The sequence below is a fragment of the Stenella coeruleoalba genome (assembly GCF_951394435.1).
Source record: "Stenella coeruleoalba genome assembly, chromosome: 8".
Lineage (NCBI taxonomy): Eukaryota > Metazoa > Chordata > Mammalia > Artiodactyla > Delphinidae > Stenella > Stenella coeruleoalba.
Window position 1 is genome coordinate 64,423,068 of NC_137154.1, and position 144,179 is coordinate 64,567,246.

The 144,179-nt window shown below is 39.6% G+C and overlaps 1 protein-coding gene across 1 annotated transcript; it reads right to left on the reverse strand.

Annotated features, from left to right (window-relative positions):
- Positions 1–33,322: 33,322 nt before the first annotated feature.
- Positions 33,323–102,909, reverse strand: RAB38 (RAB38, member RAS oncogene family). Its single transcript, XM_079930232.1, has 3 exons — positions 102,618–102,909; positions 79,214–79,494; positions 33,323–34,082 (listed from the first exon to the last, which is right to left on the reverse strand). The coding sequence occupies exons 1-3, from the start codon at positions 102,817–102,819 to the stop codon at positions 33,930–33,932; spliced, it is 636 nt and encodes a 211-aa protein (XP_079786358.1). The 5' UTR covers positions 102,820–102,909; the 3' UTR covers positions 33,323–33,929.
- Positions 102,910–144,179: the final 41,270 nt, after the last annotated feature.

Here is a 144,179-nt window from a genome sequence, read left to right on the forward strand (position 1 = left end):
TCACACAGCCCCTGGATAGGCTCCTTGGCTTCTATTCCCCACATACTTCAAAGTTTTCTAAAATACAATCTATTTTAAAAGAGCTTTTTGATCTTACCTTAAAAATGGAAACCCTCCTTCCTGTTTGAAACTTCAAACGAATGGTAAGTGGTCCGGTGGTCCCTCCAACATCTCATCTGCCTGGGTTGGTTTCATTCCACTGCAGACTCTTCCTCAGGGCCCTTCGGTGTAGAAAATGGGTTCCACCCACAGAACTGCCCCGCGGCTTGCCCAGGTGCCCCGGGTGTCAATGCATCCCTGAAGTCATGTCGTTTTTGTCAGCAAGTCTGGACACAACTGGACACAAACTGGACACAGAGACTGGACACATGGTTGATGTATCTCCAAGAGCCTGGCCTGGCTCACTGCCAGCCAGCATTGGGCCTGAGCTTGAAGACTGGCCAGTGAATTACAGTGGGTGCACATGTGCTACCCGTCCCTCCCCCCAAGGCTGTGCCCTGATTCTCTGGATGCTCACGTTCTCCTTGGAGGCTCTAGCCTTACTATAATAATCTTGGTAAAAGTAAGCCTTTGTGATTCTACGCAGTCAATTAGGCAAACATTGAACTGTGTGGTTACTCACTGAGCTCAGCAGATGAACAGAATCGACATCCTCTCTGTTAGTGCTATGGCATGCTTCAGCTTCTATTAAAGTGGTCTGCCTTTGAAAGGCAAAAGCAACGGTTATTCAGAGGGGCTACAAAAGGGAGAAAGCACAATATTCATTTTCCTTCTCTTTCTGTAAACACACTTTAATCAGGACCGCCCTACTTTCTGTCTCCAAAGGATAGCCAGATCCCTGCGTCTTATTAAGATCCAAAGATCTCTGGGTCTGACAGAGAACGACAAATATCATATGATATCACTTATATGTGGAATCTAAAAATAGGGTACAAATGAACTTACCTACAAAACAGAAATAGAGTTACAGATGTAGAGAACACACTCATTGTTAACAGGGGGTAAAGAGGGAGGGATAAATTGGGAGATTGGGACTGACACATACACACTACTATATATAAAATAGATAACTAATAAGGGAGCACAGGGAGCTCTACTCATACACTGTAATGGCCTATATGGGAAAAGAATCTAAAAAAGAGTGGATATATGTCTATGTACAACTGATTCACTTTGTGTACACCTGAAACTAACACCACATTGTAAATCAAATATACGCTAACAAAAATTTTAAAAAACACAAAGATCTCTGGGTCTTACTAAAATAAGAATTTCTGCTCCCATCTAACTTTCTGGATCTAGATTCTTGTAACATTTTACATCAGACAGAACTTTGGGAGTGCAGAGAAGTCAAGCAACTTGTCCAAGTCCACAAAGCAAGAGAACAACTGAGTTGGGACTGGAACTTAACTCTGACTCCAAAGCCATATTTTCTGTTATATCAGGGTTTTTCAACCTTGGCACTATTAACCCTTGGGGGCCAGATAGTTCTTTGTCGTTTGCGTGTCTTACATATTTTAGGATGTTTAGCAGCAACCTGGACGTATACCAACCAGCTGCTGGTAGCACTCCCCATTTGTGGCTGCCAAAAACTTCTCTAGACATTGCCAAATGTCCCTGCATTAAAAGCCACTGCCTTGTAATAGACTAAGGGAAACCATTTACCCAACGTAAGTGGTCCTTCCTCCTGACAAATTATTGAAAGATCAAATTACATAAGGCACTACGTTAGGGACTACAGCACTGCAAAGAAGCATGAAGAATTTACCTGTAAGGAGCTTAATAAAAAGCCTGTAGAATCAAGGAAAAGAAGTTGGGATTGCTTGTGGGGACAATAATTTGCTTTATCAGGGGAGGGAGCTATTAAAGAATGGTTGTTTATTCACTGATCTGTCCATTATCAATACCCTATAATGAGGTGATGATAACGTGGATAGTAATAATCACAGTTATAACAACAAACTTGTGATATTGATATTGCAAACAAGGAAACTGAAACAGAGAAATAAAGTAGCCTGCCTCAGATCGGGCAGCTGTGAAGACGAAATGCCAGGATGGGCATTCATTTCTGTCTGGTTCAGACTGGCATTCATGGGATCACCAAGGGCGGACAGTCACAGATGCTGCGAAAGACCCAAGTGCAAGCAGTTGGCAGAAGCTTCGGAAGTAATGTGAAAATAGCAAATTAAGCATGAGTTGCAGTGCTGAGTAAAATGAGAATATTAATCATACACATTTGGAAAAGACATTCCAGATGTCTAGAGACATTAGCCTGTTTGTGTACCATAAATGAAGTCATTGCTTTGTTTAATAATAATTTAAGAATCAAATTGCAATATGTGTTTGCCTTAAAAAGAGAGCTGCTTCTAACTGGTAACATATTTAACTATGGCAAATTGGGAACATTGGGACAATGGAAAGACACTCTTTTTTTTTTTAAACATAACCCTAATTGCCCACAGGAAAAGAAACTCAAATGATATGATATTTTATCCTAGCTTATTCGTAGACTGAACCCACTCTGGAGATTTTTCTGCCCTTTGTGTCTATGAGACATTTCTGTAGGCTCTAGAGAACTCCTCTGAATGGTTCAGCACAGGTGTGAGGCCTGATTTCCTCTCCTGTGATTACTAGCAGCACATGAGGAAGACCTGCCAAGTCACTACACTGGGAGCCCATCTGGCGTCACGCAGAGCTGTCACAGTGAGAGCAAACGATCAGGCTCACTCTGTTGTCACCTTCCTATGGCTGCAAGTCTTCATTTCAGTGACTGCGGGATGACTTGATTCAGTCCACTCTGCAACAGTCTTTTTTTTCTTTTTGAAAAATTCTTATAGTTCCAGTGAGGGGAAGATCTTTTTTATCATTTAGATAGATGTCATAAAAAGTGTTTAATGTACTGGGGAAAATGACATGAAAGTATATAAAATATTTGAGAAATATTTCTAATACTTATGACAGAAAAGGACCTAAGGTATTTAAAATATAAAGAGCTTTCATAAGTCAAGAAGACAAAGATGATTAACTCAACAGAAACTAGACAAAATATACAAGAAGGCATTTCATGTAAAGAACTGCAATTGGCCAATAAATATAAGAAAAACATGTTCACCATCACAAATTTTAAAAATTAAAATGAGATACATTTTCTACTTATTACCTTGCTATATATATATTTACATACTTACATGCATATATACATGCATATACATGCATATATATATATATATATATATATATGAGACAAAACAGGGTCTTTGTTCTGTTTAAATGCCCTCATCAATCTTGCTGTTCTAGAATTTTTTTTCATTTCAAATTCCCACCTCCTTGGAATTGTCAGATAAATATATCCTCATATATTTCCATTACTAAATATAATTTTAAAGAGGGAAAAAGTTCAATAAACAAAGAAAAGTATAGTAAAAATATTCAAAGAAATAGATTTTGCAATTATATACTAACTTTGCAGTGCTTCAATCGAATCTATTTTGTAATTATATCTGTTCTGTAAATCTCATCTCTCGAGAAGCATCTTTAAACTCCATATGGAAGATAAGGATGTTTTCCCTAAAAAGTAGCTGTTTAATTTAATTGCTCTTAATTAACCTGAGCAAGATAAAAAGTGCTGTGCAGAAAAAGAACTGGACTAAGAATTCAGAAACTTTGGCTTCTAGGGCAAAGTTTCACACTAAATAGTTTGATGATCTTCAGCAAGTCACTGAGCTCTTCTGGATTGCATTTGCCTCACCTGTTAAATGAGTGTTAGACAAATTAAAGTTAAAATTCTACAATTCCACACATAATCAATTTCCCCTAAGTCAACAGTAACAGAAGGACTATGGAGTCACAGAAGTTGGTCAAATCCTAGCTGTTAGACTTTATTTAAACTTATTTAACTCCAATTTCTTCAGCAGTTACATGCCAAGAATAATAGTACCTGACTCATAGGGTTGCCATGTGACTTAAAGACTGTCACATACAACATGCTCAATAAATGTCAGCTAGTAGCATCGGTAATAGTGATAGTGCTATTAAAAAGATTTTAATATAAGTGGCACCCTTGACCTCTATCACTTTTTAACATTTTCCCTCCTCCCTAATTATGGGATCATATTAGGAAAGATGATTTCAGTGCAAAAGTAAGGAGGAATTGCCATTTCCATGTATATTATTCCTGACAAATGTGTGGAAAAGTGCCAATACTGGCACTCCAGCAGCATCTTTGTATCAGATAACTTTCTTATGAAGAGGACTCCAAATACTTTTTTGCTTTCAGATATTTGGGTCCAGCAAGAAAATAATTAAGTATACATTTATGAAACACCTACTATATATTTACCACTGTTCTAGGCCCTGAGACATGATGATGAAAACAGAGAGATGTGGTTTCTGACCTATGTTGCAAGTATTGAGGAGAGAGAAAACAAAAGTAAATAATGGAATTATAATTGTTTTGCCATGAAGAGAAAAAAGGTCTGAAATATAGAGCTCAAGGAGGACCCACTGAAATGATAAGTCCGTTTGGTGATAATCCATTATGTTCAAAATACTATGCATTTTAAACATTTAGAACATAGAATTCTATGTTCTATGTGTCTATAGAATTTTGACAGGTGTTGTCTGAAAAAGAAAATTTTGTATTCAAGCAAGTTAGAGAAATTGTGGTTAAGCATTAAACAGATCCTTTTACTGCAGTACTTACCAGAGCTATTATTTACTGACGTACAATGTTAGTTTTCATAGGAAAACTATAGGGTGCACTGACTTCTAATCTTACTTAACTACAGAATCATGTTTTCATAAATCATCTTTAGTAGAACAAGTGACTTGTGCACATGTTTTGTGAATTGTAGCTTTAGAAAGATCTCATAAAATTGAAGAAAATTAAAAAGTTATATTAAATGATGTTCTAAAATGTTTTGGAAAAATTCTGAAAAATTTTCTACTATAATATGTACACTTGCAGCTAAGAATATTTCAATCTAGTATTTTTATCTAGTTAATCTTGAATATCACATACTTTATGCCCCTAGAGAATCTGAATACATTTATTTTCTCAGTCTTATTGGATAGTTTGCAAACTAGTTGACCTGGGTCAATGCAGCCTCAGAAACAGGTATAGACAATAGATAAACACGTTTTTCTAATTTAAGTGAGGACAAGATAGAATATTTGGTAGTGGGAGAAAATGAGTAGCTAAAAAGGCCTGAATGGGGAGGTGGGGATAAATTAGGAGTTTGGGATTAGCAGATACAAACTACTATATGCAAAGTAGATAAACAACATGGTCCTACTGTATAACACAGGGAACGATATTTAATATCTTTTAATAAAGGAAAAGAATCTGAAAAATAATATATATGTATGTATAACTGAATCACATGTCCCTTTGATTTGATCAATTGTCCTTTTGAAAATGTACATTTCAGGTTCAGTTTTCTGTATCTTTTTATAGGCATTTTAAAGGGAAGTCGGTAGGAGAAGTATCAAGCAAGGTGATTGTAAATTTAGAAGTTGCTGCCTCATTTAAGGAAGAAAATAACCCTGAAGTGACCTAAGCCCTGCACAGTCATGGAGCCTGCTTTGTTTTGTAATCACTGAAGCAGCCAGGGACTTTTGCTGACATTTCTGACTTGGAAATTTAAACATATGCTTTCTAACAGACAGTGAGATAACAGGTTTACTTGATTGCCAAAGCCCCGTCTTTGAGATACTCCTGACTCCTTGCTGGCTCACTGCACAGCAGACCTGGGCAGAATATGCTGCCTGAGGTTATCGCAGCCAAACTAGTACTCTCAAAATGCTTGGAAATGCATGCTGATGAGGGAGAGAAACTGATTCCACTATATGTGTCCTGGGTCTCATCATCCTACATAATCATTTTGGAACAGGTATGTTTTCTTTCTAGAGTGTTGTGTAACACATAGCCCTATAAGAAGTCAGGATATTTTTAAGAATCTTGCTCTGTCTTAGTCTGTGTGATACGGTTACTAAGGATAAAATAATACAGTTTGAATTGCAAAACATGGCAGGATGTGCCAGTCTCCCTGGAGGAAGTGGAGTCTGTTGGTTAAGTTTCTGAGCTGTGCACTTAAACATACCCGGATTTGACCTCAGTACAGCTACCGGTAACTGTGAACTTAAAGAAATTACCTGAACATTCAGGTCCTCAGTTTTTGCATCTGAAAAAGTAGATATAAAATTTTCTATTCCTTAGGATGTTTTTAAGAAGATTAATTTTTCCTCTCAATTTTTCATTGCAGTGTAATTCGTCTTCTATTAAATAGCCATATTTAATGTGTACAGTTGATGAGTTTTTCAAATGCATATAATCTTCCATCAAGATATAGCACATTTTTATTACCTCAGAAAGTTCATTAAAAAAAAAGAAGGAAGTTCCTTTTCAGTTAATTCTTGCCTTCCTCATCCCAGAGGCAAACACCATACTGATTTCTTTTATTATAAGTTAAGTTTTCCTTTAGGAGGGCTAAATTTGAAATAAAATAATGTATATAAAGTGCTTAAAATATTTTTGGGTATCCAATAAGTATTCAAAAAGTTGAACCAATTATTATTATTAATATTTCTACACAAAGTTATGGTTGGGCTGATATCACAGAAGATGCTAGAAGAGAAAGGTCCAAATTGACAGGGGAGGAATTGTATCTAAAAATTAAGAAAAGGGAAGGAGAAAATTTGGAATAAATATCTAAGAGCAGGGTACTCTTTAACATTCATTGAATGCCTTCTATATACTGTGCCAAGACTTTGTCATTTAATCTTCACAGTACTCTAAGATAGACAGTATTCCTCCTTACACCCCCTTAATAAATGGGGAAATAGAGGCTCAGGGAAGTTAGGTAACTTCCTAATAACACAAAGCACTACTAAGTAATAGGGCTAGAATTCGAGCCTCTGTCCAACTCTAGAGCTATACTTGTTCTCATAGACCACTGTGGTCCCTATACTAAAGACAGGTAAGTGGAAAGGAAAATAACATTGAGTCTTAAAATGGCCACATATTAACCTCCATGCTTTTCACACGTTATCTCATCTAATCCTCAGAGAGGTTATTTCCACCCCCTTCCCAACTTTACTTTTGAAGAATCAGAGTTAAAATTTTAGTCTAACTTCAAATGGCAGTATCTTCCCACTGTGTATCAAAAGAAAGAAGACTTGGGCTAAAACAGGTCCCAAATCTCCCAAAACACTCAGTCAAAGCGCCCACTGAAATCTCAGTATTTAGATTGGAGGTTAAAGAATGTGATCCAAGATTAAAGTTGAAAAATATGGTATGATGTCAACTATGGTATGATGCCAGATCTAGACAGATATACCCTTACTTACTGTATACACATTTTAAGCCATGCGTGGGTCTGCATAAAATATCTAGGTGTTGCTAACTGAGTCATATTTACTTCGGATAATATATCATCTGAGTGTAATATAATATACTCTGAGTGTTTTGTAACTGTTTTAAAAATTCTGTTATTTCTTTAATATATAAAGGCATTGTCTGATATTGTCTGATATTGTGACCTAGAAATAAAGCAATCAATAACTTAACAACTTTTATAACCTTAAGGAACCTCATCTTAAAACAGTAAATTTTAAGGCTAGGATGCAAACTAGGATTGAAACAGAAAATTAGGGATTTCCAGACCCTATGAGATGTCATTATATTTAAGCTTTAAGTTTCTTCCTTTTCATTCAACTAATATATGAACAAAACCAAACAGAGTGACACTTTTTATATTAAAAGTCAAAAAATTTTGTAACGCTATCACAGAAGTACATTGACCCAAATCAGCCCTTTATATTACTATAAGCTTCCCCTAAAATGGCAACTCAACATTTTTAATCAGGCTGGCTAAACAAAATATTGCTGTCTGTATCAAGGAATTATAAAATCAATAAATTGGGGGACCAATTAAAATCAAATACCTTTAACTCTGGCACAAATTCATTCTAAATTTGATGAAAATATATATATTGAGACAACTCAGTTCAGTTCATATAGGGATCTCTTGAGTAGGGTACTAGGAAGCAACATGGACCTGACCCATTTAAAAAACTTCTCCAGAAATTAAAAGTATGAATGTCCTCTATATGACAGGCAATGTTTTCCTAAGTTTTAATATCACCTGAGAAAAAGAGATAGAAAGAGGGAGAGAATTTTAAAAAAAACACTGAAGATTAAGATAAAAAACAACATAGTAGTCATCTCTGGTTACCAGACATCGGGATATCAAGATGAGTACAATGGACAAAAATTCCTCTTTCACTCTGGGTGGAGAAAGCTGAAAAAGAATGTTACCCCCCCCCCAAAACAACCAGAAAAAAACAAGCAATATACAAAATTATAACTCCTCTCAAGCCCATCAGATAGCTGGGGTTCCTAGACCGTAAGACCTGGATTGAATTTCGAAGAGTGAGAAGCTCCTTCAGGGAGAGACAGGACACAGGAACTATGTCACTGTTTATAGAATACGGGAGGAAGAAGTGGCTGCCATAAAACGGGTAAGAAAACTTCAGCTAAATTTTAAATGAATTTTTCAACGCCAAACGTGGGCTAGCATGAAAGTTTAAAATACCTCGGAGCCCAAAAGACTCAAGAAGAATTCACAAGTACACACTTAAAAGCTCTTTCTCATGGGCCTTGACTAGATGCTCAAAAGAAAGAAGGAAGTAGGGCAGGAGAGTGGAAACAGCCCTGCTAGGTGGTGCAGGCATGCGAGTCACGATCGCTGCCCCTGAAGGATAAGCACAAAATCTTTCCTCTCTTCCAGGACACGTCCTCCATAGAAGGCAAAAGCTTTAAATCATTGAGAGAGGGGTAGAAAAAAACTTTTCATACATATGCACATACATATACACACAGCCCACCTGGGCTCAGGCAGAGATATGCTACTCCGTAGAGAGGGATAGAAGCAAAATCCATCTGCCCGTGGTGGAGGGATGGAAGACCCTCAGGTGAACAAGGCCTGGCAAGACTTGCTGCTTCTGGAACAGAGGCAGAAGAAAACAACATCTAACCTTGGGAAGGGGGCAGGGGATTCTCTAGGGTTTAGGATCCTGCACCAATACAAAGATTTCTGCTACCCCTGCAGGAGTAGCAGGAAACCCTCTGCACCTCAGACAAACCACAAATTAATGAGTCTTGGGAAGTTTACGATGTCATTAGGAAAGTAATTGTGAATCACACAACAGGCAGTTCATTGTCAAAATGGTTCACATGTGAGGTAGTTTGACTTAGTGGTTGGGAGAAGTTTCAGTCTCAAATCTCTGCTTTTTCTCTCAATAGCTGCGTGACCTTTCCATGTCTCAATAACAGTATTTGTAAAATGGGAATAGTTATCCCACATCATGGTATTGATAGAGGATTAGAGATTATGTATATAAAGTTCTTGGAGTGCTTCCAGGTGTGCAATAAATGTCAACAAAAATGGTAAATATTATTGCTAATACAGATGTAAACAAAATGTTGATTTGTAAAAAATGAAAAGTCACTATGTTAATCTTCTAAATCCTGAATCCCAGAGTCAGTTTTCTGCAAATTTCTTTAAAGTGCTTTAATTATAGACATTTTACCTGTTGAATTTTACTTCAATGCGTTAGACTTGCATTTTGAGGTGCAGTGAACTAGCTAATGGTGGGGCAGGGCTCTTGACAAGACACACTAAAAAAAATAAAACACACAGTAAAATATAGCAAAGGTCTGTTAGAAAGCTTCTGATGCAACTAGAACTAAAGGGACTGAAATTGTAGAATGAAAAAGCCTCATTCACATGGACTCACCCTCTTTTACTTCCTTTACCCTGGGGGACATTTGTTGATTCTGGGCACAGACAGGAGGCTCACAATTCAGGCTTTGAAACTGTGGAGGGCGCAGAAAAACTGGCAAAGTATTTGGAGGAGACTTGAAGGGCTTCAAACTCACTTCCAGCTTTCCCCCTGAGACTTGTGCTGAATACCAGGCTACATGGGGCAGGGGCTAAGACCCACGTGGAAAGTGTCTGAAAAGCTGAGCAGGGGATTTCGGTAGTCTCAAAAACAGAAATGAGATTTCTGTACTCACAAGAAGGAGGAGTAAAAAATATATCTGGTGCCCAGCTGAAGATCCTAGGGGAATAGGGAGAACTGGGATAAATTATTAACCCCTAATAGCGCTGCAACCTAGCCTTTCCTTAGAACTGCCCGTGATTGGATTAAACCACCCCCCACACACACCGCCAACTGCCTAGAAAGAAAAAGGTGAAAGATAACACCATCCGGAGTCTCTGTATTTTTTAATAGGCAATCAGAATTCTTTAAAAATTAATAAGACCAACAAAGTACAGTCTGCATGACTAAAAACAATAGAGTAATTAAATCAGAGAGCAGAACCAGACCCACAAGTCATTCAGCTGCTGGAGTGAGGTAATGGGAACTTCACTCTGATTAACACGAATAAGGAAGAGAAAAAGAATGACAAAAAGATTTTAAAAATTAGCTAAAATTTGATCTTATAAAAGGCAATCAAATGAAAATTCTAGAATTGACCCATATAATATCTGAAATTAAATTGATTGGATTAAATCAAAATTTAAAAAAATAGAACTGATAAGACACCTTCCTTGTCATTTGTATGCAGTGAAATTGTGGTACTGGACGTATAATGAATGATGATGCACTAACCTTCCCCCCTTTTAGTGTCCTTCCTCTCAGCCTCTGTGTCTCAGGCTTTGATATTAATTCAAAAGTAAATACAACACTCTGTGCCATATACAAAAGGCCCAGGCTGGGTGACTGCAGGTGGAAATAGAGTTCAAGAGAAAAGATTGATAAGGCGTAGTTTGTACCCTCAGAGGAAACCGCTACATAATGAAAAACCTCAGAATACACATTAGAAATTCAGGAGAGTGGTTTCTAGTCCAAGCTTCTTATTAACTAGCTGTGAGACCTTAAGAAAGACTTTTTTCTCTAGATTTCAATTTCATTTTATGTAAAGCAAGAGAGTGACCCAAATATCTATGTCTAAGATCCCTTCCAATTCTGAGATTTAAAGCAAACTAAGCCAATAAGACAACATTCAGAAATCTCCAATTTAATTGTAGGAGAATCTACTCATGGTTTTCCGAAAGATGTTATAAAATCAGGTTTCTTGAGGGATAACTTACATAAAACACATTTCATCCATTTTAAGTGTACAGTTTCATACGTCTTGACAAATACACATATAGCTATGTAACTGCTACTGCAATCAACATATAGAACATCTTCAACAGCCCCAGAAGTCCCCATGTCTCTTTGTAGTCAATCTCAGCCTCTAGTAACCACTGATCTGATTCATGTCAATATGGTTTGGCGTTTTCTAAAATGCTGTATAAATGGAATCATTACAGCATGAGGTCTTTTGCATCTGGCTCTCTTCATTTAACATAATGATTTTCAAATCTATTCACGTTGATGCATTTATCAACAGTTCATTCGTTTTGTATACTGCTGAGTAGTATTTCATCCTATAGATAAGCTATGCTTTGTCTATCGATTCATCAGTAGGTGGATAATTGAGTTCCCAATTCCTGATGGGGCTATCATGCATAAAGCTGCTATGACCATTAGCGTACAATGTTTTGCCTAGACATGTTTTATTCAGTTGGGGTAAATACCCTGATATGAGATATCTGGTTCATATAACAGCTGTATGTTTAACTTTATGAAAAACCTAGCAAACTGTCTTCCAAAGTGGCTGTACCATTTTGCATCTCAAACAGCAATACATGAGAATTCCTGTTGCTCCATGTTCTCTCCAACACATTCATGTGGTTTTAATTAGCATGTTCTTAATAACTAGTGATGTTAACTATCTTTTCATGTACTTATATGTCATATGTATATCTTTGGTGAGATAATGGTTGTTAAAATCCCTAGCTCAATTTTCTCATTTTTAATTGAAATTTGTACTGAGATAATTATAGATTCACATACAGTTGTAAGAAATAATATATAGTGATCTCTTGTAAAATTTGCTCAGTTTCTGATAACAGTAGCAGCTTGCAAAGTTATAGTTAATATCACAACCAGCATATTGACATTGATATATCCACCAATCTTATTCAGATTTCCCCTGTTCGTGTGTGTGTGAAATTCTGTACAGTTATATCACTGGTGTAGGTTCGTGTATCCATCATTCCTTTGCCCTTTTATAATCACTCCTGCCTCTCCCACCTCCACCTCTCCCATGTCTGACCCTAGCCCTTGGCAACCACTAATCTGTCCTTCATTTCTAAAATAACTTTCTAAAAGTTATATAGTTGGGGAATTCCCTGGCGGTCCAGTGGTTAGGACACTGCACTTTAACTGCCAAGGGCCCGGGTTCAATCCCTGGTCAGGGAACAAAGATCCCACAAGCCAAAAATAAAATAAATAAAATAAAAGATATAAAAGTTATATAATTGGAATCATACCCTATGTAACCTTTTGTGATTGACTTTTTCACTCAGCATGTTCCCTGAAGATTCATCCAAGTTGTTCTGTTTCAGTAGTTGTTTCCTTTTTATTGCTGAATAGTATTCTATGGTATGGCTAAACCACAGATTGGTTAAACACTCACCTAAAGGACATCCGGGTTGATTCCAGATTTTTGCTATTACATATAAGGCTGCTATGAACATCCGTGTATATTAGGGGCACTGGTAGAGGAACTCCACTGCATCACTTTCCCACCAAGAGACGCCAGCTGACCTGGCCTGATGAAACCCCTTCCACCTCCTCAGGCAAAAACAGCAGGGTTTCTATCATCTATGTACAGCACTACATCTTATAGAATGTTTTCTTTTGATTGTCTATTGTAGCAAAGACTTTTTTGTCACAAACTTGCTTTTCTTCCTCTCCACTCTTGCCTCACACCCTTGGCAAAAATTATCTTGAAAAAGATCATGGTCTAAAAATATAAGCTAAAACTCTTAGTAAACATAGAAAAACAAATTTTTATGAAATTGGGCTATGCAAACATTTCTTTGGTTATAAAACTTATGAAACATAAAAGAAAAAAATATAAATTGATCTTCAAGTAAATTGGAAACTTTTACTCTTCCAAAAACACTAAAAATAATGTGAAAAGGCAAGCCATATATTAGGAGAAAATATTTGCAATTCATAAAATTGATAAAGGACTTGTGTTCAGAGTATTTCAAGCACTCTTACAGCTCCGAAGTCAGAATACAAACAATAAGGGTCAGAAAGAGAAACAAGAAAAAGAAACAGTAACAGCAAGGACCCAGTCCAGGAAATCTCTTTTACCCCATTGGCCCAAGACTATCCTCTCCTACTTAGAGAAAACTTCTCCATCTCAGAAGGGATAGAAGATCATTGGAGCTTGAGTTTGCTCCACTAGCTCCACTGATGTGTCCAAGTGTTATATGGTCACCTTGGTGTCCATTTTCTCCCATATTCATCTATCTCCTGGGCCAGTGCTCTCTGCAACCCCCTAACCCAGAGGGAGGAGGGAAATAGGGAGAGGGTTACTTCTGAAGTGCTTCCTTTCTGTTCCATTAACCCAGTGGTCTCCAACCTTTTTGGCACCAGGGACCAGTTTCATGGAAGACAATTTTTCCACGGACTGGCAGGGGGGATGGTTTAGGGACGATTCAAGCACATTACATTTATTGTGCACTTTATTTCTATTATTATTACCTTGTAATATGTAATGAAATAATTATACAACTTACCATAATGCTGACAGAAGGCGGAGCTCAGGTGGTAACGTGAGCGATGGGGAGCGGCTGTAAATACAGATGAAGCTTTGCTCACTCGCCCACCACTCACCTCCTGCTGTGTGGCCCAGTTCCTAACAGGCCACAGACTGGTACCGGTCCATGGCCCAGGGGTCAGGGACCTCTGCGTTAACTCCTTTCTTCTTTCTTCCAACATTTCCTTGCAACAGCATCCCCTTAAGCCACCAGAGGCGGGAGGCCTCTGAGGGCATGGAGGCTGGTTATGCAATGAGTCCCAGCTCTAGGGGTCACCCTCCGTGGAGGCTTAGTCTCTCAAGCAAAAATCAAGTGCTGGCATAGTCTTTTCAACAATAGATGCTTGGACACCTGGACATCCATATGCAGAAGAATGAAGCCGGATGCCTTCCTCATATCATACTCAAAAATTAACTGAAAATATATGATAGATCTAGACACAAGAGCTAAAAGTATAAACACTCTTAGGAAATAAAGAATAGGAATAAATCTTCAGGACCCTGAGTTAGGCAAGACCCTCTTAGATATGAGATCAACCACACAAGAGAGAAAAGAAACTATAAACAAATCAGATGTCATCAAAATAAAAAACTTTTACGCTTCAGAGGATGCCATCAAGAAAGTAAATGGACAACCCATAGAATAGGAGAAAATGTTTACAAATCATATACCCAATAAGGGATTTTTATACAGAATTATATAAATAACTCTTTTACAATTAAATAATAAAGAGACAAGGGGCCCAATTTAAAATGGCCAAATGATCTGAATAGATATTTCTTCAAGGAAGATATACAAATGGCCAATAAACACATGAAAAGGTACTTAATATCCTTAGAAGTCAGTTAAATGCAAACCAAAACCACAATGAGTTACCACTAGGGGAGCTATAGTCAAAAAGAGAGACTAAGAATTGTTGATGAGCATGTTGAGAAATTGGAAGCCTCGTACATTGCTGGTGGGAATGTGAAATGGTACAGCCATGTTGGAAAAGAATTTGGCAGTACCTCAAAAAGTTAAACATAAAGTTACTGTATGAGCCAAAAATTCCACTCCTAGGGTATATATCCAAGAGAACTGAAAACATATGTGCACAAAAAAACTTGCACATGAATGCTAAGTGAAGAAGGCAGTCACAAAAGACCACATATTGTATGTTTCAATTTATAAAAAATGTGCAGAATAGACAAATCCACAGAGATAGAAAGTAGATTAGTGATTGCTAGGGAATGGGGAGGGGGTTCACAATTGGGGGTGACTGCTAATGGTTATGGGGTTTCTCTCAGGGGTAATGACAGAGTTCTAAAGCTGATTGTAGTCATCGTCAGACAACTTTGTGGATATACTGAAAAACATTTAATGATACACTTTAAAAAAATATCTGCTGCAACTTTATACACTCACAGCCATTATTCCTGCTGACTGAGGCCCTTACCAATTCTTACTTGGATTATTATAATAACATCCTAATTTGTCTTCCACCCCCAGTGCTGCTTTCAATCCATCTTCCATACGACAGGCAGAGCTTTCTAAAATCTAGACCTGGTGGTCACTCCTTTGTTTAAAACCGATGGTGACTCCAACTGCTTACAACATAAGACGTCCTTACCATGGTTTGGACTCGTGTTTCAGACCCAGCTTGACAGCTTCTATACTACTTACACAGTAAGTGACCTGCCAATTAACTGTCCCCTCACATTTCACTTCATTTTCATACATTTTCTGTCTCTGCCAGATGTCCTAACCTCTTTATCTGTCTTGAAAGATACACTTATCTTTCAAAGGGCTCCTTGCTACCTCACCTGAGAAGGTTTTTCCAACTCCAACTCCCCCGACTCTTTCGTTATTGTTTTCATGACTAGTGATTACATGTTCATGATCACATAGAACACAGCTTTAATGATCTGTTTCCTGTCTCTTTCACTAGTCAGAAGCCCGGGGAAGCCGAATCTTTCTTTTATACTCTTTGATATCACCACTCCCTGACACATTGGAGGACTCAATAAAGACCAAGTGAGTGAGTCAATGAATAAAGCCAGCTTGAGTGTTTTTCCAACACACCACTATTCTCTCCCCTTCCTGGAGAGACACAAAACTTCCAAAACAATGCCCTTCCTCTTTGTTTAAAGATTTTGTCCTGCGGCTCGCCGCCATTTTCTAATTACACCTGTGCTGTTATCTTTTTTGTGTGTGACTTCAGTAGGCACATGGATAAATTTTCTAATATCACGGACCTCATCTTCTTTAATGATCTTGTCCTTCTACTTACCTCAGCCACTCACCTCTGAGGTCTCCCCTAGCCCTGCTGTTACTAGTAACGAGTTTCACTTTCCATAAACAATCCTTTGACCCCATCTATACCTATAGTACCACCTCCTTACTGTCCCTCATCTCCTCACATCTTCACTTTCCACCTTACCCACTTAAACTCCATTGTCAGTTACTATATTAACTCTCTTACATGCACTCCCATTCCCATTTTGCCTCTTTTCCTTGGTTGTACTTTCTCATTAAATCACCAATTTAGGTTGACTCTAAATCTCTTCCTACTTGAACCTGAACCTGCACAGCAGAATGTGACTGAGAAAAAGAAGCAACTATACTTGCTGATCTCATTTTAAATTCATAACCACCAACTTCAAATGAGTTCTTTGTGCTGGCAGGCAATTTATATTTTTTTCATCAAGTCATCTTCCTTCCTTCTGTGATTATTTCACATCTTTTCATTTCTTCTCAAATCTTCCTCCACTGCTGCTCTGAAGCCAACATCGTCGCTCCCTTGAATCATCACAGTGATCTCCTACCTGGTCTCTCTGCTTATCTCTGACCCTATAAACTCTTGTCCATTCAGCACCCAGAGGGGTTTTCTTAAAATGTAATTAGATCATGTCACTCTTCTTCTCAATACCATCTAATCACTCCCTATTTTATTCCAATTAAAAGTCAAGGTAAAAAGTACTACAACTTCTTCTGTCTCCGCAGTTCCTTTCTTACCTCATATGCTACTGTCCTCCCTTTGCTCAGTGTCTTCAAGTCACACTGGCCTCTTTGAGGTTTCTTTAGACACTCCAAGTATGTGCAAATCTTCAGTGTCTTTGCATTTCTCATTCTTTCCTTCTGGAATTTTCTTCTCTCAGGCATTTTCATGGCTTAGTTTCTCTTAGAAACTCTGCTTAGATCTCTGCTCAATTGTTGCCCCATTATAGAAGACTTCTTTGACTAATTTATACAAATGGGACCCCAACGAACATTCATTCTCCCTCTTACGTGTCTTTATTTTTTTTCCTTGAAACTCATTAACATCTAACATATATATTTATTTGCATATTGTTCACTATTAACCATTAGAATGCAACCGCCATGAGAACAGGGACTTTGCTTTACTCACTGCTTTATCCACAGCAACTCCATACTGCTGACAACTTGTTGAATAAAAAAATTGCTTTTGAAGAAAGAGTTCTATTACAACAAAAATAATAAAGAAAGGAAGAAAGTGAAGAAGGAAGGAAGGGGGGAAGGAAGGAAGAAAGGGAGTGAGCACTGTTTTTTAAAAAAAGGTTCTGTACATAGAAGAAATTATCCTATTATTTAGGGTGACAGTGTATATATAATTTGATACTAAGTTTTTAAATTTTTTTAAAAGAAAAGAAAAATGTGTATACATAGAAAATAGTCTAGAAATATATATATATGTATCAAAATATCAACAGAGTATATCTTTCAGTAGTGTGAATATGATGAAGGTGGGTTTTTTTGGTGGGGGCTGTCTGTTCTTTTTGTCTGTTATTTTGTATTTTTAAAATAAAAAACAGAATTCTACCTGTGAAAATTTTAAACAGAAAATTTTTTTTAAAAGAATAAGACCTGGATCCCCATATTTTAAAAATTCATTTTCTTTTCTTTTTCTTTTTTTTTTTTTTTAGATTCCATATATATGTGTTAGCATATGGTATTTGTTTTTCTCTGACTTACTTCACTCTGTATGACAGACTCTAGGTCCCTCCACCTCACTACAAATAACTCAATTTCGTTTCTTTTTATGGCTGAGTAATATTCCATTGTAAATAGGTACCACAACTTCTTTATCCATTCGTCTGTCGATGGGCATTTAGGATTTGAGTTCCTTCATCCTTTCATTTCCTCTGTTGGCTCTACATTTTCATAGCCAACCTATACCACGTCCAAATTTAAAGAAATTCGTACACTAATAGAAGGCCTGAATAATTAGAAAAGGAATGATGGGCTTCTGAAGGAGGAGGAGAAGTTCTGATTATGCTTCTGAATAACCGATACCTTAATTACATTTGAATCTCAGGGCCTCAATTTTCTTATCAGTGAAATAAGTGGTTGTCATGTGATCCAACAATTTCACTTCCCAGAATATAACCTGAGAAAATGAAAACACTAACTTGAAATGATATCTGCACACCCATTTCATAGTGGCATTATTCACAATAGCCAAGACATGGAAACAACGTAAGTGTCTGTCAATGGATGAATGGATAGAGAAGTTTTGATATACATATACAACAGAATATTATTCAGCCATTAAAAAAATGAGGAAATCCTACCATTTACAACAACGTGAATGGGCCTTGAAGGCATTTTGCTAGGTGAAATACATCAGACAAAGACAAATACTATATGATCTCACTTATAGGTGGAATCTAAAAAAACAAAAAAATTCCCAGCACACTCATAGAAAAAGAGATCAGATTTATGGCTACCAGAGGTGGGAGGGGAGGGGAAATTGGAGGAAGGTGGTCAAAAGTACAAACTTCCAGTTATAAGATAAGTAAGTAAGTACTAGAAATGTAATGTACAACGTAGATGACTGTACTTAACACTGCTGTGTGATATATAGGAAAGTTGTTAAGAGAATAGATCCTATCAGTTCTCATCACAAGGAAAATTTTTTTCCCTGTTATTGTATCTATATGAGATGATGAATGCTAACTAAAACAGTTGTGGTAATCATTTCACAACATATGTAAATCAAACAATTTTGCTGTACCCCTTAACACATACAGTGAGGTATGTCAATTATTTCTCAATAAACCTGAAAAAAAAAGAAACAAGCAAAAATATTTGAAATATGTTAGCGCATATTAAGTCTTCTAAATGATGATACATAAGATTGTTAACTTTAAGATGTCAAGATGTAGATATTTGGAATACGGTTATGCTGAAATTGATTCTACTGTTATTAGAGATGAATAATTTATTTATTTATATAAGAAAAAGAAATAATTGCTTGTGAAAATTGAATAGAGTAAAGATGCAAAAGCATTTAACAAAATATTGTCACTTTATCAGTACCCTATTGCTCAGGACCCTCTTTTGCGAAGTCAGCCCCTCTACGCAGCCATCAACTTTCCTTTCGATTTGACTTGTCAAGGAGAATGGCTAAGTGCATTTGGAATTTGCCTTGAGCCACTTCTGAACCTGTATAGACCAGCTATGTTAGAGATGCAGATATGGATATTATATATAATACACATTACTGTATAATACATATGTTTTATATGTACGTATGTTTTTTATATATAGGTATCATATATACATTCATATTTGATAGTGCCTGCCTGACTTCTTATCAGAAATTTGGTACACAGCAAACCAGCCAGGAGCACAATGAAAGATTATTTCAATACTAGAGAGAGCAGGATGGAATCAAGGGGCTGTTATGAAGGAGCTAGGGCAGAGTACCAGAAAGACTCTATGCTAAGGGTCAGAACTGGATTTGAACCCATTTTTACTTTTGTGTGACCTCACGCAAGTGAGTAACCTCTCTAAGCCTATGTTCCTATACTTGTCAAACGTGAATTTAAATCTACATTGCAAGTTTGCAATGCCAATTAAGTAAACTAATGTTAGTAGAATGGCTGGTACCCAACAGACTCTCAATGGCAAGAGATATTATTAGTGGAACAGTGGAGATGTAGCTTTTAGCCATCATTCTATATCTTAGCTAGTTGCGTGACCTCACATATGTCACTGAACCTCCTTGAACTTCAATTTCATCTGTAAAATGAGTGGCTTGGATAAAAACCTAAAGACATTTTCACTCAAAGTTTTTAAAGCAGCCTCGTTTGGGGGGACGATGTGTAAAGAAGGTTAGATTTTCTATTTTTACTAATGTCTTACAAAAGCACCTCTGGGATGCAACAAGAGAATCAAACCCGAGGCCAGGGCTGTTAGTGTACTTTTTAGCTGACCTCAGTAGGCTGTTCCTATTAGAATTCTGACTTAGCAGTTAATGACTCAGGGCATCCTATGCATTGTATTTTTTCCTAGCATCTCCATCATGTCCTAGAGAACAGAACAGACCCCTACATTGTTTAAAAATAGTCCATCTTCAATTTGCGTCTTCTTCACAGGCATGATACTAAAAAAAATTTTCTTTGTAAGAAAATAGATTCTTTGTAGAGAAGCTAACTCTCTCCTACATCTTTTTGTGGTGGTTGTTTTTAATTGAGCATAGAGTGGAACAATAGAAATGAAAATGCTTCCCTAAGTGTTTGTTTTGTTTCAAATAAAGCTCTTTAATAATTTCTATTTGTTTTAACGATTATTAAAAACCAAATAGATCTAAAAAAATCAAATGCAATATCAATAGAATAAGAAATGTGTCCATGTAATTTTCTCTTATGCAAACTGATAATGTGTAATATATAAAAGTGCAATAGCATGATGAAAAATAGAATCTGGGATTAAAATGAAGGCTGGTTTATTATTAAATATTCAGTGACTTTTATGCTCTAGAGTTCAAGGAAATCCTGTTCCTTGTTATATTATTTTGTTTTTCAATTTTCACAGAATTCATTACCTCCTCTTGAGTCTCTCAAGTTTTGTGTGTGTGTGACATCCCAGAAATCACATGAAGGGAGGGAGAAAGAGACCTTCAAATGGACACAGGTGGAAATTCTGTTTAAATCACATTAACATTCCATTGCTGTCAGTTAGAATCTCCTAAGGCGAGCAAACTAATCCAAAATGTAAGCACAGCTGAATTAAAACACAATACAGCGGCACACGTGCAGGTACACGTACCCATACACACCCATACACCTCACAAACACAGAGCTCCCATCTAGGGAGCTTAATGAATGGAGGCATACATTAAGATATGCCAGATGAGCCTCCTCCAACACTTGTAGTGCTTGCCATTCTCTTAGAACGAGAATGATGGGGTCTGATCTCTCTAAATCTAAATATATGGTTGCCACAGAACAGACCCTTGACACATAGGGTCAAGGTATTACTTTTGCCTTGTGATCATTTGAATTTGAATTCATATCAGAATAATAATAGTTAACATTCCCTTAGTTCAAGATTTCAGGGACTCTACTTCAAATAGATTCTCTCATTCAATACATTCAGCAACTCCATGATTAAGAATTTTATTCTTACTGTTTTATTAGAAAGTATTTAAGGTAAAAAAACCCACCCCATCCTCTAACCCAAATCGCCAAGAATGAGGATAGCACGGTATTGACAAATGTCCTAAACTCTGATTTGAGGTCAAAGTAAATTAAAAAGCAGTTATAGAATGCCTCTTTTATGGGAGTCTAGCGTTCTTCAGAGGGAACAAAAGAAATGAAAGAAGGGAATGAGATGGCATGTAACCTTAAAAAAATAAGAAAATAGTATGAGAAAGTACTTTAAAATGGCATGTTAAAATTATAATCCATAGCACAATAGTCCTTGATATTTCATATTTTATGTTCCACGAATGCAATATATCAAAGAACCTGGTTCCCTTTTTTTTTTTTTTTTTGCGGTACGCGGGCCTCTCACTGTTGTGGCCTCTCCCGTTGCGGAGCACAGGCTCCGGACGCGCAGGCTCAGCGGCCACGGCTCACGGGCCCAGCCGCTTCGCGGCATGTGGGATCTTTCCGGACCGGCGCACGACCCGTGTCCCCTGCATCGGCAGGCGGACTCTCAACCACTGCGCCACCAGGGAAGCCCCTTGGTTCCCTTTTTAATTAAAATAGAAGACTGAGCATTTCGGGGGAGGAAACTGTCCTGTCTATTTATTCTGTTATTAGAATTCTAGTTTTTGCAAAGTTAAGGTATGAACAACCTCAGTAGTTTTGGGAAGTACCTTTTATGGCCATGGATTTAAAACAAACTAAGATAATTCAGTAGTCAAAATTGTAATGGCACTTTTGGTAGCATAGATGTACTATAACACTAACTATAAATCACAAAGATGACTTATTCGTTTTAGTAATACTGATATTATGGGCAAGCAGGTTTTGCAAGAGTCCCCAGGTTTTATCTTTCAAGTAGACAAAACAGTTCTTAGGAAACCCTGTTTTCTCTTAAATTTATTTTTATTTGCTGCCCTAACACTTTTCTTCAACTATCATAGAGCAAACTGATTTTTCTCAAGGGTATTGCAGAAGAGGGGAAGAGAAGAGACTCACATTTGAATTTAATCTGATCTCCTCCAACTGAAAGTGACATTGCTGTAATCTGACATCATGTGTTTCGTGTCTGCAAAGCTTTCTCTTCTTTTCATATATTTACCACCCTTCCCCCAAATATGTTGGAAGACCTTCTGCAGGGGATCTGCTATGCTTGTGAGTTTAAACAGGAGATATGATCATATCTTATTGTGCCCTTTGGATATTTCAAAACATCACTGATGAGAGAAGAAATTGGTACACGCTTTCCAAAAGTAATTTTAAGATTGCTTTAAAATTTTGCTTAACTTTTGATTCAGCAATTTCACTCCTAGGAATTTATTCTAAGGAACTGATCATGGGTGTGCATAAAAATTTATCTTTGTAGCACTATTTAAAGGCAAAGCTACTGAAATAACTTAAATGTCCATCATTAATGGTTTGGTTAAAAACACACATGATATATAGTAATACAACAGAATATTTATTCATCCTCAAAATGTATGCTGTATAAAATATTTAATGAACTTAAAAGTATTTACTACCAATTATTAAGAGAAGAAATTTAGGACACAAAACATCATATTCAAAACAATCCCATGTAGTGGGTAGTGGAATCATTCATGACTTTTATATTAGTTTTACTTATTTTCTATAATAGATATGTTTAATTTCATTGTGAGAGACAATATGTTATAAAGAGATTGCTATCTTTCATACAGCAAAAAATGTTTTGACTCTCATGGACACAAGCTTGCTAATGTTTTCAACAGCTGGTTATCAGGTGACCAATAAAGAAATTTAAGAATATATATAATTCTGTTCTTTAAATTATATGATTTATAGTCATATTTTTAATTATGTTATTTATTTATATAACTATTTCTATTTCTGCCCATATAGAAATAATTGGACACTGACAATTATAATTCCCCATGAGATTCAGAGAAAATAGAATGAAATATAAATTGCAGTGGTTAACCTGGGGATCATGGAGAAAGTAAGAAAATAACAATAGCAAACATCTGCACTTACTATGTGCCAGACGTTTTTCTACAAGTAGAGCACTCAGAACTGTACCTGGCGCAGAGTAAGTGTCATGTAAACATCTGACACAGCTATTGTTGCTGTCGTTGAATCTTTACAAGAAAGAACATTCAAGTATGGTACTATTATCATCATCTCAATTTTAAAGATTAGAAAAAGCAGAGGATTATAAGAACACATGGTAGCGTTTACCAGACACCTTGAATAGTCTCAACAGAACAGAATTTTTCCCTGTTCTAACAATACTCAGGTAGGTGGTTCACGATTCTTAGGGCAAGTCAACATTACCTGGGACCCAGAATCCTTCTATCTTTTTACTCTTCTCTTCTCCATATGAAGCTTCCATTTTGGAGCTCAAGGTGACTGCTCCAGCTCCCCACTTCATGTCTACATTCCAGAGATGAAGGGGAAAACACATTCTTTTCTTTGAAAGACAACACTCAGAAGTTACCTACATAATTTCTGTTGATTTTATATGGGCCAAATTTTTATCACGTGGCCGTGCCCACCTACAAGGATGGCTGGAAAACGTATTTATCTGAGTGTCCAAATGTCCAGCAAAGATATATACTCTCATGGAAGAAGGAGAGAAAGTTATTAGGCATTTGCACTGCTATAACAAAAATATCGTAAAATGGGTAGCTTGTAAACAAGAAACATTTATTTCTCCCAGTTTTGGAGATTAGGAAGTCCAAGGTCATGGTGTCATCCAAAACGGCATCTGGTGAGAGCCCACTTCCTCACTGATGGTCCACTTCTCACTGCAACCTCACAAGGCAGAAAGGGCAAGGGCGGGAAGTAGGGAGGCTCTGACAAATGTTTTCCTTCTTCGGATGCTCTTCCTCTGCCACAGAAGTGGTGGCTTTACCCTGCACCTGCTAGTCCTGTATTCTTTAAGGTTATTTTTAACTTTAATTAATCCCTTTTTGCTAGCTAATAATTCTTTGTAGTAAATGTTACTTGCTTACTGTATGATGACTATCTCTCTACTGAACCTTAACTGATACATACACAAAATAAATATACAATCTTAAAAATTGATGCCATCTAAACTATGGTCACACAGAATCATGGTGAAACAAAGTCCTTTAAGTCAGCCAGTCTTGAGTTTGAGGGCTGGCTCTCTCACTTGCCAGCTGTGGGTCCTGGGAAGAGTCTCTAAATGTCTCTGACCTCTAAAATTGGGTTGACTGTATACACCGTGTTAACAAAATGAAGAATAAAAATCATATGATCATCTCACTAGAGGCAGAAAAAGCTTCTGACAAAATTCAAAACCCATTTATGATAAAAACTCTCCAGAAAGCAGGAATAGAGGGAACCTACCTCCCTCAACATAATAAAGGTCATATATGACAAACCCACAGCAAACATCATTCTCAATGGTGAAAAACTGAAAGCATTTCCTCTAAGAGCAGGAACAAGACAAGGATGTCCACTCTCACCACTGTTATTCAACATAGTTTTGGAAGTCCTGGCCATGGCACTCAGAGAAGAAAAAGAAATAAAAGGAATACAAATTGGAAAAGAAGAGGTAAAACTGTCACTGTTTGCAGATGACATGATACAGTACATAGAGAATTCTAAAGATGCCACCAGAAAACTCCTAGAGCTCATCAGTGAATTTGGTAAAGTTGCAGGATACACAATTAATACACAGAAATCTCTTGCATTCTTATACACTAACAATGAAAAATCAGAAAGAGAAATTAAGGAAACACTCCCATTTACCATCACAACAAAAAGAATAAAACACTTAGGAATAAACCTACCTAAGGTGGCAAAAGACCTGTACTCAGAAAACTATAAGGCACTGATGAAAGAAATCAAAGATGAAAGAATCAGATGGAGAGATGTACCATGTTCTTGGATTAGAAGAATTAATATTGTGACAATGACTATACTACCCAAAGCAATCTACAGATTCAATGCAATCCCTATCAAATTACCAATGGCATTTTTTCACAGAATTAGAACAAAAAATTTTACAACTTGTATGGAAACATGAAAGACCCTGAAGAGCCAAAATAATCTTAAGAAAGAAAAACGGAGCTGGAGGAAAATTTTTATTTTCCATCTTTTTTGGATCCCTCTCAGTGTTCTCTCTCTCTCACTAAAGTAGAGATTACCACAACTTTATGGAATTTTAGGAATAACTATCTCCTGATTCTTGATTGAAAACACCATCTGGTTAAAGCACTTTTTAAAATTTAATTTAATTTTTTTTTTCTTTTTTTGCGGTACGCGGGCCTCTCACTGCTGTGGCCTCTCCCGTTGCGGAGCACAGGCTTCAGACGCGCAGGCTCAGCGGCCATGGCTCACGGGCCCAGCTGCTCCACGGCATGTGGGATCTTCCCGGACCGGGGCACGAACCCGTGTCCCCTGCATCGGCAGGCGGACTCTCAACCACTGCACCACCAGGGAAGCCCTAAAACTTAATTTTTTATTGAAGTATAGTTGATTTACAATGTTTCAGGTGTACAGCAAAGTGATTCAGTTATATATATGCATGTGTGTATATATATATGTATATATATATGTATATATATTCTTTTTTAGATTCTTTTCCATTATAGGTTATTATAAGGTATTGAATAGAGTTCCCTGTGCTATACAGTAGGTCCTTGTTGTTTATCTATTTTACATATAGTAGTGTGTATCTGTTAATTCCAAATTCCTAATTTAAATTAGAAACTTTTAACAAAGAGCATTTTAGTATTAATTTTTAAACATTAATTTAAATACTACATGTGGTATGATATGCCTATTAGAACTTCCTCTACAGTAACTTCACAATGTCATCGATTACCAAAAAGCATTTGTAAGCTTTATTTTGATTCTCTAAACCTCTTGTCACTATTTACCTATTTATTTTGGAGTTACTGACTATTTAGTTACTATTAGCATAAAACATCGTTCTTCTATCAGTCATGTCTTTACATATTTCCCTACTAATAGAATATTTGAGAATATTTGAAGTAAAGCCTCCAATGCTTATAAAAATCTCCTGTTTAAGTGGGAGTTATTATTGTAAATACACTTTACAGACCTGGAGGAGCTCTCATATACTCTCGGTGGGAATGTAAATTGGTGCAGTTACTATGAAAACACTATGGTTTTGCCTCAAAAAATTAAGAATAGGGACTTCCTTGGTGGTCCAGTGGTTAAGAATCCACCCTCCAATGCAGGGAATGCAGGTTCAATCACTGGTCGGGGAATTAAGATCCCATATGCTGCAGGTCAACTAGGTCTGCACACCGCAACTACTGAGCCTGCACGCTCTAGAGCCCACATGCCACAACTAGAGAAGCCCTCACACCACAACAAAGAGCCCACGCGCTGCAATGAAAGATCCCGCGTGCCGCAATTAAGACCCGATGCAGCCAAATAAATAAATAAATAAATATTTTTTTAAAAAATTAAGAATAAGACTACCATATGATTCAGCTATTCCACTTCTGGGTATTTACTCAAAGAATATGAAAACACTAATTTGAAAAGATATCTGTACCCCTATGTTCATCATAGCAGTATTTACTACAGCCAAGATATAGAAACAACCTAAGTGCCCATCAATGGATGAATCAATAAAGATGTGTCAGACACAATATAATACTATGTACACAATGTAATACTAATCAGCCATTTAAAAAAGATGAAATCTTGCCATTTGCAACAGCATGGATGGACCTTGAGGGCATTATGCTAAGTGAAATAAATCAGGAGATGGGGAAGTACAAATACAGCATGATTTCACTCATATGTGAAATCTAAAAATAATTAAAAATAAATGGACAAAACAAACACACATATACAGAGAACAGAATAGTAGTTATCAGAGAAGAAGGGGGTGGGGGGAGGGCATGGGTAATGAGGGTCAACTGTATGATAATAAATGGAAACTAAACTTTTGGTGATGAGCACACTGTAGTGTATACAGAAATAAAAATATAATACTGTATACATAAAACTTATATGTTATAACCCAATTAAAAAATGGTTAAAAAAAACATGGACCTTGAGGACCACGTACAGAGATACATGGGCACAAATCTAACTCCACTTTTAATTGTGTGGCTGTATTAGTCAGTAGAGTCTGAATTTCAAGTGGCAGAAAAGCAACTCAATATGCCTTAAACCGATGAACAAAGAAACCAAAGAGGAATTTATTGCTTCATGTAAACTAGCAAGTTAAAGTTAAATCAGGAATCACATAGAGCTGGACCAAGTCCCATTTAAGTCACATGGGTTGTTTTTTTTTTCACTTCTCCCTGCCCTTCTCTCTCTCAAGCTTGCCTCTTCATCTCTCTGTGTATTGGTGTGTGCTCATCTAACTGTCGCATGTCACATGGGGTAAGAAAATAATGGTCATTTCCTATGACCCCTTTCCTAAAGTGTTGGTGGGGGACGGGGGAAGGCACAGGAGAGGACTCTGCATGGTTCAGTTGGATCACAAGCTCATCTCTAGATCTGTCACTTTAGCTGGGAGGAATGAGGTCCTTTGATTAGGAGACCAAAAAGGCAGATACATGGACTAGGAATCCTGCCAGAAACACATAATACGTGTGGATATTGTTTTTTATCACTGTTTTCTTATCCATAAAATGGGAAATCACTCTCCCCTCAATAGGGTGGTAGTGATGATGAAATGACATTATGTTTGGAAAAGATATACTGTAGAACTGAGCAATAAATGATAACTATTAACAGTTATAACAGTAAAATAAAAATGAAGACTGCTGTGTAGTAGAAACAGAAACAACCTTCTTTTCTTGATCTAGACAGATATCTTTTGCTTGTCTTGTTAACCCACCTCCCTCTCCCCGAGGAAAGAGCAAATTTAAAGAGCAGAGACCCATGACTTTTATTCCTCATGTTTCCATGACAACTAACACAGAGAAAGGAAAGAAACTAACATATATTAAGCACTATGCATTTTAGTAGAGACCCTGACATGTGATCTACTTAAATGCACCAAACACAGCAACTTGCTCAGAGCAGTCATTTGATAGCTATTTGTTCAATAAATGTAAATTGATTGATGTTATACATCTGGCATAAGGTAACTTCTTAAAAGTTCAAGACGAAGCAGAACACATTGTATTGTATTACAAGTAGTAGCAACTCTTTGACATTTCACATTAAAAAAAGAACTTTCATCAGGTTTCTGTAAATTCTTTTGAAAGCAAATTTTGTCCTAATAGAAAGCGTAATCTGGGCCAGCTGGAAATTTGAATTCCAGAGTCTTATGTCTACCATTACAGTTTCACTGAGGACACTGCATTTAGGACTATACTAAGGCTTCTGCCCGGGGATTATTATTCTGAAAAAGCAATCAAATCGAACAAGATAAGTTGATTTGTTGAAATGGGAAATTTCAGACTCATCAATGCAGTGAAATAATGTACGTATGCTTCTCAGAGTTATTTGCCCTCATCTTTGAGAGTTGCTTTGGCTTAGTCTATCCGCACTTCTGACCTGTTTATTGGGATTTCTCATGCTTTTTTCTCTTATAATATTGGGGAGTTTGTGGTGCTTGGAGATCCCAGAAAGACAAGAATATTTTCAGACAGAAAAAGCTGAGATGCAGCTGAATCTAAACACATGTATAATGCTAGTTCCAACATCTGAGTGCAAGTCATGAATGGAGAAGTGATGACTTAATAGGTAGATGAAAATAGTGGTATAAAGGTACCTCCTAGGATTCCTCCTCTGGAATAAAACCAGGACTGTACTCCATAGTGGGGTTAACATATTGCAATGGGGGAAACAAGAACCTCATACTGCTTTCTCCTATGGCCTTACTTTTTCCTTGTCATAGCTTTATTCCTATTTATTTGCACACTAGACATGTCACCCTAATTAAAGTATTAGGCTGCTGGGTTGGAATCCTTGCTTTGCCGGTTGGTTTCTGCACGAGTTTTGCCAAGTTGCTCAATATCTCTGTACTTCAGTTTCTTCATATATAAATTGAGGAGATGAGTATTTTCGTGGAGGGTCATTGAAGGAATTGAATGACATAATAAAGGTAAAGTTATAGATCAGTGATTGTCCCACAGTATGTGTTCAATAAATAACGGTTGATATATCACTATAATGTAGCATGTGTTTGATGATTAAATCAATCAAGAGCTGTGCAAATTGGAAAAAATTGGTATTACCTACAAAGATCAACAAGGCTGTAAGGTTGTGCCATGATGCTGATCCTTAAAGAATGGGTGGGTTTCCAGGCAAAGAAAAGAAAAGAATATCACAAATAATAGGAAGAGGCAGCTGAACAAAGTAGTCCAAAGTGGCTAGATCCCAGTGTTCCAGGAAGAAGATGGTAGGAACATATATTCTATTTCCTTAAATACAATTGGAGCTGCAGTCCCCACATCTAGAAACAAATCATGTTTTCAGAAGAGATATCTTGGTTTGAACATTTGACTTCTCTCCTGACACATGGTCAACTGTTTACATGTTTGAGTCTCCTACCTAATCTTTGGAAGCACTGGTAGAGGAGTAGAGAAGTGAGACGGGGAAGGAAAGGAAACCAGAAAGGGTGTGATAATGCAGGTTACCACTGTGTGGAATTTTGCCCCAGTCCCGCCTGCTGGGGATCTCTAAGTGAATAGAGCAAGGCTCAGATCCACCCTACCTGAGGGGTGAGGAACCTGGAGTATTTATCTACCAGTTTATGTCTATCTCAGATGAGGCTGCTCCTGGAGGTCTTAACTCTGTAGCACTCCCGCCTGTCCAGCATGCAAGACAAATATGCTTCACGCACCCAGAGAACATTTTAAGGCAGAGCTGAGGGGATTTCAGGGGATTGCAATGGAGGCCATATGCTGAGGGCGTACGGACACTTCCTTTGCTATGGCCTACCATAGCCCATAATTTGCACTACCCAGATTCACTCATGCTGCAGGTTAAGTTCATTCTGTCCTTTCACTGATTATTTTAGGAGGTCACTTGTCACAATTCCACAAGAGGAGGCCTATAGTCTCAACTGTTGTAGTTAATCTTGAAACCATAATCGATATTTGTCGTTTCCCTCCTTTATTACCTCCATGCCCTCAACCAAACTGCTTCTCGTCTAGGTTCATCGTGTGGTGCAATAACTCAGCCTTTTATCCCTGAGAGAATGAGTCCCTGGTTACTTGTCCTCATTAAGATATTGTTGCTGCCATTGCCCTTTTGTTTCTCACCAGGGACGCATCAACAGACAGGCCAGTGAGTTGCATGATTTCCAGACATATTCCTCCCTGCTCCATTATTTAGCAGCAACCCTATGTCCTCCTCATAATCAGGATGAATTACCCCTGTCTGTATGGTAACTGCCTTCTCTGACTGCTGGCCTGTGGGCATAAGAGCCAAGAAGAATCAGGCAGCAGCTGAAGCTGCAGATTTACTGTGTGCCCTGGTAGACATATCAAGACTTCTAACTCTGCAGATCTGGAAGTGGTAAAAAGGGGAAGGCCACTTTCTTTTTCTTTTAAATTTATTTTATTGAAGTATAGTTGATTTATAATGTTGTGTTGATTTCTGCTGTATAGCAAAGTGATTCCATTATACATATATAATACATACACATTCTTTTTTGTATTCTTTTCCATTATGGTTTATCATAGGATATTGAATATAGTTCCCTGGGCTCTACAGTAGGACAGGAAGCCCATTTGCTTAAGTGGATTATTTAAAGAGCTAGTGGGAGGCTTCATTCCTACTTCCACCTTTCGATGACAGCTATTCAGGACTCAGCACTACATATGCTAACATCATTCAATAGTACAACCACGTCTTGAACCTTAACCATGTAGGGTGTCATTCCCAGCAAAACACAACAACATATTTACAATCTCAGACCTGGTCTACAGAGAACAGTCACCACTGAGCTTCTCACTGAAGCTGCCATACCTCTCTGGGGACATTCCTTATTGCTTTAGTGAAGGGAGTGTCTTCTGGACTCTCCTGGGAAACGAAATCAACCTGTCGTTTCTCTGACGTTACAGAATAAATACATTATAACATGCCCACCTCTCTGAGACCTTGTTACCCTTCTCCAGTGCTTTGCCAAGGTAGTTCTGGCAACTTCACATCATTTATTTTAGGCTAACATCCTTTCCAAGCTTCAAGGAGCTATTCCAGTAACACATTGGGATCAGCTCCAAGTATACTTGCCAGAATGTTAAAAATTAACTCATGAAAGAGTGCTCTCACAGAAATAATGATCTGGTCTTACATTCTGTCCTCCCTGATCTAGCATCTCAAGACCAATTCCTCCGAATGTTTTCCAGATACTACTAGCATTTATTAGCCAGGTTCTGTAGTTCACTTGATTAATCATCCATTTCATGCTACAACATAGATCATACTTTTCCACTCAGGTCATACTGAGACTTGATCCTAATTATTGGTCTAGAAGCAATGAGGGGAGATGGGAGCAGAGCTTGAGAAGGGAAACATCACTATATAAAACATCCTACTGAGCTGAGGCTTTAACATGGTAATTGACTGTTCTCCAACTGGAAAGGGTAAGGGCCTCTTTTTCTGGAGCAGAGTTTCAGAAGATTCTCTGGGTTCAAGACTCTTAAGAGCATCTACCCAAATATCTCCTCCAATGTTTCGGTGTCTGACTCTTTCCCTATAAAGATCCTGATTATAGTGGAGAAGACTTGCTAGCTCTGTGAATTCGGCCTCCTTTATAATTCCACTTTTCCTAAAATTAAATCTTAGGCCTGATTTTCAGCATGGTCTATCCTGTTGCTGAAGGAAGCGAAGGTCATTTTGATTGTTGCTTGGAGGTCTTTAAATTTTTACACCAGATCTTGAGTTGAGTGTTGGCTGACCCAAGTCTGTAATTCTTTTCCCTATGGAGTTTTATGGAAGTTAGCTCTGCAATCTCATGTCTTTCAAATACAAGAGCAATAGGATTTTACATCTGTCTGTATTCCATCCCAATCCACCTCATGAGAGTCTTAGTAATTATGGTGCTATAGCCTGCCAGGGATTAGCTCCCCTACATTATCCACCAGCAAGGGGGTCCCTGCTACCACCTGGTAGTGAATCACTCAGTTCAAACGCTGGTATTGAGGATCTGCTTCCTAAACCACCTCTGTCCCAACTAACTTAGGCGAGGTTTGGGTTCCCATAGAAGACCCTGAAACAGGATTTGAGTGAAAGTAGTTTATTTGGAAAGTGACCTAGGAAGCACCAGTAGAGGAGTGGGGAAGTGAGGAAAGAAGGAAATGAAGCCAGTAAAGGTTGCAGCAGGTGGGAAGGTTTCCCCTGTGGGAACCAAGGACCATTAGTACCACTGGGGCTGTCTAAGAGGCTGCATAGAGCATGCCTCAGAACTGGTCTTCCCAAGAGACAAAGAACCTAAGGTATTCACCCCCCAGTCCCTGCTATCATTGGTTTTGGGCTGCTCTGGAGACATTAACTCACTGGCCTGCCTGCCTCATGCGTCAAGAGCTCCAGAGGCCAGAGAATGCCCTTAGGGAAAGGGTCACAAAGACAAATAATAGGAAGCTGTGTGGTTGGTACTTATGGAAACAATGACTGCCAAGATAATAAGGAGAGGATACCCCAAAACATCTGTTCCAAAGCTCCTGTGAGTGCATTATGAATATTAATGAAAAATAGTGCCTTTAAACAGTAGTAGCTACCTGCAGCATACCTGCACCACAGCCATTGTGTAAAGCAAGATATCACCATGCATAGTTTAGTTGTTTCTCTGTATGTTGATTAGCTTGGCACCTTTCCTGACCAGAATATATGAGGATATATTCCTCTGCTTAACCAAAAATGTGTATATGTACTGCTTGCTTTCCTGACCTAAATGCCAATGTGAACTGTAGACATAGATGCTTTGAATTCATCTCCGTTTTAATAGTACCACTCCTTTAAGTGCATATTTTGCATCTTTTTGGAAATTAAATTTTAGAAATGGGTCTTGAGAACTATGGACACACAGTCAACAAAAAAGTTTAGAATACTAAGAAACTTAAAGCACTTGCAGAAATAAGGAAACAGCATCTTTTAATGTTTTATTTTCACTTGTGAAAATATATATAATATGTATGACACGCACAGAAGAGTCCCACAGCTTGAGTGGGACTAAAAGAGAAAGCTAAAAGAAAGGCACATACCAGGGGCAGTCTTTTCATAAAGTTTTCAGTTAAACCAACATTCAGGGCATGGCAAGGGACAGTAAAAGCAACAAAAGCACAGGAAGCCTGTGTACATGACTCTGAAGAGCTAAATCAGAGACAACTTTAGGTCTGTTGAGAATTGAGGTCATCTCTGGAGAAAATACTGTTTCTACTTAGTAGGCCTGTCAGACCAGCAGAGGATGTACTGAAATCTGAACAAAGACACCAGGGGCAAAGTGAAAACCGATGCTTAACTTGACAGCTAGCCTGTTCCTCTCCCCCTTCTCTTTCAGACCTGAGGCCTTGGCTGACTCAAAGAAGCAAATCACCGGGCCGACTCTGGCCCTGCACAATTATGGTCAGCTACAAGACAGAATTTTGTAACAGACTAAATATTTTAAAAGCTTGTAAACACTGTGCTGATGCTGAGAAAAACATAAAAAGAACATTTGCTATTTCTCTTAGAGGAAAGATACAGGCACAGATCTTTGGCTTTGCCCCAGATGTATCCCTATCCTGATATTTGCCCAAAACGGTAGGAACTGAGACACAATTCATGAGATGATTGGATCACTTCCATCATACGCCAGCATAGGAGCCTACTAGGATTTAGCACAGCTGGAGCAGCTGACAACCCTGGGAGATGTGAGATGGGGCTTCACGATGTCAGGCTGAATGGATTCCATCAGGTCACACTCGTTCGCAAGTATATGTTTCACCAGGCATCTGGAAGCTTCATCAATGTTGATATTTTCCTAAGGGGAGAAAACAGCTCTTATTATTCAATATTCTACAACGATGCTATGGCAGAGATTTATATGAGACAAAAGGGCAGTATTTAAATATCTCTTCCTACACCCTATCCATGCATCCTCTTTCTATTCCCTTCACTCTCATTTATTACCTCTAAGAACTTTACTCTTTAGTCCTTCACAAAAGTGAAGTATGTATTTGTTTTGTCACTTAGGAGCAATAGTGTTTGGTGGGCTCACTTAGTAGACTGAATTTAAGTTAGAGGGCAATTTTCTTATTTTGACATACTCTTATAGAATAATATTGTAGAAGACACAGTAAGTCTTCAATGTAAATTAGGTTCATAATTGCACTCTGCCACATACTACTTTTGTGAACTTGATATGAAACAGGAATAATAAGACACCTCTTGCAGCAGTCATTAGTGGTTTCACAAGTACTTCTGGCTTTCTGCCTTCCAGTCAAATGGTAGGAGTGCCCTGCTCTGACCTCTTTGAAGTTAGGCATGGACACGTGACTCTCATGGGACAATGAAATGGGAGGATAAATGATGTGTCTCATTTTCACTTTCGTGTAGAAGCAATAAGAGACAATGCTCAATTCACCATGTTCTTTTCTCCCTGCTTCTGCAAACATGGAAAGCACAGAGATGGAAATTCTCTTGGCCTAAGTCTATGAATGAGGTTCAAAAAGAACCAAGTATCCTATGATGATTCATGTAGGATGAATGAGAATTATGACTTTAAGCCACTGAGATTTGGGTTTTTTTTTTTACTGTGACATTACTTAGACAATCCAGGTGGACATAACTCTTCAAAGAAAAATATGAAATCAGAAATATGAATCTAGTTTCAAGAATGAACTAAGCTTCAACTTGGAGAAAATATGGAGCAAACCTTTGAATCTAAACTATATTGTTTCATTCTTGGGAATCCATTCCATGGCAATAAAAGCATTTGTGCCTCGGGAAAGATGTACAAGAATGTTTAGTGTAGAAATTTTCATAACCAATAAAGAAAGAAAACAGAAAAACTGGAAAAGCTGAGGATGCTCATGAACAGGAATGCAATACACACAATGTGGAATATTATGCAATCGCAGAACATGAATGAACCTTGAAAACATCATGCTAAGTGAAAGAAGCCAGTCACGAAGGACCACATATTGTACGATTCATTTACATGAAATGTCCAAAATAGGCAAATCGAAGGAGACAGAAAACAGATTGTTGGTGGTTGGCTAGGGCCGGGTGGGGAGAGGGGTTGTAGGGAATTGGAGTGATTGCTAGTGGATGCAGGGTGGGTGGCGTTTCCTATTGGAGTGATGAAAATGTTCTAAAATTGGTTGTGGTGATGCCCGCACAACTCTGGACATACTAAAAACCATTGGATTGTACACCTTAAAGGGGTGAATTGTACGGCATATGAATTACATCTCAATAGAGTTAGAGGAAAAGAATGAGATTACTGGGTCAAATATATATATATAGTTTATTCAGTAACTATAGATTAAGTTGCCTTTTCTCTGCTAGTCAGAAAACTGAGAACTACAGAATATTTACTACTAATATACTAAACAAAAAACCTTGATCTCTTGTAAAGTCAGATTTGACTGTCTTTATCACAATTTGTAGAACTTCTCTGATGTGTCTCCTTATATTCAATGGAAAGAGAGAAGGACATTTTTGTCAAATTGTTTTGCCCCAAGGCCTTGTTGCCCAATCTGAAGTATAACTACTTATACCTAATTTTTGTATGTATGTCAGCGTTGCTGATATATTTTGAGATCATTGCGTGAAATCATATTACATGGAAGATGTATTGCATGAAATCATATTACACGGAAAATGTAAGAGGTAGTGATGTTTTCCAAATGGTATCTATGGCTAATGCAATTAGGTGTAAATATTCATTAGCACATTTCCGATCATTCAAGCCCAACCCTGAGCTCACTTGCTATGAAAGCTTAAGGTAACTTTTCAAGTTCCAGAAATAACAAACCTCTCCCATTTACAGAGCCTTAATAAAAATTCCTCTGAGGGTTTCTAAATCTAAAACAAGGTGAAGCTCTGGTTGCTTTTTTGTTTGTTTGTGATGTTGCTGTTACTCGTTTTTATACCTGACCAGAATTCACGTCTCTGAGCTTCCCTTTCCTCATCTGTATGACGTTCTCGATGAGAATACTTATCTAATAAAAAATTGCTTTTCTTTATGGGATGCAGGGGTTATTGGTGCTTTCACAGTGCTGGGCACTTCATATACATAATCCTATTTAAACCCATTTAAAGCCCTATAAGACAAGGATTAGTTTTTTGTTCTTATTTATTCCGTTGTTATTGTTGGGGTAGAGGTGAGAGTGACCTTTCTCCCTTCAGCTGAAGTATCTGCCTTACGCCATGGAAACCAGTCCATAGAGAGTAGCCATACTTCTGCCCTCTTCCCATCGCCCATGCTCACCATGCCTTCTGTCACTCTTCTTCCTAGTATCAGGCCCAGGGATCACGTTGAAACTACCTGCTCCCAGGAAGTAATCTGACGTAGGCAGAGTCTGGATCTTTGGGACAGACCCAGGTCAATGCTTTGCTCTCAGGTCCAGCCACTTGTTTACGTGATCAGTTAGAAGCCTGGCCCATGGTCTTCCACTGCCTCTTATTCAAGGAAAGTGGGGAAGTGTAGCCTCACTTAGCCTCCCAGGCCTTGGCCTCTAGGGCCAGCACATCTCACTAAAGAAGCTCTAAATTTGGGTGGTCTGAAGGTGCTTTCCTAGCGTTTAATAAACATATACTTTGATTCTCTTTTGCCTATTGCTTGTGTGTTGGGAAACGAGCCCCAAATACCAAACACAGGATATCATCGTATCTGTTTACAGGTAAGAAAACTAAAGTTTAGAGAGATTAAGAGACCTCCCTCACAAAAGCATGCAGCAAATGGGTTTGAGGGCCAAAACTCACACCCAGGTGTTTCTGACATCAAAGCCTGGCTCTTACCAAGCTATATTCCTTTTCAAGACTTTTGAAAATCAAGTGCAATAACAAATAAAAGTTCTTACTACAGGGTTAGGCCCAGTGGATGCAAAATAAATCTTAGTCCCCTTCTCTTTCATAAAGCAAGTTTTAAGCATCAAAAAGGGCCTTCCTTCACATACAAGTTAGATTTGACAGTAGTATATTTAATACCTCCACTCAAATATTAACATCATAGTTAAATAGGGTTTTCTTTCATTAATGTACAAATTGGCAAAATCTACTAACGAAGAGGGTGAAGTGTGGACAAATGAATGAACATCCATCATCATTATGAGAAGGACAACTAAAACCTAAGCCCAATTAGTGGCAGCCTAGCAGAATCATTTTAGTAAAAGATAAGATGATGCTGGTGAAATTGTGACCTTTAACCCACTGAGTAAAGGCTGGTTGGTGTTAGGACTAAGGCAGGAGATTACGCAGGATGGTGTTCTGGACCAAGGAAGCCATCAGAACCAAGGAGCGGCTGTACCTGCTTTTAGATTTTATATAGGAACAGGGTAGCAGTCCATGATGACTGAGTCACAGTCATTCAATTAATATTATTTAGAGCCCCACTAAGTATGAGGCATACAAAGATAAAGAGGTTAAAATAAGCTCTGTCCTTGACTGAGCTTATACTAGCAAGGTAAACAGCAGAGGTATATGGTTGGAAAGGGCATCTGGAGCCGGGTTACTGTAGAGCCTTGAATGCTAAGTTGGCCAGATAGAGTCACTGAGGTTTTTTTGCAACTGAAGTGTCAATAAACACAATCCGATACTAGACAAAACTATATGGACCCTTAGCACTCTTTTTAATTACTTAATCTTTCAGTGAGCACTTAGGAAATACCTATCATGTGTACCGTGGTGCTGGTTGCCATGGCATGCCTATTTCAGATTGGAACCTTCGAGAGGAAGCCAGGAAGAGGAGCAAGTACTTATATTGATCACATGCTTTCTACAAAAGGGTACAATGTATAGTGTCTAGAGGACAGGTCTGAAGCCAAACTCTAATCTCAGCTCCCACTTTCTGCTTGTGTGACCTTGGGAAAACTGTTTCAACCACTCCACTCCACACCTTAGTTTCCTCCTCTGTAAAAAGGGAATCAAGAGATCTGCTTTACAGGCAATTTAAAGTTAATACATGTTAATACTTAGAACATGTGAGACACTTAGAACAGTGAAGGGGATAGGGCCTACATTCAATAAATGTTATCTACATATTCTCCTCACTTAATTATCAGGAGAACATGATAATGTGTGTATTCTATTCCTTCACTTTGCAGCTGAAGAAACTGAGATTGAGTAGGCATAAGTGGCTGGTCCCAAGACACACACTGGTAAGTGGTAGGGCCAGGTGTGAGTCCAGGGAGAACAGTAAACACTAATATTTGCTGTGATCTTTACTATATACTCACTACAAAAAGGCAAGATGTATAGTGTTTACAGCACATGCTTGGAGCCCCTTATCTCAAGTCCCCCTAAATATTTCCCCCAAATAAATAAAGGAACACAGCATGAGCAGGGTGTGTGTTTCCAGCATTAAAAGGGTAAGAAAGGGCTTCCCTGGTGGCGCAGTGGTTGAGAGTCCGCCTGCCGATGCAGGGGACACGGGGTTGTGCCCCGGTCCGGGAAGATCCCACATGCCGCGGAGCGGCTGGGCCCGTGAGCCGTGGTCGCTGAGCCTGCGCGTCCGGAGCCTGTGCTCCGCAACGGGAGAGGCCACAACAGTGAGAGGCCCGCGTACCGCAAAAAAAAAAAAAAAAAAGGGTAAGAAGTTGCAGTCAGGGCCTCAGGCAAGGCTACTTTGCATTGCTGGTCCTTCTGTCTTTCTGTACACCACTGCTGAAATCACAGCCAAGACTTCGGCTAGGAGAAGGAATAGCAATACAGAACTAACTTCCCTCTCCCCTTCTGTGCAAAGTGAGCATGAATAATCAAACCCTGCCTGAAAAAACCATAGGTTTGGACCTTTTGGGCAATTAGATTCCAATATAATTGATTGTGCTACGTGGCAGCCAAGCAGACAAGCCCACATTTTCTAGGTGACTGTTAAGAAGCAGAGCTGCTGGTACAAGTGCAAAATACTACCTGGGAATTTTTATTGATGTTTATTCTAGAGAGCTGTAATAACACCTCCAGGAGCATCTTTTGCTGTAAAGGTAAATTATACATCCTCTGGCTTTCAAGACACGCACACTTAGACTGAATCTGACTGTGATTTATTCACATATTTGCAATATGACAAGATGGTCTATTGTGCTGACTACTTTAGGTTGATGTGTGCTCATGTTTATGTCTCTGCTCAGAATCTTTTAATTTATATCAATAAGCATGCCTGAGAAATAAGCTTAAAATGCCTAACAAAGCCTTTTAGTAAAAACAAATGGTAGTAACTACCAGAGTATTATTGTGTCTACTCCCAGCTGGGCATATAGCAGGTGCTTTACTTATGAGACATTGTTCTCATCCAATCCTCACGAAAATCTATTTAAGAACTAATAGCCATATTTTAAAGGTAAGGAAACTTTAACCTTGAACAAGGTTGAGTAACTTAACCAGAGCGGAACAAGATCTCAGTCAATCTGTCATTCCAACCAAGAGCGCCCTAACTGCACTTTCTACTCTGCTCCCATTACATGGCCATACCTCCAAGGATTAAAACAGATATTAAGGGGCTTCCCTGGTGGCGCAGTGGTTGAGAATCTGCCTGCTAATGCAGGGGACACAGGTTCGAGCCCTGGTCTGGGAGGATCCCACATGCCGCGGAGCAACTAGGCCCGTGAGCCACAAGTACTGAGCCTGCGTGTCTGGAGCCTGTGCTCCGCAATAGGAGAGGCCACGATAGTGAGAGGCCCGCGCACCGCGATGAAGAGTGGCCCCCGCTTGCCACAACTAGAGAAAGCCCTCGCACAGAAACGAAGACCCAACACAGCAAAAATAAAACAAATAAATAATTTTTAAAAAAAAAACAGATATTAAAATAGTTTTATTTCTAAATCAGTAGTTCTCAGTCCTGGCTGCATATTCAAGTCACTTGGAGAGTTCAAAAAAATCTATTACCAGGACCCTCCTCCCAGACATTGGTCTGGGATGAGGCCCAGCATAAGCATTTTTTTAAAGATCTTCCACTTCTTTAAAATGTGCATCCAATAAAAAGAACGAAATAATGCCATTTGCAGCAACATGGATGGACCTAGAGATTGTCATACTGAGTGAAGCAAGTCAGACAGAGAAAGACAAATATCATATGATATCACCTATATGTGGAATCTAAAAAAATGATACAAATGAACTTATTTACAAAACAGGAATAGAGTCACAGATGTAGAAAACAATCTTACGGTTACCAGGGGGGAAAGGGGTGGGGAGGGATAAATTAGGAGATTGGGACTGACATATACACACTACTATATATAACATAGATAACTATTAAGGACCTACTGTATAGCACAGGGAGCTCTACTCAAGACTATGACCTATATGGAAAATGTCTAAAAAAGAGTGAGTATAGGTATATGTATAACTGATTCACCGTGCTGTAGAGCAGAAACTAACACAGCATTTTAAATCAACTATAATCCAATAAAAATTTTTTAAAATGTGCATCCAGATTTGAGACACACTCATATAATTAAGAAGGCCTTGAAAGATGCTCCTTTTTATTTCAATTGTGAACTCTCCGGAAATAACATTTAATACAGTGATTTTAAGCTGTGGTGACTCGGATCTTCCCAGAGAAGAAGGCATATAAAACTATCTGAGGTCTTGTGTACGTGTCAGTTTTTTAATTAGCTCTTCAGAACATCTGTCTGGTGGCAAATTATTTAATCTCTGACCCCCGGTGCCAGACAGCAAAAACATCCCAGCAGAAAACCTTCACATCTGCCTAGTTAGAAGCTGGCAGAGAATTCACCCTCCCGTAATCTTTCCAAATACAGCAACCTCCAACATAACACCAAGTGTACCAGAAGCTCTGAGGTTAGGACACTAAATTCCTCAGCCCTGTGAAATTTTAATTAGAGAAGGTGGCCCACTAGATAATAACACCAGTGTAAGAAGTCTCACACAGAACAGGTGTTCTGAAAATACTTTCTCTAAGAAGATTCAGCACTCGTTTACGGAGCACGTAAGTGCCAAGCCTTTTGCTAGCTCTCATTTACCGTAGTTCAAGTCTAATGTGGGGCAAGCACAGTGGACACCTTTAGTTTTGTCTGTACGGCACTCTTTTCCTCCCTTATCTCCCATATCACTCCTCCTTTCCTTTGGGTAACTGCTTCCTCCCATTGGCAATCATGAGCTTCTGCTGGGCCTCCTCCACACTGAGTCCTATATCTCAGACATCGTTCTCAGAAGCTGGCACTTCATTTACTCTTCAAAATAAAGCCAAGGTGGGAGGTACTGCCCTTATTTGACAGAACAGGAAAGTGAGGTTCAGAGAAGCTAATGACAGACTCAAGGTCTCAGCGAGAGTAAGGGGCGAAATCGGGCTCCCAATCCAATCCTCAAAGGTTCTATATTTTCTCTTCTTCTTCTCCTTGCTGATGTCTTAAAGTCTCTGGCCAACAGTTGGTAAGTGCCCAAGCGAAGGTCTACCTAAATCCAGAGCCCGTGGTTTTGCACTTTGTCACACTTCTTCATGAAAGGAAGACAGACGTGGAGAGTGTGATTCAGACAAACCAGGTCCTAATCATGTCCTATTATCTGAAAGCTACCAGACTTCAGTCTATCTAATGGGCACTGGGAAGGACAGATGGAGCCATGTTGTCTCTGATTTCGACGCAGGATAGAGTCCCATTGTCAGCATGGAGATATGGGAAGGAAGAGGAGAGTTCACAAAATCAACTCCAAGGACTGTGTCCCTCTGACAATGCCTCCCCCATCCCCACCATCGCCCTAGCTCAGTCCCTGTCCTTTACACACTAGATGTCAAAGTCCATCTCACACCCCCTTTTCCCCCTCTTCTCTACAGTCCCAGGGCCACCTACATTAAAACTCTCTTCCCTTATCTCCTTCTCACCACTCTAGCAGCATCTGGAACCCCACTTCAGCCGTAGAGCATCTCCAGACTTAGAGAGAACCACCCAATATTAAAGAGGGAGGGAAATTAGACATCACTAATCCAACCTGCTATTTTTTTTTTTTTTTTTTTGCGGTATGCGGGCCTCTCACTGTTGTGGCCTCTCCCGCTGCGGAGCACAGGCTCCGGACGCGCAGGCTCAGCAGCCATGGCTCACGGGCCCAGCCGCTCCGCGGCATGTGGGATCTTCCCGGACCGGGGCACAAACCCGTGTCCCCTGCATCGGCAGGCGGACTCCCAACCACTGTGCCACCAGGGAAGCCCTAACCTGCTATATTTGATGCATCAGGAAATTAAGGCAACAGAGAAGGAAAGTGACTTGCCTAGCATCACATAGGCTACCTCTTAGTTCTTGCTGCTTGCACAACGCTTTGCTTCTAGAAACATTCTCTCTTCTGAGTAGCCATCTCTCAGCACTCTGAAATGTATCTGAAATGTATCTGCAATGTATCTGAAATGCTCCCTGGCACTTTCTACCCACCTGGCACTTACCATTGACTCATAACTGCCTGTTGTCATTCTGTTTGTGTTCCCGGTTCCCAGTACAGAGCCTAGTGTAATAAGAGAACTCTAAACAACGTTACCAAAATTAGCTGATACCTGTTGATAACTTTTTATAGGCCAGGTACCTTTTAAGTGCTTTAACTGTATTAACTAAGTCAATCCTCATGAAAACTCAGGTGAAGAAACTGAGGTATAGAGAGGTTAAAATTTTTTCCCAGGGCTACACAGCCAGCAAGTCAAACTTTTGGCACCTGATTCTCTAGCCCATGCTCAGCCACTACTATGACCCCAGAAAGTTCCAGAGCTCTTAAATGACAAAGCAAGACTCAAGCCCAGAGCCCCTGGTCTTATCCTACTGTGTCATACTCCTCTCTATAAATGTTTGCTGAAGGAATGAAGACTGAAGTCTCATCTCAAAAAGAGAGTAAAGAATAAACATAAGTGTAAAAACTATCATTTAGCCTGCTTTAATAAACCCTATTAATAAAGACAAAAGCCTTCAGTCAAAATACTTTCTCATTCATCAGTTTGAGACGATAAATGGCCCACTAGACACAAAATGTTAATAGTAATAATTGCTGACATTTATTGTACACTTACCATGGAACCTTCACTCAGGTTCTATGCATGTACACTTCATATATAAATAATCTCATTAACCTTAGTACACCATGGGAGGTGGGCATACTATTAACCTGTTTTACAGCTTAGAAAACTGAAACACATATAGGATAAGCTACTTAGCCACAGTAATGGCTGGACTTAATCCAAAGTCATATTTATGGAATGCTAACTACGAGAAGAAAGTACGCTTTACAATTCATTTTTACTGTGATTAAATGTTTTCATTCTGACACCTCTATGTGCCAAATCCAAGAACTGAGACTAGAACATTGCTGTCCCAGGAAGTGACGCAAAGAGAATAAGCTTTGGAGTCAAGCTTTGAAACTTGGTTGCCACTTACTGCAGGACCAAGGGCAAGACCAAATCCTGAGACTTCCCTGCTTAATCTGTAAAATGAGGTTAATGACAACTACACTTCACAGGGTACGTGTTGGAATTAAATGTTACACACAGATGAAGCACCTAGACATTACATATACATCCTCAGATGAATACATGCTCCCTTCTTTTGTCTGCTTCTCTTCACCTTCTCTCTTTAAGTCATTCTTCAGTGATCACCTCTCATAAGAAGTTGCCTCTAACTCCCCCAGACTGCGTCAAGAACCACTCTATTCGGGAATCTATCACTGGTCAATATGTAACAGCTCCTTTGTCTGTATCTTCACAGCACAGGGGGCTACTAGGGGCCTTATTGCTGTGGCCTAGTGTCTAGGGCAGTGCCTGCAGGAAGTAGGCACCTGGAATATACTGGGTAAATGAACGAACAAATGAATAAATGAATGGATGGATGGATGAACCAATCAATGAGGTCCTCAGAAGTGTAACAAGTTCAGGTTTCAACCTAAAAATAATTTCAGATGTGGGTGATTTCTGTAGGGAGTGAAAAGGAAAACATATTCACAACAGAATTTACTTAACAAGTCAAACTGCCTGTTCTTATCTTGTTTTCCAGCTATGATTTGACACCATTCTTTTTTTTTTTTTTTTTTTTTCGGTACACGGGCCTCTCACTGCTGTGGCCTCTCCCGTTGCGGAGCACAGGCTCCGGACGCGCAGGCTCAGCGGCCACGGCTCACAGGCCCAGCTGCTCCACGGCATGTGGGATCTTCGCGGACCGGGGCACGAACCCGTGTCCCCTGCATCGGCAGGCGGACTCCCAACCACTGCGCCACCAGGGAAGCCCTGACACCATTCTTTTTAGGTAAAACGAAGGAAGACTGACTGAACCAGTTTATAAAAATTGAGCTGAACTGCTAAAGGCTTTGCAATTGAGTGGACCTACGTTGGAGTACTGATTTCACTCTTTTAAAAATAATTCTTCATATCTTCTTGCTTCAAAAATGATTTCAGGTCCTGGGAATATGGCAGAAGAGTAAGACGTGGAGATCACCTTCCTCCCCACAGATACACCAGAAATACATCTACACGTGGAACAACTCCTACAGAACACCTACTGAACGCTGGCAGAAGACCTCAGACCTCCCAAAAGGAGAGGGGATTAAGAGCGCTGCTTAAAGGAGCTCCAGAGACGGGCGTGAGCCGCGGCTAACAGAGCGGACCCCAGAGACGGGCATGAGACGCTAAGGCTGCTGCTGCCGCCACCAAGAAGCCTGTGTGCGAGCACAGGTCACTCTCCACACCCCTGTTCCGGGGAGCCTGTGCAGCCGGCCACTGCCAGGGTCCCAGGATCCAGCAACAACTACCCTGGGAGAACGCATGGCGCGTCTCAGGCTGGTGCAACGTCCCGACGGCCTCTGCCGCCGCAGGCTCACCCCGCATCGTGCCCCTGCCCCCACCCCCCGGCCTGAGTGAGCCAGAGCCCCGGAGTCAGTGGCTCCTTTAACCCTGTCCTGTCTGAGTGAAAACCAGACGCCCTCCAGCGACCTACATGCAGAGGCGGGGCCAAATCCAAAGCTGAGCCCTGGGAGCTGTGAGAACAAAGAAGAGAAAGGGAAATCTCTCCCAGCAGCCTCAGAAGCAGCGGATTAAAGCTCCACAATCAACTTGATGTACCTGCATCTGTGGAATAAATGAATAGACAACGAATCATCCCAAATTGAGGAGATGGACTTTGAGACCAAGATTTATTATTTTTTCCCCTTTTACTCTTTTTGTGAGTGAGCGTGTATGGGTATGCTTCTGTGTAAGATATTGTCTGTATAGCTTTGCTTTCACCATTTGTCCTAGAGTTCTATCTGTCCATTTTTTTGTTTTGTTTTGTTTTTACTTTTTAAAAAATTTTTTTTCTTATTTTTTATTTTAATAACTTTATTTTATTTTACTTTATTTTATTTTACCCTCTTTCTTTTTTTCTGTCTTTCTACTTTTTCTCCCTTTTATTCTGAGCTGTGTGGATGAAAGGCTCTTGGTGCTCCAGCCAGGAGTCAGTGCTGCGCCTCTGAGGTGGGAGAGCCAACTTCAGGACACTGGTCCACAAGAGACCTCCCAGCACCACACAATATCAAACAGCAAAAATCTCCCAGAGATCTCCATCTCAACACCAGCACCCAGCTTCACTCAACAACCAGCAAGCTACACTGCTGGACACCCTATGCCAAACAACTAGCAAGACAGGAACACAACCCCACCCATTAGCAGAAAGGCTGCCTAAAATCATAATAAGGCCACAAACACACCAAAACATACCACCAGACGTGGACCTGCCCACCAGAAAGACAAGATACAGCCTCATCCATCAAAACACAGGCACTAGTCCTCTCCACCATGAAGCCTACATAACCCACTGAACCAACTTTAGCCACTGGGGACAGACACCAAAAACAACGGGAACTATGAACCTGCAGCCTGCAAAAAGGAGACCCTAAACACAGTAAGATAAGCAAAATGAGAAGACAGAAAAACACACAGCAGATGAAGGAGCAAGATAAAAACCCACCAGACATAACAAAGGAGGAGGACATAGGCAGTCTACCTGAAAAAGAATTCAGAATAATCATAGTAAAGATGATCCAAAATCTTGGAAATAGAATAGAGAAAATGCAAGAAACATTTAACAAGGACCTAGAAGAACTAAAGAGGAAACAAGCAACCATGAACAACACAATAATGAAATTAAAAATACTCTAGAAGGGATCAATAGCAGAATAACTGAGGCAGAAGAATGGATAAGTGACCTGGAAGATAAAATAGTGGAAATAACTACTGCAGAGCAGAGTAAAGAATGAAAAGAACTGAGGACAGTCTCAGAGACCTCTGGGACAACATTAAATGCACCAACATTCGAATTATAGGGGTTCCAGAAAAAGAAGAGAAAAACAAAAGGACTGAGAAAATATTTGAAGAGATTATAGTTGAAAATTTCCCTAATATCGGAAAGGAAATAGTTAATCAAGTCCAGGAAGCACAGAGAGTCCCATACAGGATAAATCCAAGGAGAAACACGCCATGACACATATTAATCAAACTGTGAAAAATTAAATACAAAGAAAACATATTAAAAGCAGCAAGGGAAAAACAACAAATAACACACAAGAGAATCCCCATAAGGTTAACAGCTGATCTTTCAGCAGAAACTCTGCAAGCCAGAAGGGACTGGCAGGACATATTTAAAGTGATGAAGGAGAAAAACCTACAACCAAGATTGCTCTACCCAGCATGGATCTCATTCAGATTTGATGGAGAAATTAAAACTTTTACAGACAAGCAAAAGCTGAGAGAGTTCAGCACCAACAAACCAGCTTTACAACAAATGCTAAAGGAACTTCTCTAGGCAAGAAACACAAGAGAAGGAAAAGACCTACAATAACAAACCCAAAACAATTAAGAAAATGGGAATAGAACCATATATATCAATAATTACCTTAAATGTAAATGGATTAAATGCTCCCACCAAAAGACACAGACTGCCTGAATGGATACAAAAACAAGACCCATATACATGCTGTCTACAAGAGACACACTTCAGACCTAGAGACACATACAGACTGAAAATAAGGGGATGGAAAAAGATATTCCATGCAAATGGAAACCAAAAGAAAGCTGGAGCAGCAATTCTCATATCAGACAAAATAGACTTTAAAATAAAGACTATTAGAAGAGACAAAGAAGGACACTACATAATGATCAAGGGATCGATGCAAGAAGAAGATATAACAATTGTAAATATTTATGTACCCAACATAGGAGCACCTCAATACATAAGGCAAATACTAACAGCCATAAAAGGGGAAATCGACAGTAACACATTCATAGTAGGGGACTTTAACACCCCACTTTCACCAATGGACAGATCATCCAAAATGAAAATAAATAAGGAAACACAAGCTTTAAATGATACATTAAAGAAGATGGACTTAATTGATATTTATAGGACATACCATTGAAAAACAAGAGAATACACATTTTTCTCAAGTGCTCATGGAACATTCTCCAGGATAGATCATATCTTGGGTCACAAATCAAGCCTTGGTAAATTTAAGGAAATTGAAATTGTATCATGAATCTTTTCCAACCACAATGCTATGAGACTAGATATCAATTACAGGAAAAGAACTGTAAAAACTACAAACACATGGAGGTTAAACAATACACTACTTAATAACAAAGTGATCACTGAAGAAATCAAAGAGGAAATCAACAAATACCTAGAAACAAATGACAATGGAGACACGACGACCCAAAACCTATGGGATGCAGCAAAAGCAGTTCTAAGAGGGAAGTTTATAGCAATACAATCCTACCTTAAGAAACAGGAAACATCTCAAATAAACAACCTAACCTTGCACCTAAAGCAATTAGAGAAAGAAGACCTAAAAAACCCCAAAGTTAGCAGAAGGAAAGAAATCATAAAGATCAGATCAGAAATAAATGAAAAAGAAATGAAGGAAACGATAGCAAAGATCAATAAAACTAAAAGCTGGTTCTTTGAGAAGATAAACGAAATTGATAAACCATTAGCCAGACTCATCAAGAAAAAAAGGGAGAAGACTCAAATCAATAGAATTAGAAATAAAAAAGGAGAAGTAACAACTGACACTGAAGAAATACAAAATATCATGAGAGATTACTAAACTCTATGCCAATAAAATGGACAACCTGGAAGAAATGGACAAATTCTTAGAAAAGCACAATCTGCCAAGACTGAATCAGGAAGAAATAGAAAATATGAACAGACAAATCACAAGCACTGAAATTGAAACTGTGATTAAAAATCTTCCGTCAAACAAAAGCCCAGGACCACATGGTGTCATAGGTGAATTCTATCAAACATTTAGAGAAGAGCTAACACCTATCCTTGTCAAACTCTTCCAAAATATAGCAGAGGGAGGAACACTCCCAAACACATTCTACAAGGCCACCATCACCCTGATACCAAATCCAGACAAGGATGTCACAAAGGAAGAAAACTACAGGCCAATATCACTGATGAACATAGATGCAAAAATCCTCAACCAAATACTAGCAAACAGAATCCAACAGCACATTAAAAGGATCATACACCATGATCAAATGGGGTTTATACCAGGAATGCAAGGATTCTTCAATATACGCAAATCAATCAACATGATACACCATATTAAGAAATTGAAGGAGAAAAACCATATGATCATCTCAATAGATGCAGAGAAACCTTTCGACAAAATTCAACTCCCATTTATGATAAAAACTCTGCAGAAAGTAGGCATAGAGGGAACTTTCCTCAACATAATATTGGCCATATATGACAAACCCACAGCTAACATCGTCCTCAATGGTGAAAAACTGAAAGCATTTCCACTAAGATCAGGAACAAGACAAGGTTGCCCACTCTCACCACTCTTATTCAACATAGTTTTGGAAGTTTTAGTCACAGCAATCAGAGAAGAAAAGGAAATAAAAGGAATCCAAATCAGAAAAGAAGAAGTAAAGCTGTCACTGTTTGAAGATGACATGATACTATACATAGAGAATCCTAAAGATGCTACCAGAAAACTATTAGAGCTAATCAATGAATTTGGTAAAGTATCAGGATACAAAATTAATGCACAGAAATCTCTGGTATTCCTGTACACTAATGTTGAAAACTCTGAAAGTGAAATCAAGAAAACAGTCCCATTTACCATTTCAACAAAAAGAATAAAATATCTAGAAATAAACCTACTCAAGGAGACAAAAGACCTGTATGCAGAAAATTATAAGACACTGATGAAAGAAATTAAAGATGATACAAATAGATGGAGAGATATACCATGTTCTTGGATTGGAAGAATCAACATTGTGAAAATAACTCTACTACCAAAAGCAATCTACAGATTCAATGCAATCCCTATCAAACTACCACTGGCATTTTTCACAGAACTAGAACAAAAAATTTCACAATTTGTATGGAAACACAAAAGACCCCGAATAGCCAAAGCAATCTTGAGAACGAAAAAAGGAAATGGAGGAATCAGGCTCCCTGACTTCAGACTATACTACAAAGCTACAGTAATCAAGACAGTATGGTACTGGCAGAAAAACAGAAATATTGATCAATGGAACAGGATAGAAAACCCAGAGATAAACCCACGCATATATGGTTTACCTTATCTTTGATAAAGGAGGCAGGAATGTACAGTGGAGAAGGGATAGCCTCTTCAATAAACGGTGCTGGGAAAACTGGACAGGTACATGTAAAAGTATGAGATTAGATCACTCCCTAACACCATACACAAAAATAAGCTCAAAATGGATTAAAGACCTAAATGTAAGGCCAGAAACTATCAAACTGTTAGAGGAAAACATAGGCAGAACACTCTATGACATAAGTCACAGCAAGATGCTTTTTAACCCACCTACTAGAGAAATGGAAATAAAAACAAAAGTAACCAAATGGGACCTAATGAAACTTCAAAGCTTTTGCACAGCAAAGGAAACCATGAACAAGACCAAAAGACAACCCTCAGAATGGGAGAAAATATTTGCAAATGAAGCAACTGACAAAGGATTAATCTCTAAAATTTACAAGCAGCTCATGCAGCTCAATAACAAAAAGCAGACAACCCAATCCAAAAATGGGCAGAAGACCTAAATAGACATTTCTCCAAAGAAGATATACAGATTACCAACAAACACATGAAAGAATGCTCAACATCATTAATCATTAGAGAAATGCAAATCAAAACTAGAATGAGATATCATCTCACACCAGTCAGAATGGCCATCATCAAAAAATCTAGAAACAATAAACGCTGGAGAGGGTGTGGAGAAAAGGAACACTCTTGCACTGTTGGTCAGAATGTGAATTGGTACAGCCACTATGGAGAACAGTATGGAGGTTCCTTAAAAAACTACAAACATAACTACCGTATGACCCAGCAATCCCACTACTGGGCATATACCCTGAGAAAACCATAATTCAAAAAGAGTCTTGTACCAAAATGTTCATTGCAGCACTATTTACAATAGCCAGGAGATGGAAACAACCTAAGTGTCCATCATCGGATGAATGGATAAAGAAGATGTGGCACATATATACAATGGAATATTACTCAGCCATAAAAAGAAACGAAATTGAATTATTTGTAGTGAGGTGGATGGACCTAGTGTCTGTCATACAGAGTGAAGTAAGTCAGAAAGAGAAAGACAAATACCGTATGCTAACACATATATATGGAATCTAAGAAAAAAAAATGTCATGAAGAACCTAGGTGTAAGACAGGAATAGAGACACATACCTACTAGAGAATTGAGTTGAGGATATGGGGAGGGGGAAGGGTAAGCTGTGACAAAGTGAGAGAGTGGCATGGACATATATACACTACCAAACGTAAAATAGATAGCTAGTGGGAAGCAGCCGCATAGCACAGAGAGATCAGCTCGGTGCTTTGTGACCACCTGGATGGGTGGGATAGGGAGGGTGGGAGGGATGGAGAAGCAAGAGGGAGGAGATATGGGAACATATGTATAACTGATTCACTTTGTTATAAAGCAGAAACTAAGATACCATTGTAAAGCAATTATACTCCAATAAAGTTGTAAAAAATGAAAAAAAAAAAGATTTCAGGTGACCTGTGCTTTTTAATAACTAGATGAACTTAGACAAATGCTTAATTTTTCTGCGCCTCACCTACAATTTAGAGAGAATAACACCCACTTGACAGAATTACCAAGATTAAAAATATCTTATTTTGGGCAAAAGTAGAAGCTGAGTAACATTATGTATTTTTATGACTATATTATACATAATTATTTTAATATCATCCTTTCCTCTTAAGGACTTTATGAAACTGAATGAAAGGTCAATTCTAGCTTAACGACTTCATTAGTTTTTTCTTTATATATGATCCTTTTGCCCAGCCCTCAACTAACTTTTTAGTAGAGAGTTTGAAATCATTGCTTTTCCAGATAGTACTGTTGACCTAAAAGTTGAGAATTATGTTGTATTTGTGGACAAAACTTAAGCCTGGGACACAGCCTCTTGGATAGCTCCGAGGAACTGTTCTGAAGAGGTAAAGGTGGAGCCTGGATACACAGGAATTTTTGCAACAAAGATCAAGTAGTCAGACATCAAAAGATTACTGTTAGTTCAAGAAAACCAGACATCTCAAGTTAAGGAATTTAGCGTTTTTCTATGTTGGGAAGATGCAAGGGTCTGGACTCACTGAAATCATTGCTTTGATATGCACCTCAGCTGTCTGGGGCCAGTATCCTGTGCTTTCTCATCCTGAGACTCCTCAGGGTGGACAGTCTGGGGCGGCTGCAGTGTCTGACTGCTAGATGGGGGGTGTCCTTTTTCTATCCTGAAGTCCCTCAGGGCTCACTGTCCGGGCAGCTGTAATGTGATGGTTTGAGGGCTGCAACATTCTTTGTTTACTGATGTGGTAGGCAACATTCTGCCACCGTTGTTAGAATAATGTTATCTTGGGTGAAAACATAAAGAAACAAGAACTATGAGTAAAAGTGAATGTGTTGATAAAACTAAACAAATTCATCTTTTAATCACCTTTTTGTATTTAGAATGTCATGATGCTAGCTAACTACCAGAACTCTGGCCCCAACCCTAGAATCTATGTCTACTCCTCCCTACTAACCGCTGTTGTCTAACTCCTAAATTCCTCAGTCACATATCAAGTCATTCTTAGCCTGAGCAACCTCCCTGAAGCAGTAGTTAGCATGTGCTAAATAATTTTCTTCTTCCTGATGTGGAATAACACTTCTTCCTGATGCAATAACTTTTCTTCATTCTACAAACTTGTAATAGGAAAAAAAAGAGGAGATACATCAATCTGAAGTTCCTATCGTGTAATATTGAAATATGTAATTAAATGAAATAATTCATTATTCAGCAAATAATCATTGAGCACTTTCCCTGGACCAGGCACTATTCATCAAAGTCTTTACACTCTGAGTTTTCATACACTGTGGAGTCAGCCATGCTGTGATTATCTTATTAGCCCAGGCCTTTTCCACCTCTGCTTCAAGATGATGATGGTGATATCCTCCTTTCTCACAATCACTCTGACATTTCACCCTCAGTCAGGCCCTGTGTAATCTCTTCTCTGATCACACGCCACCATTTTCTTCCCATGGCAATTGTCCTCCATATTCCTGCCAAACTGTCTCCTGACTACTCTCATTAAAGTGTAGTGATGGCCATACCTCATCCCCACTCCCAGCTCAGAAAACTTTGCTGCCTCACCTTGCCTACTCAGAATCAATGCAGACCACTACACTGAGGGCCAACAAGCACGGCCACAACTTAACTCTCTTCCCTCATCTCCATTGGCTGTCCTTACTTGGCTAGGTTCCAGCCGAACTAAGCCTCAGGCCATCCCCTCAATGTGCCTTGCTTGGGTTATTCTTACTCCATCTCTATCTCAGGTCTTCTGCCCATCCAGAGCAAACACATCTCACTTGGAGGTATACAGCTGCTGACATCTACCTGATTCACTGGGATTTCATTTGAATCCTGCTTTGAATTTTTGGATGAAACTCAGGTACATTCCCAAGTTTTAGAATCTGTTAGTCAATTTGAAATTTTACTGTTTGTATATTTCTTTATGGAAAGTGCAATAGAAAGACTCAGAACTATCCTACCTCTGCCAGTCCTAACTGGGTAACCTCAGGGAAGTCACCATAACCTCTCCCTGAGCCTCAGTTTCTTTACCTATAATCTGTGATAAAAATAATGCCAACTTCACAAGGTTGTTGTGAATGTGTATAAAACGAGATGAGATATTTAAAAGCACTCAGCAATAGTGTAGGCATACAATAGGCCCTGAAGAGAAAATACAACACTCAGGAAATAAAACAACATTGCATATTATTAGAGTTTTATATGGGAATGTTTGGAGGGACAAACATACGGTATCTCAAAGCAGGTTCCGAAGTTTCATAAGGTAGTATAGGAAAAAAAGAAAAGCATCTCTGGTTAAATAATTTTAGAAATGTTCAGTTAAAAATAATTCAAAATGTTTCTTTATCACAATTAAAAATAATTCAAAATGTTTCTTGAATTAAAAATAATTCAAGATGTTTCTTTATCAAAATGTTTCTTCATCTCAGAATCCTAGACAGTCACAGAATGCGGTACGTGATGGAACTTCTTGCATTAAATGGAGAGGAACTTTAGCATCATGGGGGTTGGATGTGAGGGAAACCAAAGCAACAGGGCAGAACTGGGAGCAGAAGAGAAAGACCTGCAACAGTAACACGTGAGTCAAGAAAAGGCAGGTTCAGGTTGGGTGGGGAGGCTTGGCGAGAAGCAAGTTGTTCCCCTTTCCCCCTCCCATCTCCAAGCAGAGAATGAGTGTGCAGTGTTTCGTAAACTTATCTGATCACAGAACACTGATCTCACGCTCTGTCTCACAGGGCTGGTTGGCACTTTTATGCACTTGGAATATTACCAGCAGTCGATACAGGGCCTGTTGGCATGAACGTGCTCAACAAGTAACTTATGAATGAACTGGCTGGTAAAAGGGAAAGAAAAATGGACTAATACCAATTAAAAATCACAAAACACACATTGTAAGCTGCTCTATTATAGGGAAATCTATTATAGGGAAGTTCCCTTAAACTCAGGACAGCTTTAGACAGAGAATTAAGGGACCTGAGTCCTAGCCTTGATGTTGCTACAAATTAGCTCAGTCATTATAAACAGATCAAGTCTTCTCTCTGACTCAGTTTCATCAGGAGCAGAAGGATAGAATTTATACTCTGCCTTTTTCCAAACAGGACTGAAGGTGACCCTTGAGACTACCTCCAGCTCTTGACTAATATAGTTAAACTCGTGAGAGTCCTGAGAATAATACTCTTTTAATGAGAAAGGTTTCTCACATTGAAAGTTTAAGTATGAGGCATTTATTTAACCAGTCATTTACTAGAACGAGTACGCTCCATCTACATGATTAGCCATAAGCTTTTGGTTGCAAAAATCAGAAACTCATTGCATTGCCTAGGTCCTCTGAAGGGTAGCTCCCAGAAGTAACAGAATTGCTAAAAGATTAAGGCCACACCAAGAACCTAGGAAATGAAATTAGACTCTGAAACACCATCAGGTCAGCTTCATTTTCTCTATCTGCCCAGCAGCTTTTTGCATATAAAAAGGGAGATAGCTGCCAGCAGCCTCTGGGCTTACATCCTCACACCTTTGCCACCCAAGAGAAAAGGCCTCCTACCCTCAAACTCAGTTGGAGGAATCCTGGGGAAGAACGCTAATAAGTTTGGCTTCAGTCACGTGTTCATGCTTGAGACTAAAGCAACTCTGAGTCCCGGAGAGAAGCGGTACTAGAAGGGACCCCATTTAGGTCATGTAGACACTATTGGTCAATTTCTGTGATTTCAGAGACAGAATACATAGGAGATGAAAACTTACATTCGGACAACCTTTAGGAAGTGCTGAAGGGGAATGGTGGGAGTAAGAGAAGAAAACTGGCCAGGGAGTAATCACTGCAAAAATCAGGAAACCCTCAGGGGTATTTACTATTATCGTTTTATGGACGTTTGCAACCAACTACAACAATGCAGATATATGCATTAACATTTTAGACAGATACAAGCAATGATTTATAAAAGGAATAGAAAAATATTTTTCCACAAAGTTGTGCATTATCAAACAGATATATATATCTAGTGGCGTCTGATAACTTCAACACATACAGAATAAGTGGACAATTGAGGCTCTTATATTGGACATACAAACAGAGAAATGCAAAGTTGAACCATATATGACCTGACAAGAAGTAGCTCTTCAGAAAGGCATAAAGTAGTTGCTTAATAATTTTTTTCTGGAAAAAAAAGGGAACAAAAGAGGCTTCTTGGAGCTTAAAACTTAACCTCAGTTCTGATTTTCTATTTTTTTCATAGAATTCTACTGAATTAAATAGATTCAAAAGGACAATAACTTTTCCAGATAAAGGATGTTTCTGGTTCAAATGTAAACTTTAAAAATATTGACTTTGTTCCTGAGAACTACTTAAGATGTATTACATGCTTTCTTGCATCATAAAATATTATTCCGAAGACAATTTAGCTCTTTTTGCTGACCTGGGTACCTTTTACTTTTTTTTTTCCTCCTCCCGCTGGCATTATGTATATGTAGCTATAGGTCTGTAGCTAATAAGCCAATTCTATGGGTTGACACTTTAAGGATAAATATGGCTTAAAAGAGATAGGATGGAATTCTGTTTAATATATACACATTTCTGGTTAGAAAAGAAACAGACAAAATGCTAAAAAGTGAAATCAATTGGTGGTTTGATTACAGATCATTTTAATCTTCTATTTTATAATTCTGGTTAAAGTTCTTCATAAGGAGTATGTATTTTTTAATATTCACATTCAAAGGTGCAGAACAAAGAAAATGAGAGTGATTAATTTTGAACCATGAATAGTGTAGGAAGTCCTAATATCTTTATTTTACCCATACAACAGGAAGGAAAGAGAACATCTATAAATATTTCATGAACTGTAAAATAGAAATATATAAAAAGGAATGGAAAATTATGTAGGTTTTCCTCACAGATGAAAAACTATCCATAAGATTGAATCTAGAAAAAAACGACAGGAAGCTCAAAAACAGAAATTCTAACTATACAATCATGAGTAACCCAATGAAAAAGAAACAGGAAAGAGATCTTAAGAAAACAGTTTGACTACAGGAATATCTCAGGTAAGATCAGGTTTAAAAATAACAGGTCTAAAAGCTAGAAGGAGAAGGGAAGTGAACTCAGAACAGATTCAAGGGTGGTCTGAACTCACCCAAATTGGGTCAGGAAGCTCAAACCAAGTCTAAGGACATGCCTGCAGAAGGTGCTAAAGGCAGAAGAAGACGGTATTGGGGTTTATTCAGAGCAAAGTATTATCACAAAGGGAAAGACGAATGCTTGAAGGATGTGGTGTGAGGCAAACAGATGACCTAGAGAAGGCAGAGCTAACACAGCAAACTAACTTCGTTTTCTCCTGTAAGAAAGATTTCAGATTGAATGATCAGAACACTGCCTTTCGCATCTTAGGTTTAGTATAATGCCCCCATAATGTCCTGTGGACAAGGTGGCTATATGTTGACCCCAAAGTAAAATGGGTAAATTTAATTGTCTCAAATGGTGCCTGAGGACTACTAATTATTTAATTACATTAAACAAGAATAGTTTCTAAGGTAGTGGCACATAGCTCAAACCTCTGACCTCATGAAGAATTAACCTCATTTTTTTATCAGAAGTTTGGAGGAAGTCAAAAAAGGCATACTTAGCAAATTTTTCTTTGATTTAAAGATAAGAAACAGACTGACACGGTGATGAAATTGGGATTTTAGAGTGTTTTCATACAAACACTTCTATTCATTGTTGGCAAGTATAAGTTAGCTCATCGTTTTGGAAAGAAGATATGAAGTTATGTAATAAGAACCATAAAAATGTCCATTCCCTTTGATCCAGTAATTCTACTAAGAATAAAGCCTAATAAAATAATCTTAAATGTATAAACTATTTTATGTAAAAAGTATGCATCATGACATTATTTATAATAGTGAAAGTTTAAAGCTACCCAAAGATAGGGTTAATTACTGGGGATTAATTATAAGAGTTATTATGGTGTATTCTTAAGATGGAACATTATTCAGTTATTAAATTATATTTACAAAGAGCTTACCATGAAAAAGTTCTCATGATAAATTTAAAAGTTGCATATAATATGATGCAGTTAAAAAATATGATAATGTTAACAGTGATTAATCCTGTGTGGGAGCTTTTTTGTGATTTTTTTCATTAACTTCCATTTCTCCTAAACTAGACAAGATTTGTTTTCTCCATTTGCATTTCCATTCCTGCCCTGGCTATTCTATTTACATAATATGCAACATTTCCTCTTCTTTTCTGACGGAATCCTGATTGTAGGTAACCAAAATTTGATTTTCCTGTCTTCCTTGTGCTAAGGGTAGTTGTGGCTAATGAAATATAAGCGGAAGTCACCTGGGTGGGGCTTCTAGTCAAATTTATTTTCTGAACTTCAAAAAAGAGGGGGAGTGCAGACACAGTTGTTACGTGCCTTGTGCTCTCAGTCTTTCCAGAAAACTTATTACTGCCTAGAAACCATTACTGCAGGCAGAAGTCTAAGCTATCCCCGAGATTTCTACCTCCTGGGGTACATGACCACTGAGTGTAGATGGGACCTGTAAACATGATGGAATCATCACTCCCTTGATTACGTTACCTTCTATAAGACTCCACCGTAGCCAACTGTAAAGAGATTCTCCTGCCATGTTGTGAAAAGGCCACGTGGCTAGGAACTGAGGTCAGCCTCTAGAACCTAAAAGCAACCCCCAGTCAACAGCCAGCTGTCATTGTTCTTAGAGTCTCTTTCAAATTTAGATGGACATAACCCTTCCTGAAATTCATACTTTACTTTGGTAAGCAAAATAATAGATTAAAAGCGAAACTGGAATCATAGATTGAAGCCTCAGAATAAAATTTAATAGACATTCATATAAAATCCTACACTTGGGTTCAAATTATCAATAGCTTAAATGCATAAGACCTTACCTGACAGTCTATTATTTGCAAAAAAAGGGGGGACTTTTAGATGTCCATGAGTGCATCATGTGTCAACAGTTTGATCCAGCTGTTCAAAGAAATTAGTACAGTACAATACCATCTAAAATAGAAATGTGACTTAGGCAAGGTAAGTTAAAGCCTTATTATACCATGCTTCTACGTCTGGTATGTTGTCAACAGATCTGGACACTACATTCAAAAAATGCATATGGACAGATTACAGACTATCCAGGTAGGAGAACCAGATGGTGAGTGTTCTTAAAGCCATTTCACATGAACAGGCAGGAGCTCTTAACAAAGAGAAGGCTTACAAAAGAGTGAAAAAGCATTCTGTGCTGGGCATTTGCGAAAGCCAAGTAAGGAGATGCTGGAAACAGTCTAAATTTGAAAGTGCTCTACAAATGTTAAATATTATCATTTTGAACATTCTTGGCAAATAACAGCAGACTTTCAATCTACATGATGAATTTCATTTACGAGGTTTCTAAATATTATGGCCCTTTCATAGACCTGAAACTTGAATTTAGATTTAGTTAGATTTGAATAACTCCAGCCAGTCTAAAACCTAGTGAAAGCCATGCTCCAATCATACCTTAGATACCTAAAAGGAAGTGCACGGTTGACAGCATAGAGGGAGACAATCGCTTAGTCATCTTACTTGCCTACTTTGATTTTCAGACCCACTAACTAGCAGAAACACAGTGAATAAATCTAATTTTTGATGATATATGTATAGAGAGAGCACCAATGCTGTGCAATCTGTTTTTTGGTTTTTGTTTTTTTTTTTCCTTGTCCAACATCTTCCCACTGTACTAACTCAGAAGAGTAGCACAGGAAAAGAAGATGAAAACTCAGGCTAGTTCAATGTAATCTTATTAGGATTACACTACACTGAGAAGAGTCCACTCTCTTTTTTGAAGTATGTATTCCTTCTACACCTTCCTCTCTCTGTGGCCTTATTTTCTTGTCTAAATGTTGGGAGTGCCCAGAGATCAGTCCTTGGTCCTCTTACCTGCAGCCTGGACTTTTCTATTATACTCCAGAATCATATACAACCACCTACTCGACATCTGCTTTTAGATGTCTTCCAGATTTTAACATACACAAAACTGAGTCTTGATCATTCTCCCCATGGACCCAACCACATATCAGGACCCCTAGCTCAGAAAGTGGCAACTCAACTTTTCCAGTTGCTCAGGACAAAAACTGTGGAGCCATCCCGAAATCTTCTCTTTCTTTCATAACCTTCATCCAAATTGTCAGTTAACCCTGTCTGCTGTATGTTCAAAAATACATGTAGGGTTTGACTACTTCCCATGATTTTTCTTCTCTAGATATGCAATAGAGTCCTAGCTAATCTCCTGCTTCCAACCTTTCCCACTATAATCCAAGCTCAATATAGCCACCAGAATGACTGTTTAAATCAAATCATATCTCTGATCACACCCAACGTCTTCCCTCCTCATTCAGAGCAAAACCCAAAGTTGTTACAATGTTCTAAAGATTGAACAGGACCCCATCACCTCTTACCTCATCTCTGTCATCCTAGTAGAGCACAGCCACAGTGCCTCTACCTGTGCTCTACCCTCTTCCTGGACCATTCCCCTCCCAGGAATCTATATGACTCGATACTGTCCCTCTTTCTAATCTTTAATTTTAAAAATACCTGAGTGAAACCTTCCCTGGTCACCTGTCTAAAATTGCTCTCCTCTCTGTGAATTCCTCCCTATGATCCGATGCATTTATGCCACTTAAGCCCTAGACTCCTTCCCTGCATTAATGATCTCCCTAGCACTTAGCTCCACCAGACAAACTATACATCGCACTTACTTATCTTTCTATTACTTGTGTCCACCACTACAATGCAGGCTCCAAGAAGGCAGGGATTTTATCTTTTTTGTCCAGGTAGAGCCCTTCTGCCTAACACAGTGTCTGTCACATGGAGGAGAGTCACTCAGTGATTCTTTAAAGAATGAATAAATGAAACAATAAAATATGGAGTTAGACAAGATGATTTGGAAGTACTCTCCAAATCTAATTTTCCTGTGTTTCCATGCAATGTAGAAGACATAATGATATGATAATTGGGGAATTGAGTATGGGTTTCTATGACAGTGGTAACACAAGACCTCTTCAGATTTTGCTAATTTGAATTTACTGCTTGTGTATGTCCTTCTTTACAAAAATCTGAAACATAAGAACTACACTTATAACCAGATAAAACAGACAGTGGTAATTCTCTTTCCAAAGGAACTCTTCCTCTTCAAAGGGACTCACCCAGGGAGAGCTGCCATAATGAGCCCCTTGAGGTTGCATTTAAAAATGGAATTTACACACAATGTTTCAGAAACACACTGTATAGGTAATGCTAGGCACCCACTGCTGACACCCACCTTCTCTTTCATTTTGGAAACCCTGAAGAACATGAAAGCTAAATGACTTGCCTTATGATTCACAAGACTGTGCCTACACTAGGAAATTCAAAGTGACCCAAGAATTAGAAAAGTTCTCAACAGAACTTCCTTCCCCTGTAGCAACCTGTGACAGGCAAATTTATTCTCAAAAATGATTCCACTTCATTTAGTTCAAGGACATGGATTTAAAGCTCTTGATTTTTCTGTCAGTGGCTTTGCTACATTGTTCCTAGAACAATCTAATCACTTCAGAATACCCCTGGACACGTCAGGCTAACCTCATCTTTGACCAGCACCCCAGCACGTTAGGTCAGTGAGCAGAGTGCTGAGGAGTGGCTGCTGCTACTTTCCACTTATGTCTAATGGGCTATTGATTCCCACCCGCCAATCCCAGCAAGTTCTCCCGAGAAATCAATATCTCACTAGTCAGTGAAGCAGACAGAGGTGAAACAAGGGCTTGGAAAGGCAGGGCTGCTGCCCACAAATCTAAGGGTGCTTCAGAGATGGCACACAAGAGACATCAAAGAAGGGGAAGGACCACTGAACAGGGACAAGCAAAATCAACACTGAAGAAAATGAAGAAGCACAAGAAGGGAGAAAGCAAACATGTCTCGTTAACAAAACCCCTCCTGAAACAAGGAAGCAACCCCTTCCAGAAGGTTCTGACAATGGTTTTGAGAGAGGAGACAGAGGCTTTGCCATGATTTTTCTTTTAGAAGGAGAAAGCTGGGATAGAAAGCACCAGCTAGATCCAGAATCAATCAGACCTGAGTTTAAATCCTAGCTCTGGTACTCCTTTGGGTAAGTTATTTAATCCTGCTGTACTTCAGTTTCCACATTTAAAATGAAGATAAAATAACCTTAATTTTAAAAGAAACTGTCATGAATTAAATTATATAATGACTAAGATTGAGTCAGAAATAAGCAATTAGCAAAAGGTCAAAGATCATGGGCACCTTCCAGTTAAAGACAGCAGACTGAGGGAATATATTTATTTTCTTTACCAAAATTCTGAAAAAATGATTTCAAAGAAGCAAAATATTTCAAATAGAATCTCAGGAATTAAAAGAATGAGGAAATGTGCACAAGCATTCAAGAGATTTCAACACATTTTTAGAAATCTGAAAGTAACGGAGAGTAGTAGATTTACTAGGATGTACATAGCATGGTCTATAGGGTTTGTAGAGGGAGATATGAACAATCAGAGAGCTCAATAATTCCCACAGAATCCAAAAGAGTCCCAAGACTCAAATATTGGGAGTGGTTGAAATCAGGAGGACTAGTTGAAGGTCAGAATGGGAAATGTCAACCACATCCCTTCCCCATACTTCCATGTAGAATACCAGCAGCTAGTCATCGACACCCCAATTCAAATACTGGTTTAACTTCTGAATAAGCCAAAGAGAAGACTTGAGACTAAAGACATACCAACTAATTTCCCCATGTGGGTGGTATGGGATTGAAAAAGGAATTAATTAAAAGTCTGTCAATATGGCAGCTGGGCTATTACTTTTCCCCTCACAGAACTCTTGCATCTTCACCCTTAGCAGAGAAAAGAGTTCTTTTGAGAAAAGACCTCTGAGAGCTGACATCTAGGAGTCCCCAGTGACTACTAACCTAAAGTGAAACCCACTAGTCAGTAATCAACGTAGCCTCTAATCAACAAGCCTACTTATACACACAGAGCTTGGTATCTGCTTTTGATGGTCTTGTTTCTAAACATGAATGTTCTTCCAAAAATCATCAGATGTTTAAGGGGAACAATCAACATAAAAGAAAAGAACAAAATGGGCTGAAAAATAACTACTGAAATAGGTAATGTGAGAAACAAACCAAAAAAAAGTTAAGAAACTAATTGGTATCTTCACAAATACAGGAAGCTATTACATTCTTAACTAAGAATAGGATGCTACAAAAAAGAACAATCAGCAAATAGGAAATCTCTTCCAAATTAAAACTATGATTGCTGAAATAAAAAATTATAATAAAAGAATAGGAATTAAGTCAAAATATATAAAGAATAAAATAAAAATTAAAAACTGCCGAAAATATGAGAAAAAAAGTGTAGTAGGTTCACAGACTCAATTCAAAAAGTTACATCAAACTAGGAGTTCCATAAAGAAACAACAACAGCAGCAACAAATAGGAAGGGGGGAAAACTACCAAAGAAATAACCAGGAGTAAAGAGATAATCCCCAAAACTGCCTTAAAAAATAAAACAGCATACATACAAAGCTTTAAGAACCACAATGGTCTGAAATGTCTAAAGCACAATGCTAAATGCTATACTACAATGGAGCAATGCCTTCAAGGCATAGGGGAAATCATTTTCAACCTAGAATTCTATACCCATATAAACAGTTAAAATTGTGTGAGGGTTAAATACACATTCTTGAAGATATCAAGGACTCAGAAATGCCCATTCAGCTCTTCCTAAGCAGCTGCAGGAAGTTATGTTCCAGTAAAACAAGAATATAAAACTGGGACCCAGGCAGCAAGCTATCCTACTCAGGAGAATGACAAAGAAAAGTCCCAGGATTACAGCTGGGTTGGGGCTCCAGGGCAGTCAAATTGGATGAAGAAAATAGAGGACTCTGGAATGGAGGCCACCAGGACAAAAGTAGTCTTGATAGAATAAATAATATGGTGGACATTTTTCCAAAAACCCTAAGGAAAAAAGATGGCAAATTATGTGAGTGAATAATGTTTTCCTATCTCATGATACGTACTATGATTTTTGTTATAATTCAGCTACAGGCAGTGATAGAAATCTACTGGTGAAATGGGATGGGAGTTAGCAGTCAAGTAAGAAAGGTAAATCCTCATTTAGTATAGTGGGTTATCAGTGGGTATGTCTAAATGTATCACATCAAGGAATAGCAATATTAGACTATTATGTAGACATATGGAAGTGAAAAAATAACAGGAACAGAGGGATCTGGGTTCTAATTCTGGCTCTACCATTTGCTAACCATACGGTCTTGCATAAATCATTTAACTTCTCTAAGCTTCAGCTCCTTAATTCGTAAAATGGACATAATAACAGCACCTAGTTCACAATGGTTTGGGGGAAGTAAGTGAAATGCTTCAATAAAGCACTTAAAACAAGGCCTGGTAAGAAGAGTAAGAATGTATTTCATAAATATACATTTTTACTATTATTCTTAATAGCAAGTCTCTGTGGTCTTGTATTGACAATTTTCTGATGACTAATAAAGCTAGGTAACTGCAATAGTGACATGTTCTTACTTAGATATCTTAGGATAAAGATATTTGTTTTTCTCTGGCTCACTTCACTTAGTATGATCATCTTTAGGTCCATCCATGTTGCTGCAAACGGCATTATTTCATTTCTTTTTATGGCTGAGTGATATTCCATTGTATATATGTGCCACATATTCTTTATCCATTCATCCGTTGATGGACACTTAGGTTGCTTCCATGCCTTGGCTATTGTAAATAGTACAACACTGTAAATCAACTCTATTTCAATAAAAAAGGTAAAAGTAAAGAGTTCAGGCTTTGAAAGCCAACGGGCCTCTGTTGCAACTACTCAACTCTGAGTAGTTGCAACTACTCAGCTCATCGGGCTTCCCTGGTGGCGCAGTGGTTGAGAATCTGCCTGCTAATGCAGGGGACACGTGTTCAAGCCCTGGTCTGGGAGGATCCCACATGCCTCGGAGCAACTGGGCCCGTGAGCCACAACTACTGAGCCTGCGCGTCTGGAGCCTGTGCTCTGCAACAAGAGAGGCCGCAATAGTGAGCGGCCCGCGCACCGTGATGAAGAGTGGCCCCCACTCGCCGCAACTAGAGGAAGCCCTCGCACAGAAACGAAGACCCAACACAGCAAAAATAAATTAATTAATTAATAAACTCTACCTTAAAAAGAAAAAGTTTTAAAAAGATGAAAAGCCTTGTCCTTGCTTTTTAAGACACCCACAGATTCCTGAAGGTGGCTTCCATATGCACCTCTGCACAAACCTGTTAAAAAGGAGCTCCTCCCAGTGGTCCCCTTGGATCTTCCTTTGGGGACTCTCTTAGCCTGGGTGACTCAGATCAAATATCAAGGAAGTTGCCTCATTCTCAAGTAGAGGTAACACCTTCTCCTTCAAGTGCTCTCACAGCTCTTATAGAATCCACCAGTTTTTTTTTTTAACATCTCTATTGGAGTATAATTGCTTTACATTGCTGTGTTAGTTGCTGTTGTATAACAAAGTGAATCAGCTGTACATATACATATATCCCCATATCCCCTCCCTCTTGCGTCTCCCTCCCACCCTCCCTATCCCACCCCTCCAGGCTGTCACAAAGCACCGAGCCGATATCCCTGTGCCATGTGGCTGCTTCCCACTAACTAGCTATTTTACATTTGGTAGTGTATATATGTCCGTGCCACTCTCTCACTTCATCCGAGCTTACCCTTCCCCCTCCCTGTGTCCTTAAGTCCATTCTCTACGTCTGCAACTTTATTTCTGTCCTGCCCCTAGGTTCTTCAGTACCATTTTTTTTTTTTTAGATTCCATATACATGTGTTAGCATACGGTATTTGTTTTTCTCTTTCTGACTTACTTCACTCTGTATGACAGACTCTAAGTCCATCCACCTCACTACAAATAACTCAATTTTGTTTCTTTTTATGGCTGAGTAATATTCCATTGTATATACGTGCCACATCTTCTTTATCCATTCATCTGTCGACGGACACTTAGGTTGCTTCCATGTCCTGGCTATTGTAAATAGTGCTGCAATGAACACTGTGGTACATGACTCTTTTTGAATTATGGTTTTCTCAGGGTATATGCCCAGTAGTGGGATTGCTGGGTCATATGGCGAATCCACCAGTTTTAATGGAACTTCCTACTGTATTGTAATTATTCATTTTTATGGGTTTTCTTCCAGGAGACTGAGAACTTCTTAATGAGAAGAAACTGTGCCCTTTATCGCCAGTGCCTCAGTGCTTAGCAAAGTGCCTACCTGAATACACAGTAGGTATTCAAGGAATACACCAGGAATGAATAAATGAATGAATGAGTGAGTGAGTGAACAAAGTCTAACACAATGCATCTTAACCAGTGTGCACATCAAAATCACCAAAGGACTGTTTTGCAAAAACATACGATCTATGCCCCTCCAGACATCTCCGAGAGTAGGGCCGAGGCATCTGCAGTGCATTTTAACAAGCTCCTCAGGTGTTCCTGATGTACAGCTTTGTTCAAGAATCACGTCATTGCATAGAGTTCTAGACTAGATCTGAAGTCTAGGCCTCATTTCTGCAATGAAAATCATTGAAAAGCCTCTCTGGGACTCTGTTTATTAGTTTAAAAAAAGGACAAATATGATATTGTGTGCAGCTCAAATGACAGTAGCTGAAACAAGAGGTGCATGTAAAACAGATTATGAGAATTTCAGTGAGGAGGAAACCGCTAAATGCTGGTTCTCGGGTGTGAAGGAGGAATATGCTGGCTAATGAAATCTACAGGCTGATGGCAGATTTCTGGCGGCATGCTATGTGGAATCACCACGCAAAGAATCCTGCAGTTCCCAGTTTGGGCCCAAAGCACTAAGGGGGACTGCTTCCCTCATCTTCATTTTTCTTCTCTACTTCCTGCTTCACACCGTGGGGCACTGTAATCTCCTTGCTGTGCAGTGTCTAGAGAGCTTTCTGGATAAAAGGAGTTACATAATGTGGAGTCCTCCTGGGAAATACAGCAGTAAATTAAGTTTTCTCCTTCCTCACAGTTCTCTAAGGACAGAAATACTCCACAAGGGGCAGGGAAAAGTATAATATGGTAAAGGAATCCTCTGAATAAGTGCTTGAAAAGCAGTGCTGCAAACCATTCTGTTCCATCCAATAAACACTGACCATGTGGTCACCCACCATGTACAAGCCAACGTGCTGGTGGGTAACCAGGAGGATTTCACAGTGCAGTGCAGGGACCAGGTCCATAAAGAAAGAAGTTTAACATATGTGGCAAGAGATAGGAGAGACTACCTGAGAGCCAGTAACAGATGATGCTTGAGCCTAGTTCTGAAGGAAGAGTGAAAGACAGACAGGTGAATAAGTGTAGGAAGCATGTTCCAGGAAGGGGGAATTCCGAGATGTGAACTTGATGCAGTTTGGTATCACTAGGGGATGAACGGAGGGACGAAGTAGCCAGGGATAGACCTGGAGAGGCAGAGAAGAGCCTCACTATGGGGGTTTCTCTGCTCAGGAACTTGGGGTTTCTGAAGGATGAGTAACCTGTTTCTATGGGTATATGGCTTGGATGTCTGGGTGGATGTAAGTTCTCCTAACCAGATGATCTGATTTGCAGAAGAGCTAATAAATTCAGTTTCCAACATATTGGATTTGAAGAGTTATCTAGGTGAGATCCAGGGAGAGATCCAGAGGGACATGGAAGTCTGAAGTTTGGGAAAGAAGACACGGCTGCAGGTAGAGATCCAGGAAGAAATCTGACTCCAGAAGCAGAGTCTGATTGTATTTAATCATTCCCTGAGTCTGGGAATGGGAACTGTGGTCTACTAGTGAAGACCAGAGACCATTTTCCGTCATGATCTGAACTCCACTGCACCCAGGCAATATTTTCATTCCCAAAGGCACCAGGATTCTACTTGCTTTTTCCATCCTTCTTCACCTACACTTTTCCATACAGCTCACCTCTGCTGCAGATTAAGCTCAAGATAGGATAGGACCTCAGAAGCATCCTCTCGTCTTTGAAATTCTGAAAGATAGGCCTTTTTTCCTTAAAAGGGTTTTACAGAAATAATTATGATGGGGAGCTAGAACAGGATTTTTTAAAAGTGCAAACATGGGGGCTTCCCTGGTGGCGCAGTGGTTGAGAGTCTGCCTGCCAATGCAGGGGACACGGGTTCGAGCCCTGGTCTGGGAAGATCCCACATGCCGCGGAGCAACTAGGCTCGTGAGCCACAAGTACTGAGCCTGCGCGTCTGGAGCCTGTGCTCCGCAACAAGAGAGGCCGCGATAGTGAGAGGCCCGTGCACCGCGATGAAGAGTGGCCCCTGCTCGCCGCAACTAGAGAAAGCCCTCGCACAGAAATGAAGACCCAACACAGCCAAAAATAAAATAAAATTTTAAAAAAAGTGCAAACATGGAAATCTTACAAAGATTTCAGACTCTCCCTACCTCTAATTTTGGCTCCCTTTCTTAGACGCACCAGGAAACTCATCAAGTCCTTCTGAACTCTTCTTCTGTCCTTTAGAATAGAGCTTATACCGCCCTCCCTTCAGTCTCCAATTTCCTCTAACTAAGCTCATCATTTTTCCTGCTTTTGGTTCCTGTTTCCAGACCATGCAGAAGAGCAACACACTCCCAGGGGCAACATCTCTCATCACACACAGTGATCCTCAAAGGGGATCGGTGGACAGCAGTGTACCATCGACAGAGGCATTTTGCAAAAATCTGAGGAGAAAAGGCTCCCTGGTCCCTTCATCCTGGTTCTGACACTCTACCCCAACAAAGGATTCCTGCTCTAGCTGAATAGAACTTTTTCTCCAGGAATCCCCTAATTCTAACACATTTTTCTAAAGATACCATTAGAGAGGAATTAAGCAATTGAAGGCACATGGGCTGGCTTTAGAACAGGGTCCATGCTTCAGTGGGCAGGATTGTCTGGGAAGCCCCTGAAACTGAGAGCAATTTTTGCATGCATGTATATTTTCTTTAGAAAGACCAGTCATTTCTTGCATACTAATCTTCCAGGCATTTCACGCTTATTAGCACTGATTCTTATAACTACCCCATAAAGTATTATCTCCATTTTTCGTATGAGAAATGGAAGCTCAGCATGATTAAGGGTTTGGCCCAAAGCCACATAGCTTTGGGTCTGAGGCAAGAGCCTGACCCCTATCTACATGGCATCCAAGCCCACACTCGCCATACTCTGCCAAAGTGCCCCTCCGTGCTTCTCAGGGCCCTTTCTCAGGTTCAGAAATCCACGGTGATCCTAGAGCCTGGGTCCAGCTGAGGACAGGGTTGTTTTTCTGGGACCAGAAAGATACAATCACTCAGAGCGACTCACACCCTGCCTCATCTCTCTAAGCAATGCCCATCCATTAGAAGAGAGGCCTGAGCCACATCATGTAAGCCGGCCCAACAGTTAGCTATCTAACTGGTGCCCCAGACATGTAGGTGGGAGAGAGGAAGTCCCTTAAGGAAATCTGTAGGGGCCATATGGTGTGGGTAGGAAGAGAACAAAGATGTGGCAAATCTGGAATTTCCTAAGGCGAAGACCACAGAAGGATGGAGGCAGAAGGAACTGCATGTGAAAAGGCATGGAGATGAGTACTGGAAATGCTAAAATTCAGAGATTAAAGTATTAGGTGGGTGGGGAACAGAGAAGGCAAAACTCTGCCTTGTGTCAAACCATGTCCCTTAGCATCAAACCCTCGGGCAGAGAATCCTTAATAGACTAGAGAAGCCTGAACCCAAAGACTCAACAGTTTCTTTTTTATTATTTGTTTATATCTTTATTTATAATTTTATCTCTGTCATTGTAAAAGCAATATAATCACATTTTTTAAAAAATGGAAACCAGAAACATGAAAATAAAATCACCTACATGAAACCAGAAACATGAAAATAAAATCATCCCACAATCTAACAACAGTCATCATTTGGCAAGAATTAACTCCTAACTTTTTTCATACAATTGCATATTTGGTAAACATACAAAACTCAAAAGACCACCCTACTTGATTTTTCTTAAAACTGCCAACTAACTAACAGGAACTTTTAGAGGATTTAGAAAATTCTAACATAAAGCATGACATCTGAGGTTTCGCAGTCTCAGTACCATTGACATCTTGGGCCAAATCATTCTTTGGAGGGGTGGGAGTTGGGAGGCTGTGTGCTGTGCACTGTAGGATGTTCAGCAACATCCCTGGCCTCTACCCACTTGATGTGAGTAGCACCCTCCTCTCCCCGATCAGTTATGACAACAAAAAATAGTTCTAGACATTGACAAGATCACCCCTGTTAAGAAGCACAATTAAATAATACTAAAAACAATCATTTAACAAAAATATGCCTGTGCCTTATTGGGCCTGGTCTTTTCTGGAGGAGGGATGAGCTCTGTCTTGATCCTGTCTGAAAACAAAGATTCCTTGTAGACTTGTTCTCGTGAATCTCTGTGAGGTAGAAGATATTTGGAAAGTAAGGTGTCTTATCTTTGAGCCCACCGATGATTAATTCCTAAAGACTCCCTACTGCTAAATCCAGGGGTGTTTCTCCCTTTCCTGTCTCACACCCAGAGCTGGATGTGTTTGGACAGAACAATATGAACAAAGAATGGCAACTGCCTCTGCCTTGTACAGTCCATACAAAGGGAATATCAGGACAAAAGCACAGAGACGAGGGAAAGGCAAGTGGCTGGCAATGTACATGCGAGAAAAGGCCCCTTCGTTATTCAGTCCCTTCAATAATTCCAGGTGAATTGCTTTACTTTGTTACATTTCCTGGAAGACCTATTTACATGTCTCTGTACGTGTCATTAGACTTTAAACTTTGAGACCGGGCTACATTTTACCTTATCTATCTATCAGTCTATCTCAATCCCTGGTCAACCGTTTATCATAAATAGTTATTGTATAATTAGGTCAGATTCGAAAAGGCTATACGATAGTGCAGTGTGGTGATTGGGTGTACTCTGAGCACATCTGCCTTGAAATCCCAACTTTACTACCTACCAACTATGAGATCTTTAGCTAGTCATTTATGTTCTCCAATTTAAACTTTAATCCCCTCATCTGTAAAACAGGACTAATAAAAGTACTTACAAGACTGTTTCAAGGATGAGCTATTGCATGTAAAGCCACAAGCACAAAAGAGAAGCTAATGCTATTGTAAGACATCAGTGGCAAACTTTAATGAGTAGATGGCCAGATTGGATGGTAAAGAGTTCAGGCTTTGAAAGCCATTGGGCCTCTGTTGCAACTACTCAACTCTGCAGATGTAATGGAAAAGCACCCATTGATAACATGTGCACCAATGAGCATGGCTGTGTTCTAATAACACTTTATGAAATAAGGGCAGGCCACATTTGGCCCACAGGTAATAGCTTGCTAACTCCTTTTTTCAGGTGCCTAAATTTGTTTTGTTTTGTTTTGTTTTAACATCTCTATTGGAGTATAATTGCTTTACAATGGTGTGTTAGTTTCTGCTGTATAACAAACTGAATCAATTATACATATACATATGTCCCCATATCTCCTCCCTCTTACGTCTCCCTCCCACCCTCCCATCCCACCCCTCTAGGTGGTCACAAAGCACCAAGCTGATCTCCCCGTGCTATGCGGCTGCTTCCCACTAGGTATCTATTTTACAATTCATAGTGTATATATGTCAATGCTACTCTCTCACTTTGTCCCAGCTTACCCTTCCCCCTCCCCGTGTCCTCAAGTCCATTCTCTACATCTGCGCCTTTATTCCTGTCCTACCCCTAGGTTCATCAGTACCGTTTTTTTTTTTAGATTCCATATGTGTCACCATATGGTATTTGTTTTTCTCTTTCTGATTTGCTTCATTCTGTATGACAGATTCTAGGTCCATCTACCTCACTACAAATAGTTCAATTTCGTTTCTTTCTGTGGCTGAGTAATATTCCACTGTATATATGTGCCACATTTTCTTTATCCATTCATCTGTCGATGGACACTTAGGTAGCTTCCATGTCCTGGCTACTGTAAATAGTGTTGCGATGAACATTGTGGTACATGTCTCCTTTTGAATTATGGTTTTCTCTGGGTATATGCCCAGTAGTGGGATTGCTGGGTCATATGGTAGTTCTATTTTTAGTTTTTTAAGGAACCTCCATACTGTTCTCCATAGTGACTGTATCAATTTACATTCTTATGTGTCTAAATCTGAATCAAGAAGTAGAGCTTACAGAAGATTCTTGAACTAGACTGTAATGAAATCAAAGTGATTCCTTGGGTAGGTTGAGTTTTTAGCACCATGCTGTACAGACTACCATGAGCGAGGTCTGGAGACTATTTAAAGTTGTCTAAGCACGAAACAGGAAGGACCTGCGCTGTAGGTAATGAAAATGTGAACCACGCAGGCGAGGATGACAAATGCAACTCCTGCCTCCTGCACACCAAGCTGTGGTTATAGCCTCTGAGGGTCTGTTTCTATTTTCCTACAATGTCTTAGTTATAATTGGATCTCATATTATTTAGCAAATTATTAGCACAGCCCTAGAAAACCTCTGGAGAACCAATTAGCTAAAGATAAAAATTAAAATGTTATTCTTATTTATACTGATTCCTAAGCAGGTGAGTTGCTTGAATTTGAGACTCTTGTACTTAAGCTACTCTCAATTTCAAGAAATTATTCCATTTTTCATGCAGGGCATTAAGAATCTGTCAAAAACGATGATTCAAACAGTTGTACTACACACTAGTGGTCATTATATGAAATGATCATGACTATTAACCATTGCCATCATTTCCTTTAATGATACCTTCTAACTTTGCTCTGGTTTTGCATTTTTAGGTTGGGCCCTTCCTTTTATGTTCCTAAGTACAACTAGCTCTAAGCAGATCGGCTAAAAAAATAAGGTTAAATGTGCTGTGTCCCAGTTAAGTCAGGGGAGGCACATCCTACAACCCCATCTAACGTCTTTGGAGATGGATGCCTAAAACGTGGCCTATCTACTTCCCTTAGGGAATTCTGGCATTTTAAGAGGAACAGGCACCTAACAGTATGCTCTGAATCCAGAAAAGGCTTAATACACATTGTTCACAGCACAGACCTGAATAGTCATTCAATACAAATTGTGTTGAATCAATGAATGCACCAGTGATATCAAGAATTTTTTCATGGATTGACATTTAAAAATTGGGAGTAACCAGAAATGGCCTACTACCCAACTTAAAAATAAAAAGATTTTTAAAAAATGATTTAAAAAGAACTTAGAATAACTGTCTACCCATACTCAAGTGCAATTATCTATGCATTTCCAGTTTGTATAAATGCATTATGTATGTCTTCTAAAAGCCTATAAGAAGATATGATGTGTGATCCTACCCTTCAAGCAGCTTCTAGAAAACTAGCTAATTAACTGCTGCATATTTTAGCTTTCATAGCAATTTAAAAATAATAATGGAAAAAGCTCACTAAACAATGGAAGACAGAAAACTTTCCCTTTAAAAGATAATTCTAGGCCAGTATTTCCTAAGCATGTTCTATTAGTTTGTTAAGTGTTCTATGTGGCCAGAAACATTTACAAACTGCTGCATGGTATAGTCCCCTTTTGGAGGAGATGGTGAAAAAAACTATTATATGTATGACACACCATCATTTTAGAGATACACACTGACTAGAGGACATACCTTGATTCTGAAATGTTAACGTAGGAAGGAACAAAAAGTATAAGTTAGAATCAAAGAAATAAGGTAGTAACTCTATGGTTTTAGGGAAATCACCTAAGTCTCAACTTTTTTTTAAATGGTAACAATAATAATAACCTATTCTATAGGATCATGCTAAGGACTGAATGAGTTCATACATGTAAAAATCTGTACACAAAGTTAACGTACAGCAAACAGCAAGAAACATATTCATTTTTATTATTGGAGATTCAGAATGTACATAGGATATCAAAGGCCTGAGAAGTCCTACAGCAAGGGGGACAGTGAAGCTGGATTTCTTTTGTTTGTTTGTTTGTTTGTTTTTTTTGCGGTACGTGGGACTCTCACTGTTGTGGCCTCTCCCGTTGCGGAGCACAGGCTCCGGACGCGCAGGCTCAGCGGCCATGGCTCATGGGCCCAGCCTCTCTGCGGCATGTGGGATCTTCCCGGACCGGGGCACGAATCCTTGTCCCCTGCATCGGCAGGCAGACTCCCAACCACTGCGCCACCAGGGAAGCCCGAAGCTGGATTTCTTAAATGCATTTGACCATGTATATTAATCCAGATTCTCAGTCGCAAGATTCAGAAGCCGATGCTGGCTAAACATGAAATCATTTATTCAAGGGATGTTGGGTAGCTTGCAGAATTACTCAGTAGGCTACAGAAACAGTAGTCTAGAGAAACCGGATCGAGCCTAAGCTTCCAGAAACTCAGATCCTACATAGAACAGGCGTGATAAGGACACTGCTGCCAGCTACCACAGAGCACTAGGTCCTGTAATCTGCAAAGCTCCAAGGAATTCAACTTGAATGCAACTGTTCCTGGGGCCAGCAGTGATCCTGTTTCTGTGTCAAGCATAGGACTCAGCAAACTCCACTATCTCTCAAGGATGGAGGTCTTTTCTGCCACCAACCTCCCCAGAAAAAAATGGGTTCTGCATTGCACCCTCTTCCTCTAGTTGCTCACTTCTGAATCAGTATGATCTGTGGAATCTAGGTCATATGCCTGTGCCCTAGCTGCAAATAAAGCAGAGGAAGAAAGTTTTATGGACTCTTCCTGGGGAGGGGAGCCTCCCATGACTAGAAGTTCCCCAAAGGTAGCAAATGTGTTTAACAGTTACTGGAAACCCAAAACACATGACAAATGTCCACTACACTGTGAAACACCTACTCCTCCGTCTAAAAACTATAACTTCTTACAGAGAACACTAGTGGGTATATTCCTTCCCTTAGCAGGACACACATCAACATCTTTCTTTTTAGCTCCAGGGAAGAGACTAGACTTCAATAGAGTTTAATGTTAGAAAGTGTCTTCTAGGCACCCATTGATCTTAGAACATTCTGAGATAGCGGGTGGGCCTAAAAGTCACTATAAATAGGGTAGAAACAGACAAGGAAATCTGCCTGGAGTAGGGCATGAGGTGGAGGCTGCATGACTAGAGGGCACTGCAGTTCTCTCTGTGATTGCTGTTCTCATCACCGCTTGGGTAGATCCTATTTGCCCCATTACTTCCCCTCTACACTGGCATTTTCCTGGTGTCCTGTTTCTGAACACAACCACATGGGAACCCTACAGCATAAGAACAGGATGGAGCAGCCTGGGAAGGGCTGAGATATAGAAACAGACCCTTCGTCTGAGTGCATGTCTTGTGTGCACCAGAGCCAGGTACAGATGGGGACACCCGGACCGGCAGATGGGCTGTGGGGACAGGTGACAGAGATAATGTGGTATGTGTGTGTGGCGGGATCAGACGTAACACATCAGGGACCCCACGTACATTCTGTCACTTAATCTCACAACAACTCTAAAAGGTAGTTGGATGTGGCCATAGAGTGAATCCAAAGGAAGTAGCTGGTGGAGATTCAGGCAATGGGCACCAGGAGAGCACCAGGTAAATGGGTCAGAATGTCTCGGGGCCCCATCAGCCATTGAGATGGACCCGAAAGACAGGATTCTCAATCTTGGGAACGCAGCAGCAAGAGCAGACCAGGGCCCTCATTCTAAATAGACTAATCTGCCAAAACATATTATAAAGACTGAGCTTGGGCACAGGAATGCATAAAAGAGCCATTATTAGAGTTAAATATGATGTGGACAGTGAGATAGACGTATCAGAGCTCCTGATCTATAGGCTGACCATGTAAATTAAATTACAGACCAGAAATGGGGGGGTTATTAATAAGTATGCTAGGACCACAGGCATAAACAAGGAATGTTCCATAAAATGGGACATATGATCACCCCAGTTATATATTTCCTGGCCCTAGTGAATCCCCAGGCAGAATTCAGCTAAACACGGCTAAGAAAAGGAAAAAATGCAAAGGTTGAAAACTAAAGAAAATCTGACTTAAGAGAGACTCTTTTTCTTTTCTTTCCTTTGGTTTTTAATATTTGAAGAGATGATGTGAAAAATCAGAGATGCTAGCATACATTTATTTTTTATTTTTTCTCTCTTAATTCACAGCCAGAGGCTACCACGATTATTCCAGCAACAGCACAGGCAGGAAAATTCTTGTGGAAAGTTTCTTTAGAAGATTGAAGAGCAAGAGGGTGAATTTCCCTTGGCAGTGGGGTCAGCAGCAAGAAGGAGGCTGGTCTCAGTGACAAACTCCTTCAACACCCTGCTAGTTTCAGCTTCAGGTATGGCTGAGCTGATATATCCACAGGATTTCTCCAGGATGTGGCCATGAGGACAAAGCCAGACGTTGTGGACTTTGGCTCATTAGAAGTTTTGGAAACGTAAAAAAAAGGAAATCAGATGTTTATCACCAGACTGACTATGATGTCACTCCAGAGGACTTTCGTTGTTAGGAGATTCACTTTCTAAGAGAAAGATCTTATGGGAAATGTTCCCTGATCCCAAAGGTAACCAACAAATGAATTGGTAGCTGTCTCCGAATGCTGCCATCTTAGCTTCAGGCAGACGGTTTGATCTGGGCCTCTGTTTTGTACGTGCTGAAATCCTATCCTCGGAAAGTAAGTAGAGCTTTATCAGAGATCTTTTTTCAAAAAAGACTTTTTGAACCATTTGACACACCAGCTTGTCAACGCTGCAGTATTGTTCCTGCGTGTCTAGGTGTCAACTCTGAATACTAACTTGGCACTGGGAAGCCATTTTCACTATTAAGACATTCAGAAGGACAATTTCAACAGCAGTATGTTTGGAGGAAAGAGAAATGTGGGTTCTACCTTTCACAATGAGGCCTTGTACCCTCTTGGTCATATTAGCAGTTCAGTGCCTTGTGAAATTCCCTCCACCCTCTCTCCATACAAAGCTTCTCTTCAAAGTTTACACTTGCAGGGATTTAGAGGATTAGAAATCCAGTATTTAAGTACTTGGCGGGTCAGCCAGGCCTTAAGTTAATGAACATCATGCCCTTAAGCAGAGTTTGACACTGTAATTGTTGTGCAAGGAATGTCAGAGTGAGGTGAAAGAAAATGTCCAGAACGTCCTTTGTCCCACAAGCAATTTCAACCCTCCCCACAAATTTATAGGTGTCTTCCTTCCTTTTATTTTCCTGTTAGCACTTACTGGCTATCCATCCGCCCCCCCCCCCCCCCCCCCCAGATTTTACTTATGTTTTGTTGTTACTGTTATACATGAAGTCAGGATTCTGTCTGTTTTGTAAGTTTCTCTATTCCCAGTGCCTGGTACATAACAGGTGTTCCATAATGTTTGTCGAATGAATGAATGATGGAAGACTCCCCTCCTCATATAAATATGAGTCATTCAATGGATGGACCTAGAGATTGTCATACCGAGTGAAGTAAGTCAGACAGAGAAAGACAAATGTCATACAATATTGGTTATATGTGGAATCTAAAAAAAATGGTACAAATGAACCTATTTACAAAGCCGAAATAGAATCACAGATGTAGAAAACAAACTTATGGTTACCAAGGGGGAAGGGAGGGGATAAATTGGGAGATTGGGATTGACATATACACACTATATATACTATTTATATACTATATATAAAATAGATAACTAATAAGAACCTACTATATAGCACAGAGAATTCTACTCAGTACTCAGTAATGACCTATATAGGAATAGAACCTAACAAAGAGTGGATATATGTATATGTATAACTGATTCACTTTGTGGTACAGCAGAAACTAATACAACATTGTAAATCAACTAAACTCCAAGAAAAATTTAAAAATAAAAAATAAATGAGTCATTCAATATCGACTGCCCTCCAGATGTAAGATAACCAATTAAGAAAAGGAGTTCTCCAAAATTCTACTCTTTTACCCCTGTGCCTGGAGGCTTCAAAGTATGGGGCTAAGGAATAGGTGAATGGATGAATTCACCCACATTTTGGAATATTTTAAAAAGCCGGACTAACATCCAAGAATCAGTCTATTAAAAATATAATATTTCTTAAATTTCTATAACTTAATCATATCTGCGAATGTTGCTTGACCAATTTCTCTTTACAACAATAAATTCTTCAAACAAACAAACCAGAAAGGTTCAACGAGAGCCAAGAAGTAGAAAATGACAGATACTGTGGCCTGAACCAAAGGGGAAAAAATCCTAAAAAAACAGGGGAAACAAAGGATTTTAAAAGGAAAGAAGGGGAAAAACATACAAGCACACTGGGGCCTCAAGAAGGAAAACAAGGAACGGAGAAGTAAAAATTTCTAAACATAAGGCCAATTTAGAGACAGCACTGAGAGAAGGCAGGCACTGAGACTCTCCAGGAAACAGCTGAAACAAAGGAACATCCCAACTATGACAAAATAAAGAGGCGCCACCACCTTTTCCTCCTTCTCCATCACCTCCCACCCCAAGTGGCTGCTTACTCCTGCTGGTGTTTACACTTTAGTGACGTCCTCATATCAGGTTTTTCTTTGTAATCTCTAAAGCCATTACCTTAATTCAAGGCTTTGTCATTTTCCCGTAAGAATACAATAACTACCATGTGGCTCTGTCTCCAGGTTTAATTGCCTCCAATCTACCTTTCCATAGTCCCCAGGGCAAATCTGACCATTCTACCCTCTGTAAAACCAGCCAGAGGCTCCTCCCCAGCCTATCTGAATGATGTCCATTCAAGCTATATTTTCCAACCATTCTCTGGTGATGCGCACAAATATTCACAAGTCCTAAGTGTGAATTTCCGTAAGTGCAGAGACAATGCCTATCTTATTCACCGCTGAATCCCAGACAACTAGCGCAGTGCCTGTGCTCCACAAGTATTCAATATGTGTGTTCCACAAATAAATAAAAATGGAAAAATCGTGATATAAAGCTATGCAGAATGCAATCTTAATAATGTAAAATGTGCATATATATTTATATGCGCAAGAAAATCTCAGAAAAACGTAGTAAACCATTTACTTTTAATTCATGCTTTTTAAAAAAGTTTTCAAAATGTAGGATGATACTATTTTTCTCTCTGATACTGAGATACAAAAATATAAACAGAGACAAAAGGGAGTAGAGCAAAAATTGTGCCCCCGACACGTCAGATAACAGCATGGGGCCTAATGGGAAGCGTAAAACCCCTCACCATGCCGCACTGGATGCTGCACCTTCCAGCCCTGACGCTGCCCCACTTCCTGCTACTCCTCTGCCACCCGGGAGAGTGAACAGTACCAAGCCACGCTATGCTCTTCACGTTGGTATTTGCCATTTACTCTCTCACCCCACTCTTCCAGTATTGCCAGCGTGCTAGTTCTGTGTTCTCGCCATCTTTTCATTTCTAGGGCCAAGCCCAATCCCCAGCAGATAGAATAACGTAAGTGCTGCTGGGGTAAACTAATTCGTACTTGAATGAAGCAGTGACACTGAATGTGAGGACCATTTCTTTCACTGACTCTAGAACCACACTCACCTAAGAGGGCTGCTGTGAGGACTAAATGAGAAAATGCGCAAAAAGCATGCCTGACACAAAATAAGCCCTCAATAAAGGAACACGGTTACTAAACATTATCGGTGTGATCACGCCCAAGTTGCTTTGCTGCCTTAGCCACAGTCATCTTAAATGGTGGATCATAGCTCCACTCACCCCCTTGAAATGAGAAAGCGCTGAAAGCAGTTTGGGAACTATAAATCGCTAAACGAACACACACTATTAACATGATGATCATGACGATGATTATATGCCATTTTCTTTGTGAATCTTGCCTACAGTAAGTTTATCCTTTAAGGTCACATTACCTTTGCTGATGTTTCAAACCATCCTACGAAACCATGCTCCTTGCAGAACTGGTCCATCTTGAGGCCATTGTTCATGAGCACATCTTTCCCCTGGTCACATTTGTTGGCCAACAAAACCACGGATACTGGTTTGCCATTAGGGAGGCTTAACTTTGAGTCCAAATCATTTTTCCACTTTGTCACTGCTTCAAATGTAGCTGGTCTGGTGACATCGAAGACAATAAATGCACCCATAGCTTCTCGGTAATAGACCCTCGTCATGTTTCCAAATCTTTCTTGACCTATCACCAAAAAGAAATAGAAATCAAAAACACATTACAGTTGTAAACTGAATCATACATGGGAACCTAATAAGACCTCATATGAGCAGACCACTCAGTAAAGTGCTTCATTGCTTATCTCTAAAGAATGCATTAAATATGAAGTCAGGCAGCTCTGTTGATCTTTGAGTCCTGAGGGGATTCATTCACTTAATAAGTATTTATTGAAATGTCTGTGTACCATGTAACAGTCCAGAACTCTGCTAATACAGTATCCCACTAGCCACATGTGGCTACTTCAGTTTAAATTAATTAAAAATAAATAAAATTTAAAATTCAGTTCCTCAGTCACACTAGCTAGCTACATTTCAAGTGTTCAATAACCACATGTGGTTAGTGCCTACAGTATCAGACACCCCAAGAGAGAACGTTTCCATTATCATAGAATGTTCTATTGGACAACGTTGTTCTAAATACTTGGGATACAGTGATTAAAACATGAAAATCCCTACCATGATGGAGCTTACATTTTAGTGGGACGATAGATTAGTATGTTACAAAGGCATCCACAGTCAACGTTAATCAAGGATAACAGTAATATTGTTATTTATTGTATTAAATAAATATATAAATAAATAAATATTGTTATTTATTGTATGTTCACTAACCATCAGTGATGTGATTCCCATAAATAACCATTAAGGTACAATTATTAGGCCCATTTTAAAGTGACAAAATTGAGACCAATATGGCTAAGTAACTTGTTCGATTTATACAGATGGTAAGCTTAAGAAGTTACAATTCAAATCTGAGCTTTTTGAATCCAGAGCCCATAGTCATTTACCAACATTGAATACTCTTAACCACTGAGCCATAGTCTTATAATACTATCTCTCCCCCAAGTGTATATAGCAGGAGTGTCCCATTCAACTCAACTGAACAGATAACAGATATTTACGCATCAATGCCAGTCTCTGAGCTACATGCGAGGATTACAACAGTGAACTTGAGCGCCTATACCCTTAACTAGTCTACAGTCTATGGGATAAGGAAAGCACTCTGACATAGAAATAAACAAACAAAGAAATAAATAAATGGATTAGTCTTAGACCAATCAGCTAGAATCAGTTTTGCTCTGATTCTTAATTTTCTAAATGAATATTGGCAAATTTTAAACACACTAAGTTTAGCTTTCCTCATCTGCAAAATGGCCGTAATAATATGCACGTCACAGGGTTGTTATGTGGATGAACTAAATTAACACATGGGAAACATCCAGCACAGTCCCTTACAACTCGTTGGTACTTGAGTTTTCCCTCCCTTTCTTCAGCATGTTAAAAATTATGAAAGACAATATGACAAAGGTAGTGAAATCAGAGTTCTAGACCAGAGTTTATGAAAGAAAATTACAGGAATATGAGCTGGTCAACCAAAATGCACGAAATCCTATTGCTTATAAGTCTATCCACTAATAGTTGCTGAAGACAGGAGCTGTCGAAGACTGGGTTTATATTTTCTGAACCCAAAACTCCCGAAGTGCATGACCAAAGTTTTTAAATTCTGATTTGGGAATTTCTTTGTGTTCAGAGTCTTAGGAAGTTTTAGAAATTAAAACAAAGTTAAGTATGTATTGAATAAGTCAACTTATCTTAAAAAATAAAATGCTGAAACTGGCATGTATCTAAGAACATACAGGTCAACAAACCTTTAAGAACACTTTACACTTAAGTTTCTGTTCAAGGTTTTGTGACGGTGAGTTTTAATTCAAGTTATCAAATTCTTTTATAGGTCATGTTCACACTGGCATTAGCATTGTGGATTGTAAGAGAAACTGATCCGTAAGCACTTAATGAAAATGCATGAAGGTCAAGGCTTCCTATCCTAGTGTGTGAGCCTGTGTGCTCAAGCACGTATCACTTGAAAGAAGAACACTTTGTCAGGGCCAGCTCATGTCCATCCGAAAATATTTCTTACATGGGTTATACTAGCATTTAAAAAAATTTCCCCCAGTCATCTAGTCAATGAAAGAAAGTGGTATAATACTCCTCATATGACACAAAACCCACAGATGAACTTTCATTTTTTCCAATGAGTTCTTAATTTCATTGTTTTCCTTTTTTTTTTTTTTTAGTTCCTTATGCATACAGTGATTTCCTTTGATACTGATCAGGGTGGCCATGACATTTCAGGAAGATAGGGGAAAAAGGCCCTCTGTTATCATTCAGAACTCTGAAGGCCTCTAGGCTTTTTAAGGATGTCTTATGATCCCTTTCAGGGAACTAATCAGATGAAGGGCAAAGTCATGGGTTATTCAATAATCTGCTTGTCCAGGGGTTTTCATAGTAGAGTAAGGCAGCCCTCAAGATGAAAGATTTTACATCTCAAATATACGGCAAAAGGTCATTTTTAAGACTATGCAAAAAAGCACACTATAGGCTTATACCTTCATAGGGATTGTGTGCGTTGTGTTTGAGTTTGTGAGGGTATGTGTGTCAGATCAGAAACAGGAAGAAAAAAGTTTGTTTCTAGAAAGAAAAGACCTTTGTATATTGAGGTCACTGGGCCAGGAGACTTGGAAAGTTTGTATTTTTGGCATTCCAGCAAGAGGTCACATTCAGCCCAGGGCCTTTCCAGCACTCATTTTATCCTGCCTTTGTCAGCTGACAGCGCTGTCTGCTGTTTCTTAAGAAAAGAATGACAACCATGTGACTCTTCGTGAGTGCCTACATATGGACAAAGTACAGACCTGATGAAACTACCATAGGTGATTTACGTTAAAAAAAAAAAAAGACTGTAGTTCAAAAAAATGCCATTGGAGTTAAATCACTGATTCGACACACATTTACTGAATAATACGATCCAGGTTCTGTGCTTTGTGCTGCAGATACAGAATTTTTGTCCTTGAGGAACTTCTAAACTAAGAAGTGTTACACTGGATGCATGGACCAAAAATGATCCAGGTCACCATGTAAGTCCCCATTTCTTGTAGTCTCTAAGCACACACTCCATAGCCATGTAGATGCGGCTCATGATTCAGCTCTCAGCCTCAAGGGATATTAAACGACAGAGCAATCAACTGCCTCACAAACGTTAGTACAAAGCTTGTGGTAATAATTTGGATAACCTCCCACAGGAGGCATTAAACTGATGGGTCAGAAGACAGGGCATCTTCATTTTAATCCCTCGTTACCAGTGCAGTCTTAGACAACTGTATTTCTCTCCCTGAGACTCAGTTTTCTCATCTGTAAAATGAAGTTATTCTGGCCGATCCCTACAGCCCCTTTCTGTTTTCATGCCTTCTACCCCTATGATTCCACCATTAAATCAACATCTGGTCCTCTATTCCAACTGCATGAAGTGGTCCATTTGGTGTCATGGACTCAGCTAAAAACATACACCAGCAACATAGCCATAGCGTGTATTTAATATTTTTCACTTGATAATTAGTGCTATCCGGATGCTCTCAGCGGGCATAACCAAGCAGTGTACCTTCTAGACAACATAAAAAGAACAAGAGGGTTTTCTATTAACCAGCTAACTCTGTGACCTCAGATCAGCCACTTCACCATTCTGAGCCTCCGTTTGCTCATTGGTAAAAATAAGGAACTGGAATGGATACGTAAACTAAATTCATTATTACCTCTGACAACCCCTTTTGATCAACCTCCCCAGTATGCAGGCATCCAGCTCTCTACCTCCCATTCCTCCTGTGTTCCCCACACTGGTTCACAGCATCACCATCCACAATGCCACCCAGAGTGGTACCTTCAAGTCATCTTCCAACTCCTTCCTCATCCCCATATCCAAAGGGTCTCCAACATCCTATCAACACTTCCATTTCAAAGGGGGCTCTTGACTTTGCCCCCTCCTCTCCAGCAGCACTGCCACTGATCCACTTCAGGCCCTCATTGCTCCTCATTTGGACCACTGAAAGCTCCTAATTGGGGCTCTCAGCATCTCAATTTTTGTCACTCCCTCTTTCCCTTAAAATAAATGTAAATATAACACAGGTTTTTAGACAGTTGCCATTCAGGCAGCATAAAAAATCACCTGCTGGGTATATATAAAGGAAATGAAATCACTGCCTTGAAGAGATATCTGCACACCTATGTTCTTTGCAGCATTAGTGACAATAGCCAAGACATAGAAACAACGTAAATGTCCATCGACAGATGAATGCGTAAAGAAAATGTGCTGTGGTCGTCTCTCAGTATCCACAGGGGATTGGTTCCAGGACCCACTAAAGATACAAAACTCTTAGGGTGCTCAAGTCCCTGATAAAATGACCTAGCACACCCACCCTCTGTATCTGCAGATGTGGAATCTGCAGATACAGAGGACCAACTATATACATGTACAACAGAATGTTATTCAGTCATAAAAAAAGAAGGAAATCCTGCCTTTTGCAACAACACGGGCAAATGTTATGAGAGCATTATGTTGAGGAAATAAGTCAGAGGAAGAAAAATACTGTACAATCTCACTTATGTGAGGAATCTAAAAACGCCATAAACAGTCAAAATTCATTAAAACAGAGAGTAGAACAGTGGTTGCCAGAGGCTAGGGGATGGGAGAAATGGGGAGATGTTGGTCAAAGGGTATAAACTTCCAGCTGTAAGATGAATAAATTCTGGGGATCTGATGTACAGCATGGTGACTATAGTCAACAATACTGTATTACATAATAGAAAGTTGCTGAAAGACTAAGTCTTATATGTTCTTACCAAACACACATACAAAAAGGTAATTAGGTGACGTGATAAAGATGTTAACTAACCTCACTGTGGTAATGGTTTCACAATATAGCAAGTCATCATGCTGTACACCTTAAACTTACACAAAGTTATAGGTCAATCATATCTCAATAGAGCTAGGGGGGAAAAGAAATCATCTGAGCTATTTACAGACCACCCATTCCCAGGGCATCCTCCTCAGAGATTCTTATTGTACTGGTTTTGTGTGGGACGCAGGAAACTGTTTTTTAAAGCCCTCCCTAGGTGAAGTCTTATCAGAATCCACTTTCAAAATATAAATATTATATAAATATAATATATATATATTGTATATATAATATATTATATATAATATAATATATAAATATCACCATGATGCTCTGCCCTTTCAGCCCTTCAATGACTCCTACATTACACTTCTATGAAGACTACACAGTTGGAGCCTTTGGCCCAACCACCCTTTCAAACTCCTCTCCTGTCCCTTCCTTCAGAGTGTTCCACAGGCAAGCCGCACTGGACTACTTGTCCTTCCTGAAACACATCCTGCATTACTCCCTGGCTTTTCTTGCCTTTTTGCAGCTCTGTTCCCAAAGCCTGAATTGCCTCCCCATCTCCCCTCTCCCCTTCAATCAAATCCTATGCAGCCTATCATTGTGCCCTGAAACCTCACACATCCTGCCAGCTGGAACCATGGCTCCCTTCTTCACGACCCCATAGCATTTCCTTTATCCTATTCCATTCACTCTTATCATGCTGTGTCTTCATGCTTCTCTCTCCACCTTGGCATTGGAAAAACCTGGAAAACAGGTTGGTCACATTTTAAGGTTGTAAATCCGCGGCCTATTTCTCCACGTTTTGGATATGGTATAGCTCACGACACTACAGTAGAAATAAACTGAAATTAAGATTCCTCCTTCCTCTAAAATACAGCGTTGTCTTGTATTCACGAGCCAATGCCGCATACTGATGCACTTTATATTCTGCTCTTGTTTTCAGCAAATAATCAATAGATGTTCACTGATGGAGAAAATTAACATTATTCTAACAAGGTTATGTGCATATCTGTTGCAACGAGTTTCAGACTGGAATGTTATGTTTTTGTAATCATTCTCATCCTCTTAAGAAATAATCTCTTGGAATCAGTTTACTCTATTCTAAACATATATTTTTGGGGTCATGGCACAATCAGTAGAGCTAAAAGTACCACCAAGGCATGCTCTTTATTTCTAGACAGTAATGGTCTGAAAAGCAGGAAAATAAAACCAAAAGTAAATATGAGTTTTGAACAAGGATCTGAAGGAAAAAAAAAACTATCCAATTGCTATGATGATCAAATGGCCGCTGAACTTATAGTGGCGTAAGCTGGTTTTGAAGGCTCAGGGAAACCCATCAGACTAGGATCAGAGTCAGGCCAACAACCTGGTAAGAAAAGTTTTCTCCATTTTTTAAGAGCCCATCTGACCCTCTGGCAGTAGTTCTGAAACTTTTTCATCTTCTCTCCTCACTTCTTTGCTCCACCAAACAAGTGACAGAAAAGTGTCAATCGATCACCATTTTTCCAAGTCATCTAGGCTTCTATTCTAGAATTAACCTTGTGTAATCTTCCCCTACAAAACTGCCAACCTCTCTCCCTAGCCAGACCAAGTTTCTGCAGCCCCCTGACAAACACTGCCCTGTGTGCCCAGTAAGTGTTCAGTAAGACCTCTTTGCTGAGTGAAGAAATAACCCCTAATTCTTTACTCCCTCCCAATGATTACTGGCAGGCTTAACAAGTCTTTAAGAGTCATCCTCTGCCATGTCACTAGCAATCATCACTTTCTTTCCACTCCCAGTGAAATCACTTTAAGTTTGTCTCTTCTCACGTCATTTCTTTTATTCATCTAACAAAATATTTTGAACTCCAATTAATTTCCAGACACTAGAAACATGCAACTAGAAAAAATCAGCAACTAAGAAAAAACAAAAATCGTTGCCCTCATGAAGCTTACATTCTAGTAAAAAGAGATCAACAGTAAACAAAAAAGTAAGATACGTATGACACTACATTATCTGGTAAAAAGTACTACGGAGAAAAATAAAGCAGCAAAGGAGAAACAGGTATGCTGGAGGCAAGGGTACAGTTAAGCAGGATGGATGGATGGCTCACTAAGAAGGTATCATTTGAGTAAAGATTAAAAAGAGGTAAAGGAACAAGTCATATATGGATGTTTAGGAGAAGAAGGCTTTAGATAGAGGGAATGGCAAGTACAGAGATGCAGAGGCACAGACGTGTCTGGCCAGCATGTGGAGAACAGCAAGGAGACTGTTGGCTGGAGAGGGCGGAGCAAGGGGAGGAGTAGCCGGTGATGAGGCAGGCAGATCACAGGATCCAGACTGTAGACGGTTTCAGGCTATTATACTGATGCTGCCTTTTATTCTGGATGAAAGAAGAAAGCACTGAACGATTGTGAGCAGATGAGAAACATGAACTGACAGAAGCAAGTGGATAACTGTGGCTGCTGCATTGAGGAATGACTTAGTCAAGGTCGGAAGTAGAGAAACCATAATCCAGGCAAGAGATAATGATGTGGACCAAAGTGGTAGTGGTGAAGATGGTCCAGACTGGTTGTTTTCCAGATATATTTGGAGATAGAGAAGATAGGTGGGCTATAAATTATGAGATGATTCAAGCATGACCCACAAGCTTTTGACCTGAATTTTTGAAAGTATGGAGTTGCCATTAGCTGAGATGGAGTAGGCTTTTGGAGACATAGGTTTTGTGGAAGTAGACTGGGACTTTGACATGTTAGGTTTGAGATGTCTGTTACATAGATACGTCGAATAGGCAGCTGGATAGAGGGGTCTGAAGTTCCAGGGCGGGGGGTCAGGACTGGAGATTTACTTTGTATTTTAATTTCTGTACACCTCTGCCAGATTCACCACCCAAAGCCCTCTTTTCGCCCTATCATTTGCCTACTTAAACTCACTACTGCCTAAAACAGATGCCAAAATTTGGAGGTTAGGCGGCGAACATGTTATGGGACCCACACAACATTTAAAGCAATTTGAGCTATTTCCCAACAGTTATAAATTGGAAAATAAATACAAATATTGGAATGTCTTAAAAACTCAGAATATTCAGAAATCCAGGGTCTGCATTATATGAATAATGTTGTCAAGTTCATTGGCGCTGATCAGTACCAAACACTCAGTGTTAAAGAAAAAAAGCTGGCTAAGATACTATTCCTTTGACATTGCTAGATACCACAAAAAACTGCTCTAAATTTAAATTTATGTATCTATATCCATTTTATTAAAATAATTCTAACAAAATATTTAGAATTCAATGAAATGTATATAGTTTTATTTTAAAATAAATCATTGCTATTGATCCATTTTTCTTACGCTAAGTCTCTTATAGATGGTTACGTAGGATCCCATGATTGTTTCTTCGCATCAAAATACTCTTTAACACACTTGGCCTCACTCTTAATACATCCCTCTAGCTGGATGTGACGTTTTGTGGAAAAACAAAATGGGAGCCAGGATTGAGGGGAAGTTTTGTGCCCATTTCCTAGGGAAACAGGGAGCAGTAGCTTGCGTGGTCCAGAGTGAGAACAGAGTTTTTCAGAGAGGATCTCGAAAGATAAACAAATGTTGGCCCGGTAGAGAAAAGAGTTCATTTATTTTACCCTCTGGGCTCCTATGGGATTTTTAAGGTTGCACACCTCGATCTACAAGTTAAAGGCTAATCCTCAGACCGAGGTCAGCGTCCTGCCCCAAACTATGCCTTGCTAGGCTCTGCTAAATTCTGCCTCTTGCTTTCATTCACACTCATTCCACGGCACTCCTATCCTCACTGGAACACACCCTACCTCTGATTCTCTGCCTAACTAAATCCTACCTATACTTCAAGGTTGTACCAAACCCCACCTTCTTGTAGCGTTTTCTGACTACTTGGCCCCGGGCTCAATTCTTTCCTCCCCTATACTCACACAGCGCTGACTGAATGTATCACTTCCTCGCCCATTCAGTCAGGCCCTGCCTCATACTGCTTTTTATGTGCTGCAAACCTCCGCAGACCATGTCCCCGGTTACGCTGTAGACTCCTTGAGCCCACTGTTGAATTCCTCCAAAACTGTCCCCTATCTCTCCCTAGCACATGCACTCTGAGAGCCTCTCTGTCGGTGCTCACAATGGTCTTGCGAAATAAAATGGAACTGGTAATACAAGTACTCTTTACATAATAAAGTAGCAATTAATATTGATTTCTTATTTGTGAAAGGGAGCCCCAGCAGAGAGAGGAGTGGAATGAATAAAGCAAGATCGCTAATCCAACTCATTTACTTTCCATGCCTACTAAACTCCTGCTCATTCTTAAAATCCACTCTGAAAAATATCTGTCCCCAGTTCAGAAGCGCCTCTCCACAATTTCTTTAGTTCCCCTATAAACAGTGGCTCTCATTTCATCTTACTACTGGTTGTCACGTCTTATAGGCAAGTCTTGTCTCTACTTAACAGGAAGGTAAAGCCAGATGCAGTGTATTGAATTTAGCTAGATTGTGCAAGAGAATAGGATGGCATAAAAAGTAACGATTGGTTTCTTATAAGCAATAGCGTTATAGACAGCAAGGGTGGCTGGGTTATAGTGATCTATTTTTAAATTAAACTTTGAAAATATTCTCATTAAATTCTAAATTTAAATTTAAAGCTGTGTGTGTGTGCGTGTGTGTGTGTGTGTGTGTGTGTGTGCATGTGTGTGTGAAAATGAGTATCCCAGTACCTCAGGAGATTTTTTTTCAGAATTATTTTTGACTGGGGTCTGACACTACTCAGTTTAAATGAAATAACTCACTTGGATAGAGAAGAAACAAGATCATATAGTAATGCAGTTTGCAATATTGGATGGAGGAAGGCAATGAAACCATGTCACAGAAGAGAGGTTGGCAAGAATCAAGATAGAAGGATCAGCATCTCATGTTTTTAATTAAACCAATTACAACCTAAACAAACAGCTAGCAAACAACCTAAAAATACGTCCACTGAATTACAAGCTCAAATGTATTAAATAAAAAGCTATCTTTGAATTACTTACCATTTGAGACATCACCTCTAAGTAACCTTTAAAGATACTTTTATAAATAACTCAAAAGGGACCCTGGACTCTAAGGGTTTCACTCTTAAAGAATTTCCTGATTCCTTCACAGGTAGAATTCCCCAAATGTGTGCCCAGGTGCTTTGGGGGTGCCTCAGTGAACTCACAGGGTTGCAACAAGATAATTTTAAGGCAAGCACAGTGGTGCTCAAGATCAATTAGACACCTCGGGAGCTACTAGCTAGAGGCAGTTCACAATTTTAACATTAGGTTGTACTACATTCCCTTTGATGTGATCATATCTTTTTGAAGCTGGAGTTTTTGCAGTTTGTGGGATAAAAAGCAAGAGTCATGTGAAAATCAATGAGAAACAGGAAATGAGGGTGGTGGTGTCCACTCTGACTCAAAGTTTTGAGATACTATTCTATGGCCCAAAGCAATACATACGCCAATAATAAATATAGTTATTAAAAGTGAAATAAAAATCATTTTCTTTTAATTTATGTCTTCCATTTTTTCCAAAGGCCTATTAATTATTAAACTATAATACTTATTAAATTGTTCGGTGCTAACTATTTAACAAACAGAGCTTTCAGGTATTTCTATTGTCTTAGAGGTACCATGAAAAAATTACTTTGACGCCAAAGGTTCTGTGAACTGTGGAAGTTTGAGAACCTCTCCCAAGCCTAGCCTGGAGGATTGTTTTCTTTAAGTTTAAAACACACAGACACACACACACACACACACACACACACACACACACACACACACACACCTCTACCACCGTACAAGACTTAATTTTTATTCCAATAACATCAAGCATCATAGCCATTCTTATCTTTAATTCTCAAACAAGAGACTGTGTCCCTTAGGCACTGTGGTTTTCCTGTCTCAAGTAGTATGTTAGTATGGTTCTTATTAAGCCAAATCAACGACATAGTCTAAGCAATGACGTGTGCAAAGAACTCAGCTCATCCAACTCTTAGCCCTGTCCAAAGTAGAAAGGCTAAAAACAATAATAAATATTCCTTTAAAATAAATAATGTACATCTTCAAAATGCAACTTAATCCATGATATGTGAAACCAATTGCATTGTTATATTACACGATAGGAAATAGTAGAGTGGAGCGGTTACAAAATAGAATTTGTAACTAGACAAATCTCAGTGCATATCCTAGCATCATCTCTTACCTTCTGTGTGACTTTTGAAAAATTTTGAGCGTTTATCTGTTTTCTAGCCTGTATAAGCATAGCTCTCTCCTCTCTATGATAGGGTTAGTAACAGTACCTACAGATCAGTTCCTTGTGAGCAGTAAATAAAATGACACATAAAAATGCACGGCACCATGCCTAACACCCAATAAATGGGGAAAACAGTCCTCCCAACAAGTAATTTAAATCAATTTGGTTTCAACTTCACCCTACAAATTAGATTGAAATGTGTTTGAATCCCTCACACTGTAGATAATTTCTTGGTCTCCAATAGGCTGAGGAGTTCACAAGAAGCTAAGTTTTCCATTGTTCTTCCTGAGAGAGCAGATGTATGTAAGGCGGATGAGGAAGAAAGGTTAAATCATGTATCAGGATAACACAGACTACAAAAAATAGCGACTTGGGGCAAAGAGTAATAATTCCGATTTCTCCCAGACATTTGAAATGATTGACTATCCTCTTCCTGAACTCTCTTCCCTTTGCATCCAAAACCTGCTTTTGCTTCGTTCTCCTCCTCCATAGTACTTTCTCCTTTTCTACTTCTTTGCTAACTCCACAGTCATTTCATTAAATTATGTAACAAGTAATTGTGTCAAGCTCTGCTAAAAATCGGAAAGGATATCTGGAGAAGTACAACATAACTCTAATGAATTGCTAAAGGGAGACGTGCCAGAAGGGAGTAGAGTCGTGTCGGATTCAAGGAAGGAAGAGGTTACCACTGGAAGGAGAGAATTCAGGAAATCTTTGTAGAGGAGTTGTCCTTTCAGGTGGGTCTTAAACATCAAGTAGGTTTTGGATACGTTGAAATAAATGGAAGGGCATGTGAACTAGCAAGAAGGGCAGGAGCAAAGGCACAGAAGCAACAAACACGGGGTGTGAGTAAGGAAGAGCAAGGAGTCCAAATGGCCACATTGGAAGCCTCATAAGGGAGCACTGGGGGAAACTATATTAGGCATGTCATTTGAAGCCAAACTGTGGGTGACTTTGGTTCACCCCAATTCCATACCACCATCCTCTCTTCTTTTGCGGTATGTGGGCCTCTCACTGTTGTGGCCTCTCCCTTTGCGGAGCACAGGCTCCGGATGCGCAGGCTCAGCGGCCATGGCTCATGGGCCCAGCCACTCCGCAGCATGCGGGATCTTCCCAGACCGGGGCACGAACCCGTGTCTCCTGCATCGGCAGGCGGACTCTCAACCACTGTGCCACCAGGGAAGCTCCATCCTCTCTTCTTTATGGCATGAACTCCCATAGCTGGATGAATGCTAAGTTCATTTTTTTTGTGCACCAGTACTTGAGACAACAGCAAGACATCTGGTGTTAAAAAGAAGTTTTTAATTCTTCAAATCCCGTCATTAATAAACCAGAGAAGCCTGTATTCTGGTTCTAGTTCTACCACTAACTAGCTCTCTGAGCCTGAGAAACTAATACGAACCCCCTTTCAGAGCATAGCTTCCTCATCTGTAAAATGAAGGATTTGGTTTGATGAACCCTCAAGGTTTTAACTCTGTGAAAATTACCTATATTGCTTCATCTAATCTATCCAAAAACATAAATAAAAACAGTTTTGTCATTTGACCTCCAAATGAATGACATTTTCCTCCGAATTATGAAGATTTTGTTAAATGAAGAAGCACAGTTTTTAAGAATGGTCTTTAAGGTCACTCTCCAGTTTTTATGGTGAAAAATAAAATGAATGCCAACTTAAGAAAAGTGATCACCATATTTATCGATTCTAAAATGTATGCATTTTTCATGTCAATGTTCATAAAATTACGAAGTCTTTCAAGCATGAAAAAACTTGTATTTTGTTCATAAACAAAAAGTTTATTTTGTTTATTAAAGAAATTTTTAGAGCAATGATGAAATAGTTGACTGAAAATTTTTATTGAACAAATACTCATTAAGCACCCACTAGTACCAAGTACTAGGGTTACAGCTGGAAGGAAAAAGCATTCCAATGCAGTAGTAGAAGACTTCTAATCTGAAGTAAGCATGGTATATTATGAGAGGAGATAAACAGTATCTCCCTCAGTCACAGGGACTCAAAAGAGACTTCCTGAAGGAGATGAGATGGGTAAGTGACAGAGGACCCATAGAAGCTATCTAAGTAAAGAAGAGGGAAAGTGTAGTTAGCCAGAGGCAATTGTATGAGCCACAGTATAAAGGGAAAGGTGGTTGAACTGAAGGCATTATAGGATATCCAGAATGGTCAAGAATCATACATATGAGAGATGAGACTGGAATGGGTGACAGGCAGGATCATGAAAGGCTGTGAATTTCATGCTGAAATGTTTAGTCTTTCATTCCGAAAGTGATGAGGATCCACTGAAGGATGCCAAACTGGAGAACACCTAACTAGAGAATGATGCCATGCTAATGATGCCATCTACCTCTGTAGATGACAAGCTGATGGGTGGGAAAGCCTGAGGAAGGGATGGGCATCAGGATGATGCTACAGTAGTTCAGATAAGTTGTGAAGAAGACATGGCTACTGAAAGGAGGGATAAGATAGAGTTATTTGTCAAGGTAGAAAAGACAGGATTTGATTAATATGTGAGAATGGAAAACTAAAGGGAGTGGGGAATGGTGAAATTTAAAACCTGAGTTAGGGCTTCCCTGGTGGCGCAGTGGTTGAGAGTTCGCCTGCCGATGCAGGGGACACGGGTTCGTGCCCCGGTCCGGGAAGATCCCACATGCCGCGGAGCGGCTGGGCCCATGAGCCATGGCCGCTGAGCCTGCGCGTCCAGAGCCTGTGCTCTGCAACGGGAGAGGCCACAACAGTGAGAGGCCCGCGTACCGAAAAAAAAAAAAAAAAAACTGAGTTATTTTCAATGAATAGTTTAAGATAACATAACTTCTCAACGAAGCTCTTGAACAGCTGAAAAAAAATAGTGGAACTCAATAATTTGGAACCCCAGGCTAGAGTCTCAGACTTGACTTTGCCAAGTTGATGGAGACTACTCTAGTACACCCACCTAGAAGGTGAGGATCTTTCCTTGATAGAATAAACCCGAATTCCACCCCAGGAGCCACCATAGCCATCTGGGAATATCCCTCCCAGAATCAAAGGAGTAAAATAATAAAAAGGGTTCTCAATGGTTTGAAAGCAGGGCTTCCCAAAGCGAATTCTCAGAAGAGGGAGCAATCAGGCTCTAAACCTACCACAAGACAACTCTCTTCAAAATGCTTTCAGGTGAGCAATGACTCTAAGGTCCAACCCCACTGGCTATTTAACACCAAACCACTTTTACTGAGCAACTATAATGTGCCAGGCACCATGTTCTACTTACCCTTGGCCCAGTTTCCTCACCTATAAAACTGGAAATAATATGACCCATTTGGCAGGATCATTGTGCTGTTTAAACTGCAAAGTTCACTTTGATAAATTGATTAATGTAAGGAACTATCACTCTTAACCATTGGCTTAGCAAATACATCCTCTCCTAATTTGACTGCCGGTCCCTCTCACCACCTCCCTCCTTACATTGTAATCTCCGGCAGTGCCGGACGACCCACAGCCCTCACCACGTCCCCTCACCTCCACACCATGGTTATGGCAGATGCCACGTTTTGACCTTCTTTAGCACCTGACATTTCTCCCTCAGGGCACTTATTAAAACAGTCAATAATTATCTCCATGATTATCTTTAAATATCTTTATGCTCCACCAGAATATCAGATTCCATACCAATGTCCATTTCATTCCCCCCTGAAACCCGATGCTTATCAAGTGAATGAATAAATTTTCCCAGGCAAGATCTTACAACTCTCAAACCTGAGGTTTTAAAATGACTTTCAGACAACCCTAAGAAGGGGAGAAAATATTTGCAAACGAACCAACTGACAAAGGATTAATCTCCAAACTACACAAGCAGCTCATGCAGTTCAATATCAAAAAAACAAACAACCCAATCCAAAAATGGGCAGAAGACCTAAATAAACATTTCTCCAAAGAAGATATTACAGATTGCCAACAAACACATGAAAGAATGCTCAACATCACTAATCATTAGAGAAATGCAAATCAAAACTACAATGAAGTATCACCTCACACCAGTCAGAATGGCCATCATCAAAAAATCTAGAAACAATAAATGCTGGAGAGGGTGTGGAGAAAAGGGAACCCTCTTGCACTGTTGGTGGGAATGCAAATGGATACAGCCACTTTGGAAAACAGTATGGAGGTTCCTTAAAAAACTAAAAATAGAATTACCATATGACCCAGCAATCCCACTACTGGGCATATACCCTGAGAAAAGCATAATTCAAAAGAGTCATGTACCACAGTGTTCATTGCAGCACTATTTACAATAGCCAGGACATGGAAGCAACCTAAGTGTCCATCAACAGATGAATGGATAAAGAAGATGTGGCACATATATACAACGGAATATTACTCAGCCATAAAATAAACGAAACTGAGTTATTTATAGTGAGGTGGATGGACTTAGAGTCTGTCATACAGAGTGAAGTAAGTCAGAAAGAGAAAAACAAATACCGTATGCTAACACATATATATGGAATCTAAAAAAAAAGGTTCTGAAGAACCTAGGGCCAGGACAGGAATAAAGACGCAAGACATAGAGAATGGACTTGAGGACACGGGGAGGGGGAAGGGTAAGCTGGGACAAAGTGAGAGAGTGGCATGGACATATATACACTACCAAATGTAAAATAGACAGCTAGTGGGAAGCAGCTGCATCGCACAGGGAGGTCAGTTCGGTGCTTTGTGGCCACCTAGAGGGGTGGGATAGGGAGGGTGGGAGGGAGACACAAGAGGGAGGGGATATAGGGATATATGTATACATATAGCTGATTCACTTTGTTATACAGCAGAAACTAGCATACCATTGTAAAGCAATTATACTCCAATAAAGATGTTATAAAAATTAAAAAATTAAAATAAATTAAAAATAAAAAGACTTTTAAATGAAATGCAGTAAAATAGAACAAAATATTTAAGTACCATTTTGACCCTCAGTGAGAGTACCTGTGTTCTGACAAAGCCAGAATGAAACAGATCCTGGGTTTCCTTTTGACCTGGGTGGGCCTCAAGGGCTCCACTTACTCCTTCTTTCTAGGAGCCCATGAACTCCTCCCTCTATAGCTCTACAACTTAGAATCTGTCTTCCTTCTAGTCACCATCCCTCCAATCACCTCATCCCAACCACTTTAATTCTTTCCACCATGATGTTTATAATCTATTGGCAATGGGGAACCACCAAAGTGATGTTCTGGGAAGATAAACTTGACCTTAGCACACATAAGAACTGTTGGAGGAAGAGACTAGAGCTAGCCAGGTGGCTATGACAGCAAGACAGGTACATAATAATAGTGCTGTCCCTGGTCTAAGGCCGTGACAGGAGAGGCATAATCACTAACTGACATGGAGATTGATAGCATGTGTGGCTCAAAAGAGAAGGAGAAAAGATGGCAGAGGTTTCAAGTCTTAGTGACTGGGTAAAAAGTAGTATAGTTCACATAAACTAGGAAGACCAGTATGTGGAGAGATATGTCTAGTTGAGGTTTACAAATAGCATCATTTACTACTTTCATTAAAAGGGGTGATGGGGGCTTTCCTGGTGGCGCAGTGGTTGAGAGTCCGCCTGCCGATGCAGGGGACACGGGTTCATGCCCTGGTCCGGGAGGATCCCACGTGCCGCAGAGCGGCTGGGCCCGTGAGCCATGGCCACTGAGCCTGCGTGTCCGGAGCCTGTGTTCCACAACGGGAGAGGCCACAACAGTGAGAGGCCCGCGTACCGCAAAAATAAAACAAAAAGGGGGTGATGGTGTGATGGTAGATATTCTCTGCTTGTGTTCCTTTGTTGTTGTACTGTTGTTTTGTTTTGCACTTTGCATTTTTGCTACATTGAGCATATATTACTTTATTAAGAGAAAAAACCAACCATCTTGTTTTTTTTATGCAACTTGGCTATGACATATTGATCTTGCAATATATATGAGATATCATAAAGACAATGTCCAGCAGAAAGACGAAATTGTAGGCCTGAAGCTTGTGAGAAGGCAAGGTTATAGGCACAGTTTTGTAGTTATAAACATAGAGTTTAAAGCCTCAGGAATGCATGAGCTCCCCAGAAGAAGGAGACGGAATTAAAAAGGGCCGGAGGATGAACTTCTGTCTCACGTCGTGTGGCCCTGAAGTCCCTCACAGGGAGTAACTGGTGCTAGGTAAGAACACAGGAAATATCACACTAGCTAGAGGCTTTGTTCAGCCTGCTCAGAGAATGGATGGATGCGGTGTGGACAGGACCCTGTCTGCATCTCCAGAGTATTTTGGAGTTACCTATATCAGTACACTTTACTCACCGTTACAATGATTTGCTTCTGTGCTGTCGTGCCCACTAAACCATGAACTTTTTGAGGTCAGGAATCAAGTCTTGTTCAGTTCTTTAGCCTTCTCTGTTTTCCCCTCACCTAGCACAGTGCCTAACACATACCAGGCATTTAATATACACATCTGCTCAAGAAACCAACCACACACATAGGAGGTGTTCCCTGCACTCCCTCCTTCTCTCAAATGACTTAGCGTTCCTTGGTCAGGCTGCTATGTGCCCTCTTGTCTAGAGGAACTAGTCCTCTAAAGCCTAGATGAGGGGACTTGTCCCACAGGCCTAATGCCCATGTGTCTGTGACACAGGGAGATTCTAATGACCTCCCTGCGAGAAGCCCTGAGGTGTGTTGCCCACCCATCATTCACCTCACTTTGAAAGTTCACTGTTTTGTTCAGTGTACATACTATTTACTTGTAAGCACATAGCATGTTAATCCACACGGTATTTAGAAAATCTATAATTAGCCAGGCTAGAAACAAGGCAATAAAGTGCCCACCAGAAAGTGGCCCAGACTTGCCATGCATTTTTACTTTTTGGTCTGACACAGTGGTTGCCAAATTTAGCTCTTTCTACATTTTTAGATCTAATTACGTGGATATTTAAAACCCTTCTTCTAAAACTTCCTGGAGAATTAGTCTTTTAGAAAAAGATATTGAAGAGGTGCTCAAGTCCAATCCCTTCCCTCAGCTGAATTTCACAATGTGGAAGCACTTTACAGACACTAAAACAACACACCGGTGTGACCCAGATGAATCTCACGGCCACTGGTGTGGGCAGTCAGCGTTTCCAGGCTCCTGACTCTAGACCGGGGCTACCCACTGCTGTCACTCTGCCTGTTGGATAATTAATGTCCTCCAATGCTTCTCTGTCACACAGCTTAGGTGGGGAAAGTTAGTATAGATGTGCCCTGCAGGGAAATGTTTTTCTGGATCTTGTTTTAGCTATATAGGGGAATTTATTATTTAGGAGAGTCTTGCAGTGAAACTTTCACATGGGGAAGAAGCATTCTCTAAATTACCTGCCAACTTAATTTATTTTCTACTGTATTTGTTAAGTCTAGCATCAGGTTTTCTGATGACCAACAGACCTGGTCATTTCTCTCATATATATGCATAAAAGATGAAGTTAAACAGACCTACTGTTCCTATTCTCCTCCGCCACGTGCGAGCTCTTGTGACCTTGGGTCTCTGATTCTTGATCTCATATAAAATAGGCCTAACACTACCCGCTCTGTCAATATCCTCAGCAACGTTGGGAAGATCAAGCAGGAAAATGTATGTGAAAGTAGTTTGTAATAGCGATTAAAACAACAAGAGTAATAGCTAACGTTCCGAATGTGTCGGGTACAGCTTTATATGAATTAACTCATTTCATTCTTGTAATGCTAAGATACAGATTCTGCTGTTGTCCCCAGTTTTTTGACAGGAAACCAAGGAATAGAAGTTAAGTAACCTGCACAAGTCACAAAGCTAGTAAGTAAAGAAGTTGGAATAAGCTGCCACGTACTAACTGGGCACAGTAAGACTATATTAAAGCTGACAGAGACTGCAAGAGATAACACAGCATGAATATGTGATATCACAGGAAAATGAAACAGCTGCCATTTTAAAGATGGAGCAACTCAGATCCAGCAGGGTTTCATGACTTGCCCAATGTCAAGTATTACAGTTTTAGAATATCCACAATTTATGGATAGAATAAGTAATAATATGTTTATTAGTATTCTAATTAGTATTCTAAAATATTCTATTTTTAAATTGTGGGAAGTAGAGCAAAGCTGTTAGGAACCTGGGTGCGGGATTCAATGGCCACGTTTTAAATTCCAGCACTACCATTTAACCAACTATTTTACTGGAAAATTAAAAATTAAATATGCACAGACAATTGTAAGAATAAATGCTTAAAAGATGTTAGCAACTATTACTATCACTGTCCTAATTCCTGTTGCCAGTTCCCAAATCACATCAAGAGTTCTAGACAAAATTGTATAGTTCTCTTTGAAAGTGATAATGGAGTCATCACAGCATCAGGATTTGGAGAGGAGTAGGAAAGGAGAGTCTCAAGTGTGAACTTTTCTTTCTTTCTTTCTTTCTTTTTTTTGATAATTCTATAAAGTGAAAAAACCCTATAACCAAGAATCAAATTTTCAGAAATAGATTTTCATTCCACTTCCTTCCACTCTCTGCACAGTGGTACTGATTAACATCCAAAACCATGTTAGAAATAGGAGAGAGAAGGCAAGAATAATCTATCTACTAAAGAAGCAGTGCCATTAAAAAGGAAGAAAGTATCACCCCAGTGGGCCACCTCTGCACCAGGCGCTCACAGGCCTTTGGTTATAAAGAGCATGGCTTGATTCCAAATCAGACAGACCTGCTTCAAAGCCAGCTCTTCCACTTATTAGCTGGGTGGCCTTGGGCAAAGTGACTTAACTTCTCTGACTCTATCAAGAGTTTCTGAACCCAGAGCTAACTCAGCTGCTCCTCTACGGCAGAATCACTGGGATACAGGGCAGCTGCTGTCCCCTATGGGGTCTGTGGGATTCATCACGCTGGTTTAAAGGTCTACTTCACAAGCCCTTGGGGAGGGGGAAGGGTAAGCTTGGATGAAGTGAGAGAGTGGCATGGGCTTATATATACTACCAAATGTAAAACAGATAGCTAGTGGGAAGCAGCTGCATAGCACAGGGAGATCAGCTCGGTACTTATGTCCAAGTAGAGGGGTGGGATAGGGAGGGTGGGAGGGAGACGCAAGAGGGAAGAGATATGGGGATATATGTATATGTATAGCTGATTCACTTTGTTATAAAGCAGAAACTAAACACCATTGTAAAGCAATTATACTCCAATAAAGATGTTAAAAAAAAAAAAGAAAAGGTCGTCACAAGCCCTGAAAGGTACTTCTTGGAGTTTTTTTCAGGAGCAGACTGGCCCGTCTAAGTGGCCACAAGACACACATCATGGGAATTAGCTGAACAAATAGGACCCTACTTGGCATTTAACCAAATGGATATTAAAAGTCTAATTGAGCAAAAATTCCCTCTCTAGCAGATGGATGTGATACCCTATCCAGACAGGGCATGTCCCCTCTACCTCATCCACACCCCCAGCAATCTCAACGCAAGTCCCCCAGCTTTCATGACCTGTTCTTTTCAGACACACACCAGAAGTGAGCACAAAGGAGACAGAGGAGCATTCCTCAAGGGTGGACAGACAGGCTGACCTGAAGATGCTATAAGATACACTTAGCTGACTGAAGTCTGGCTGGGAAGTTGAGGCTGGATTCCATATGAACTCACTCCTCACAGGACCAGCTATGCAGCTTGAAACATGTCAGTACTGCGCTCCAGTCACCCTTTCCCACAATGGCCCAACTTCCCCCCAACCAGCTTTGCCTGCTGCCCAACTTCTAACTCAGCCCACAGGGCCTTTGCGCTGGAGGCTGCCAAAGACAGGTTAGCACTAAACATCAGAGCTCCGGGAAAAGGAAGCTTCCCTACAGAGATGGTGCACACCACTGTATCTATAGGACTAACTTTCCACGGCTCCTCAGATTTCTTACTTATACAGACTTCTGCGACTATAGCCTCCATGGCAACTTCAGAACTGACTCATGGCTCAGGAGGTATTTCGAAGCTTGGGAATGAAATTGCTCAAGACAGCATGTGGTAATATGGACAAAGCTGGAAAATAGTGCTGGATGTTTGGAATACATTGTATGTGCCCATTGTTTACCAGGAATTATCATTTAACAAGGTTTAATTAGCACATTTACATCATGTCCTTCTTGCCTAGCGTTTATGCATGTTCAAAAAAATTGGTAGCTAGGGTAACAACAGTCCATGCAGCTCTCCTAGGTAGTAAGTACTAATGGGTTTAGCTAGCATTTGCTGGTTGTTCATCTCTTGTTTGCTCCTTTGTTGAGAGAAAGCATTCTATCTATTTACAGACAAGGAAACTGAGACCAGGAAGTTAGCGAACTTGCCTAAAATCACCCAGGACATATGGGGTAAAACAGGGATCCAGACAGGAGCAGTTCGACTCTGGAATTTAGGTTCTTCATCTTTATACCCTACTATTGTCCCTGTTAGGTGATGACACTGAGACCCACAGACATTATGTAACACGTCTGAGGTCACATCATTATTTGCTTTTCACATAAAAATCTAAATTACAGCTACATCCCCTTCAAACAGTAAGCTAATTCTAAACTTCGGTCCTAGAGACTTTGATGCAGCCGGAAGAGTTGTCAGACACTGAAACAAGCAGCAACGAAGTGCACAGACTCATAGAGGATTTTCTAGGTATAAAGCCCAATCAGATAGTGGCCAATGACACCTTCTGGTCTCTGATAACCCCTGTGCTACTAGAGCTGCTAAAAATGACACCAAAGGCATGAATCTGTTCAGATGCCAAGAGTTTTATCATAAGACCTGGAAGCTCATGATTAAAGAGGCACTGGAGTCCCCAGAACCAGAAACGCCTTTTTGAAAATTTTCCACATTTGTTCTCGCTTCAGGCCATGATAAAGAGTTTCCAGTCAAACGCACCAGCTAAAATGAACCTGTTTTCTGCAAGAGAAGCGGCCAGTTTGGGTCCAGCACTTATAAAGGTTCCTAGTGCCACAGACTATGAAATAGGCAGAAGTGAAGCGGACTATTTGAAGGGGTTCACAGGGAATCCCAGAGGACCTTAAAACTTCTGAGCAGGAAGGGTCCTAAGATGTCATTGTCCAACCACTCTCCAACTTAACAGGGATGCAGCTGAGCTGAAGGGACTTCTCTGGAGCCACTGAGCAGGTTAAGTGAGTGGCAGGGCCAGTAACTGTAATGAGGGGTTAGACGTGCCCAGGTTGCCAACAGCCTCTGTCCAAGGACTCACTCTTTATACCCCAAGCTTAGACTGAAGGCCTAACTTCTGGTACAAACCCTAGGAATCAAATTCTGATTTCAAACATTGTAAAGATGCTTCTCATTTTCCAGACCTCTCAGTGAAAACTTTAGGGACAAATCAAGAAATCTGTGGCTAATGTCATAGACCCTTAGACAAAAATGGCCCTAAAATAATACTCAGTCTCCTTTTCATAGATGACAGAGAGCCAGAGAGAGAGAGAGGGACAGACAGACAGACAAAAAGACCCAGAGAGACAGAAAGAAAGAGAGAGAGAAATAATACTTTACCCCCAATACATACACAGAAAGTTCCTCGGCTTTCTCAAAGCAGAGAACGTCCAACTTGCTTGATTGAAGGGTAGAAAAGGGGGGTAGCAAAAGTTGGAATGCAGTGAGAGATTGGAAACTGGAATTGGGAAACTCCTCTAGCCTGGAACTCTCCTGGTTCCCGCTGTGAACCGGTCTAGGGGCTTCCCGTCGATGGCCCAAGCACAGAAGGGCGGGCAGGGCACTCAGGGCCGCGCCACCGGCGGGACTGCCCGTGCCCGGAAAATGAGCTGGAGACCAAGAATTGAATGCAACTCCGGGTATTCTCCCTCTGGGTCCCCCGGGAGGCCCGCGCTGGGGCGACAGATCCCAGGGGAGGCTGTGGGAGGGAGATAAAGCAACAGCCCCAAAGCTCCAGTGAATGCACTTGAAATTTCTGCGCGCGAGAGAGAAACTGTTTTCTTTGACACCAAGTTTCCAGCCCACCGGGAAAAGTCTCTTGCGGCGCAGCGCCCAGGAGATCTGGGTCTCCCACTTGGCCGCAAGCCGCTGCCCAGCGACTGGAGACCGCTGCGAAGCGCTCCCGCCCCCGATCCCCTCCCCCGCTGCTCACCTGCGATGTCCCAGAGCTGCAGGCGAACCACGGTCTCCGGGTCCCAGTGGAGCACCTTGAGCGCAAAGTCCACGCCGATGGTGGCCCGGTAGTGTGAGGAGAAGTTCTGGTGCACGTAGCGCTTGATGATGCTGGTCTTGCCCACGCCCAGGTCGCCGATCACCAACAGCTTGTACAGGTGCTCCTTGTGCGGGACCTGCATCCTGGCGGCCCGCCAGCCGCGCCTTGCTTTGCAGTGCGGGCCGGGGAAGCGCAGCCGGGCCTTGGGCGGGAGAGACTAGCGGAGCGCGAGTGCGGGCGAGAGAGAGCGGAGGCGGCGGGGCGGGACTGGACGGGGCGAGGGGCGGAACTCCTCCGCGGCCGCCTGGAGAAACGCCCAGACAGGAGCCCAGGGGTTAATCCTCCTTCCTACCCCGCGCCGCGCGGCCTTGGAGAGGGGTGGAGACCCGAGCGACTCCCGGGCCCGATAAGTTAGGGGGCCTCAAGGCAAATGCCTTTTGCAGAGGTTATTCGTACAGCACTTTACAGTTTCCGAAGTGCTTTTCTCGCCTGCGATCTTTCCGAAGTGCTTTTCTCGCCTGTGATCTTGGCCACAAAGCTTGGAGGTGTGGTTTTTATTTTCCAAGTTTTGCAAGCGAGAGCGTCAAAAAAATTAAGTGAATTGCCGAGACGGTAGTAAAAAGCCTGGTGAGCCTCTTGAGGTCACGGGCCCCGCCACCATCCCATATGGCAGAGAGAGCGTGGAGGCAAGGCAGCAGGTAATATAATTTCAAGAGGCATAAGAGCTGGATTTGGGTCCGGCACGCCCTGGTTTTCGAGGTGAGTGACCTTGTGCAAGTCATTTCACCTGCCCCTGCCTCCTTTCTTCCTTGGCGATCCGGTAATGGTAATCCTGACCTGTCAGCAGCCTGCGGGTGTGAACACTGAGCACCTTCACACCTATTCAACTAGTAATCGTCTAACCAGGAGGATAATTGGGCTGTAAATGCTGAGGGCATCCATGCTTTTAGCCTCCACCTCTCCTATCCTAAAAGCTCTGAGCAGCATTGAAAGACAATTTAAACAACTAGTCAGATTATTTTACGTGGTAATAATACTAGCAAGCATCTATCCAGCACTTGCTATGTGCCAGGTTTTATACATATGTCACCTAATCGACCCAGCAGTCTTAAAAATAGATACCATTGTGGGCTTCCCTGGTGGCGCAGTGGTTGAGAGTCTGCCTGCTGATGCGGGGGACGTGGGTTCGTGCCCCGGTCCGGGAGGCTCCCACGTGCCGCGGAGCGGCTGGGCCTGCGCGCCATGGCCGCTGAGCCTGCGCGTCCGGAGCCTGTGCTGCGCAACGGGAGAAACCACAACAGTGAGAGGCGCGCGTACCGCAAAAAAAAAAAAAAAAAAAACAGATACCATTATTCTTCCCATTTTACAAATGAGGAAACCAAGGCCTAGACATTTTAAGTAATGTACCTAGGGTCAAACAGCCAGTGAGGAGAAAGTCAGATTCAGACTTAAATCTTTCAGTATGAAAGAGTTTTGTTTTTTTTTTCCCATTTATTCTTTTAACAGATATATATTCGTGCTTGGGATGATAAGGAATAACACAGACAGAGATTCCTAGTCTCAAAAGCTTTACCTTCTCGTGAGTAGAGACAGACAAGACAACTGAAAAATAAACACAATTTGTAATATATTAGTTGATTTCTACCCACACAGGGACACACCAGGCAGGTTATATCTAATAAGTGGACCACGTAGTCTGTCTACTTAGAGCATTGGCCAACACTGAGGCTTCATGAGTGGGAGCAGGTGGGTGGATCAGGAAACCTGAGGTGCCTAAGTCATTTTGAGAGCCTGCAAAAAATTAGGGGTGATGGCAAAATAAGACCCCACCAGATCCAAAATTCTGGTTCTGTAGATCTGAAAGACAAGTTTGGTCTGGGCAAGAAGCTAATATTTTTAACAGTAGAATAAAATAAAAAAATAAAGATGAGAGTACAAAACAATGGCATTAAAAGCAAATATAAAAAAGAAAATCATCAAAGCCAAAAGGTGGTTCCTTGTAAAAAAAAATAACAAATTGACAAACACCTAGTACTACTGATCAAGAATTTGAGAAAACACAAATTGTCAGTATCAGTTCTTATAGACATAAAAAAAATAATGAAAATATATTATGAACAGCTTTCTGTGAATAAATTTGGAAATTTAAGCAACATGGGGCAAATTCCTTGAAAAACACAATGAACAAAATTGACCCCCCCAAAATGGAAAAACTAGATCATTCATTGTACGTTGATTAGAGGTTGGGTCTGTTTTTAAAAATTAATTTAAAACAGTAAAGCTTTCACAAGTTAACAAAAAAAAAGAAACAAAGAAAGGAAAGCAAAGAAGCTAATGGTGGTCGAAGAAAGGAGGGGGTGGAAGTTTGAGACATCATGTGAGCCAGCTCTCAACGCTATGCCTGATCCAACCTCTTCACAGGCCCCAGCATGTTTTCCCAGCCAATCCAGCTGAGTCATCCTCACTCACCTGGTCTCGTCTTCTGATCAGGAGCCTGTTGGAGCATCAGATGTTTAGATTTACTGTGTGGGGCAGGCAGACCAAAATTCAGATTTTCTGGGACCTGAAGCTTATACACTTGAGGGGAGGGGACTCTTTAAGCAAAAGAATGCAAAATTAAGGACCGGGTCCTAAAGTTTCAGCTTTCCTTCACTGCCTCTCAGGGGACAGTCGCCAAGCATGGTGAGTGAGCTCCCTGGCTAGGCAGGAAGTACTGCAGTTCGTTTCCAGAGTCACTCATTTAGGTCTCATGACCATGCTTCACAGTGGGAAGAAATGACTCTCGGTTTATAATTCTTAAATGTTGTAGACTGAAGCAGCTTGGTGAGTACCCCAGGCTAGCAGTTCAGTAAAATCCTGAAAGACCCTAAGTAAAATGAGGGAGTTGGGTTGCAAGATCTCTGGGGAGTACTTCTGACTTTAAAATTTCAGGGTTTCCCTGGTGGCGCAGTGGTTGAGAGTCCGCCTGCCGATGCAGGGGACGCAGGTTCGTGCCCCGGTCCGAGAAGATCCCACATGCCGCGGAGCGGCTGGGCCCGTGAGCCATGGCCGCTGAGCCTGCGCATCCGGAGCCTGTGCTCTGCAAGGGAGAGGCCGCAACAGTGAGAGGCCCGCGCACCGCAAAAAAAAAATTTCAGAATCTGGGTCTTCTAGACATCTTCCGGCAAGAGTGATACCCCAGCCTTCTAACTACCTCCACCATGGCACCATTACCCGAGAGGTGGAGTTTTCTATCCTGCACTCCATCCCCCCACCAGCCCCACTTAAGGAGATTTGGGAGAAAGGCTGTGGAAGGGCCATTGCAAAGCAAACATCATGCCATAGTTCCTTTCTGTTTTCATGGCTCTCTTCTCTCCTCAGCTGCTGTATATTTTCCCCCCAAGATAAGGGCTCTCCAAGCTCATGTTTTTGGAGGGCAAACCTTTCTGTGCTCCCTTGCTTTGCTTTGAACTTATTTCCTTTACTCAGAGCTAGGTTGCAAACAGGAAGGCAGGTAGGTGGGAATAGAATATAAACTAGGTTCAGGCTAGAGCTTCTTTAGATGAAAAGGGCATTAGCTAACAGGTAGACCATCCTCGTCTTTCTATCCTCCGTGTACTCCCAGATTATGAGGCTTCATAACCCATTTGTCTCAGCCTGCGACTCCATCTGCCTCAGACTGTCCGCAAGGATGCCCGGCTTTATCCTGACAAGCCGGCCCTCCTTCTCTCCAGAGAGAAAGGACCGGGGCTTGTGCCATGTGGCTACTCCTCCCAGCAGCCGCCCTGCACCGTGGAAACCTGCTTTCCGCAGTAACTCTAAAAGCATTTCCGGGGATGTTTTGACAATCTTACTACCCTCAAATTGCTAAACCACAGCACACGCTCTCCTGAAGAACAGGAAGGCAGGTGATCCGAGTCTCTAAAGGGGGAATGAGACCACAAAGGCTCAGAATTCAAGGATGAATGGTATTCCAGACAGCACAGAGTCGGATTTCTCTAAGACTCCGTTTCCTTTTTGTCCAGTGTGGGGACACATACTCACACATATGAAGTGGAAAAACTAACTTAAATCATTGGAAATGGCTTTGCAAACATAAACTTGAAATCCTCATGCTTCCCTCCCAGACCAGCTGGGTAAGGTGAGCCCCTGGGAAGTTCCCTTATTTGCTTTCAGCAATGAGAGCCATAAGGAGTTATTCATTAGCTTTTGTAGTTCTTAATTATTGTTCTGAAGAAATACTTACATGACTGTAAGACAGAGTGCCAAATACTCTGTTGTAGGACAGGTAAGGTAATTTTTTTTAGATGAATGCAGTCTTCAAAAAGATGGACTTTACTCTGAAAAGGCCTGTGAGAGGAGACCGTAAATTTTTATCATCAAAACCAAGATTCTTTAAAGTGAATGGGGGCACTATTAATAATTACACCAAACCACAGGAACAAGCCAGGGCTGTCCTAAAGAATGTTCATACCTGAAGCAGAGGGTGAGAGTTCTCAAGTGAGATCTACAACTAAGAGTGGCATTTGAAACTCTCCTAAATCACTATTTTAATAAATAGTTCCTGCCAAGTTAAGGCGGACGCTCATTTCTCTCTTATCTTCAAAGAGTTCCCCTTTCATCTAGTAGGCTTGTCTAAAACCCGTGCTAACTTGCCATGGGCGTTACATCCAGTATTAATTCAGAGGTGCAGCTGTTGTCTGGAAGTACACAACACTTTTTAGATTATTTGGAAAGAGGCCAAGATGGATTCTGTACGGGAAGTGCTTGAAATGAGTACATTTCAGTCTACAAGAATTTTGATGTTGGACTTTTTCACCAGAAAGAAAAGCTGTAATAGGATATTTATTGATTCTCATCAGAAAATGGTTGCAAGGGAGTTTCTGAACCCTCCATTAGTCTGAACCAAGAAAACCAGACTATGCCCTAAATCATTGCCAGCAATGGATTTATCAACGACTAAAATTATGTACCGTAGCTGCACACATTAGATTTGCATTGGACAGACATGGTGAGTTAGGACTCATTTTCCTTCTAACCCACCTAACACGAATGAGTGGAAATGAGCTATGGAATGGGCAAAAGGCAAGCATTTGAGAAGAACATGGAGCAAAATGATTCTGTATGAACTCAGAATTTCAGTTTCCTTGTATTGGGTGCCAAGCCACTTATCTTGGCTAATTTATTTAAACCTCACAATCACTCTGTTAGTATAAATCCCCACTTTATAATAAAGGAAATGGGGCTCAACGAGTTTAAATAATTTGCCCAAAAGTGACAGAATGAAAATTATAACTCCTAATTCCTAAATCTATGCTTTTCCTACTCTAACACATTCCTTTTGCATGTGATAAATTCCAGGCCCAGACTTCTACTCCAGCTTTGTTTCTGCTAAACTGCTAAAAATATTCAGGCTGTAAGGAAAAGGGGTTGACTGTATATTTTACAAAGTCCTAAGTATGTAGGGAAATATCTAATAAAGGAGGAAAAGAAAAATGTATGATTCAAAGTTACAAGGATATATCTCAGTCATTCAACAACTCAGGCAAAAGGGCAGCACCAGTAAAAAGTGGCATGCTATTCGTTCGTGGGAGTGATCTTACCCAGCCTGTGTAGAGGGTATAAACCTAGGAGTCTACCGCTGTTACTCTCAGAGAAGTCAATCGCTTAATAATACTGAGATTCTCCTGGGAATGAGCCCCTCATTCATAACAAGTGGGGACACAGCGACTGGTACGGTCTCTCGCTCGGAGGATAACTCAGGAAAGTTACTGACACACCATCAGGGTCCAATCAAGAAATATTTTCGGCATAAAGCACTGTGACAGATTTTTTTGAGGGTCAGGGTCAGGAGTGGGGTCTCATTTATCTACAGGAATACATAAAATATAAGCGCCTGTCATCAAACTGTGGGCATTCTGCTTAGACTGTCAGTCAGCACGTGCACACCTGGCCCTCCATCTCTCCATCTCCCTCTCAGATTCCTTCATTGGCTTCTCCCCTTCCTTGCTGCCCACCACTCCAGAGGGCAATTCTCCACCCTTGGGACTCCGACTTTGCCTGCTTGAGTTCATCCACTCCCGTGACAGGAGAGAAAACCGGGCTAGAGATTAAACTCAGCAATCAGACCATCTTATTTGATTTCACATTTGAGGCCCACCACTAACCAGGCGTAATACCTTAGTAAAGTAATCTAACTTCTGTAAGCCTGTCCCCTCGTGTATAAAATGAGGATAGTAATTTCTACCTCCTAAAGTTGTCAGAAGCCTAAAGGAAGTAATGCAGTGAAGTGCTCGGCATAGTGTTTGGCCCAGGATATGCACTGAAAAGAAAATGCTGTTCTACTTTCAAGTGTCTGCTGATGATTTCTATATTTGTACTTAAGACCCCAGCCTCGCTCATGCATTTCACACCCTTGTTCCAGCTGCCTTTTGGGCATTTCTACCAGGCTTTCTGGAGGACATCTCAAATGTAACATGTGCAAAGCTGAAGTCATTATCTACCCTAACAGACTTGTTCCTTTTCCTGTATTCCTGGTTTTAGTCATTGGTCCCACCCTCCCCAAAGTCTACCAAGCCTGGAAACTCAGTCATACTTGACTCCTGCCTCCTTATTGCCACACATCCCAGCAGCCTGAGTCTTCTGATTCTATCTCAGATCCCTTAGTGCATTTCTTCTACTCCCTAAAAGTACTATTAGAAGATAGAGGTGAATATCCATTCAATATTATTGTGGGCAAAGGATTTTTAAGCATTATGCAAAAGGAAGAAATCATAAAAAGGAAAAGAATTTTAGATACACACACACACACACACACACACACACACTCATATATATATAAAATCACCAGAAGCAAGACAAATAGCAAATGCAAAATGGGGAAGATTTTTGTCTGCTTAAATGTCTGACATTTAAGACAGGCAGAAATAGAATACACTATATATATATATATAAAAAAAGCTCTTGTAAAATATTTTAAAATATCCAAATAGATAAAGGAACAGGGATACAAATAAATGACCACACAAAAAGCCAATAATAATATTTTATTATTTAAACAATATTTTTCACAGTAACAGAAGTAGAAGAGTTAAACAATAATGAGACATTTTTCACTTTTCAAACTGACAAATATGTTTTAATACTAAAAATATCCAATATCGATGAGGGTGCGAAGAAATGGACACTATCATGATCCTGGTGGGATTATAATTTAAGAAAAAGCTGTTAGAAATTTGGTTATATGTATGAAAAACCTTAAAATGTATGTGTCCCTTGACCTAAAAATTCTATCTGTAGGAATTTATGATAATCAATCATTACAGAGAGAGAGACTTATAAAACTTTAACTTCATGAACGTTGCTTATCATTGGAAAACAACAGGCACTTTCTAAATATGTATCAGGTTAAATATTATAATGTTTTAAATATGTGATGGCATATTATACAACCTATATAAATGATGTTTAAGAAAAATATTGAGTTACCTGGAAAGATATTCATAATGTTTTTTCACAGCATTTTAAAATTGGAAAAAAAATTACAAAATATATACCCAGTATGGCATAGAATACATAATTTCCATTATACAAACATACACACACATACATAAAGATATAGAAATATGTTATCAGAGATGATCTCTGGACGATAAAGTTACTGCTTTGTTTTATTATATATTTTCCTACCTTTCTATATTTCACATTTTATTTTTACAGGTAACATTATTGTTTTCAAAAGAAGAAAACAAAACTAAAAAAAAAAAAAAAAAAGAATGTGCACTGAAGGGTTCTTAGAGGAGGATTCCCAGCAATCATCGTAACGATTTTTTTCTAGGTCTCTCCAGTTGATACAGAGTGTGTTTTAGGTTTCAGTAATTTTCCAGCCAAACTTTTCTCATCCTGATTCCACTTATCTTATCAGTGCTGAGAGGTGTGCCTTCCCGAAAGAACCAAAGCACCACTTCACGGACAGCATAATCAGGCTGACACTTCAGAACCTCACACAAGGTCCCTACACTGTCCTGGAGTGACTGCCACAGCAGCCCAGGCTTAGCTCTCAAGAAACTGATCGAAGCCTTCCCCACAAGGTCCATATGCCTGAAAGGAAACTTATCTTCCCCCAAAGATGCAGCCCTCCCAAACCTTGATGTCATTTTTTCCCCTTCCTGCTTGTGCCCTACTTTTCCACTCAGACACCAATTATCTGATTCTTCTCTCCAGAATCTCTTGCATTCATCCTGTCCTGTTCATTTCAGTCCTTCTTGACATCTCATCAAGTAGCTGTTTCCTAAGGATATCTCCCTCACTCTATCTTCCCTATTTGGACCTGTCACCATTCCCAGCTCAATCGTCATTAAAACTAAAGTACTTCAGTGGGGCACTCCTCCACTCACAACCTCTGAACTTATTTTATGTGTGAGAGGAATACATTCTATCTTATTTAACCCCTTGTTTCTTTCTTTTAAAATTTTTATTGGAGTATACTTGATTTACACTGTTATGTTACTTTCTGCTGTACAGCAAAGTGAATCAGTTACACATATACATATATCCACTCTTTTTTAGATTCTTTTCTTATACAGGCCATTACAGAGTATTGAGTAGAGTTCCCTGTGCTATACAGTAGGTCCTTCTTAGTTATCTATTTTATATATAGTAGTGTGTATATGTCAATCCCAATCTCCCAATTCATCCCACTCCCCCTTTTCCCCCCAGTAACCATAAGATTGTTTTCTACATCTGTAACTCTATTTCTTTTTGTAAATAAGTTCACTTGTACCTTTTTTTAGATTCCACATATAAGCGATATCATATGATATTTGTCCTTTTTTGTCAGACTTACTTCACTTAGTATGATAATCTCTAGGTCCATCCATGTTGCTGCAAATGGCATTATTTCATTCTTTTTCATGGCGAGTAATATTACATCATATATACGTACCACATCTTCTTTATCCATTCCTCTGTCGATGGACACTTAAGTTGCTTCCTTGTCCTGGCTATTGTAAATAGTGCTGCAATGAACATTGGGGTGCATGTATATTTTCGAATTATGATTTACTCAGGGTATATGCCCAGGAGTGGGATTCCTGGATCACATGATAGTTCTATTTTTAGTTTTTTAAGGAACTTCCATAATGTTCTGCATAGTTGCTGTATCAATTTACATTCCCACCAACACTGTAGGAGGGTTCCCTTTTTTCCGTACCCTCTTCAGCATTTGTTGTTTGCAGATTTTTTGATGATGGCCATTCTGAATACGGTACTGGCACAAAAGCAGAAATAGATCAATGGAACAGGATAGAACGCCCAGAGATAAACCCACACACCTATGGTCAACTAGTCTATGACAAAGGAGGCAAGAATATGCAATGGAGAAAAGACAGTCTCTTCAATAAGTGGTACTGGGAAAACTGGACAGCTACATGTAAAAGAGTGAAATTAGAAAACTCCCTAACACCATACCCCAAAATAAACTCAAAGTGGATTAAAGACCTAAACGTAAGCCTGGATATAAAACTCCTAGAGGAAAACATAGGCAGAACACTCTCTGACATAAATCACAGTAATATCTTTTTCGACCCACCTCCTAGAGTAATGAAAATAAAAACAAAAATAAACAAATGGGACCTAATCAAACTCAAAAGCTTTTGCACAGAATAGGAAACCACAAACAAACGAAAAGACAACCAACAAAATGGGAGAAAATATTTACAAACAAAGTGACCGACAAGGGATTAATCTCCAAAATATACAAACAGCCCATGCAGCTCAATATCCAAAAAACAAACAACCTAATCAAAAAATGGGCAGAAGACCTAAATAGACATTTCTCCAAAGAAGACAGACAGATGGACAAAAAGCACATGAAAAAATGCTCTACATCACTAATTATTAGAGAAATGCAAATCAAAACTACAATGAGGTATAACCCTTCGGTGAGTTGCATTTTCTGTTCTATGCAGCCAAAGCAAATCCTAAATGATAAATCTCCTTGAGTCAGACAGGAAGACGTCATCTCCCTCCCAAGTACACCTATGTAATAGCAGTTTATATATATGCCCTCTCACTGTCTATGTCCTGTATGCACTCTTTTTGTAGATTTCTTCCCAGTCTATATCCTTCCAATGCGATTCCTTACCAGCACCTGGCACAGCCCCTGCCATGCCCCACCTGTGGGCTCAAGACACATTCTGTCATTCAGGCTAGGCTGCATTAAATGTCCTTGAAACAGAGCAGGACCCTATGGTCCTTCCCCCCCACCCCAAGTCCTCAGCCTGCTTTTGTGGAAAAACTTTAACCAAAGAATAAGTTTAATCAGAGAAGTGAGAAAATGCAGAAACGAAGGAAAACAGCCAAAGGAGACCAAATAAAAATAGTTCAGTCATTAAGCAAAGTCAAGGACCTTTAGTTCCTCCTTAAGTGCTATAGGTAATATTCTGAGCCATATCCTGTGAGCTGTCTTACAGACACGGAAACCCCCACCAAGTGGAAGAAGTTAATTATATGATGACCAGGCTGTAGCCATGACATAAGCTGCCACAATTCCGAGAACTGCCCTCAGAAAAATGGAAACATACCGACCCTGGAACTGAATATTAACTGTACCTAAAACAATCAAGATGACGCTGGTCAGACCACTGACGACCAGTTTCAAGATGACCATCTGAGCTGACTGTGTTGTTTCTGCATGTAGCCTCCTCCCTCTGTCTATAAAAGCTCTTGCCCCCTGATTGTCAACGGGGGGGGGGGGGGTGGAATTGGCCTTTGGACAGGCGTCCACCCTCTCCGACGGTTGCTGGCATCCAAAATAAAGCAAACTAGGTGGTCACAAAGCACCGAGCTGATCTCCCTGTGCTATGCGGCTGCTTCCCACTAGCTGTCTATTTTACGTTTGGTAGTGTATATATGTCCATGCCACTCTCTCACTTCGTCCCAGCTTACACTTCCCCCTCCCCGTGTCCTCAAGTCCATTCTCGACATCTGTGTCTTTATTCCTGTCCTGCCCCTAGGTTCGTCAGTACCATTTTTTTTTGGGGGGGGGGTCCATATATATGTGTTAGCATACGGTATTTGTTTTTCTCTTTCTGACTTACTTCACTCCGTATGACAGACTCTAGGTCCGTAGACCTCACTACAAAAAACTCAGTTTCGTTTCTTTTAATGGCTGAGTAATATTCCATTGTATATATGTGCCACATCTTTATCCATTCATCTGTCAATGGACACTTAGGTTGCTTCCATGTCCTGACTATTGTAAATAGTGCTGCAATGAACATTGTGGTACATAACTCTTTTTGAATTATGGTTTTCTCAGGGTATATGCCCAGTAGTGGGATTGCTGGGTCGTATGGTAGTTCTATTTTTAGTTTTTTAAGGAAATTCCACAGTGTTCTCCATAGTGGCTGTATCAATTTACATCCCCACCAACAGTGCAAGACGGTTCCCTTTTCTCCACACCCTCGCCAGCATTTATTGTTTGTATATTTTTTGATGATGACCAGTGTCAGGTGATACCTCACTGTAGTTTTAATTTGCATTGCTCAAATGGTTAGTGATATTAAGCATCCATTCATGTGTTTGTTGGCAATCTGTAATATCTTCTTTGGAGAAATGTTTATTTAGGTCTTCTGACCATTTTTGGATTGGGTTGTTTGTTTTTTGATATTGAGCTGCATGACCTGCTAATAAATTTTGGAGATTAATCCTGTGTCAGTTGCTTCATTTGCAAATATTTTCTCCCATTCTGAGGGTTGCATTTTCATCCCATTATGGTTTCCTTTGCTGTGCAAAAGCTTTAAGTTTCATTAGGTCCCATTTCTTTCTTTCCTTATTTTTTAATATATCCATTTCTCTAGGAGGTGGGTCTAAAAGGATCTTGCTGAGATTTATGTCATAGAGTGTTCTGCCTATGTTTTCCTCTAAGAGTTTTATAGTGTCTGGCCTTATATTTAGGTCTCTAATCCATTTTGAGTTTATTTTTGTGTATGGTGTTAGGGAGTGTTCTAATTTCATTCTTTTACATGTAGCTGTCCAGTTTTCCCAGCACCACTTATTGAAGAGACTGTCTTTTTCCATTGTACATTCTTGCCTCCTTTATCAAAAATAAGGTGACCATATGTGCGTGGGTTTATCTCTGGGCTTTCTATCCTGTTCCATTGATCTATAGTTCTCTTTTTGTGCCAGTACCCTACTGTCTTGATTACTGTAGCTTTGTAGTATAGTGTGAAGTCAGGAAGCCTGATACCTCCAGCTCCATTTTTCTTTCTCAAGATTGCTTTCGCAATTCAGGGTAGTTTGTGTTTCCACACAAACTGTCAAATTTTTTGTTCTAGTTCTGTGAAAGATGCCATTGGTAGTTTGATAGGGATTGCATTGAATCTGTAGATTGCTTTGGGTAGTAGAGTCTTTTTCAAAATGTTGGTTCTTCCAATCCAAGAACATGGTATATCTCTCCATCTGTTCGTATCATCTTTAATTTCTTTCATCAGTGTCTTAGAGTTTTGTGCATAGAGGTCTTTTTTCTCATTAGGTAGGTTTATTACTAGGTATTTTATTCTTTTTGTTGAAATGGTAAATGGGAATGTTTCCTTAATTTCTCTTTCAGATTTTTCATCATTAGTGTATAGGAATGCAAGAGATTTCTATGCATTAATTTTGTATCCTGCTACTTTACCAAATTCATTGATTAGTGCTAGTAGTTTTCTGGTAGCATCTTTAGGATTCTCCATGTATAGTATCATGTCATCTGCAAACAGTGACTGTTTTACGTCTTCTTTTCTGATTTGGATTCCTTTTATTTCTTTTTCTTCTCTGACTGCTGTAGCTAAAACTTCCAAAACTATGTTGAATAATAGTGGTGAGAGTGGGCAACCTTGTCTTGTTCCTGATCTTAGAGGAAATGGTTTCAGTTTTTCACCATTGAGAACAATGTTGGCTGTGTGTTTGTCATATATGGCCTTTATTATGTTGAGGTAAGTTCCCTCTATGCCTACTTTCTAGAGGGTTTTTATCATAAATGGTGTTGAATTTTGTCAAAAGCGTTCTCTGCATCTATTGAGATGATCATATGGTTTTTCTCCTTCAGTTTGTTAATATGGTGTATCACATTGATTGATTTGCATGTATTGATGAATTCTTGCATTCCTGGTATAAAACCCACTTGATCATGGTGTACGATCCTTTTAATGTGCTGTTGGATTCTGTTTGCTAGTATTTGGTTGAGGATTTTTGCATCTATGTTCATCAGTGATATTGGCCTGTAGTTTTCTTTCTTTGTGACATCTTTGTCTGGTTTTGGTATCAGGGTGATGGTGGCCTCATAGAATGACTTGGGGAGTGTTCCTCCCTCTGCTATATTTTGGAAGAGTTTGAGGAGGATAGGTGTTAGCGCTTCTCTAAATGTTTAATAGAATTCACCTGTGAAGCCATCTGGTCTTGGGCTTTTGTTTGTTGGAAGATTTTTAATCACAGTCTCAATTTCAGTGCTTGTGATTGGTCTGTTTATATTTTCTATTTCTTCCTGGTTCAGTCTCAGAAGGTTGTGCTTTTCTAAGAAATGTGTCCATTTCCTCCAGGTTGTCCATTTTATTGGCATAGAGTTGCTTGTAGTAATCTCTCATGAGCCTTTGTATTTCTGCAGTGTCAGTTGTTACTTCTCCTTTTTCATTTCTAATTCTGTTGATTTGAATCCTTTCCGTTTTTCTCATGATTATTCTAGCAAATGGTTTATCAATTTTGTTTATCTTCTCAAAGAACCACTTTCAGTTTTATTGATCTTTGATATTGTGTCCTTCATTTCTTTTTCATTTATTTATGAACTGATTTTTATGATTTCTGCTAACTTTGGGGTTCTTTTGTTCTTCTTTCTCTAATTGCTTTAGGTGTAAGGTTAGGTTGTTTATTTGAGATGTTTCTTGTTTCTTGAGGTAGGATTGTATTGCTGTAATCTTCCCTCTTAGAACTGCTTTTGCTGCATCCCATAGGTTTTGGGTTATCGTGTTTTCATTTGTTTCTAGGTATTTTTTTGATTACCTCTGATTTCTTCAGTGATCTCTTGGTTATTTAGTAGTGTATTGTTTAGCCTCCATGTGTTTTTAATTTTTAACAGATTTTTCCTGTAATTGATATCTAGTCTCATAGCATTGTGCTCAGAAAAGATACTTGATATGATTTCAATTTTCTTAAATTTACCAAGGGTTGATTTGTGATCCATGATATGATCTATCCTGGAGAATGTTCCATGACCACTTGAGAAGAAAGTGTATTCTGTTGTTTTTGGATGGAGTGTCCTATAAATGTTAATTAAGTCCATCTGGTCTAATGTGTCATTTAAAGCTTGTGTTTCCTTATTTATTTTCATTTTGGATGACCTGTCCATTGGTGAAATTGGGGTGTTAATAGTAGCACCCTACTATTATTGTGTTACTGTCAATTTCCCCTTTTATGGCTGTTAGCATTTGCCTTATGTATTGGGGTGCTCCTATGTTGGGCGCATAAATATTTACAATTGTTATATCTTCTTCTTGGATTGATCCCTTGTAGTGTCCCTCTTTGTCTCTTGTAATGGTCTTTCTTTTAAAGTCCATTTGGTCTGATATGAGAATTGCTACTCCAACTTTCTTTTGATTTCCATTTGCATGGAATATCTTTTTCCATCCCCTCACTTTCACTCTCATGTGTCTGTAGGTCTGAAGTGGGTCTCTTGTAGACAGCATATGTATGGGTGCTATTTTTGTATCCATTCAACCAGTCTATGTCTTTTGGTTGGAGCATTTAATCCATTTACAGTTAAGGTAATTATCGATATGTATGTTCCTATTACCATTTTCTTAATTGTTTTGGGTTTGTTATTGTAGGTCTTTTCCTTCTTTGTGTTTCCTGTCTTAGTAAGTTCCTTTAGCATTTGTTGTAAAGCTGGTTTGGTTCTGCTGAATTCTCTTAGCTTTTGCTTATCTGTAAAGGTTTTAATTTCTCCATCAATCTGAATGAGATCCTTGCTGGGTAGAGTAATCTTGGTTGTAGGTTTTTCCCTTTCATCACTTTAAATATGTCCTGCCACTCCCTTCTGGCTTGTAGAGTTTCTGCTGAAAGATCAGCTGTTAACCTTATGGGGATTCCCTTGTATGCTATTTGTTGCTTTTCCCTTGCTGCTTTTAATATTTTTTCTTTGTATTTACTTTTTGATAGTTTGATTAATATGTGTCTTGGTGTATTTCTCCTTGGATTTATCCTGTATGGGACTCTCTGTGTTTCTTGGACTTGATTAACTATTTCCTTTCCCATATAAGGGAAGTTTTCAACTGTAATGTCTTTAAATATTTTCTCAGTCCCTTTCTTTCTCTCTTCTTCTTCTGGGACCCCTATAAGTCAAATATTGGTGCATTTAATGTTGTCCCACAGGTCTCTGAGACTGTTCTCAATTGTTTTCATTCTTTTCTCTTTATCCTGCTCTGCAGTAGTTATTTCCACTATTTTATCTTTGAGGTCACTTATCTTTTCTTCTGCCTCAGTTATTCTGCTATTGATTCCTTCTAGAGAATTTTAAATTTCATTTATTGTGTCGTTCATCATTGTTTATTTGCTCTTTAGTTCTTCTAGGTCTTTGTTAAACGTTTCTTGTATTTTCTCTATTCTATTTCCAAGATTTTGGATGATCTTTACTATCATTACTCTGAATTATTTATCAGGTAAACTGCTTATTTCCACTTCATTTGTTTCATCTGGTGGGTTTTTTACTTTGCTCCTTCATCTGCTGTGTATTTCTCTATCTTCTCATTTTGCTTAACTTTCTGTTTGCAGTCTCCTTTCCTTGGGCTGCAGGTTCATAGTTCCCTTTGTGTTTGGTGTCTGCCCCAAGTGGGTAAGGTTGGTTCAGTGGGTTGTGTAGGCCTCCTGGAGGAGTGGACTGGTGCCTGTGTTCTGGTGGATGAGGCTGGATCTTGTCATTTTGGTGGGCAGGACCACGTCTGGTGGTGTGTTTTGGCGTGTCTGTGAACTTATTATGATTTTAGGCAGCCTCTCTGCTAATGCGTGGGGTTGTGTTCCTGTCCTGCTAGTTGTTTGGCATAGGCTGTCCAGCACTGGAGCTTGCTGGTCGTTAAGTGGAGCTCGGTCTTACCATTGAGATGGAGATCTCTGGAAGAGCTCTCATCGATTGATATTACGTGTAGCTGGGAGGTCTCTGGTGGTGCAATGTCCTTAACTCAGCCCTCCCACCTCAGAAGCTCAGGCCCGACACCCGGCCAGAGGAGGAAGAGCCTGTCAGCCACACGGCTCAGAAGAAAAGGGAGGGAAAAAAAGGAATAAAATAAAAGTTATTAAAATAAAAAACTAAAGTAATTTAAAAAAAAAAGAAGAGAGCAACCAAACCAATAAACAAATCCACCTATGATAACAAGTGCTAAAAACTATACTAAGATAAACATAAAAATCAGAAACTAGTCTGTCGCATTCAGCAAACCCCAAGTCTACAGTTGCTTCGAAAGTCCACAGCCTCAATTTTGGGATGATCCGTTGTGTATTCACATATTCCACTGATGCAGGGTACCTCTAGGTGATTGTGGAGATTTAATCAGTTGCTCCTTAGGCTGCACGGAGAAATTTCCCTTTCTCTCTTCTTTGTTCGCACAGCTCCCGGGGTTCAGCTTTGGATTTGACCCCGCCTCTGCATGTAAGTCGCCCTATGGTGTCTGTTCTTAGCCCAGACAGAAGGGGGTTAAAAGAGCAGCTGATTAAGGGGCTCTGGCTCACTCAGGCTGGGGGGAGGGAGGGGTACGGAATGCAGGGTGAGCCTGTGGCAGCAGAGGCTGGCGTGACATTGCAACAGCCTGAGGCGCACCGTGTGTTCTCCTGGGGAAGTCATCCCTGGATCACGGGACTCTGGCAGTGGCGGACTGCACAGGCTCCTGGGACAGCAGGTGTGGATAGTGACCAGTGCTTGCACACAGGACTCTTGGTGGCTGCAGGACCATCCTTAGCATTTCATGCCCGTTTCTGGTGTCCGCGCTGATAGCCATGGCTCGTGCCCCATCTCTGAAGCTCATTTAGGCAGTGTTCTGAATCTCCTCTCCTCAGGCACCCCGAAACACTTGTCTCTTGCCTCTTAGGCAGTTCCAGAGTTTTTCCTGGACTCCCTCCCAGCTAGCTGTGGTGCACTAGCCCCCTTCAGGCTGTGTTCACACAGCCAACCCCAGTCCTTTCCCTGGGATCTGACCTCCAAAGCCCCAGCCTCAGCTCCCAGCTCCATGTGCCCCGGCGGGTGAGCAGACAAGCCTCTTGGGCTGGTGAGTGCTGGTCGGCACTGATCCTCTGTGTGGGCATCTCTCTGCTTTGCCCTCTGCACCCCTGTTGCTGCACTCTTCTCCGTGGCTTGAATCTTCCCCCCACACACACACCCCGTCTCTGCCAGTGAAGGGACTTCTTAGTGTGTGGAAACTTTTCCTCCTTCACAGCTCCCTCCCAGAGGTGCAGTTCCCATCATTATTCTTTTGTCTCTGTTTCTTCTTTTTTCTTTTGCCTACCCATGTACGTGGGGGAGTTTCTTGCCTTTTGGGAGGTCTGAGGTCTTCTGCCAGCATTCAGTAGGTGTCTGTAGGAGTTTTTCCACATGTAGATGTATTTCTAATGTATTTGTGGGGAGGAAGGTGATCTCCATGTCTTACTCCTCCACCATCTTGAAGGTCCTCCTCAGGAGTCAACCAACCTGTCCTCTTCATTGGCTTTTGAGCGGCGAGCAGCCGGACCCCACTTTCATTTACAACCTGACTGGCACAGACTGTCAGTAAATGTTTTAATGAGAATGGAAAATACGAACGATGTGAAACCATGTCTTATATTACTGCCAAACACTCTGAGTCCTGGGTGCTATATGCTGCCTGTCTTTTTCTACAAGGAACTTGAGCATTGCTGCCAGCTTCTACAGAAAGCAATGGGAAGGGGGTGGGGGGGTCCAAAGTCTGCTGGACTGGAAGTTTTAAGGACTGTGTTCCATTTGTGATTCTGCTACTAACTCCCAAGTCAACCTGGTCACTTCACCTCACACCTCTGCAACCCCCTTTGAATATCTTCTCTAAATTGTTTAGACCTTCTCCAAGATAACCTGGCCATATGCATTGAGTCCTAAATATAGGCATAATTATCCAACGCATAGTTAATGCCATTTAAACAGTTACTCTGCTTGTAAGAATCCATCCTAAAGAAATAATCAGACAGTCTTTCAAAGGTTTATGCACTAGCTATTTAAAGCGGCACTATTTTTAGCAGCAATCTGAGTACCCATGAATAGAAAATTGGTTAAAAGACAATGTCATATCCATAAAATTTAATATTTACAGCCATTAAACATCATGTTTATAAAGAATATTTAGAGCCATGTAACGTTTAGAATATAACATTATTTTGGAAAAAGCAAAGTATAAAATTACGTATGAAACAAATATGTATATATACATATATATATATATTCGTCCCTATTTTGCTAACATATGTGCATGAGTATACATATAGCTGGAAGGAAACTTAAGGAAATATGAATGATAGACTTATTGGTGATTTTTGTTCTTTATGCTTTTCTAAATTCTCTACAATATACATATACTGACTTAAAAATTGGTGAAAATTAATGTATAATTATTTTGGAAATATTTTAGGATTTACTATTTATTTTTATTTACTTTTGGCATTTTGAAATTTTACATAATATATTTGTTTAAGTCACTAAGTAATTTCTGACACCTAGATACTCATGCATGTGATTTTCCAGAAGCATTGTTACTATTATTAAGACTTTTTACAATTACTGCTTTGTTCTTTTTGTCTCATTATTCTGCTTTCTGGAAGATTTCCTCAGCTTGTTTTTCCAAGTCTTCCACTGAGAGTATTTTATTAGTCGATTTCCAGGAGATGTTTAGATCTATTTATCTACTTTTTTAAGAAATGTGACAGCTTCCTAAAACATAAATATACAGCTTGACCAATTAAGTTGATTTCTCGTAACAATCTCATGGCAGCTTCCTGAGAATTATTGGAAAATTTACTACCCAGCACTTCCCACCCACCAGTGCACCACATTGGAAGTGTTTAAACAGCACTGGAATTGTAGGTTGCATATAGACGTGCAAGCCCTAACATGCCCAGGCCTCAGCAGTAACCTAGGTGTTTTGTGAAACCGATAATAGATGGCCTGTGGGGAGCAGGAATTCTTAAATTGTATTATTGTTGGAAGACCCTTTCGTTGAGGTAAACTTAACTTGGGGAAAGCTGGGAGGCAGGAAAAAGTGACTTGTTTCTGCTGCTCCCCAATAATCCCTTGCTCCCCCACTCCACATCAAATGACCATCTTTATTTCAGAAAGTCGGGTTAGGAAGAACTCAAAGGAAATACAGAAAATGTGACAATGAGGAAAGGTGGGAGTTTGTTTTTGTTGTTCTTACCAAAAAAAAAAAAACAACAACAAAAAACTCTTAGCTTTGGTCTGTTTAGACTAAGTCTAACCAGTAGAGTTGTTTGGAAATATCTTTCTGTTGATCAGCGTCTGAATTCCAGATCTTTGTCAGCAGCAGTTTTCCTGAGTCAGAAGTCATACGGACTGGTGGCAGCCTCCTTCAGCCAGTGAGCCTCGGAGACGAGATGCTTATCTAGACAGCTGGGATTATTTTCGCCAGGTAAGGCATACTGTTGCACAAATTGGCTTATGCTATAGGGAACAGAGACACAAGGAAGATCAGAGGCCCCCCAGACTTGCCTGTTAGATTTCTTGAAGCTGATAATTCCATGATAAATTCCAAAAATAAAATGGCACGAGGACCTCCAGAAGTCTCAGGAAGATCAGGGCCATATACATCTAAAACTCCAGGCCCCTGCGGCTGCGAGGTCGAGCTGCGAGGAAGCTGCGGCTTCCTCCATTTGATGAAACAGTACTTCAGCCAAGCCTTTACCACTGACTCATTAAAGCTGAGTTCCTCTGAGGTAATTCAATCTGGGCATATGGTCTTGCTAAACACATCTTCCAACATTCTCAGCTGTTCTGGGATAGAGTCTGTGCATCTTCAACGAGCACACCTTGGCTTTGCCGGCTTGAGATCTTTTGGGAAGGCAGTATTTCAATCAGCTGAATCCCCTGAACCAGTGCCTCCTTGGTCACTCTTAGCACCTCAGTTTATTATTTGTTATTTTAATAAAAGGTTTTACATTTTGTTAATTCTCTTCCGTTTAGGAAAATTTTACATTGCTAGGAGCTTTTCTTGAGTCATTTTTAAAGGAGCTCCCTTGGAAAATATCCATCAGACAAGCAAAGCCCTGAAGCTTCCCCATCTCCTGCCCCATGGGAGTCGTGGCCTCTCTGCTCCATGGCCCAGTCTTCCAAGCTCCTGGTATGCAAGGCTGGCATTCTTTCCTACTAAAACCGACTCCTAAGGCTTAGCCTGGGGGATTAGACAGCCCCTTGCCCTCTAGAGTAATGGGCCAAATAAATAATAATTGAAGATGAAAGGGATTTTCACAGTTTCAACTAAGGCTAAGAAGATTACATGTATTCTAACCCCAGTCACAGTGGTAGCTTTATGGCATCTGGGTTCACAGTGAGGTCACAAGTCACTGGCAGTAAATAGGGGCCTTGGAAGAATAAGAGTTATGTATCAATGTGCATTGTCTGCTAATTAGCTAGTGCTGCCTGGCATTTATTATACAGACAAGTTAGCAGAACTAGGGAAAACAAGATTTGGAACACTGGGCTGACAAGCATTATTAAAAAGGTTATATTTATGGGTCCCAGCAAGGAAAGTAATGGTCATTTTGGCTGAAAGAAGAAACATACATAACAGATCCCTGGGGCATACTAAGTTGGGAGGCCAGTGGTAACTCAACTTTGCATTCATGTTTCTTCAAATTCCACTGAAAAAGACAAATTACTGGGTCTAGTCTCAGCTCTATAACTCACTTGAAGTGTGACCTTGAGCTATCATTGGATCTCTCCGAGCCTCAGATTCTTTAGCAGTACAATGTGATGAATATTATCATCCTCCCTGGCTGTAAAAATCAAATCAGATAAATGACTAAGCAATCGTTTAGGAAATTGAAGAGATCTCTATACAAAAGTAAGATATAACTTCTTGGTACTCCTATTGCCCATACTATAAGAGGAAAAGAACTCTGTTATAAGACTGCATACCAATACTCTACTGTAAAACTAAATATAACGCTTACGCCATAGGGCTAAAAGAACTCTATAGCTCATACTGTAAACCTAAAGGACAAAAAGAATTCAACTTCCTCTAAGAAAGCATCACTGAACTCTGCCAACTAGAATTGATTCCCCAGCCCCTCTGTAAGTCTAAAACACATGCTGCTTTTGCCTCAAGCAGACCTAAGTTTGAACTGTGGCTCTACCACTCGCTACCTGTATAATCGTGGGGAAGTCACTTAACAATGTGTCTTGGAGATTTTTTCATGTCTGTATCCAGTATGTAATTCAAGCCCATTCTTTTTTATGGCTGATTAGTACCATTATTGCCATTTATTTATGAAGAAACCCAGTTTGAGAGGCTAGATCCCTTTTCCAAAAATATAGTACATGTAAATACTTGAACTGGGATTTAAACCCAGAACCGTCTAGATCTGAAGTATTCATCCTTTCCATCAAGCAATGATGCAAAATCAAAACTTCAGAGCACAGAGCAGACATTTGGTACGTGCAGGCAGAGGATACTGGTTCAGTTTGACCCGGGAGCCAAACCACCTGGGTTCATTCTGCTGCTGCCGTTTATTAGCTGTGTGACCATGGGCAAGACACTTAACTTCTCTGTGCCTCAGTTTCTTACCCTGTAAAATGGAGATAAAAATAGTGCTAGTTTATATGGTTGTTCTGAGTACTACTTTAATGCATTAAAGTAGTAGGTGCTCAAAAAATATGAACTATTATTGCTTAATAGTAATAATTTTCTGAACTTCTCTTTACAAATCTGTAACATACTACTGTCCACCTTTTGAAGGAACAAAATATAATTACCAAAAAGAAAATTTATTTTTGGAGAGTTACTAGCAAATCATAAATGCTTCTGCTAATACATATATTAAACGTTGAATTTTCATTCACCACTCTCTGAGACAAATAGTAGCTATTTTTCTTTTTCTATTATACATTCATATAGGTGCATTTTTTAGGAAGTTTGGCAAATATAGAAAGTAGAAAAAATAAATCAGCCATAATTTCATCATCTAACACAATCACTGCCAACATTATATTGCATGTTATTTTATTATTAATTTCTATTTTTGGAATGTATATGTAATATGTAGATATATAAATACAGTTATAACAATACTATATATATACCTTGATTTCTTAATTCTACTTGTTTACATAATGGTGATTTCCTTCATTTTAAACTTTATGAAATACATTTTTTCCAAACAATCAGATCACTGTCCCTTAAAAGTGTATCTAAGTTGAAGCTTAGCAAATTATCACTTTTCAACCAAAATAGAGCTTGTTAAATATAACATCACTACAGTCTTAATGAGGTTTTTTCTTATTTTTAACATATTACGTAGGAAGTGATGTATCACAGGAAATGACATGTTAAGGAAATATCATTTTGTTTTCAAAAGATAATAAAACCTCTGCTTTTTTTTTCAAAATTAAATAGGGAGTCATAAAAATAGTCTTCTTGAGCTATATAAATTATCTTTCATATATTTTTGGAGTTCATCCAAAATGTGAATTTTACAAAAAATCAATGTGGTGTTTGAACATAATTTTTAGCACATGCAAATTTTCTACATCTAATTATACTTAGTACTTAGCACTCTTTATCTTGAATGCATCAAAGCATTTCACACATTTTAATAAAGACTAAAAGTTTTTTTTAGTTAAAGATTGAATTTGGGGTGATATTCAACAAATAAATTACACAAAAATATCCTTTATAAAATGCTACATGTAATATATGATAATATATGATATACTCAATTTCTAGAGCACTAAAATGAATACTGTATTTCAAGATGAAGATACAGCAAATAGAATCAAAGCTATTTATTTTCATTATTCACCTATTATAATTATTTGTTAAAACGAAATAGATCCAAATAGTAATTTTTTTATCAAGTGTGGTCAATTAGATAAATAAACAGCTTTAGAAACTTTGCTAAATCCTCATGCTTTTCTGTCTTCCAATAAAATGTTTTGCATTGCCATTTTTTTTAGTTTTTAGCCCTTTGTGATTATTATTTTGGATGTCTGTTTGCTCTCTACAGTAACCCTCCCATGATATGTCTGGGAAGTAGCAATAGACATCATCCCATTTGGCCAGTGGTGTGTTACTTTTAGAGTCAAAAGAAAAAACTATCCATGCAGTAGTCTAGGAAGGAAAGGAAGTACAGATTTCATAAGGGATATTTTTATTTATAGTCTTGATTAGATATTTAAAGGGCATATAATCCAGAGTATTTGTGCTGAGGAGTATCTGTTGGGATTTCAGTTTAATCTTGGAGAGTGGAAATTTTACCATTAGCATGTTTACCTGCAAAAGGTAGTTAGGAAATTAGGGTGTTGGAAAAGAAGGAAGGAAAACAGAAAATTAGGAAGAGAAGGTAAAAGAAAATAGAGGGAAGGTGAGAGAGAAGAAAGAAAAGAAAGAGGAAAAAAGGGAGGGTTCATTATACTCCTACTCTGTGCCAAGCATTTTCACTAAATCTGTACCATTTAGCTGTTAATCTAACCTTGAAATAACGGTATTATCCACATTTTTACAATGAAGAAATTGAAGCACAGAAAAGGATAGCTTAATTTCATAATTAACACAGTTTGTAAGTAATCAAATTGGAGATTAAACTCAATAGTATCTGACTTCAAAGCCTATATTGTTTTTCCCTTAATATCACTGTACCATTCTAGATATTGCCCGAATGCTCTATGAGCTTTTCTGCTTCCTGATTTATGGAAGTTGCTCAATCTGGCTTTTCTCTACGTTGCTGAGTCTGATACACAGTAGACATTCAGTAAACATTTGTCGAATGAATGAATGATTCCCAAAAGCAGAAAAAGGAAATGGGAAAATGAGCTTCTCTTCTTATAAAGGAAACAAAGGGAGGCAGACACCAGAAAGTGAAACTATGCTTAGCTCTATTTTGGCCTTGGAAAGTAAGGTTGTCTGAAATTAGTTTAAGACATGAGTTCAGATTGGGTATCACCAAGAAGTGTGATTAGGACTCAGCTGATCTCTCAGCTGGAAAAAGCAAACAGACAAAAAACTGAAGTCAAGTTTGCACCAGAGACTAATCTGTAGATTTTCTTCTGCTCTAGGGAAGTTCAAAGATGTGGTTATAGATTCTGAGACCCTAGTGGAACATCCTATACCACATTTCTACTACAAGATTAACTCTCAAACGTGGAATTAGCCTGCCCCCAAACTCCTGTCTTATGTATTTTGAAGCCGCATCCCTTGGACCAAACTGAATCTCCCAGGATGCAAGCCTGATACATCAGATACTTTATTGGAAACCCAAGCATTAAACATTCTGACTGCGCTTTACACAAATAGATAACAGGAAGTCATCGGGGGTGTTTGTTAGATGATGTTAATGGAAAATTCAACTGGCGTCTGTATTATTTACAATATTTGGCACGGCAAGTAGTAGAAAATACAACTAAAACTCTTCAGCAATAAAAAGAATGTTAGCTAACATCACTGAAAAATCTGGTGATACAGTGACACTTGATTGAGTAGCTCAAGGAGATCAAGGATTCCATTCTTCCAATCTTCCTACTCTACCTTCCACAGCATTGATGTCTGTGCAGAAACTGGTTAGCTGTTCACCAAAGTTTTTAGCTTTTTCTCCTGATGATGCAAGTGGACTGTATGATTTCCTAGCCTTCCTCACAGTTAGGTTTGGCCATGGGACTGAGTTCTGGCCAAGAAGAAGTAGCAAAAATATAATAGCTTGTGGAAGGAGAAAGCATGCAGAATCATGCATGGTCTACACACAGAAGAAGTCATGAACTAATACTAAAGATATCTTGACCACACGTGCCTCCAACACAAACAGGCTCCAAAATCTCAAGAACAGAAAAGAAGTATGAAATCTATGCAACCCCTGAGCAAGGACTGCTCCCAGACTAATTTCAGCTGTCACCATAAAAGGTCAGGGAGGACAATTACTAGGGAACTACCTCCCAGAAGGAGGACTCAGCGCCTGCAGGAAACAATAGCTGAAAAAGTTCTTTTCAGAAAGAAGAATAAAATCTAGCCAAGGAACCTCCCCCATTTGTTAGGGGAAAGGGGCCTCCTCAAGCCTGCCTGACAGAATGTTCACCATTGCTATGGGCCACTGACTTCAGTAGAATCCCACTCTTCTCTTGGTCTGAACGGAAGTTTGAGCTGTAGCTAACCCATCTCTGCTCCAATATTTTATATTGGGTGGGCATGGGGGAGCAAATAATTTAATTTGTTGTTTCATATGCTGCAAGATAATTAGAGGTATATTCAGACTCAATGGAGAATAAAGAGCATTATCTAAAGATCATAAATACCTGGATGGCTATCTCCCTTGACACAGAATAAGTGTCTTCTATTATGTGGAAGGAAGAGTAAAATAGGTATGTGGTGCCCATAAAAGTGCAATGTGGCAGAAACTGGCTTGCCGTTCACCGAAAACCATTTCCTTTTTCAGTTTGGCCATGTGATCCACGTCTGGCCAGGGGGATGGCACAGACATGAGCAACCCCTTTCAGACGTGACTCATAAAAATTACTTGCATGTGATCCTCCATGCTCTTTCTCTTTCCATGGCTTGATGGAAAAGAGCACAGAGATCTTGCAAGCTTTATACTGAGAATGGAGGAGCCACGAGATGTAAGGAGCTTGGGCACTTCCGCTTCTAACTGGGATGAAGTTAAGAGACTAGATTTACCCTCCTTCCTGATACAATCAATAAATTGGACAAAATATTTGAAACAATGGTTTTCAAGGCATTGGTCATAGACATCAGGCAGTGAAGAACAGTGATCACTGAGAAACTGTAAGTAAGGCAAGCCCCTACAACCATTGAGAGAGAGGTTCTGGGACATGGCTCAGGCAGTGAGACTTCGGGCAGGGCCCAGCACACTGTCTAGAGGAGGATGGAAGTCTGGGGGGACCAAGGCAGCTAGAGTTCACAGGATAAAGTACTATAAAGGGCAGAGCTGCCCAAAGAGAAAGACCTTGGGAGATATGCAGAGGGAACCCCTTGAGTGTTCAGCAAAGTACTGATCAGCAAGTGTAAGGAAACTATTTGGGCCTGGAAAAAGAATGTTCTAGAAGGCACAGTACCTGGAGCTCACACAGGGCTGAAATTAGTGTGTCTTCTCACCAGCTAGGCTGAAAAATCTCATAATTCATGGGGTATTAGGTAGAGTTTTCAGAAGGTTCTTGTCTCAGCAGTAGGACTAAATTAGCTCAAAACTAAATGCTCGCTAGTTCTTCCAAACAAATATCAAAAGTAAATCCCAAAAGGATAAAACTGTTTCTAACATAACATCATCCCAGAGCAAAGCTCAACAATGTTTATAGGGACACAGAGAACATGTTGGGTGCTGGCAACTTTTGACTGGATGTCAGCAATAAAAAACTTAGACTTGGGCTTCCCTGGGGGCGCAGTGGTTGAGAGTCCGCCTGCCGATGCAGGGGACACGGGTTCATGCCCCGGTCCGGGAGGATCCCACGTGCCGCGGAGCGGCTGGGCCCGTGAGCCTGCGTGTCCGGAGCCTGTGCTCCGCAACGGGAGAGGCCACAACAGTGAGAGGCCCGCGTACTGCAAACAAACAAACAAACAAACAAACAAACTTAGACTTGATATAACTTAGGAACCAACCTGTATTGTATTTGAGACATTTCTGTGTGTTTGTATGTTGCATACCAATATAGCTTCCTATTGGGGCTGGTCCCAAGATCTTATGGTCATATGACAGTAACCTGCATTAACTAAGGCTATATCTTTCTTATTCATGTCCAGTGGGACCCAGTGTCTTTTTTAATAGCTTCCATAGAAGAAAAATAATTGTATTTCCCAAAGCCTCCATTAATGTATCCTTGTATTTTATTAGTCTAAACTGATTCATGTTACAATATCTAAGTGAATGATGGTCGAGGCCACCATAGACAATTGTGCATGTTACACCTTGAACAGGGGCACTCAACCAAGGGAAGAAATGGGGGCTCAAAGCCAGCATGTGCCCTGTTTATCAAACGGTGCAATTTGGTGCTGGGCTGCATTCACCTGGAGAAGGGGGCACCTTTCTTTTATTTGCACAAAGCTGCCACACGGCCTTGTGTAGACCCTGATCTTTGTGATCAAGCAGAGAGACTCTAGTAGGAAACGGGAATAGAACCGAATGCTAGCTAGGGATCAGGGGAACAAGAAAATGACTACTACGACAACCTCAATGATGTGATTGTTAGTACGGCTATCATTCGTTATATTTCAATATATCTTTTCAGATATCCTAAATGAAAGGAATATCACTTATCTGAAATCTTATACAATTATATCTTATAAAAATCTCTTAGAGAGAGAATTAGCTTTAATTATAATTAATTGCATGCATGTAACAAGTCAGGGATGCAACACAGAGAGAGACAAGGATTGGAGGACTGTGTGTCGAGACTCTTGTGGGACTAAATGGAGACAGGGAATTCTTTTGGCCAACACAGGAAAAGCTGGTAAAAGGAGAAAGAATTCCAGCAAGCGTTATATTTTGAGTGGAAAGTACTTAGGTGACAAATGCTACTATGCCATCTTTCCTTTTCTCAAGACAAGAAATAAAGTGATTTCTTCAGCATGTAGTGTGTTAATTCCAGCAATGACCAAGACTGAGAAAATGTCTTGATGGATATAGTACTCAAGCAGGTTTCCTAGACACTTCTAAGATGCAGCAGTGAAGTCTCATTAAATCTGGGAAACCAAACACAGGAGAAAACTGATCATCTAGAGAACCAAATTAAAAATTAATTCTGTGCCCTGGTTTTCTTTTGGATTTATAATCAGTTTGGTGCTGTGACAACTGAAAATTGTCATAGCATCACGTTAATAGGTCCTGTTGTGATCTGTGCCCAAACAGTCAAATCAAGTTGCAAGCAAATATATTGGGCAGATCATTTGTTTCTACATACCAACTTATACAAGTTCATTGGCACTATGCATAGTAGTAAATATAAAATGCAGAGAATTTTTTAAACGGTCCTTTGATTTTTCCAGTATTACACTTTACAATGCAACATTAATTTAATTGGCCCACTAAAATAATGTTTTGGTAGTTACAAACATGTTCCTATTAAAAATGAAATTAAAATGATAGGGATAGGGAAAATATCCAAAAATTAGTCTGAGCCGTTCAAAAGAATAAAATCAAGTAAACAGAAAGTAAAACATATAGATAACCAATAAGGACCTACTGTATAGCACAGCACAGGGAACTATACTCAATATTTTGTAATAACCTATAAGGGAAAAGAATCTGAAAAATAATATATATATATATATATATATATATATAAACTGAATCAATGTGCTGTACACCTGAAACTAACATGACATTGTAAATCAACTATACTTCAATAATAAAATAAATAGAAAAGAAAAAAAAGTAAAATATAAAACGAGCAAATGCATATTTGTGCTATTAAATTCAAAATTGGCATTTAAATTTCAAAATGACATCATCTATCACATTTAATTAATATTTTAATTCTAATAAAATAAGTCCTACATTTATGTATATAATCTATAAATGTGTTTTGGTGTTTTAGTTCTAAAAGAGCTAGTGAGTTTATACCTACTTTTATTCTTAAACATATTTTATTAACGTTATAATAAAAACAAGTTAAGACAACACTAGAAATCCATGAAAATATTTTCCTTTTAAGGGAGGTTTATATTTTAGTCAAGTTTGAGAAACAATCTTATATAGAACTTTTTCTTAAGTAAACGTGTAGCTAGAGGGCTTGCTCTACATTTCTGAAATTCTCAAGCCTGATGGGAAAAATACCAGAAGAAATGGAATCCAGGAGAAAGAGGTAGAAGAGAGTTATGAAATGGAAATGTACCACCCAGAAACTCCTCACCTCTCAGACAATTAATAAAAAACCCTCTGTGAATGGAGACACTTCAGAGGTGTCATTACGCCTTTTGTTCTACCCTAGACTTTAAGTGTCTTAAGGAAGTTTTCATATCTGATTCATCACTGTCTTGTATTCTATCTTATTTTAAAAATATGTGTTAACTTAAGAAAATACATTCCAAAATTAGTCAGGATTAAGGAAGTGGCAGATTAGTCCATAAACCAAACATATTTCAATTCAACAAAATTTATTAATTATGTACTGAGAGCAGTCACTATGCTAGGTGTTGTGAAAATGAAATGATATAATATATCCCCATGAATAATCACTAAGAGAAATAGACATAAATAAATTGTAGAACAGTATGACAAAAATTGTAAAATATGTATATATACATATATGTGCCATATACGTGTGTGTGTGTGTGTGTGTATATATATATATATATATATATATATATATATATATATCAGGAAATTATTCAGAAGACAGAAAGATTAACTTCAGAATGGTAGCAAGATTCTGTGGGAACAACAGGAACCAGGTTAAAATTTCAGAGAAGGGATTGCCCTGGGTAAGTGAGCTGATGATCTCCAGTCATTTTCCCCACTAAGGACATTTGCCCATTCCAACAGCAGGCTGAGGACTGGGTTTGGCCCAAGCCTATGGCCTTTTCTGGGGAAAGAGAAATCACAAAGCTTTCAGCAATCACGCAGGGCTGGTGTAAAACAAATTGGAAACTTGAGGGACCTCAAAGGCTGCAGTGATCCTGCTCCCAATTCCCAGGGTTTGGGGAAGGTTTCCCACATCATCAACAATTCTCTGACACCAGCTGGGCGTCCTACAATTCAACTCAATTCTGACTCTATCTACCAGGAGATAGCATCAGATTCCACAGGTTAAGCGCTCAGTCCCCTGACCATCTTAACATCAAACAAACAAACAACCCAACTAAAAACGGTTAGAGGACCTGAAAAGACATTTTCCAAAGAAGACATACAGATAGCCAATAGGCACATGAAAAAGTGCTTACCATCACTAATCATCAGGGACATGCAAATCAAAATCACAATGAGATACCATCTCATACCTATCAGAATGGCTATTACCAAAAAGACAAGAAATAACAAGTGTTGTTGATGATTTGGAGAAAAGAGAACCCTCATACACTGTTGGTAGGAATGTAAATAGGTGCAGCCACTATGGAAAACAGTATGGAGTTTCCTCAAATAAACTAAAAATAGAACTACCATATGATCCAGCAATTCTACTTCCGGGTATTTATCTGAAGAAAATGAAACACTATTCTAAAAGGATGTATATACCCCTATTCATTGCAGCACTATTTACAATAGCCAAGATATGGAAGCAACCTAAATTGTCTATCCATAGAGGAATGGGTAATGAAGATGTGGTATATATATATATATATATATATATATATATATATATATACACACACACACAACAGAATATTACTCAGACATTAAAAAGAATGAAATATTGCCATTTGCAACAACATGGATGGATCTGGAGGGTATTGTGCTTAAGTGAACTAAATCAGACAGAGAAAAACTAATAGAGTATGATTTCACTTATATGTGGAATTTAAAAAAAAATACAAACACATAAAACAAAATAGGAACAGACTCCTAGAGAACAAACTGGTGGTTGCCAGAGGGGAGGGAGTTGGGGAGTTGGAAGAAATAGGTGAAGGGGATTAAGAGGTACAAACTTATAGCTATAAAATAAGTAGTCATGGGGATGTAATGTACACATAGGGAATACAGTCAATAATATTGGAAGAATTTGTATGGTGACAGATGGTAACTGGTCTTATTGCGGTGATCATTTCATAACATATAAAAATGTTGAAACACTATTCTATACACTGGGAACTAATATAATATTGTATGTTAATTATAAATCAATAAAAAAAACTAAGGGAAACATAAGGTTTATTAATATATAGTGCTGGGGAAAAAAATCTCAATATGATGCCCAGTGCACTGTTCTAATTGTTCCTCTTTCTTTCCCAATCAGAATGCAAATGAATGAGACATGTCATTTCGTCAATCCATTCTGATTTATTTTTTAAAAGCAAATGATTCCTTGTAAATTTTACTTATTATTAAGCTAATAGTATGTTAAATTGGTAATTTTCTCACTATTGGTTGAGGACAGAGAAACAAAGCAATATATGACAATACTCACTCCCCCAAAATTTCAAAGGGATTCAAACTACCTATGCAGATTTTCTCAAACAATGTGACCAGAAAGCCACCTCCTGAGCTGAGGTTCAATATTGAGAGAAATACTGAAGGAAAGTAGTTGAGAATGTTATAATATTTTTTTCCTCACCACTTGCTCTTTGATAAAGGAAAAGGTGTGCTTCTCCTTACTTCAGACACACTGAGAAAGGTTTCAAGAAATCACCATTTGAGAAATCTAAAATGAATAGGCTGTGACTATTGTCCTAGTGCCAGAATGAAAAGCAGTATCTACATTGGGCAACAGCTTAGTTTCCACTGATGTCAGGGAGAGATGTATATTTGTCAAGGATCCAACAAAGATTGCATAGTAGGGAGCCAGTCTGAAGCATAAACGGTCCAAGAGTCAGCTTCATTATGCAAGTGTTTATTAGATTCATAAAGAAAAGGGTAGGGATCATTAGTAGACAACCAAGGTGAAGACATTGCAGACATCCAGGGTGTGGAAATCAGATGTCCCTGATTGGGAAATCTCCAAAGAACTCACAAATGTGCTTCATGAGGGGGAAAAAAAAAATCACTGAATGTCTACCATGCCCAGAGAGCACTAGCTCCAGATTACAACCTTACAATTAAAGCCTGATATTTTCTGAATGTGATCTCTTTGTTCTTTCCCTATGCCTATCTTAGTCTCGAGAATCGCAGCTAGTGAAAAGAAGCCCATCATGCTTCCTATCCCATAACTGGCTTCTCACCACGATGGAGATGCAGGATGGAAAGAGGAAACTTTAGTTTCAAACGCATTTCATAGTTTTATTTTTTCAGACTGGACATTTCAATTACTAGACTGAGATTGTTCTGGGAACTAAAGTGATACTTTATTATCTGGGAGTGACTGGAATAGTCTTAAGACATGATCTGGTTTTCAGGTGGAGCAGGTAAGAAACAGCTTCAGAGGAGTTGTACGAATTGCTATCAGTCAAGGGGAGACTGTTGACTTGTCACAGACAAGCCGGTTGCTGATCAATTCCATTTCCTCTTCCAGGGAACACAAGAAAAGTAATTCTCAGCTTCTGTTGTAGTTGGGTTGGGGTCATGGGACTGGGATCTCGCCAGTAAAATGTGAATGGAGGTATACTATTATGTAACCCTAGCTATAAACCACTCCAGTGATTCCCAGTCTAATTTTCTCCTGACCTATGCCTAGAAACGAGGGAGACCATACATGAGGGAAATCATGCTGTATAAAGGGAAATCAATATCCCCGAGTCACTGCTTGGAAGCCAGCACTACCCCAAGATCTCCAGCAAATCACCTGACCCTAGGCAGACTGTAATCTGAGCAAAAAATAAACTTTAATTTTTTTTTAATCCACTGATTTGAGTTTGTTTTCCTCAGCAGCTAGAATTAATTACCCTGATGAATACACAGCCTAATTCTCTTGCCACAAAATTTTGATAATATCAGCAATTATATGCATCGTATTCACAACTGATTGTGATTAATAAGTGAATGGTAACAGTAAGTAGAGAATGATTTCTGTAGAGAACCAAGTATCCAAGAGGCTCTCTCCCTAAAGCCAGATGCGACTCACAGAAATCTGTCCTTTAGTGGACGGGGTTTTAACTATGTCATAAGGCTGTTGTGTGGAGAGAGGAGTAGTACTTATCAATCTGAGGTCCACGGGAATGGTTAAGACCACCTGAGAATTCTAAACCCTATCCAATCCTGATCTCTGGTGGCCTTGGCCTGTAGCGGCTTGAAGCAGGGTTTCAGTTCCTGGCCAGTGATTGAGGTCGTGTCGCGACGGTGAGCACACTGAATCCTAGCCACTACACCAGTGGTCAGTGACAAGGCCCTGGCCCTATGGCTTTGCAGAAAGAGAATTCCCACAAAGACGGAAAGTAGTGAAACAAGTAAAGTATTTATTAGGGAAAAAAGAGTACAGTATGTGTGGATAGACACACGGGGTGGCTCAGAGAGTCACGCCCTCGTGACAGTTTAGATCACTTATACGGGGCATTTCTTCCTGGTTTCCTTTGGCCAATCATTTTAATTTGCCTGGCTCAAAGTCCATATTTGGTATATCTCGGGATTTTCCCATGTGTGCGTGCGCATCTCTTAGCCAAGATGGATTCTACCAAAGAGGCCTGTGGGTAGTGAGCATCAGTTGGCATCAGTTAGCATCACTCCCCTTTTGACATCCAAGGAGCCTTTCTGCACATGTGTAGTCGGGGAGGCCTCCTGACTTCGAGAGTGAGAAATATGTGGTGTCTTATCTTCTATCTGGGCAGGGCCCAGCCTCCTCTCTCAATTATCCTGTTATTCCCATCTCGGAGTATCGGTCCACAAGGAAGGAACTCGAACGATTTTCCCCAGGGGCCCATCTATCCCCTGCCTCAATCCTAAAACAAGGTTAACTCCTGTTTCTCAGTGGGAAGAAGAAATTAAGACTTCTGGTTGGATTAACCAGAGAAGAATTTGGTTAAGCACCAATTTGAGCTTGGCCTGGAGAGGTGGGTAGGATCTGATTAGACAAAGAAGAACAGAGCGGGTATTCTGGAGGGAAGTGCAGCCCCAGAATGGTTGCAGATACAGGATGAGTGTGTTGCTAGGATAGAAAATGGACGAGTCATTCAACATGATAGCTTCCTCTATTTGGACCATGGACATTAAGGGGAAAAAAGATGAAAAGGGATACAGGAGAATTTTGAATAAAGGATTAATAAGATAGCATAACTGACTTTTAGATGATTCCCAGGGAAAATATATTGAGAGCTTACCATGTGCCAGTTACTGTACTAGGTTGTTTATATTTCATTTAATTCTTATAATTCAGCGAGGTATGGACTTTTATTAGTTCCATTTTATAGATGAGAAAATTGAGGCGGAGGAAAGTAAAGTAACTTGACTTCAAGTCATAAGCATAGCAAGTTTAGCATCCAGAATTCAGACTCAAGTAGGTGACCCTAGTAAATGCTCTTAACCACTATACTGTGCTTCAAGAATAAGACAGTGAATGTTGGAGGTGGTGAGGTAGTGGAAAGAGTTTTACCTTTGAAATCATAATAATTGTTGCTTGAATCCTTTCTCTGCTATATGAAGTCTTGGGCATATGAAACTTTCTGAGTCTAAATATTTTTTAATGAAAATAATACCGCCTACCTTTATTTATTTTTTAATTCAAAAGATCTCTGGTATAAAGGGTAACGTGTACAGTACATAGAGCACACTAGGTGGCTCAGTACATAGTAGCTCTTATAATAGTGTAACATTGTATGGGGTGAAAGAAGACTATGTATATAAATTTAAGATCTTTTTTATTTTGCAGTTAGATGACAGAGATAAGCATGTCTAGACAGTGCCTAGCAAATACTTGGTATTTAAAGTCAGTTTAATAAACAACAAGGTCCTACTGCATAGCACAGGGGACTATATTCAATAGCCTGTGACTAACCATAATGGAAAAGAATATATTATATACATGTATAACTGAGTCACTTTGCTGTACAGCAGAAATTAACACAACCCTGTAAATGAACTATACTTCAATAAAATTTAAAAAATAGAGTCTATTTAATCTGAATCTGATTTTGGGGTTGTCATGGGGCATTCAAATGGCACTGCCTGATGAATTTACAGATGTATGACTGGAGCTTGGGATAAAGGTGAGCGTTGAAACAACAGCCACCTATATAATGTGCTAATTGAGTTCGTAACAGTGGATGAGATTCGTGAGAAAGAGATGTAAAGTGGCAACACTAGTGGCTGTTATGTTGTGGGGCATGAAATGAATCCAGGAAGGAATGATCAGAGAAATAGTAACTGTTACCTTCAAATAAAAAAAGAGTTTGCACTTCCTAGAGAGAAATGGGCTCTGATAGGCATTGTCTCTTACCTGGAATACCTATTGTCATGAATAAAAAGATTGCTGAAGATGAAGTATTTGTCACAGACAATCCACAATGTGGGTTCACATGTGGGTAATATTTTTTAATTGTATTTTTAAATAAAAAGTTACCTTTCTCTCTCCTTGAAAATAACTGGTGAATTAGAAATGTTGTTATTCATTCCTACTTGTTATCATGCAAACACTTTAAACAGCTTCTTGCGTTTCTATTGGACTTTTTTTTTTTTCAGAATAGCAAAAAGAAAAATAGTCCTTTCCCGTGGAGAGTTTAAGCCTACCTTCTCTTTTCAGTTTCTAATTTCTATTGCATTTTTGTCAAAGTAATCTTTCTGCTATTTATTCAACAATCAAACATTTGTCAAGCACCTACTAGATGGAAGGCCCTCTGGTAGGCTCTCGGGATTACAAAACTAAATTTAAAAACAATCACTGTCTTTAAAGCCTGTGTATCTCAGTGAGGAAGAAATATATTTATACAGAAACTGTGCGTACAAGTGACCACATAACAGGCCTTATGGGAAAAAAATCTTCAAGTGGGCTAAGGGCGCAGCACTGAGCCATGCAGATATTTAAGATCCGTACAGGTAGAACTGAGAAGTGAGGAGGAGGAAACATTGCCTGAAAATCTGAGTAATTATAAAGAGTTAAATTTCAAGATTTTATTGTTCTTGTTTGCACAAAGCTAATGTATAATTTTGATATGTTGCATTAACTAAATATCAAAGAACGTAGATGGTCCCTCTTCCTTTTGATTTTTTATTTAACCATATTAAGCAGTCTAGCTTATATAAAAATTTTAAGACAAGTAGTTGTAACTTTCCATAATCATCCTACTGTTTGAAATATACCTACTCAGGTGTAATTCTGAAGTTCACACTAGTGTGTACGGGGAATTTTATCTTGGATTTTTCTAATCTGTCACCCACTCAAAAGGCAGAAAGAGATTCCTTTATTGCAAAGCCATTGGCCACAAGAATCTAACCCATTCAAGATGGAAGAACTAATTTATGTACTAGCAGTTTATTTATGGTGCTTTCAGGATTGCTATCTATGAAATAAATTAAGGTTTTATCCGCTGACTAATACACCGCAGGGATAGACCAGTCCTCAGAGCTCTGGATCAAACCTTTTTTCTCTTTGAAGAGTGTCACAGACTTTTAAGGGTTTGTTACCAAGGGAATATAGTAGAGAGAAAATAGCCCACCGTACAGATTTTGTTAAATCCTAGCTTCCTTCACTTACTATCATAACTGTCACTTCCTGAGAGAAAAGCTTAGAGAGATCTATCTCTACCATGTTTTGCATTATCATTCCTATAGTTTTTCATAATGTGTGCCGCCAAGAAGAAGCAATCATTGATTGGATAGAGATTCATTAAAAAAAAAAAAGAGGGGCTCCTTATGAGACTTAGTCATATTTTAATAACAATAATAATAATAATAGAACTTATTGAATACTAATGATGTATCAGATACTGGGCTAAACAATTTATCACACATCAAGTTTGCAGGCATCATGGTATAAAGAAAAGAGCTCATGTTTTTAGGGTCAGGTAAGTTTGAGTTCAAAACTGACTTTTGACTCTTAACTATCTGGGTGCCTTGAACAAGTTGCATATCCTCTTTGAGTCTCATTCCCTTAGTCTCATTCCCTTATCTTTAAGAAAGGTACCAAAATATGTAACAGCTATTATATGTGTAAAACTCTTCTAAAGCACTTGAACATAGTATGTGCTCAATAAATCTACAAGCCTAACAGTAGGTACAAAAAATTTATCCATGCTTTGAATACCATTGTCCTAATATTTCTCACCATGTGGCCTTAGTGTCACCAGTTAGAGGAGAGACTATAAATGACTTTTACAAAACAAGCTAGATTGGGGTACACATTAATCTTGAATCAAAAGACAGAAATTATTGTTAATATTTACAATGCCTTGGTTGCAGCTGAAAAACTAAGTCAGGTGACTTGCTGCTTGCCTTTGGATCCTCATGGTAGCTTTACATGCATAAAAATTAATTTATTCCACCAGCCCACTCCATTTTCTTCACCCTCACTCAGCTGCAGTTTGAAGATCACTAGTAACATTACCTTCTTTAGCTCCTCTGATGTTCCAGACACTCATAAGACATACCACAACCTTTCCTGCCAGACATGAACAAAGCTTTGAAATCAATGACAGTTTTCACAGAACTTTTTTAAAACCATCCTATGATGAGCAATTAATAGGTTGTCTCCTAATGGGGGCTTGTGTGCAATTAGTGCTAACATTTTATGGGCAATTTTGAATGTTTTTGTTTTTCATCTGGATCCAGCCGAGTATGTTTAAAATCTCTCAATAATGTTTCATAGTGTTCTGTGTAGAGGGAGACTTTGTACATCATTCATTAGCTATGTAGTTAAAAAATTTTTTTCTAATCACTTTTGCTGGTATATAAAATGCAAATTGATATTTGTATGCTGAATTTACTAAATTCACTTGCTAATTCTTATAGATTATCTGGAGATCCTTTCGGATTTTCCACATCTATAATCGTGCTATCCACAAATAATGACAGTTATTTCTTCCTTTCCAATAGTCACACCATTTGTTCTAACTGGATCTCCAGTATATTGTTAAAAAAGGTGATAGTGGGCATCTTAATCTTGTTCCTGATCTCATGGTGCAAACTTCAAAGATTTTACCATTAATTGTGAAGTATACCGTGAAGGTTTGGTAGATGTTCTTTAACATATTAAAGAAGTTTCTTTCTATTTCTAGTATGCTACAAGTTTATAACATGAATGGTTGTTGAGAGGTATCCATGCTTTTTTCTGCAACTATTGAGATTATCATATAATTTTCTCCTTTATTTTCTAAATATAGTGAATTATATTGATTTTTGAATATTGAAACAATCTGAAATAAACCCACCTTAATCTCACTTGATTCAGTTATCAGCTAATACAATTTAGGATTTTTGCATCTATGTTTATGAGCGATATTAACCTGTAATATTTCTTTCTTATAATGTCCGTATCAGGTTTTGTTATCAAGATTATACTGGCCTAGTAAAATTGGAAGTGTTCCCTTTTTTTCTATTCTCTAATAAAATTTAGCAGAGGTTAGTGTTATTTTTTTGCTTAAATGTTTGGAATAATTCACCACTAAACTTATCTGTGCCTGGAGTTTCCTTTGTGGGATGGTTTTTATTTTGAGACACATTTCTTTACTAGATATAGGACTATTCAATTTTTATAATACATCTGTGTATGTTACAATAAATTGCATTTTAAAGTAACTTACTCTTGGGACTTCCCTGGTGGCACAGCAGTTAAGACTCCAAGCTTCCAGTGCAGGGGGCCCGGGTTTCAGCCCTGGTCAGGGAACTAGATCCCATGTGCATGCTGCAACTAAGAGTTCATGTGCCACAACTAAGGAGCTGGCAAGCTGTGACTAAGGAGCCAGCCTGCCACAAACTAAGACCTGGGGCAACCAAATAAATAATAAATAAATAAATAAAACTTTTTAAAAAATAAATAAAATAACTTACTCATTTTATCAAAATTTCACTATTTGTTAGCAAATGTCTTTCGTTATTCTGTCATTTTAATTTCTCTCATCTCTGATAATAATGTCTCACTTTCGTTCCTGATATTATTTGTACTCACATTTAATCTTCATAACAATTCTATGTGGTGATTATTATTATTTCTCATGTTTTCTAAGGAGTAAAGGAATCTCAAAGAGCTAAGCAGCTGCCCGTGTTTAATTAGCTAGAAGGCACAGAGCTAGGACTCAAAGCAAGGTCTGTAGCCTCAGAAGCCTATGTTCTTTACAACCATGTCAACACTCATTTCAAACATACATTGTAGTCATGACTATGCTGATTTCAGTCCTTTCAGAAAAAAAAAAAAAAAATGCATGTAGGGGCAGGGCTTCTGTCCAAGCAAATAGAACAGGAAAAAGATAAATTTGCTTTCCTCAGTCTCTAAACACTTATACATTTGACATCAGTGCTGTGAATCATTTTCCACTTAACATGCACCATTATATGCTCTTCAATTTCTCTGAAGAGCTCCTCCCATCCTATTTGAAAATACTGAATTATCCTTTAAGCAGCAGCTTCTATTCTGTGAAGGATTTTTTCTATTCTATTCTTCTACAATATTCTGTGCTTCTGATTCCATGAAGCATTCCTTAACTCTCCCAACAAAATAGATGTATCTGTTGTATTACCACCGTAGTTACTAAAAAAAAAACCAAAAAAACTCTCTATTATAGCTTATATACTTATATATAATATTGTGAATATGTTTATAAACATCTGCCTCTCCTAATGAACTACCAATCTCTTGAGGATATTAGGAACCATATCTCCTGCATTTTTCTAGGCCCCGTGTTCAACATAATGACAGGGGAGGTGCTCAGTGAAAACATCTTCATTATTTTATAGGACTAATTATTTTTACATGCATTTCTTACCTCCCCTAAGAACTTTTCTCTCAAGGAATCTACCACAGCAGAACTTTGCTTGGCATGCAGTGACTGTGTTCTCTACATATGAAATTTCTCGGAAGTAAGAATAGTTTAAACTTCTTCCATTATTTGAGGCTGCAGTTCTAATTATTTTAAGTGATGATACTGATACATGGCTTCAAAAATTGAATCACATTTTAATGTTTACGTTTAATTAATGAATGCTTAAACATATGCATTCACAGACTCAATAGCTGTCTATATTATCTCAATTACAGATAATAGCAAAGTCTAAATTTGATCTAAATTTGAGGTTTTACTAAATGTGAGAGTCAAAATAAGTATTTTTCCTTCTCCCCTTCTTACCACTCTGCTCCATTCTCCCCTGTTCTACTAATTACGAACATACTGTGTGATGGGCAAACCAGAACTATCTGAGGCACCTCACTGAAGGCCTAAGAAAACCGGGTAGAACTTAGAGCTGCAATATGGGGCAAAGCCACTAGGTGGAGCCCCATAAAATCTATGGTCATCTCCTGCCCATTACTAAACACTTTAGTCCATAGGATGCTTATACTGGAATGGACCAAGGAAAGCAAGGAACCAACCCCTTCATTTTCACAGAGGAGGAATCTGGGAGCCAATCAGGGAAAGAACCAACCTAGGTCACACATTCACATTAGTGAAAGCGAGCAGAACCCTGTGAGGTCCTCCCAGTTACGAAAGCCCTTCTGTGTTCCCTGCCTCTCGTTTGTAGAAAAGCTGCAGCCTCCCAGGCATCCCGAGTCACAAAAGGCTCAAGCAATTAATGGTTAGGACAATAGAGTCACAGAATCTGTAGTTCCTCCCTGAGGGACATAGATAACAGTGTCCAATACACATTCCTGAGTTGTTTTGCAGATACTATAACCACCACCAGAGGGAAAAAGCTGGCCAGATGACCAGACTATAGCCATAATGTAAGCTGCTGCATCTTGAGCAGTACTGAATCTATGGCTTGCACAATTCCAGGAACTGGCCTCAAGGAAATGGGAACAAGGAGACCCTGGAGTTGAAGACTAACTGTGCTTTAAACAATCAAGATGACGCTGACCAGACCACCACATGACCAGTTTCAAAATGACTGTCGGAGCTGACTGTGCTGTTCTGCACATGGCCCCTGCCTGCACACCCCTGAAACTTCCTGGCTTTTCCCTATACAACCCTTTCCCTCTAACCAACAAGAGGGAGATGCTTTGGGCGACAACAGTCTGCCATCATCCCAGGTTGGCGGCTTCCTGAAGAAAGCATCTTTCTTTTTCCACCAACCCTTGTCTCTCAAACATTGACTTTTGAGCGATGAGCAGCTGACCTTGAGCTCGGTTCTGGCTCTGGCTGGTAACAGCAGTAGAAACCCCAAATCAGCACCCAGAGTCTGCATTGCCTTGGGTCTTTGCATTTGCTACAGCAATGGTTTTCCCCTAGAGTTATGAATGGAAAAGCTGTACAGCTTAAATAAAAACAGGATACATACCTAATCAATCTCCTCAGTGGCAAAGAAAAGCAATATTGGCATAACACTAATTAGCTTGTGCTCCGGAGTCACATACTTTTAGCCAAAGGAAGTGAGCTTCATAGTCAGTGCCTGCAACAGTGTGCATTAGAACAAAGGTATCTAGGCTTCTTCCTACTGGATAATTTAAGGGAACTTATGTCACTGTTCTGCCTCAACTCTGGGAAGGGGTTTGGGCAGAGTGAGTGGAAAGGACTGCCTGTAGCTTTTCCAATGACAGACTGTGTGGTCTCAGAGGCAAGTTTCCTGCCCACTGTTTCCATGGGGGAAAATGGCTGCTTTGCCTAATGGGCA

What these genes read in the sequence shown, in the direction of transcription:
- RAB38 (XM_079930232.1), bottom strand. Translation starts at nt 102,819, where the DNA reads ATGCAGGTCCCGCACAAGGAGCACCTGTACAAGCTGTTGGTGATCGGC. An exon ending in GCAGCTCTGGGACATCGCAG is followed by an intron (nt 79,495 to 102,617) that starts GTGAGCAGCGGG and finishes TTTTGGTGATAG; the next exon opens with GTCAAGAAAGATTTGGAAAC. An exon ending in GGTTTGAAACATCAGCAAAG is followed by an intron (nt 34,083 to 79,213) that starts GTAATGTGACCT and finishes TTCTCCCCTTAG; the next exon opens with GAAAATATCAACATTGATGA.